The sequence below is a fragment of the Loxodonta africana genome, chromosome 19, assembly GCF_030014295.1.
Source record: "Loxodonta africana isolate mLoxAfr1 chromosome 19, mLoxAfr1.hap2, whole genome shotgun sequence".
Classification (NCBI taxonomy): Eukaryota; Metazoa; Chordata; class Mammalia; order Proboscidea; family Elephantidae; genus Loxodonta; species Loxodonta africana.
This window is the reverse complement of record NC_087360.1, coordinates 51,562,846-51,691,076: the sequence shown is the minus strand read 5'-3', so window position 1 is coordinate 51,691,076 and position 128,231 is coordinate 51,562,846. Positions and strand designations below refer to the sequence as shown.

The 128,231-nt window shown below is 41.0% G+C and overlaps 1 protein-coding gene across 2 annotated transcripts; it reads right to left on the bottom strand.

Moving 5' to 3' along the window:
• Nucleotides 1-38,230: 38,230 nt before the first annotated feature.
• On the bottom strand, nucleotides 38,231-124,946 carry LOC104846103 (tumor necrosis factor receptor superfamily member 10A-like). 2 transcript variants are annotated; one of them, XM_064272693.1, is made up of 10 exons: nucleotides 124,399-124,946; nucleotides 96,333-96,429; nucleotides 56,596-56,712; nucleotides 54,796-54,907; nucleotides 52,785-52,858; nucleotides 52,614-52,697; nucleotides 52,156-52,187; nucleotides 51,538-51,705; nucleotides 44,942-45,017; nucleotides 38,231-43,939 (listed from the first exon to the last, which is right to left on the bottom strand). In XM_064272693.1, exons 1-10 carry the CDS (start codon nucleotides 124,432-124,434, stop codon nucleotides 43,632-43,634), a joined length of 1,104 nt encoding a protein of 367 aa, XP_064128763.1. In that variant the 5' UTR covers nucleotides 124,435-124,946; the 3' UTR covers nucleotides 38,231-43,631. The 2 variants fall into 2 exon arrangements, with proteins under 2 accessions (XP_064128763.1, XP_010590678.2); XM_010592376.3 differs by having other exon boundaries at nucleotides 38,233-43,939; nucleotides 52,614-52,858; nucleotides 124,399-124,943.
• Between the last annotated feature and the right edge of the window lie 3,285 nt (nucleotides 124,947-128,231).

Sequence of the window (128,231 nt, the reverse complement as noted above, 5' to 3'; positions counted from 1 at the left end):
TATATGTCTGGATGAATATTCAATTACTTAGCAAATAAAAAAATGTAATCATAAGGGGATCCAATTCATAATGGTTACAAAAAACAGAAAATAAAAAGAAACAGGCTTGTACTAATTTATAAGAAAAACACAAATCCTAACTGGGTTATAATAAAATTCACAAATTGATAAATATTACCTTCTTTTATTGGAAGAATATTGAATTTGAAAAGATTTTATCTCGGTCATCTGGTGCTGCTGTAACAGAAATACCGCAAGTGGATGGCTTTAATAAAGAGGCATTTATTTCTTCACAGTAAAGTAAACTATAAGTCCAAGTTCAAGATGTCAGCACCAGGGGAAGGCTTTCTCTCTCTGTCTGTTCTGGAGGAAGGTCCTTGTGATGCATCAGTCTTCCCTTGGTCTGGGAGCATCTCAGCGCAGGAACCGCAGGTCCAAAGGAGGCGCTCTGCTCCCGGCACGGCTTTCTTGGTGGTATGAGGTCCCCATGTCTCTCTGCTCACTTCTCTCTTTTATATCTCAAAAGAGATTGGCTTAAGACACTCCCTAATCCTGTAGACCTCACCAATATAATTACTGCTAATCCATTTTATTACATCATAGTGATAGGACTTACAACTTACAGGAAAATCACATAAAATGGTAGGCAGTCATGCCATACTGGGACTCAAAGCCCAGCTAAGTTGACAGGTATTTTGAGGGGTCACAATTCAGTCCATGACAGATCTCAATCCATCCCAGGAAATTTTATTGATTTATTTATTTTAATAATACTTACCGTGTTTTCAGTGAAGGGTTACAGAGCACTTTTGGTTCCTATTCAACAATTTATACATAAAAAGTTCAATCACGTGGGTAGGGGCAGACGTCACAGGGGTGGGGAAGAGGATGGGGGCAGGGAGTTGCTTTCACAGCTTCCCCCCAAGTCCAAGATCTGCCCTGGACCAATTGTCCTACCTTGGGCAGCTCATGGCCCCTGTGGGCTTAACCAGGCAACTATTATGAGAACTGACCACGATGCAGGACAGGGACGGGTGCCAGGTTTGTGACCATATATGCTATGGTCATGCGAAACGGCTCCTTAGGCCTTCTACATGAGTTGGTTACTGAAAAACACAAAAGCCTTTCTCCCTCACCCTTACCCCCTCCAAAATTAAGTTCCAAGAGGAAATCAGAGGGGGGTTTTACAAAACATAAAAAAGGTTTTTCATCTCACCACAAATCGGGGCCTGAACATCTTGCTTCTGCACAAGGCATGAACTTGATAGATCCTGTTGGGCCTGTGTCCACGAGGCCTTGAGGGGACGATACCGGGCAGGGTCTGTGTGCTAGCCTGGGTTGAGGAGCTAAAGTGCAGATCTGGCAGGCAATGACAGAGGGAGACTGTTCTGGTGTTGAAGCAGAGCCCAAAGGACACGCGGGGCAGGACTTATATCAACCTAGAACGGTTAGTCCTAGAGGTCACAGATCAAGAATGTTCTGCGCTCCAGAGTGCCCCCAACCTAGCCAGGCTCCAGGTCGCTGCCCAGCAAGTATTGTAGGGATTCAGACTCTTTAGTCTTGCTCTACAAGTTCTTGCTTTTTTGTCTTTGTAAATCTACCTCACTCTTTTTAGGAGTGGAGCACAGTTTCCGCAACACTGGGCAGAGCAGAGAACTACCACGTGCTCCGTGTAAAGACTGTAATGGGAAGTTGGGTGCAGAGGATAGTAAGGGGGAGCTGAGGCTCAAATTGGCTGGGAGGCTTTGTGAAGTGAGGTGCCCCCATTTCCTGGCTCTGTGCCCGAAGGTAGATGTGGCCCATGGGACCTTTTCCTGCCCCTGGAAAGTGCACAGGACGCCTGCTTCTAGGAGGAGCTGCCAGGCAGGATCTCCACCAAGGGCAGCGTCTCCTTCAGTCTGGGCAGCTCAGCTGTGGGACTTGCAGGAGCACAGCATGAGCTGAGCTCCTTGAAATAAATGGTCCAGCCATCGTTCAGTCAGAGAAGACAGGGTGTTCTAAATTATTGCACAATCTCAGAATAATTATGATTTTTAATATGCTGTTAAGAGTCTAATGCACTTTGCCTATCCTCAAGGATTTCCTTTCTCAAGTCAATACTAGGAAAAGCTAAGATACCTTAGATAGATTCTCAAAACTGTAAAGAACACTGCACTTATGAAACTTTGAATTTTTTTTAAAGGTCAGTGAATTGACAGGTTCAATTTTACTTTAGAAAATCTAAGTAAATTTAGAGAGTTTAGACGAGTAGGTTGGAAATTTTTGGCTTAGGCATTTTTCAATAAGGACTTGTTAATTAATGACCAATTTAGCACTGAATTATTAAGAAGATTTTATTTAAAAGCAAAGAAATGATCAAGAAGTACTGTATTTTTGTGATGGGAATTTTGTATTTTAAGAGCTTTAATTATCACTATATATATTATCTCATAAATTTATCTTTTTTCCTATAATTCTATAAAACTAAAATTCTACATGGAAGTCCATTTAAGGCATAGTGTATCTTTTTTCTTTCTTCTTCTCCCAAACAGTATAATCCAAGGGGAAATTTGGCATGGCTCTGGCAATGTCATTCACACACTTTGTTTTATAGATGAATAAATTCAAGTCATTTTATCTTCATGACTCCCTGAATGTTGATGGCCACAAGTACCAAATTTGGCAATATGGGGAACACCATTCACAGTGGGGCAATGTCATAATTCTTGACACCAGGATCAAAGACACAGGTCCAAGTCACCTTTGACACTTGACTCTATCTCCCATGTTTGTTAGAGCCAAGTAGTTATCAGATTCTGTCAATTCCATTCTTCACTGATTCTTACATGGTCCTCTACTTTCCATTTCATCTGCCAATATCTCGGCTCAGCCTGGGATATCCGTGGGCTGCTGCCAGGGTTTCCATCTTGCTGCTCTCAAGCCCTTGTCCCTCCTTCCATCTCCTGCTAGGCAGTTCTATGGGCAACCTGCTCCAAGGAAAGGCACTTGATAGGGGCACTGGGAGGAAAAGGGGGGCTCTACCACTGGATGATCATACAGGGTTTGTGAGGATTTGATAATACAGTGCATGTAAAATACTTTGTAAAAGCTCTGTTGAAAATCAGTTACACAATTATCACAGCCCAATCCTTTTTTCCATCTTCCTCTGGATTTAACATATATTTACCCTGAACTCCAGGCCCCTTTCTTAGTTCTTCCAAGTCCTTATTTTGCTCTTGGCTAGAAAAGGGAGAGGAAACAAGACAGAGGAAACAAAACACTGACCCGTTGTCCAGTGTCCTTTCTCTACGTTGAGGCTGATTGGAGAACACACTGATTTTTTTCAAAGAGTCTGCACAGTAGGAACTTTTGGCTTGGAAATATCTACAGGATACAACACAGTGTTTTCCTTTTAACTCCTTTAAATAAGTGAAACTTTCATCACGAGGTATGGGCTAAAGCCAAGCTTGCTGAAATCATATGACTGCATCCTATAAATGCCTTAGCATCCAGGGTTTCTGCAGAGCACTGCCTCCCCACTGTCTCCCTACCCTCTCTCAATGCACCATACGGAGAGCTCTCAACCCCAACAGGAGATATGGACTGCTTTAGTTCTTTTTCAGAATCTGTAATATTGGGGCAAATGTAATGCTTTTAGATAAGCAAAACAAAAATATGAAAAAAAAAATTAACAAAACAAAACAAAACCAAGGAGTCATACAGCATGACCAAGTAAGACTTATTCCAGGAACACTATGACTAAAAAAAAAAAAAAAAAAAAATTTTTTTTTTTATGACTAAGTGAGACTTATTCCACCAATGCAGGGATGATTCAACATTAGAAAATCAATCAACATAATACACCACCTCAGTAGAACAAAGGAAAAGAACCACATGATTATCTCTATGGGTGCAGGGAAATCATTTGATAAAACCCAACACCAACTTGATGAAAGCCCTAAAGATGATTGGAATAGAAGGGAAATTTCTCAACATGATTCAGGGCATATATAAAAAGCCAACAGTCAACATTATACTTAATGGAGAAAGACTGTGAGCATTCCCCTTAAAATCGGGAATAAGACAAAGGTGCTTGCTCTCACCACTTCTATCCAATATTGTATACAAGTCCTAGCCAGAGCAGTAAGACAAGAAGAAGAAATAAAAGGCAATCAGACTGGAAAAGAAGAAGTAAAATTATGTCTATTCACGGATGATATAACCCTATATATAGAAAATCCCAAAAAATCCACAAAAAACTTCTAGAGCTAATAGAGGAATTTAGCAGGGTACGAGGTCAACGAACAAAAATCAGTTGGGTTTCTACACACCAGCAATGAGAAATCTGAAAGGGAAATTAGGGAAATGATTCCATTTACAATAGCATCTAAAAGAATAAAATATATAGGAATAAATCTAACCAAGGACGTGAACAATTTTTAAAATGGAAGCTATCGAACGCTGTTGAAAGTAATTAAAGAAGGCTTAAATAAATGGAAAGATGTTCCATGTTCATGGGTTGGAAGGCTTACTATTGTTAAGATATCAATACTACCCAAAGAGATCTATGTATTCAATGCAATCCCAATCAAAATTCCAACAGGCTTCTTTAGAGAAATAGAAAAACCGATCCTCAAATTTTTGTGAAATGGTTAAGAGGTCTTGAATAATTAAACAATGTTGACAGAAGAACAAAATAGGAGGACTCACACTTATTGATTTTAAAACATACTATGCAGTTCCTGTTGCTGTCGAGTAATCAAAACAGCCTGGTACTAGTATAACAACCAGAATAGAATTGAGGGTCCAGAAATAAACCCACACATCTTTGGTCAACTGATTTTTGAAAAGGGTGCTAAATCCATTTGATGGCGAAAAAAGAGTCTCTTCAATAAATGGTGTTGTGAAAACTGGATTTCCACATGCAGAAAAATGAAACAGGACCCATGCCTCACACCATACACAAAAACAAATTCAAAATGGATTACTGACCTAAATGTGCAAACTAAAACCATAAAATTCTTAGAAGAAAAAACAGGGGCAGGCAACACAATCAGGCCTAGCTTTTAACAGTGGAGTATCTACTATAATAACAAAAGCACAAACAGCAAAAGACAAAATAAATAAACGGGACCTCATAAAAATCAAAAACTTTTGTTCATCAAAAGACTTTACCAAAAAAGCAAAAAGACAGGCTACCAAATGGGAGAATATCTTTGGAAACCATATATCCAACAAGAATCTAATAACCAAAATATATGTGAAATGTCAACAACAACAAATAGACAAATAACTCAGTCATAACATGGGCAAAAGACTCAAAAAGACCTTTCAGCAAAGAGGACATTCAAATGGCACCAAACACATGAAAAGATGCTCAGCCTCATTAGCAATCAGAGAGATGCAAATCAAAACCACAATGAGATGCCATTTCACTCCCACTAGGATGGCTGAGACAAAAAAAAAAAAAAAAACAGAAAATAACAAATATTGGAGAGGACACGGGGAAATTGGAACACTCATCCATTGCTGGTGGGAATGCAAACTGTGAAAACAGTGTGGCAGTTTCTCAAAAAACTAAAAATAGAACTACCATAAACCCAACCCAAACCAAACCTATTGCCACTAAGTAGATTCCGACTCATAGCGACCCTGTACAACTGCCCTGTAGAGTTTCCTGGTGGATTCAAATCGCCAACCTTTTTGCTTCGATGTGTAGGATTGTTAGTGTCCTTTGTGGTTACCTTAATATTTACCTCTATTTTTCTAAGTTTAAACCAACATTATATTTCTTAATATTGCCTTGACTTTCATATGAAAGTTCTATGATTACATTATTTAGTGTCTTTTTGTTGTTTTAATGTTGTCATCTTTCACTTATTGACATCTCTGTTTCCCTATTTTCAGTGTTTTAGCTCTGGTTTATTTTTGTGACTTCTCTATCTGAGTTGATATCTGGTCGTTCTGTCCTGTGTTCTAGTCTTAAGTTATCTGATGTTATTGATTTTCTAACCAGAGGACTCCCTTTAGTATTGTAATTTTGGTTTGGTTCTTGCAAATTCCCTTAACTTCTGTTTAAATTTGTCATTATAGTCTTGTATAACCTTCTTACGTTTCTCTGTTGTGTTGTCTGTGTGTTTCATGGCTTGGTCTGCGTTTTGCCTGATCTCTTGAAGAGCTCTGTATATTAATTTTTTGAATTCTACCTCTGGTAATTCTTAGACCTTATCTTCCTCCGGGGGGTTTTCTTAGTTCTTTGTTTTGGTTGCTTGCTGAAGTCCTCATCGTCTGCCTTTTTATGTGATTTGATAGTGACTGTTGTCTCCAAGCCACCAATAAGTTTTTTTTTTTTTACTGTGTTTTAGCTTCTTGTTTTGATATGCCCAAATAGTCTGCTCATGTGAGCTAGTTTGATTATTGGCATCTTTGAAGCTCTCATGTCCTGTCACCAGGTGGTTAGAGCTGTTGCTAGGTATGTGAGCCCAGGAGTCTCTTTACTTTTCTCATGTGGATTCAGCTCAGGTGTCCAGGTCATTGGTCACCGAGAGTGGTGCAGGCTCTCACCCAAAGTCCTAAGTGTGATTGGAGTAGGCATAAGTATCTGACTGCAGTAGGGGGTTATGTGCTGAGCAAGGTAGGGGGCTGATGGCTGCCCCTGAGTGCCTGGGTGGAAGGCATGTCCCTGTTCCCTGGAGTGCATAGGTAGGTGGGTTTTGCAGCCAGACTATGGGCACCCAATTCTGTTGGCTGTAAGGACTGGGAGGCACCACTTATTCTTGGATCCATGCCTCAAGTGGCTAGGTGGAGTGGCTGGAGCCGCCAGTCCTCAGGCCCCTGATGTGGGTAGGTGAGAATCCTGCTTAATGGGCAGGGTGGTGTCAAATATCACGAATCTGCCACTCTCCCTTAGCTGTTGCAGTTGAAAATAGGCTTCAGGTATATACCCTGTTTTACTGTGCTAATGAGGGCCTATGCTATTGAAATGGGCCCACACAGGTCTATGTAGTGGTGAAAGGCATTCAAAGTTCATGGACACTTTCTGCCTGTGCCTAGGGAAGGGATCTGTGCCTGCCCTGAGTTCCTGGCTTAGAGGAGCTGGCAGATTATTTTTTCCTATTTGTTAATTTGTTCCCTCTTCAAAGCTGGGAGAATGGCTGGGGTGTGCAACGGTCAGCTTCTGGCGTGGCAATTGCTAAAGCCAGAAGGGGGACTGAGCAGAGTGGGGAGGGGGTGGGTAAATGGGAGAGAGGTACCTCCCAGAGAGGGGAACAGTTTTGCTCCCAGTGTAGAAAACGTCCTGAGCGCTACTTCTCGCCTCACCCTGCACTCACTGGCCAATCCATCCTGCATGGTGTTGGCCAGTTCAGGTCTGGCAAATCCTTGCTACTTCTGAACTGTCTCTCCCTTCCCCTGCCACTCAGTCCAACCCCTCAACTTTGTCTTTGATGTTCAGGGCTCCTAGACTCTCATATATAATGGATCACTTTATTTTTTTTATTTAAAAGAAATTGTTTTTATTCTGCTTTAAGTGCAAGTTTACAAACCAAGTCAGTCTCTCATACAGAAACTTATGTACACCTTGCTATATACTCCTAGTTGCTCTCCCTCTAATGAGACAGCACACTCCCTCCCTCCACTCTCTGTTTTCTTGTTCATTTGGTCAGCCCCTCACTACCTCCGCTCTCTCCCCTCCCCTCCATATAGGAGCTGCCCACATAGTCTCATGTGTCTACTTGATCCAAGAAGCCCACTCCTCACCAGTATCATTTTCTATCCCATAGTCCAGTCCAATCCCTGTCTGAAGTGTTGGCTTTGGAAGTGGTTCCTGTCCTGGGCTAACAGAAGGTCTGGGGACCATGACCTCTGGGGTCCTTCTAGTCTCAGTCAGACCATTAAGTCTGGTCTTTTTACAAGAATTTGCGGTCTGCTTCCCACTGCTCTCCTGCTCCCCAGGGATTCTCTGTTGTGTTCCCTGTCAGGGAAGTCATCTGTTGTAGCCAGGCACCATCTAGTTCTTCTGGTCTCAGGCTGATGCAGTCTCTGGTTTATGTGGCCCTTTCTGTCTCCTGGGCTCATGATTACCTTGTATCTTTGGTGTTCTTCATTCTCCTTTGCTCCAGGTGGGTTGAGACCAATTGTTGCATCTTAGATGGCCACTTGTTAGCATTTAAGACCCCAGATGCCACTCTCTAAAGTGGGATGCAGAATGTTTTCTTAGTAGATTTTATTATGCCAGTTGACTTAGATGTCCCTTGAAACCATGGTCCCCAAACCCCTGCCCCTGCTACGCTGGACTTCAAAACTTTCTGTTTATTAAGGAAACTTCTTTGTTTTTGGTATAGTCAAGTTGTGTTGACTTCTCCTGTATTGTGTGTTGCCCCTCACCTAAAATAGTTCTTATCTACTATCCAATTAGTTAAAACTCCTCTCCCTCCTTCCCTGCTCTCATAATCATCAAAGAATACCTTCTTCCCTCTTTAAACTATTTCTTGAGTTCTTGTAATAGCGGTCTCATACAATATTTGTCCCTTTGCAACTGATTAATTTCACCCAGCATAATGCCTTCCATATTCCTCCATGTTATGAAATGTTTCACAGTTCATCATTGTTCTTTATCGATCCGTAGTATCCCATTGTGTGAATACACCATAATTTATTTATCCATTCATCCATCGATGGGCACCTTGGTTGGTTTCATCTTTTTGCTATCATAAACAATGCTGCAATGAACACGGGTGTGCATATATCTGTTTGTGTAAAGGCTCTTATTTCCCTAGGATATATTTCTAGGAGTGGGATTGCTGGATCGTATGGCACTTCTATCTCCAGCTTTTTAAGGAAGTGCTAAATGGATTTCCAAAGTGGTTGTACCATTTTATATTCCCACCAGCCATGCATAAGTGTTCCAGTCTCTCCACAACTTCTCCAACATTTATTATTTTGTGTTTTTTTAGATTAATGCCAGCCTTTTGGAGTGAGATGGACTCTCATAGCAGTTTTGATTTGCACCTCTCTAATGGCCAATGATCACGAGCATTTCCTCATGCATCTGCTAGCTACCTAAATGTCTTCTTTAGTGAAGTGTCTGTTCATATCCTTTGCCCATTCTTTAATTGGGTTATCTGTCTTTTTGTAGTTGAGTTTTTGCAGTATCATGTAGATTTTGGATTTCAGACACTGATCAGAAATGTCATAGATAAAAACTTTTTCCCAGTCTGCAGGTGATCTTTTTACTCTTTTGGTGAAGTCTTTGGATGAGCATAGGTGTTTGACTTTTAGGAGCTTCCAGTTAACTAATTTCTCTTTTGGTGTTTTTGCAGTTCTAGTAATGTTTTGTATGCTGTTTATGCCATGTATTAGGGCTCCTAGCATTGTTCCTATTTTTTCTTCCATGAACTTTATCATTTTAGATTTTATATTTTGTTCTTTGATCCATTTTGAGTTGGTTTTTGTGCATGGTGTGAGGTATGGGTCTTGTTTCATTTGTTTGCACATGGATATCCAGTTATGCCAGCACCATTTGTTAAAGAGACCGTCTTTCCCCATTTAACAGACTTTGGGGATTTGTAAAATATCAGTTGCTCATATGTGGATGGATTTATGTCTGGATTCTCAATTCTGTTCTACTGTTCTATGTATCTGTTGTTGTACCAGTACCAGACTGTTTTGACTACCTTGGCAGTATAATGTGTTCTAAAATCAGGTAGTGTGAGGCCTCCCACTTGGTTCTTCTTTTTCAGTAATGCTTTACTTATCCGGCCTCTTTACCTTCCATATGAAGTTGGCGATTTGTTTCTCCATCTCATTAAAAAATAACACTGGTATTTGGATCAGGATTGCATTGTATCTACACCCAGTGCCATCAAGTCGATTCTGACTCATAGCATTGTGTCTATAAATTGTAAAAATAGACATTTTTACAATGTTGAATCTTCCGATCCATGAGCAAGGTTATGTTTTTCACTTATGTAGGTCTGTTTTGGTTTCTTGCTGTAGTGTCTTGTAGTTTTCTTTGTATAGGTCTTTTATGTCTCTGGTTAGATTTATTCCTAAGTACTTTATCTTCTTAGGGGCTATTGTAAATGGTATTGATTTGGTGATTTCCTCTTCAGTGTTCTTTTTGTTGGTGTAGAGGAATCCAACTGATTTTTGTATGTTTATCTTGTATCCTGATACTTTGCTGAACTCTTCTATTAGTTTCAGTAGTTTTCTGGAGGATTCTTTGGGGTTTTCTGTGTATAAGGTCATGTCATCTGCAAATAGAGATACTTTTACTTCTTCCTTACCAGTCTGGATGCCCTTTATTTCTTTATCTAGCTTAATTGCTCTAGCTAGGACCTCCAGCACAGTGTTGAATAAGAGTGGTGATAAAGGGCATCCTTGTCTGGTTTCTGATCTCAGGGGGAATGCTTTTAGACTCTCTCCATTTAGGATGATGTTGGCTGTTGGCTTTGTATAATTGCCCTTCATTATGTTGAGGAATTTTCCTTCTATTCCTATTTTGCTGAGAGTTTTTATTGTGAATGGGTGTTGAACTTCGTCAAATGCCTTTTCTACATCAATTGATAAGATCATGTGATTCTTATCTTTTGTTTTATTTATATGATGGATTACATCAATTATTTTTCTAATGTTGAACCATCCCTGCATACCTGGAATGAATCCCACTTGGTTGTGGGGAATTATTTTTTTGATATGTTGTTGAATTTTATTGGCTATAATATTTTGAGGATTTTTACATCCAAGTTCATGAGGGATATAGGTCTGTAATTTTCTTTTTTGTGGTGTCTTTACCTGGTTTTGGCATCAGGGATATGCTGGCTTCTTTGAATGAGTTTGGGACTATTCCATCCTTTTCTATGCTCTGAAATACCTTCAGTAGTAGTGGTGTTAACTCTTCTCTGAAATTTTGGTAGAACTCTGCAGTGAAGCTATCCAGGCCAGGGTTTTTTTGTTGCTGTTGTTGGGGGTTTTCTAATTACCTTTTCAATCACTTCTTTTGTTATGGGTTTATTTAGTTGTTCTACCTCTGTTTGTGTTAGTTTAGGTAGGTAGTGTGTTTCTAGAAATTCATCCATTTCTTCTAGGTTTTCAAATTTGTTAGAGTACAATTTTTCGTAGTAATCTGATATATTCTTTTAATTTTAGTTGCATCTGTTGTAATATCACCCATCTCATTTCTTGTTTGGGTTATTTGCTTCCTCTCCTGTTTTTCTTTTGTCATTTTGGCCAATGATTTATCAATTTTGTTAATTTTTTCCGAGAACCAGCTTTTGGTCTTGTTAACTCTTTCGATTGTTTTTCAGTTCTCTATTTCATTTCATTCTGCTCTAATTTTTATTATTTGTTTTCTTCTGGTGCCTGATGGTTTCTTTTGTTGCTCTTTTTCTATTTGTTGAAGTTGTAGGGATAATTCTTTGATTTTGGCCCTTTCTTCTTTTTTCACTGTTTTTTGGGGGGTCTTTGTTGTAAGAGGAACCACAGGAAACACCTGACTACTCTGCCATATTAGCCCTGGCTCCCTCCAACCTTTGTGATTAGCAGCCAAACTCTTAATCACTGCACCACCAGGGCAATTTCACTCCTGGGTATATATCCAAAAGACTTGAAAGCAGAGACTCAAACAGACTTGTATACCAGTGTTCACTGCAGCACTATTCACTATAGTAGCACTATTCTGGATAGCAACACTATTCCAAAAGGTGGAAGCAACCTAAATGCCCATCAACAGAAGAATGGATAAACAAAATGTGGTACGTGCATACAATGGAATAGTACTCAGCCAGTAGGAGAAATAAAGTCTGAATACATGGTACGATATGGATGGAGCTGGAAGACATTATTCTGAGTGAACTAAGTCAACCACAAAAGGACAAATATTGTGCGACCTCACTTATGTATAAAAAAATAAATAAATAAAATAAGAAAAGGCAAGTGAATAGAGAACAAAGTTTATTAGTGGTTACCAGGGGCTAGAGGAGGGGGATGAGAGGGTTAACGGTGATGGAAATATTGCACTGATTAAGGGCAGCGTTGCACAACCGATTATTGTAATTGCTTTGAATAAATTGTAGACCTGTAAAAAGTTAAAAAAAAAAAAAAAGAAAAGAAAGAAAGAAAAGTAGGCTTAGGGGCTGGTAAAAATGGGAATAGTTAAAAACTAATTTCTCCTAAAACATACGGGAATTAATTGAAGTTATGTGTTTGAGGGTGCCTCTGTCCTGGGGTGGGCTAAACACTTAACACTTTCAGCTGTTACTGAAAGTTTGAAGGTTCAAGCCTACCCAGAGTCACCTCAGAAAAAAGGCCTGGCTATCTACTTCCAAAAAATCAGTGACTGAAAAACCTATGGAGCACAGTTCTACTCTGACACCCACGAGGTTGCCGTAAGTAGAGTCGACTCAATGGCTACTGGTATAGCATATACTAAGATTGAATAAACGTATTCTGTTATTGCTGAATAACACCCAATATTGTAAATGTCAGTAGGTGACTGCTCCTTCAAGAATCTGTCAGGAATTCCCTTTCCAGGACTGGGTATGTCTCCTGAGCTAAAGAAATTTATACTCCTGTTCTAGGCTGCACTGACTTTTAAGTATTTGGTCTGTTATGAGAAATATTTACACTAAAGTAAAATTTCTCAGTACTAAAGAGGCTTTACTTACAAAAAGGACAAAAGATTTTTTACTTTTTTATATTTTACTGTTTAACATGTTTGTTGTAGGGTATTAAAATGATGCATATATACAAAACCCCACCAATTATCCCAACATCTAGATAAATCACTCAGAAAATATTGTCATGTTTCACTAAACATAGACAGGTGAATAGAATTTAGGAAAGGAGGGAGAAGTGGATTTGGGGTGACTGCCTACAAATTAACCCAGATCTTTGCACCTTAAAACTACATTTATTTTTTGACTATGTGGGTCACAGATCTGAGGGTGTCTCAGAGCCAGATAGTTTGGCTCAAGGTCTGTCATGAAGTTGCAGTCAAGATGTTGCCGGGGGCTGAGTCATCAGTGGAATCTACTGGAGCTGAGGATCTGCTGACAAGATGGCTCCATCACATGGCTACTGTTAAAGCCTCAGTTCCTTGCTGGCTGTTGGCAGGAGGCCTCAGTTCCTCAGCACAAGGACTTCTCCACAGGTGTCTTGAGGTAGCCTGAGAAGTCACACACTGCAACTTCTGCCATGTTGTTTTTGTTAGGTGCCATCAAATCGGTTCCAACTCATAGTGACCCTCTGTACAACAGAACGAAACACGGCCTAGTCCTGCACCATCCTCACAATCTTTGTTATGCTTGAGCCCATTGTTGCAGCCACTGTCTGTCAGTCCATCTCATTGAGGGTTTTCCTCTTTTTCTCTACCTTACCAAGCATGATGTACTTCTGCAGGGACTGGTCCCTCCTGATAACATGTCCAAAGTACGTGAGACAAATCTTGCCATCCCCACTTCCAAGGAGCACTCTGGCTGTACTTTTTCCAAGACAGACTTGTTTATTGTTTTGGCAAAAAAAAAACAAACCCATTGCTCTTGAGTTAATTCCGACTCATAGCAATCCTATGGGACAGAGTAGATCTGCCCATGTAGGGTTTCCAAGAAGCAGCTGGTGGCTTCAAACTGCTCACCTTTTGGTTAGCAGCCTGAGCTCTTAACCACTGCTCCACCAGGACTCTTTTGGCAGTCCATTGCATAGTCAACATTCTTTGCCAACACCATCCAAAGGCATCAATTCTTCTTTGGTCTTCCTTATTCATTGTCCAGCTTTTGCACACATATGAGGTGATTGAAAATATCATGGCTTGGATCAGGAACACCTTAGCCCTCAAAGTAATATTTTTGCTTTTCAACACTTTAAAGAGGTCTTTTGTAGCAGATTTGCCCAATGCAATATGTCGTTTGATTTCTTAACTGTTGCTTCCATGCTTCTGCCTTAGCCTACTCGTTAGATTTGACACCAGCCCATTTTCAGCTATACCTCTTAAAGGGAGAAGCATCGAAATCTGTGGACATGTTTTAAAGCCATCACATATACATACTATTTAATAATCTGACTGTTTTTGCTTACCATATGTTGAACACTTCTCCATGTCATGAATTATTTTGCTAACACTTCATTTTTAATAACTCCCTAATATTCCACTAATATCCCACACACAATTTTTAAAACCATAATCCTGTTAGGAACATTTTACTTATTTTGATGATTTTGACACCATGAAAAATGCTGCTAGGAACATTTTTCTAAATCAGTGTTTTATAAAAACCAAACCTAGTGTCGTCGAGTTGATGCCGACTCATAGCAACCCTATCGTACAGAGTAGAACTGCCCCATAGAGTTTCCAAGGAGCGCCTGGTGGATTTGAACTGCTGACCCTTTGGTTAGCAGCCGTACCACCTAACCACTACGCCACCGGGGTTTCCCAGTGTTTTACAGTCCATGATTATTTCTTTAGTTAACTCTTTAATGGTAGCACAAAATAGTCCTTAGGGTGAGAATGGTCTCAGAAACCCAGAAAAACAGAGCAAGACGAACCAGTCAGGACACTGCCCAGGGAGGGCACGTGGGGAGGGTGGAAATCCTGGGAACTGGTTGGATGGGCAGATGCAGAGCTCATGAGGATCAGCAGGATGAGTGGTGGAGAGGAGAGCCTCTCACGACGACTCAGCCGTGAGAGGACAAGGTACGCTGACGGGAATGGGAACACAAAGGAATAGGAGCAAGAACGGACTACGTGAGGAGAGATGGGAAAACCCGAACGTGAGGAGTGAAGGAAAGGTGCCAACGTTGACTCCAAATGATGGCTACCTGCTGAAAGGGGGTGGGTGAAAAATCACTTACCACTTTGGTAGTAATATATTCAGGAAATGGGCTAGAAATACCAGGACTTGTTCTATCTCAAAATACTGTGGGTTGTCAAAAAGCTACAAAAATACATAGACATTCATAGAATTCAGTATAATGGGTATTTAACATCCAGGCAGTGAAATGGAGTGGAGTTTGGCTCTATTCCTTACTAAATTCCTTACTACCTGGGACAAATTTTGACCTTTCTGACATTCAGTTTTCTTATTGTAAAATGAACATAGTAATACCTTGTGGCTTTGCTTTAATCTTAGAAGGAGTTTAGGTGTAGTTCCCAGCACAATGGAATGCTGACCTGTCAAAGTTCTGGCTGCCTTCTCTGAATGCTGTGCCCCAACATGCCCAGGGGGAGTCCTCGTTGTCATTCCATAGCCTCTCCTCTTCCTTCAGACTAGTTCATTGCAGGGTCACCAAGAGGTCCATCAGGCAGTAGTCACACATGTCCACAACCCTATTTGCATGAAGAGTGGAAACTGAGACATCTTGTTAATTCCCTAGGTAGCACAAAATAGTCCTTAAAGTGGGAGTGGTTTCAGTAACCCAGAGAAATGAAGAAAGACCTACATGACAAGACACTGTCAGGATACTGTTCAGGAAGGGCGTCGGGAGTGTGGAAATCCTGGTAACTGGTCAGATGGGCAGATGCAGAGCTCAAGAGGGCTGTCTATGGCAATAGAGTGTTTGTACCAGTTTTCTTCTTTTCTTCCTTCTTCCCTTTCTTCTTGAAACTGAAATGTAGATATACTAAAGTGAATAGAAAATAAGAGTGGACTTTAATGTCCTCATCACCTTGTCTAAGAAATAAAAATATTAAAAGTGTAGATAAGACCCTCGAAAATCTTCCCCATTATCTCCCTCTCTCTGTTGAAATTCTTGTCCAGCGGTCGCATTTCTAGCTTCACAGAAAGGAAGTGGCCCTACTCTCGGATACATGGTTCCCTTTTTCCTGGCTTTTTGTTTCAACCCATGGGGGCCCTCATCATTCACAACAGGATGTCATAATAAACTTCTCAGCTTCAGGAGCCTCAATATCTGGGCCATATTACAGTCCAATGCCAGAGTCATTTTCTTAAAGGTATTAAATATATGTAACCAATGGATTTGTGCCAAGTGTATTATAAAGAGGAAGATCTATGGGGTAGGATGGGGGCATTGGCCACCAGCTGCTAGACCCACAGGAAATGTTTCTTGACCAAAGGAGGCAACGTGTTGAAGGAGAGTTGAGAACTATAAAGTGCGTTTCTCATTTCTAATGCCTTATTATTGTTTATATTATGATAGAGCAAAACCCATGCTTCCTACTTTGACATTTAAGACCCTCTCATGGTCAGACCTCTACTTGCCTCTTCAGCCATTATCTTTTTCTCTTGTGCGAGGACCCCCTCTCCAATCTCCAGTCTAGCTGCTGTGGTTATTTGTCCCAGCTCATCATTTGCAATCTCCTTGTTTCCACATTCTTTATGTCCTGGCCTCTCTCCTGAAGGGAGTGTACTTTTTCATTTCCTCCACCTTCCTTAGAGCTCATTTTGCCCCATCTCATCAAAAAGATTTCTCCCTCCTTAATTTTTTTTTTTTTTTTGGAAATATAATACCTTTTTGTCAATTACTCGTTGACAAAAGCATTTGTTACCTTCTGTTTTGATTTATTCTTTCTCAGGCTGCAAATGTCCTGATGACAATTCAGTTAGAGTTATAACTTTCTTATTTCTATTTTCTTCTTTTTTTAACCTCAAATATCTCTAACATAAGCAGTGTGTTCAATAATTTTTTGTAGATCTTGATCTTATGGAGACGTAAACTTGGCCCAATACATATTTTTCCTTCCTGGGACTATTTAAGCTTCCCCAATGATTATCTTCTTATTTCTAAATTTTGAGGTTCTTGATAAAGATAGACAAAGTGATGGCAGTGAAGCAAGTGGGAGGCAGAGTCAGCTCCTTCTAGGAGAAACCAAAACCAATTCTCTGTTTGCCTCTTGCATTTCAATCCATTTCTTTCCTCTCATATCTCTTTTAGGCTACTTTTTATCGCTAGCTATGTTCTACAGTGGGGAATGTGGGCCCTGTTAATTACTGTGAAAATATCCCAACTTCTCTTCTCCTTCATGTTTGAAAAAAGTCTTTGACAATTTTCTCACTAACTTTGGAGCTGCCTGATTCCTGATATCCTAAACACCTTCCCCACTTGGCCACATCTGATCAAGTAGAATCGAATGGAAATCCCTTTCACCCTTACTTTAGCACATGAAAATGATAACAGTGCTGCCACACAATCAGCAATGAGGCCTTTGGAAATGTCCAGGGTTGGCTTTGGTTTTGTCACCTTCCTGACAGTTACCTTACATGAATGGCCAACAGCCTGAGGGCCTGGGTCAAGGATGTCTGGGGAGAGCAGGACTGCTCCTTCATCACAATCAAAGGGAGTCCCAGCATCTGGTGACAATCAATGGGCAATATTCAGGGTCCTCTGTAGCACTTGTGGGTATCTCTGGAATGTTCTACAATATCAATAACTAAAGGTATGAGGGCAAACACTACCTGCAGTAGAAGAAGTCCAATTTTTCAGATGCCTAACATTTAACATATGCATGCAAAAACTGGACAATGTATAAGGAAGGCCAAAGAATTGATGCCTTTGAATTGTGGTGTTAGCAAAGAATGTTGAATATACCATGGACTGCCAGAAGAACAAACAAGTGTATCTTGTAAGAAGTACAGCCAGAGTGCTCCTTGGAAGTGAGGATGGCAAGACTTTGTCTCACATACTTCGGGCATGTTATCAGGAGGGACCAGTTCCTAGAGAAGGACATCATGCTCAGTAAGGTAGCAAAGCCATTGTCATTGAGTTGATTGCAACTCATAGCCACCCTATAGGACACAGTAGAACTGCCCCATAGGGTTTCCAAGGGGTGGCTGGTGGATTCCAACTGCTGATCTTTTGGTTAGTAGCAGAGCTCTTAACCACCACACCACCAGGGCCCATCATAAGGTAGAGGCTCAGTGAAAAAGAATACGACCCTGGACGAGATGGATTGACACAGTGGCTGCAACAATGGGCTAGAACAGCAATGAGTGTGAGGATGAAGCAGAAAGAGGAAGTGTTTCATTCTATTGTACATAGTATTGTTACGAGCTGACGGCACCTAACAACAACATTTAACAGACACTCAGATGCTTTAAATTTATTATCTTATCCAATTCTGACAACAGCTTGTGAGGAGGTCTTAGCATGTTCATTACTGCAGGTGATGGAAACTAAAGCCTTACCCAGGAAAGGTCCTTAGCTTTTAAATGATGGAGCTACAGTTTGAAACCTTTCGTATCTGATTGTAAATGCGTGTTTTTCCTATTAACAATGCTGTCACCTCAAAAATTTTGCCAGAGGACGGTGGCTCAGCCAGCACAGCTTTACAAAGGAGACTGTCACCTCTATGTGGTAGTTTTTCTGTCTTGATTTCATTGCCTTATAGGCCAAGAGAACCTTATGCAATGTCTGGCTCAAAGCAGATGCTTGATAAATTTTCATTACATTAGTGAATAAATGAAAACAGGAAGGAAGAGATGAGTTCTGCTGCTCAGAAGAGACAAGAGACTAGAAGTTTCATTCTTCTGGTCGTTCACCATTTTTGGTCACTTCTACCAGAATCACTCCCCCATTTTGGCACCTACTGCCTCTGGAAGGACCACAATCCTCATCTCAAATTCAGATTGATGAAAGGCAAAGTAATTTTGATTACCTAAAAATCTTGAGTTATGTAACAGTGCCAATGAGGAGCAGTCTTATTACTTTCAAACTGATGCTCATTATGAACTAGGGTAGCAGACTCTTTAAAATTTGCTCTAATAATAAATATGTTAAGTTAGTTTGGATATTGTTTGTATGTTCTACTCGTCATAAAAAATTAAAAGCTCATATTTATCAAAACCTTACTATGGGACAGACACTCTCCAAAACACCTTTACGTGTAACATCCTATCAATCTCAGAACATCACTAGGAGCTGTTGTCGTTCTTGTTGTTAGGTGCCGTCTAGTCAGTTCTGACTCATAGCGACCCTATGTACAAAAGACCTAAACATTGCTCAGTCCTGCGCCATTCTCACAATCCTTATGCTTGAGCCCATTATTGCAACCACTGTGTCAATCTATCTCATTGAGAGTCTTCCTCTTTTTCGCTGACCCTCTACTTTACCAAGCACGATGTTTTTCTCCAGAGACTGGTCCCTCCTGATAACATGTCCAAAGTATGTGAGATAAAGTCTTGCCATCCTTGCTCCTAATGAGGGTTCTGGATGTACTTCTTCCAAAACAGATTTGTTCATTCTTCTGGCAGTTCACGGTATATTCAATATTTTTTGCCAGCATCATGATTCAAAGGCATCAATTCTTCTTTGGTCTTCGTTAGTCCTTGTCTAGCTTTCACATGCATATGAGGTGATTGAAAACACCATGGCTTGGGTCAGGAGCACCTTAGACCTTAAAGTGACATCTTTGCTTTTTAACACTTTAAAGAGGTCTTTTGCAGCAGATTTACCCAATGCAGTGCCTCGTTTGTTTTCTTCTCTTGCCCCCTGTTTCATGGGTGTTGATTGTGGATCCAAGTAAAATGAAATCCTTGACAACTTCAATCTTTTCTCTGTTTATCGTGATGCTGCTTATTGGTCCAGTTGTGAGGATTTTTGTTTTCTTTATGGTGAGGCTTAGTCCATACTGAAGGCTGTGATCTCTGATCTTCATCAATAAGTGCTTCAAGCCCTCTTCACTTTCAGCAAGCAAGGTGTGTCATCTGCATATCACATGTTGTTAATGAGTCTCCCTCCAATCCTGATGCCGTGTTCTTCTTCATATAGTTCAGCTTCTCGGATTATTTGCTCAGCATACAGATTAAATAAGCATGGTGAAAGGATACAAACCTGATGCACACATTTCTTAGCTTTAAACCAAGCAATATCTCCTTGTTCTGTTCCAGTGACTGCCTCTTGGTCTAAGCACAGGTTCCTCATGAGCACAATTAAGTATTCTGGAATTCTCATTCTTGGCAATGTTATCCTTAATTAGCTATGATTCCCACAGTAGAATGCCTTTGCGTAGTTAATAAAACACTTCTTTCTGGTATTCTGTGCTTTCAGCCAAGACCCTTCTGACATCAGCAAAGATATCCGTTTTTCCAAGTCCTCTACTGAATCCGTCTTGAATTTCTGGCAATTCCCTGTTGATGTACTGCTGCAACTGCTTTTGAATTATCTTCAGCAAAATTTTAGTTGTGCATGACATTAATAATATTATTCAATAATTTCTGCATTCTGTTAGATCACCTTTTTTTAGAATGGGCACCAATAAGGATCTCTTCCAGTTGGCTGGCCAGGTAGCTGTCTTCCAAATTTCTTGCATAAATGCGTGTGCGCTTCCAGTGCCGCATCCATTTGTTGAAACATCTCAAATGGTATTCTGTCAATTCCTGGAGCCTCGTTTTTCGACAATATCTTCAATACAGCTTGGACCTCTTCCTTCAGTACCATTGGTTCTTGATCATATGCTATCTCCTGAAATGGTTGAACGTTGACCATTTCTTTTTGGTCAGTGACTCTGTGTGTTCCTTCCATCTTCTTTTGAGGCTTCCTGCTTTGTTTAATATTTTCTCCATAGGATTCTTCAATATTGCAACTCGAGGCTTGAATTTTTTCTTCAGTTCTTCCAGCTTCAGAAACACCAAGCATGTTCTCCCCTTTCTGTTTTTTTATCTCCAGGTCCTTGCAAATTTCATCATAATACTTTACTTTGTCTTCCTGAGCTGCCCTTTGAAATCTTCTGCTTAGCTCTTTTACTTCATTTCTTCCTTTTGCTTTATCTACACTACATTCAAAAACAAATTTCAGAGTCTTTTCTAACATCCATTTTGATCTTTTCTTTCTTTCCTGACTTTTTAATGACCTCTTGCTTTCTTCGTGTATGATGTCCTTGATGTCTTTCCACAACTTGTCTGGTCTTTGGTCATTAGTGTTCAATGCGTCAAGTCTATTCTTGAGATGGTCTCTAAACTGAGGTGTGATGTACTCAAGGTCGTACTTTGGCTCTCCTGGGCTTGTTCTAATTTTCTTCATCTTCAACTTGAACTTGCATATGAGGAATTGATGGTCTATTCCACAGTCAGCCCCTGGCCTTGTTCTGACTGATGATATTGAGCTTTTCCACTATGTTTTCCCACAGATATAGTTAATTTGATTCCTGTGTATTCCATCTGGTGAGGTCTTTGTGTATAGTCACTGTTCAATTTGTTGGAAAAGGTATTTGCAATGAAGTCATTGGCCTTGCAAAATTCTATCATGTGATCTCCAGCATTGTTTCTATCACCAAGGCCATATTTTCCAACTACCGATCCTTCTTCTTTGTTTCCAACTTTTGCATTCCAATCACCAGCAATTATCAGTGCATCCTGATTGCATGTTTGATCCATTTCAGACTGCAGAAGTTGGTGAAAATCTTCAATTTCTTCCTCTTTGGCCTTAGTGGTTGGTGCATAAATTTGAATACTGGTCATATTAACTGGTCTTCCTTGTAGGTGTATGAATATTTTTCTTTTCGATGATGAACATGACACCATTCTTGTTCAATTTGTCATTCCTGACACAGTAGGCTGTATGATTGTCTGATTCAAGATGGCAGTACCAGTCCATTTCAGCTCATTAATGCCTAGGATATCAATACTAATGTGTTCCATTTCATTTTTGACAACTTCTAATTTTCCTAGTTCATACTTTGTACATTCCATGTTCTTATTATTAATGGATGTTTGCAGGTGTTTCTTCTCATTTTGAGTCATGCCACATCAACAAATGAGGGTCCCAAAAGTGTGACTTCATCCACATCATCAAGGTTGACTCTACATTGAGGAGGCAGCTCTTCCCCAGTTGTATTTTGAGTACCTTCCAAACTAAAGGGCTCATCTTCCAGCACTATATCAGACAATGTTCCACTGCTATATAAGGTTTTCACTGGTCAGTTTTTTCAGAAGTAGATCTCCAGGTGTTTCTTTATGTCTGTCTTAGGCTGGAAACTCCACCTAAACCTGTCCACCAGGGATGACCCTGATGATATTTGAAATACCAGTGGCAAAGCTTGCAATATCACAGCAACACACAAGCCACCACATTACAACAAACTGACACTAGAAGCTGGCTACTATTAAAGGGTTTATTTACAGATAAGGATACTGAGGCACAGAGATGTTAAGTAACATTCAGTGTGAATTTCCTACAAGATAATAACTAATAAAAGGAGTTAAATGACTGAGCATAAATGATACTCCTAAAGTGCTTTCAAATAGTTCGTGTCAAGTTCCTAAGCAGAATAAGTCATTCTCCTCTTTCTTATGCCCCTTTCCCATTTTTCACTCATCATTTTTCTCCACAATGCATTCCTGTTAGAATGCTTGCAAATGGGGATGAGGCTCCTGCCCTAAGCTGCACAGGGCAGAGGGGAGGTGCTCTGTGTGCTGGCTAACCAGGAAGCAGGCCAGGCCCCAAGGGTTGCAAAGTGTCTTTGTAGGAAGTGTTTGCCAAAAGAAGCCTTGCCTGGCTGAACTCTATATAGTATTCCTTTAAAATACTCAATGAAGAGAACTTTCAGGTGCCAGAGAAACCTAGAGATCAGCCAAAGGGTGATTTTGCTGCCCTTTATTTACAATTCAAAAGAATAGATCACAACATTCAAATATCACCTGCCTGTTTTAGTTCTCTCTTGTGAATGAATCCCCTTTTCACAGGTCTAATCAGATATGGGGAGTCCCTGGGTGGTGCAAACAGTTAAGCTCTGGACTGCTAGCCAAAATCGTGGTGGTTTGAACCCACCCAGAGGCACCATGGAAGACAGGCTTGGTGATCTGCTTCCAAAAGGTCACAGCCTTGAAAACCCTATGGAGCAGTTCTACTCTGCACACATGGGATCCTCATGAGTCAGAATTGACTCAATAGCAACTAACAACAAAAATAATCAAATATGGACCCTACCCCTTCTTTCAGGAAGGACACGGAGAGTTTCCCCCCCACAACGATGTATCTGTTGGGGAGAAGAGTAGAAGTTCTGATCATGTTATACATTCCCCTGGAGCAGATGTGATTGGGAGTGAAAACATACGATTGTCAGGCCATCACTTCGTTTGTAGCTGCTTCTAAGGGCAAGTGCCTCCTGACCTCCAGCAGCATAGTCAAGAGCCAGCTTTTGGAAGGAGGATCCTCAGAGGAACTTATATTACATGTTCCGTTTGTTATAATGGGACATTTATATTTCTACCTATCTTGGTGGTACTTATCTGAGAAAGACTGCTAACAACAGTTATTATTTATTTTTTATCTTTTTTTCAAAAGCAGAAGAGAAAAGAAGTGTATAGTGATTCTTAAATGGGTGTCTTGTTTTCCTAGGGCTGCTGTGACAAAGAAATGCCACAAAGTGTGTGGCTTTAAAGAACAGAAATTTATTTTTTCACAGTTCTGGAAGCTAAAAGTCCAAATCAGGTTCTCAGCCATCCAGTCTCCACGTCCCTTTGCTGCTTGTAGATGTATCTTCCTCTTCATCACATGGCATCTCCCCTCACATACCTGGGACTATCCTGTTCTTTTTAGAAGACATCACTCAGAAGAGATCAGGTTGAGGACCCACCCTATTCCTGTATGGCTCATTAACATAAAAAATAAAACTCCTCTTTCCAAACAGGGTCATATTTACAGGTAAGGAGTTAGGACTTCAGCATAATTTTTTGGGAGACACAATTTAATCTATAACAAGAGGCTTTCAGTTCATAGTGAGGAAGTGGATCAAGGCGGCTCCTCCATTTCCTTCCACTTTGATCACTTTTTTTGCTTAGAAACTCTAGAAATAATTACCCAAGCAGAGACCAAGTCACTGAAGCAGATGAATACAAGTTCATCCACCACCCCTTTCTGCTGATCCTCAAGGGTCTGCCCTGGTCAGAGTTTGATTAGCAGTGGGTGTTCTGGGGGCAGCACACCCTGGGACTGCTGCCTAGGAAGAGGACCTACTGCCCTTCTGGTAAAAACTCTTAGCATCACTAGCACCTGGCCTACAGTGCCCACATGACAAAAGACCATTGTGACCATGCATATTTTAAATCCCCCAAATTTTAGCATTTTACAAAACTATATCCCATTTCTATTTTATATTACCTTTTTTTTTTTTAATACTGTGCATTAATAATTTATTTTCCAGATTCACCGTTTCTGGCAATGGTTATTTGGATCAGTCCTCCAGCTGAAAACAACTAAAAAACTGTATAAAATATTTTTAAAATACTCTTTTAAGAGCATCAAAGAGATAACAAAATAGTAAGGAATTATCAGAGAAAAGAGAAGTTGAGAAATCTACAGAAGTAAACAGGAAGGAAGCCACTAAACAATCCCAGACAACTAGAACCTTCATTTTCATAATCTTTTCAAGTTAGCTGGACTGGACAGAATATGGGGCCCTGGTGGCACAGTGGTTAAGAGCTCAAGCTGCTAACCAAAGGCTGGCAGTTCAAATCTACCACCTGTTCCTTGGAAACCCTATGGGGCAGTTTACTCTGTCCTATAGGGTTGCTATGCGTCAGAGTTGACTTGATGGCAATGGGTTTGGGTTTTTTTTTGGCCACTCTGCATCTCTTTATGGGTGCATTTAGGCCATTTACATTCAGTGTAATTATTGATAGGTGTAGTTTATTGCTGTCATTTTGTAGTGCTTTTTTTTTGTGGTGCTAACATTTTCTTTGTTCCTCTTACTCTCCTATGCTGAGTTCCTTTTCTTTGTGGATTTCTTTTTCATTTCTTTTGTTTTTGTAGATTTTGTTTTTTATTGGGACTTTGTTTTTCTTCTTTAATTTGATGAGTAGTTTTCTTAACTTTCTTTGTGGTTACCTTGAAATTTACCCTTATCTTCCTAGGTTTGAACCAGTCTAAATAATAAAATAAAAACAAATTTTTTTTATTATTACTTGGTATCGCCTTGCCTTCCTCTCCATTAGAAAGTTCTATACCTATAGCATTTACTTCCTCTTTTATTGTTCTGACATTTTTATCATTACAGATTAACCTCTCTGGTCCCCTGTTGCAATTGTTTTGGTTTTGGATAGTCCTTGAGAGTTCATTTCCTAGGGTGGTATCTGGCTGGTACGATCCTGCATCCTAGATTCAGGCTGTGGTCTAATGTTGTTTGTTCTCAGACCAAAGGATTCCCTTTAATAATTCTTGTAAGTTTGGTTTGGTTTTTACATATTCCCTTAATTTCTGTTTATCTGGAAATGTCCTAGTTTCACCATCATATTTGAATGAAAGTTTTGCAGTATATATTATTCTTGGTTGACAATTTTTTTTCTTTCAAGATTTTAATATATGTCATCCCATTGCCTTCTTTTCTGCATGGCTTCTGCTGAATAATCAGAGCTTAGTTTTTTTAGTCTTATTGTTTCTCCTCTGTATGTGACTTTCTGTTTTTCTCGAGCTGCTCGCAGGGTTTTTTCTTTGTCTTTGGTTTTAGCAAGTGTGATTATGATATGCCTTGGTGTTTTTCTTTTGGGGTCTATCCTATATGGGGTTCGTTGAGCTTCTTGAGTGGTCAGCTTTTTGTCATTCATGATATTAGGCAAGTTTTCTGTCAGCAATTCTTCAACGATCCTCTCTGTGTTTTCCATTTTCTCCCCCTGTTTTGGAACTCCAATCATTCGTAAATTTTTGCTTTTGATAGAATCCCACATAATTATCAGGGTTTCTTCATTTTTCTTCGTTCTTTTTTCTGATTTTTCCTCAAACAGAGTTGTATCCAAGTGTTCATCTTCAATTTCACTTATTCTGTCTTCCATCATTTCAAACCTGCTCCTCTGCACTTCTATGATACTGTCCATTTCTGAAATCTTGTTGTTTATCTTTTGGATTTCTAATTGTTCTTGTATGATTTCTAGGTGTGAACTTATTTTGGCATTTTGTTCCTGTGTGACTTTCCTGAATTGTTCCATTTTTTTGGTCTGTATTTTCCAAGAATTTGTCTGCCTTTTCCATAAATGTCTATTCTTTCCTCATTTTTGTCTGCTTTTTGCTTCAACTCTTGGATTGCTCTGAATATTAGAGATTTGAATTCCCTGTCAGGTAGTTCTAGTGTCTTTTCTTCTCCTAGAAAGTCAGCTGGTGTGTTATTTTTGATACCTTCTGGAACTATCCTGTCCTGTTTTTTAATGTATTTGATATTGTCTGCTGTCTTTGGGACATTCAGTAGTTATTTTCTTTGTTTCTAGATTGTAGGTTTGTTTGTTTCATCCTGCTTTTTTGTTTTATTTGGTTATGTCTGAGAAGGCAGGCTGTGCATTCTTTGTTGTTTGCTCATCTGTAATCACAATACTTTTCACCTCTTTGTCCAATGAGCAGGGCCAGTCAATTCACTATGGTGCAGCCGGGCAAGTCCAGCTGAAGGAGAAGGGCTGGGATGGGTTGTTTGTGGCACATACTAGGGCTGACAGGATGGGCCAGGAATCAGTGCTGGGCAGGTTCCAGTATATTGTGCCTGTGCTGCTTGGGGGTGTGATGTTCAGTGCATGGTGCAGGTAGGCAGGAAAGAAGGACAGGGTTGTGATGTGAGGAGCTAATAGGGGTATGGGAAAGAGGAGAGAGGAGACAGAAACAGGAGCTAAAAAAAAAAAAACAAGGAAAGAAAGAAAGAAAAAAAGAGTGCTTAAGGGAGCTTGCTACTGGAGTGGAGAGAAAAGAAACTGAGAAGTGGAGAAAAGCAAAAAGAGAAAGAAAAAAAATAACTAGATAAAAATTTGGAAAAGAAAATCCCCCACGAGTCCTGAAGTCCCACTGGTGGGGCTGCTAAGACCAGGGAAGTGACTCCCAGGCTGCATGATATAGCCTGGCTAGAGGGGATATAGATGTCACACAGCACCAGGTATTCAGGAAACAGGAAAAGAAGACAAGTGTAGAGAGATGAGAACTGAGAAATGAGGAAAGACGGTGAAGGAATCACAGAGAGAAAAGGGAAAAAAAAAAAAAGAAAGAAGGAAGGAAGAAAAGAAATGCTCCCAGGGATCCCACCTACTAGGCTGTGCAGGTTGGCGGAGTGGCTCCTAAGCCATGCAGTACAGCCTGGCTAGAAGGGGCTCCCAAGCTGTGAAAAGAAAAAGAAAACAACAAAGCAAAACAAGGCAAAAAAAAAAAGGGCCCAGGGATCCCACCAGCATGCTGTTGTGGGCTGGGGGAGTTGTTCCCCAGTCAAGCGTAGCTTTAAAGCCTTTCAAGGAGAAGTAAAGATGGCACACAGAGCCAGGTGTTCCAGAGAAAGGAGGGGGAGTTGGTAGGGGCCACAGAAGAAATCAAAAGAGATAGGAAGATCCAACACCAGCTCAGGTTCCCCGCCAGTGTCAGCAGGGTGAATCCAAGCAGCCTGAGACCAAAGCAGTTGCCTCCCAGCCAAGAGACTGCAGCTGGCAGGAAGCAAAGGAGGCCAAAGTGGGGAGGAAGAAGGAGGATTTAGGAAAGCGTGTATCACTTGTTACCAAGTGCTCTGTCTCCTGCGGGGAACTATGTGAAGCTGCTTTCCTGTGCTCCGTCTGCTGATCCCCAACAGAAGTCCAAGATGCTGGATCGGTGCTGCGTTAGTGATGGGGCCCTCGCAGGTATCCCTCCTCACTCTCTGTCCTCTGTCAGTTTCTTATTCCATTTGTTGCTTGGCTGAGTTCATTATCTCTTCATTTGACACTTCAGGTTCCAGGAATGATGTTTGTCTCTGTTTTACTTAGTTTTTCGTCTTTACTGTAGAGGGATGGCATGGTGCTTCTGTCTATGGTGCCATGTTGGCCAGAAGTCTATTTTATACTACTTCTTTCTGAAGCTTTTATTCTTGTTGGAAGTGGGAGAAGCAGCAGAAAGGGAAGAAAGGATGGATTCAGCCTACTCCCAGCAGGATGATTACAAGATGAACTAGGGGACAGATTTGAGGCTGGGAGTGTGTGACCATGTTGTCTGAACTTCGGCAGCAGAAATGGGAATGAGCAGGAATAGATAGCTGCTGGAGGTATTGGTGGTGGGGTGACAAAAGCAACATGATTTGGTGAATATGTAAGGACAGAAGGAGTCAGGTTGGAGATCTCATGGAGGGATGATATCATCATAGAAACAAGGAGCCTGACATAACTAAAGGTAATCAAGAGAGTGATACTTCATTACCTTTGTCATATTCTAATGATTAGAAGCAAGTCTCAGATTCTGCCTACACCAGGTGTGAGGATTACACCTTAGAGGCCACTTAAGGATGTGTCCACCACATGTATTATTTTAAAATCAGAAGAACATTTAAGGGAAGACTAATTGGTAACTAAGCATGGAAATATGTACAAGATGTACAAGGTGAGGTAGGAGAATAAAAAGCGTGCCAAACCATAAATCAAAGGCTTGATGTGCTAGTTAGTTTTTCTAATATGCGTTAAACCATACCTAACTTTTTTTTTGTACTTTAGATGAAGTTTTACAGAACAAACTAGTTTCTCATTAAACAGTACACACATTGTTCTATGACACTGACTAACAACCCCACAACATGTCAACACCCTCCCTTCTAAACCCTGGGTTCCCTAGTATCAGCTTTCCTGTTTCTTCCTGACTTCCAGTCCCTGCTCCAGGGCTGGTGCGCCCTTTTAGTCTTGTTTTGTTCCATGGGCTTGTTCGATCTTTGGCTGAAGGGTAAACCTCAGGAGTAACTTCATTACTGTGCTGAAAGGGTTTCTGGGGGTCATACTCTCAGGGTTTCTCCAGTCTGTCAGGTCAGCATGTCTGGTCTTTCTTTTTGAGTTAGAATTTTGTTCTACATTTTTCTCCAGCTCTGTCAGAGACCCTCTATTGTGATCCCTGTCAGAGGAGTCAGTGGTGGTAGCTGGGCACCATCTAGTGGTACTGGACTCTGTCTGGTGGAGGCTGTGGTAGATGTGGTCCATTAGTCCTTTGAACTAATCTTTCCCTTGTATCTTTAGTTTTCTTCATCCTTGCTCCCAAAGGGGTGAGACTAGTGGAGCATCCTAGATGGCTGCTCACAGGCTTTTAAGACCCCAGGTACTAAGGTAGTACATATTCTTTATAAACTATGTTATGCCAATTGAGCTAGATGTTCCCTGAGACCATGGTCCCCACAGCCCTTAGCATAGCAATTCGGTCCCTCAGGGAATTGTATCTAACTTTTAAAATAAAGTAACGTTTATCCACAACCCACCTAAACTCACCTCTACTACGTTGTCATTAGCCCCCTCATGCTGGAAGTCCTATTGTATTCTACATTCTAAATGCGGGGTAGAGATTAGAATTTAGGGTTGTAAGGCAAAGAAAAGTAAGCAGATATTTGGAGTAGAAGATGTGAGAAGAGTAAAGTTTTCATCAACAGATGAATAAAAAAAATATGATGTATACACACAATGGAATATTACTCAGTCAAAAAAGAAAAATCCTGATACAAGCTATAACATGACTAAAACTTGAAAATATTATGCTAAGTGAAGTAAGTCAATCATAAGAGGATAAATATTGTATGGCCCTACTTACATGAAATAATCTAAAATAGGCAAATGCATAGAGGCCAGAGTTTGTTAGTAGTTGTCAGGGGGTGAGGGGAGGAGGGGAAATGTGGTATCATAGTTTAGGAAGCAGTGAGGGCCTGTTTATGGTCATACAAATTTGGCTATGCATATGGGTGATGGTTATACAACATGATTAATGTTATCAGTGTCATTTGAACTGTACACATAAAAAGTGTTGAATTGGTGAATGTTGTGTTATATATATTTTTACCACAAAAAAAAATATTTTTAAGAATAAAGTTGAGGAGGCGGGGCTAAGATGGCGGACTAGGTGGACGCTACCGCGGATCCCACTTGCAACAAAGACTCGGAAAAACAAGTGAATCGATCACATACATAACAATCTACAAACGCTGAACAACAAACACAGATTTAGAGACGGAGAACGAACAAATACAGGGAGGCAGCGATTGTTTTCAGAGCCTGGAGTCAGTGTACCAGTCAGATGACCTTCGGCGCCCAATTTGGGGCAGAGCCCAGGGGGGCAGACGGCACAAACAAGGGGCCCAGCCCTAGCCCCCGAACTCATTCCGGGAGGGGGCCCAGCCGGTTCGTGTGGGCAGCGTGGTGGCGCAGCCAGTGGGAAAAGTCCCCGGGAGGCACTGACTGGTCTTGGAGCGGGGAGAGCAGCATCCCAGCCGGGGAGCTGTCCCACCGGGATTTTGGCGGGGCGCGGGCGCGGGGAGCTGCTCCACCCCCCCTGAACTAACCTCGGGTGGGGGCCGAGCCGGTTTGCGGGAGAGGCGCGGCGACGCGGCAGGCGGGACGGGGAGTTCCCGGGAGGCAGCGACTGATTTTGGAGTCGGGAGTGCACCGTCCCAGGCTGGCAGCGGAGGATATGACCGTGACTCCAGCGGGCCAGACCCCCTGGGGGCAATCTCCACACAGCCAGCACACATAGGCGACGCGCCCCCCGGAAATCTCAGATATAATAGTCATTCCAAGCAAGACAAGGAACTCCGGCTATATTCTGAGGTGCTACTCTCCTATCTCTCTGATGCCTCCCCCACCCTCCCCAGGCGGCTTCATTAACATCCGAATAGCCTGAGCCAGAGGGAGAACTCTGATAGGGATCTGACTGCATTTTTTTTTTTTTTAGCGGATTTTCTGGAAAAACTAGTTTCCCAGTGATGGCTCAGAGACAGCAGTCCATATCAAACCACATAAAGAAGCAGACCACGACAGCTTCTCCAAACCCCCAAACAAAAGAATCAAAATCTTTCCCAAATGAAGATACAATCCTGGAATCATCAGATACAGAATATAAAAAACTAATTTACAGAATGCTTCAAGACATTACAAACAAAATAAGGCAAACTGCAGAAAAAGCCAAGGAACACACTGATAAAACTGTTGAAGAACTCAAAAAGATTATTCAAGAACATAGTGGAAAAATTAATAAGTTGCAAGAATCCATAGAGAGACAGCATGTAGAAATCCAAAAGATTAACAATAAAATTACAGAATTAGACAACACAATAGGAAGTCAGAGGAGCAGACTTGAGCAATTAGAATGCAGACTGGGACATCTGGAGGACCAGGGAATCAACACCAACATAGCTGAAAAAAAATCAGATAAAAGAATTAAAAAAAATGAAGAAACCCTGAGAATCATGTGGGACTCTATCAAGAAGGATAACCTGCGGGTGATTGGAGTCCCAGAACAGGGAGGGGGGACAGAAAACACAGAGAAAATAGTTGAAGAACTCCTGACACAAAACTTCCCTGACATCATGAAAGACGAAAGGATATCTATCCAAGATGCTCATCGAACCCCATTTAAGATTGATCCAAAAAGAAAAACACCAAGACATATTATCATCAAACTCGCCAAAACCAAAGATAAACAGAAAAATTTAAAAGCAGCCAGGGAGAAAAGAAAGGTTTCCTTCAAGGAAGAATCAATAAAAATAAGTTCAGACTACTCAGCAGAAACCATGCAGGCAAGAAGGGAATGGGACGACATATACAGAGCACTGAAGGAGAAAAACTGCAAACCAAGGATCATATATCCAGCAAAACTCTCTCTGAAATATGAAGGCGAAATTAAGATATTTACAGATAAACACAAGTTTAGAGAATTTGCAAAAACCAAACCAAAGCTACAAGAAATACTAAAGGATATTGTTTGGTCAGAAAACCAATAATATCAGATACCAGCACAATACAAGGTCACAAAACAGAATGTCCTGATATCAACTCAAATAGGGAAATCACAAAAACAAACAAATTAAGATTAATTAAAATAATAATAATACACATAGCAGGGAATCATGGAAGTCAATAGGTAAAAGATCACAATAATCAAAAAGAGGGACTAAATACAGGAGGCATTGAACTGCCAGATGGAGAGTGATACAAGGCGATATAGAATGATACGAGTTAGGTTTTTACTTAGAAAAATAGGGGTAAATAATAAGGTAACCACAAAAAGGTATAACAACTCCATAACTCAAGATAAAAGACAAGAAAAACGTAACGACTCAACTAACATAAAGTCAAACACTATGAAAATGAGGATCTCACAATTTACTAAGAAAAACGTCTCAGCACAAAAAAGTATGTGGAAAAATGAAATTGCCAACAACACACATGAAAAGGCATCAAAATGACAACACTAAAAACTTATTTATCTATAATTACGCTGAATGTAAATGGACTAAATGCACCAATAAAGAGACAGAGAGTCACGGACTGGATAAAGAAACACGATCCATCTATATGCTGCCTACAAGAGACACACCTTAGACTTAGAGACACAAACTAAAACTCAAAGGATGGAAAAAAATATATCAAGCAAACAATAAGCAAAAAAGGAGTAGCAATATTAATTTCTGACAAAATAGACTTTAGACTTAAATCCACCACAAAGGATAAAGAAGGACACTATATAATGATAAAAGGGACAATTGATCAGGAAGACATAACCATATTAAATATTTATGCACCCAATGACAGGGCTGCAAGATACATAAATCAAATTTTAACAGAATTGAAAAGTGAGATAGACACCTCCACAATTATAGTAGGAGACTTCAACACACCACTTTCGGAGAAGGACAGGACATCCAGTAAGAAGCTCAATAGAGACACGGAAGACCTACTTACAACAATCAACCAACTTGACCTCATTGACTTACACAGAACTCTCCACCCAACTGCTGCAAAGTATACTTTTTTTTCTAGCGCACATGGAACATTCTCTAGAATAGACCACATATTAGGTCATAAAACAAACCTTTGCAGAGTCCAAAACATCGAAATTTTACAAAGCATCTTCTCAGACCACAAGGCAATAAAACTAGAAATCAATAACAGAAAAACTAGGGAAAAGAAATCAAATACTTGGAAACTGAACAATACCCTCCTGAAAAAAGACTGGGTTATAGACGACATCAAGGAGGGAATAAGGAAATTCATAGAAAGCAACGAGAATGAAAATACTTCCTATCAAAACCTCTGGGACACAGCAAAAGCAGGGCTCAGAGGCCAATTTATATCGATAAATGCACACATACAAAAAGAAGAAAGAGCCAAAAGCAGAGAACTGTCCCTACAACTTGAATAGAAAGTGAGCAACAAAAGAACCCATCAGGCACCAGAAGAAAACAAATAATAAAAATTAGAGCTGAACTAAATGAATTAGAGAACAGAAAAACAATTGAAAGAATTAACAAAGCCAAAAGCTGGTTCTTTGAAAAAATTAACAAAATTGATAAACCATTGGCTAGACTGACTAAAGAAATACAGGAAAGGAAACAAATAACCCGAATAAGAAACGAGAAGGACCACATCACAACAGAACCAAATGAAATTAAAAGAATCATTTCAGATTATTATGAAAAATTGTACTCTAACAAATTTGAAAACCTAGAAGAAATGGATGAATTCTTGGAAAAACACTACCTACCTAAACTAACACATTCAGAAGGAGAACAACTAAATAGACCCATAACAAAAAAAGAGATTGAAACGGTAATCAAAAACCTCCCAACAAAAAAAAGCCCTGGCCCGGACGGCTTCACTGCAGAGTTCTACCAAACTTTCAGAGAAGAGTTAACACCACTACTACTGAAGGTATTTCAAAGCATAGAAAATGACGGAATACTACCCAACTCATTCTATGAAGCCACCATCTCCCTGATACCAAAACCAGGTAAAGACATTACAAAAAAAGAAAATTATAGACCTATATCCCTCATGAACATAGATGCAAAAATCCTCAACAAAATTCTAGCCAATAGAATCTAACAACACATCAAAAAAATAATTCACCCTGATCAAGTGGGATTTATACCAGGTATGCAAGGCTGGTTTAATACCAGAAAAACCATTAATGTAATCCATCACATAAATAAAACAAAAGATAAAAACCACATGATCTTATCAATTGATGCAGAAAAGGCATTTGACAAAGTCCAACACCCATTCATGATAAAAACTCTTACCAAAATAGGAATTGAAGGAAAATTCCTCAACATAATAAAGGGCATCTATGCAACAGCCAATATCACTCTAAATGGAGAGAACCTGAAAGCATTTCCCTTGAGAATGGGAACCAGACAAGGATGCCCTTTATCACCGCTCTTATTCAACATCGTACTTGAAGTCCTAGCCAGGGCAATTAGGCTAGACAAAGAAATAAAGGGTATCCGGATTGGCAAGGAGGAAGTAAAGTTATCACTATTTGCAGATGACATGATCTTATACACAGAAAACCCTAAGGAATCCTCCAGAAAACTACTGAAACTAATAGAAGAGTTTGGCAGAGTCTCAGGTTATAAAATAAACATACAAAAATCACTTGGATTCCTCTACATCAACAAAAAGAACACCGAAGAGGAAATAACCAAATCAATACCATTCACAGTAGCCCCCAAGAAGATAAAATACTTAGGAATAAATCTTACCAAGGATGTAAAAGACCTATACAAAGAAAACTACAAAGCTCTACTACAAGAAATTCAAAAGGACATACTTAAGTGGAAAAACATACCTTGCTCATGGATAGGAAGACTTAACATAGTAAAAATGTCTATTCTACCAAGAGCCATCTATACATATAATGCACTTCCGATCCAAATTCCAATGTCATATTTTAAGGGGACAGAGAAACAAATCACCAATTTCATATGGAAGGGAAAGAAGCCCCGGATAAGCAAAGCATTAATGAAAAAGAAGAAGAAAGTGGGAGGCCTCACTCTACCTGATTTCAGAACCTATTATACAGCCACAGTAGTCAAAACAGCCTGGTACTGGTACAACAACAGGCACATAGACCAATGGAACAGAATTGAGAACCCAGATATAAATCCATCCACGTATGAGCAGCTGATATTTGACAAAGGCCCAGTGTCAGTTAATTGGGGAAAAGATAGTCTTTTTAACAAATGGTGCTGGCAGAACTGGATATCCATTTGCAAAAGAATGAAACAGGACCCATACCTCACACCATGCACAAAAACTAACTCCAAGTGGATCAAAGACCTAAACATAAAGACTAAAACGGTAAAGATCATGGAAGAAAAAATAGGGACAACCCTAGGATCCCTAATACAAGGCATAAACAGAATACAAAACATTACCAAAAATGATGAAGAGAAACCCAATAACTGGGAGCTCCTAAAAATCAAACATCTATGCTCATCTAAAGACTTCACCAAAAGAGTAAAAAGACCACCTACAGACTGGGAAAGAATTTTCAGCTATGACATCTCAGACCAGCGCCTGATCTCTAAAATCTACATGATTCTGTCAAAACTCAACCACAAAAAGACAAACAACCCAATCAAGAAGTGGGCAAAGGATATGAACACACATTTCACTAAAGAAGATATTCAGGCAGCCAACAGATACATGAGAAAATGCTCTCGATCATTAGCCATTAGAGAAATGCAAATTAAAACTACGATGAGATTCCATCTCACACCAACAAAGCTGGCATTAATCCAAAAAACACAAAATAATAAATGTTGGAGAGGCTGCGGAGAGATTGGAACTCTTATACACTGCTGGTGGGAATGTAAAATGGTACAACCACTTTGGAAATCTATCTGGCGTTATCTTAAACAGTTAGAAATAGAACTACCATACAACCCAGAAATCCCACTCCTCGGAATATACCGTAGAGATACAAGAGCCTTCACACAAACAGATATATGCACACCCGTGTTTATTGCAGCTCTGTTTACAATAGCAAAAAGCTGGAAGCAACCAAGGTGTCCATCAATGGAGGAATGGGTAAATAAATTGTGGTATATTCACACAATGGAATACTACACATTGATAAAGAACAGTGACGAATCTGTGAAACATTTCATAACATGGAGGAACCTGGAAGGCATTATGCTGAGCGAAATTAGTCAGAGGCAAAAGGACAAATATTGTATAAGACCACTATTATAAGATCTTGAGAAATAGTAAAAACTGAGAAGAACACATACTTTTGTGGTTACGAAGGAGGGAGGGAGGGAGGGAAAGGGTTTTTTATTGATTAATCAGTAGATAAGAACTGCTTTGGGTGAAGGGAAAGACAACACTCAATACATGGAAGGTCAGCTCAGTTGGACTGGACCAAAAGCAAAGAAGTTTCCAGGATAAAATGAATGCTTTCAATGGTCAGTGGAGCAGGGGCGGGGGTCTGGGGAACATGGTTTGAGGGGACTTCTAAGTCAATTGGCAAAATAATTCTATTATGAAAACATTCTGCATCCCACTTTGAAATGTGGCGTCTGGGGTCTTAAATGCTAACAAGCGGCCATCTAAGATGCATCAATTGGTCTCAACCCACCTGGAGCAAAGGAAAATGAAGAACACCAAGGTCACACGACAACTAGGAGCCCAAGAGACAGAAAGGGCCACATGAACCAGAAACCTACATCATCCTGAGACCAGAAGAACTAGTTGGTGCCCGGCCACAATCGATGACTGCCCTGACAGGGAGCACAACAGAGAACCCCTGAGGGAGCAGGAGATCAGTGGGATGCAGACCCCAAATTCTCATAAAAAGACCATACTTAATGGTCTGACTGAGACTAGAGGAATCCCGGCGGCCATGGTCCCCAGATCTTCTGTTGGCACAGGACAGGAACCATCCCTGAAGACAACTCATCAGACATGAAAGGGACTGGTCAGAGGGTGGGAGAGAGATGCTGATGAAGAGTGAGCTAATTATATCAGGTGGACACTTGAGAGTGTGTTGGCAGCTCTTGTCTGGAGGGGGGATGGGAGGATAGAGAGAGAGGGAAGCTGGCAAAATTGTCACGAAAGGAGAGACTGAAAGGGCTGACTCAATAGGGGAAGAGCAGGTGGGAGTACGGAGTAAGATGTATGTAAACTTTATGTGACAGACTGATTGGATTTGTAAATGTTCACTTGAAGCTTAATAAAAGTTAATAAAAAAAAAATAAGGATTTTAGAATTTGCCTGCAAAAAAAAAAAAAAGAATAAAGTTAATGATCGTTTATATGAGTATAATTTGAATAATTTTCCTCTTAAACATTCTGCCTCTCATTTCAGTAGATTTTTGTTTCATAGAATAAAGGAAAGTGAAAGAAACTGCAGTTGTGACCATTATTGAACCAACCCACAAGATAGCAGTGGGTACAGGGATTTCTCCATAGAAATTCTGGAAGGAAGAAGTTTCAGGTCCCTCATTTCTGCCAGTGACCCCACCATAGGCAGACTAAGAGAGCTCTGCCTGGTGACTTCCCCTCCCAGGAGTCCTCCCTTCCCTGGAGAATGACACTTCCTCCCTGAGAATTCCTGCTCTTTGTAAAGGCTTGAATGTTCTGCCAGAGTTCTGTCCTCATCAGCCTGCAGGGCCCTGAACAGCTGAGCTATGAAGATCTGCTTCTGTCCTAGCCCCACGCAAGTCTTCAGTCTATTCTGCCTTTCATATTTGATAAATTAAACACCAATTCTATTTTTTTTCCAAACACTTCAGAATTGCAGGATGCATCCATGATGAATTTTATAGCAAAATGAGAGGTAAGGTCTTTCTCAATGGTGACATAGTAGAGACCTTCCCAACAGAGTTAAATCAACACCAAAATTCATGCCTTCTCTAAGCATCATTGATCATTGTTCTAAAAATTTGGGGTTCTGTAACAAGGCATGAAAGAAAAATAAAAAGCATGAGCCTTAGAAGGGAGAAGACAAAATAAGTTATTTTAGATAAGAATGTATACTTAAAAAACCCTAAGGTTTAAACTACAGTACTTAAAAATGACAACAGGATGCATCCACGATGAATTTTATAGCAAAATAAGAGGTAAGATCTTTCTCAATGGTGACGTGCTAGAGACCTTCCCAACAGAGTTAAATCAACAACAAAATGCATGCCTTCTCTAAGCATCATTGATCTTTGTTCTAAAAATTTGGGTTTCTGTAACAAGACATGAAAGAAAAAATAAAAAGCATGAGCCTTAGAAGTGAGCAGACAAAATAAGTTATTTTAGGTAAGATTGTATACTTAGAAAACCCTAAGGCTTAAACTACAGTACTTAAAAATGAATATATATCTGGAGGAAACCCTGGTGGCTTAGTGGTTAAGCGCTACACCTGCTAACCAAAAGGTTGGCAGTTCAAATCCACCAGGGGCTCCTTGGAAACTCTATGGGGCAGTTCTACTCTGTCCTATAGGGTCACTATGAGTCGGAATTGACTCGATGGCAACAGATTTTTTTTTTTTATATATATCTGGATGGATATTCAATTACACAGAAAAAAGATGTAATTGTAAGAGGATCTAATTAATCATGTTTACCAAAAAACAAACAAACAAAAAAACCAACCAAACCCGTTACCATCGAGTCAATTCTGACTCATAGCAACCCTGTAGGAGAGAGTAGAACTGCCCCATAGGGTAATAATGATTACAAAAACCATAAAATACAAAGAAACAGCCTTGACAAGAAATAAGAATACTTTATAAGAAAACACAAATTCTAACTGAGTTATAATAAAATCCATAAATTCGTAAACATTATCTTCTTAGGAGAAACATATTGAGTATTAAAAAGATTACAATCCATCCCAGAATAATTTGCTAATCGAAGGTTAATTCAATAAAAATTCCAGCGATATGGTGAGTGAAATAAGTTAATCACAAAAGGACAAATATTGTATGAGACCACTATTATAAAAACCCAAGAAAATGTTTACACACAGAAAAAAATAATATTTGATGGTTACAAGGGAGGGGAGGGGTGGGGATGGAAGATCAATAACTAGATAATAGACTCGATGGCACCTAATAACAACAACAACAGATAATAGACAAGTGTTAACTTCGGTGGAAGGAAAGACAACACACAATTCAGGGGAAGTCGGTACAACTTGACAAAAGCAAAGCCATAGAAGCATCCTAGACACATCCAAATACCTTGAGGAACTGAGTTACTGGGGCTGAGGGCTGGCAACCATGGTCTCAGGGGACATCTAGGTCAATTGGCATAACATAATTTATAAGGAAAATGTTCAACATCTTACTTTGGTGAGTAGTGTCTGGGGTCTTAAAAGCTTGTGAGCAGCCATCTAAAATACATCTATTGGTCCTATCACATTTGGAGCAAAGGAGAATGAAGAAAACCAAAGACACAAGGAAAATATCAGCCCAAAGCACTAATGGACCACGTGAACCACAGCCTCCACCAGCCTGAGCCCAGAAGAACTAGATGGTGCCCAGAAACCACCACCAACCCCTCTAAGTGGGCTCACATTAGAGCGTTCCAAAGAGAATGGGAGAAAAACATAGAACAAAATTCAAATTCACAAAAAAAGGCCAGACTTACTTAGGTAACTTCTGCAACGATTTCGTGGTGCCAAGACCAACAGATTTGCGGTTAAAACTTCATCAAGATGAGCAGGAGTTGGCAGGTCAAGTAGATCTAAAGTGACTGAGCACCGATATTGTCTGAACCCCAGATACTTTCAAAGCTATGTCTGCCTCCCCCTACAAGTCCTTGTCCAGGGTGACTGACCTGAGAAGCCAGCCATATGCTGGCCTCTGCTGGCTTATCTTTCTCTCTTCAGCTGAGTTTACATTGATGGCTGATTAGCAAATGGGCAGGAACTGGCGCAACAGATGAGCTAAGCACTGCACCCACCCTGCACCTTTACTCTGTGGAAAAACATAGGTGCCTGGGCCACAGGGCTTGCCATGAACTGTAGGTAAGGAGAGCTGGATTCTAAACAGCAAGGGGAAGGGGAAATGGGTCTCCCAGGCTGCTTGCAGACTGAGCAATCTGAGTCCACTGATGAGGACAGAGAAAAGGCCAGTGGGAAGAAAAGTGAAGGTTGGCCAAGGAGCTGGAGGAAGCAGACAGGACAGTGGCCACAGAACTACCCCCAGAAACCAGTGCCAGCTAACCTCTCAGGGATCCACTGCCCCTTCCTCAACTGCTCTGTCAGAGCCAACCTACACCATACTAGAGCCCAGCAGCCCCAGGTGCAACCCACAGAAACAACCCTTGGAGGTGATGGGGGGAGCTGGGCCAAGCTGGTGTCTCCTCTCCCCAGAAAGGAAGGACAGGCAGCAGAGGGAGGGGGAGGAGGTGCTGAATTCCAATCTCCCCCTCCCCTCCCATGAACCTGCACTTTGAAATTCAGGTGAGGCAGAATCACAAAACATACCTATGCAGGACAAGCTGAAAGGCATTTGGGGAGAAAAGAAGCAGGGAGTTCCAGAGCAGGAATATTTACCCCTGTACTCATGTTATTCAGAGCTGTTTCGGAGGGAGAAAGGGAGGATAGAGGAGAAAACACACACACTTCTTTTTACAAAGTTTTCATATTTAATTTGGTCATGAATTCATAAATACATAAGTAACCTGTACCTAATCGCCTTCCTTGTATTGTTTGATGTCACCATCAAATTCTTCCAAGAAGAAATCTTCCACAAGAATTTGATGTCACCATCAAATTCTTCCAAGAAGAAATCTTCCTAGCATCATGAAAGGATACTCAACCATTAAAAAAATACTTACTAACTTCCATGTGCTATTTGCACTGGGTATAAAACAACAAAAACAAAATCAATGAGAAAATACCATATTCTTAATGAAGCTTACTTTCTAGTGAAAGAAATATGACAGATATGTAAATAAATGAGTAAACATGATGAACATTGATGAGGCTAATACTTTTATTTTATTTTTTATTGTTTCCTATTACCAGCTTTACTGTCCCCTCCTGCCTTCTCGTCCTTGCCCCTGAGCTGGTGTACCCATTTAGTCTCATTTTTGTTTTATGGGCCTGTCTAATCTTTGGGTGAAGGGTGAATCTCAGGAGTGACTTCAGTACTGAGTTAAAAGGACGTCTGGGGGCCATTCTCTCAGTGTTTCTCCAGTCTCTGTCAGACTAATAAATCTGGTCTTATTTTCTGAGTTAGAACTTTGTTTTACGTTTTTCTCCAGCTTTGTCCAGGACCCTTTATTGTGATCCCTGTCAGAGCCGTCTGTGGTGGTAGCCGGGCACCATCTAGTTGTGCTGGTGGAGGCTATGGTACTTGTGGTCCGTTAGTCCTTTGGACTAATCTTTCCCTTGTATCTTTGGTTTTCTTCATTCTCCCTTGCTCCAGATGGGGTGGGACCAGTGGAGATGGCTGCTCACAAGATTTTAAGACTGCAGATGCTACTCACAAAGTGAGATGTAGAATATTTTCTTTATTAACTATGTTATGCCAATTGAGCTAGATGTCACCTGGAACCATGGTCCCCAACCTCAGCCTAGTAATTTGGTCCCTCAGGGAGTTTGGATGGTCTATGAAACTTCCATGATCTTGCCTTGGCCAAGCTGTGCTGACTTCTCCAGTACTGTTTACTGTCTTACTGATGAGGCTAATACTTTAGATGGCAGTGAAAGATGTTGTCTGAGAAATGGGTAAGTGAGCTGAAACTTTATGGACAAGTATGAATGAATTCATCTAAAGGTATGAGGGCAGAGTATTCTGCACAAAAAGAACAGCAAACAGAAGACAATGAGGCAGTAAACACTTGGTGCATTCAAAGTAATGAAAGGTGGCCAGCATAGCTGGACCTCTGTTAAAGTGAGAGAAGGATATTAGCAACAGAGCCTCTGAGACCTCCATGTGTCCCTCACCCCCTTCCTTCTTCCGCCCACCCCGTTGCAATACACTTGATGTGCCTATGTTTTCAGGAAATTCTATTTTTGGCTCAGTTACAGCAGTTCCTGGAAAGATATACACACAAAGCCTTGGAGTATAAAAGATCAAAATCCCCAAGGATTACTACCTCAGTAAGGCTATCCTTTCATGACTGAAACACTGTGGAGTAAGGTTTGGCAGAGGGACTGAAAATGTAGAAAAATTAGACAAAATAAAAAAATGACAGAAGAACCCTATTGTATCAGCCATTTCTAGGGTTCATTCTCAGAGTATTTAAGAATTGCCCGATTAGGTGTCAGTCTTTTATGTAGAAGTCAGATGCTTACAGAAGGATCAGACTCCTCAGATAGGCAATTCAGACCCCCAAAAGGCAGCTCTTGGACTCTAATTCACAGATCACCAGAAGTGAGAGAGACCATCTACTCCTCGGTTAGCAAACATTGCACACAAATCATGTGCACCAGCCACTCCTCCTCCTTGTAACCATGCCAGGCATCGGGAATAGATCATTACCTTCTCTCTCCTGAGCCCAGATGGGGCTTAAGGTTCTCGATATGATGCTGTGCCAAGTCACTAACATTCATCATAAATGGCACACAAAATAAAACCCATTTTCCATCCCAGATCTAACCCTATGTCCTACTCTCCCTGTCTCTATGCAGAGATAAGAAAATGGAGGCCCAAGTTGACTGCCCAGCTCATGGACTAACCAGAAACATGGGCTTCACATAGATATGACTTCTCAAGTCTCTGTAAATTTGCTAACATCTACCTGTAAATAAATAGTCATTTACCTATAAAAATTGTCACGTTTTAAATATTGGTCCCTTTAGAAACAGCCAGTCATCCAAACCTGGCTGGGTTCAAAGTGCATATTAAAGAGACTGAAATTCAGCCAGTGCAAACACACAGATTAGGGTTACTTCCTCATACCCTTTTTTATCTCTAGTCATCTTTTGGTTCTCTGCTCTCATCCAGGAAACCCTGGTGGTGTAGAGGCTAAGAGCAATGGCTGCTAACCAAAAGGTCGGCAGTTCAAATCCACCAGGCACTCCTTGGAAACTCTGGGTCAGTACTACTCTGTCCTATAGGGTTGGGTACTTTCAGCCAGGTAACCCCTGTAAACAACCTAGTAAGCATATTTCCACAATTTTCCTGTATGCATATAATCTTATACTGGGCCCAATAAAAAATATGATAAATGGTGAAGAAATTTAAGTTATCAAGGGTTTCATTTTACCTGGATCAACAAACAATGCCTGTGGGAGTAGCAGTCAATATCAAACTAAGTATTGCAGTGGGAAAATCTGCTACGAAAGATCTCTTTAAAATCTTCAAAAATCACTTTGATAACTAAGGTGTGCCTGGTCCAAGCCATGGTATTTTCAATTGTCTCATATGCATGCAAAATCTAGACAGTGAAAAAGGAAAACCGAAGAATCGACACATTCAAATTGTGGTGTGGGCAAGAATACTGAATATACCATGGACTGCCAGAAAAAGCATCTGATCAGTCTTAGAGGAAGTACAGCCAGAATTTTCCTTAGAAGCAAGGATCTCAATTCTGATATACATAAGGTTGCTTTGCGGTGGAGTCAGCTGAACAGCATCTAACAACAATGACAACATAATCTTATACAAAAGTATAAATAAAGATCCACATCATACAATATCAAGAAATACTTAGACATAATTAAATATAAATAGACCAGTATGGAGGGATCTTGCAATTTACAAAATACAAAGAAAGGAATTAATTTCTAACCTGATGCAAAAGTGCTATGAATGAAAAGAATGAGTTCTTAAATAAAATCTCAACACATACACACAAACTACTACATGTAGAGTTATGTTCTATACAATTCTACACTTAGCTTATCACAGACAACATTTTACAAAAATGATCCCAAGTCCACTGCCCAAGTTGTAGAACTCGGGTATGGTATTTGATGGCAGAGTGTCTTCATGTGTACAGTTCGTGCTTCCCTTTCTAGGAGAAAAAGTGTACTAGGGAAACTCTGATTTCGTGAAGCAATTCTTTCACTCTCTTGCACACATCATTGGGTGTCTGGCCTGTCTTCTTTATAAGTGTACTTTCCGGAGAGCACCAGGCTCTTCTGAATTCTCTCTCTTGCATTTCTTTGTTCTTGTGCTTCCAAGGCATCCAGCAGGGTGTTGACAGAGGCATCCTTCCCTGTCTTTTGGAGCCACTGGACCAGCATTTTGTAGCACTGTTCTTTGATATCTGTTTCACTGGCTCTGGCCATTTCCATCTCATTGTCTCTGAGGCCCATCTGCCGCATGACTGCCTTCCAGGAAGCAAAGGGCACTTCTTTTATGAAGTAATCAAAGAATGACCTTAGAGCTGTGTGAGATTTAAAGTCAGAGAGACAATGAGGTTAGATGGGATGCACTTCAGAAAAGGCAGAGAACCCTAAGTTAGGCCGAGGCCCCCACGGTAGACACTGATGACCCCCCTATTGTAGTCTGCCTGCTGCTCCACATCCCCCATCTGCTTCCCCATCTGTAGAGGATAAGACATCACTGCCTGGCCCTCGCCACGTCCATGGCACTGGGGGAGAGTCAAGGTTGACAGAGAGTCCTGCCCTAGGGGAGGGCTGACACCCTACTCGGGGAGGCAGGATGGGTCATGATGGAGAAAGAAAGTGACCTATGGTACCAGCTAGAGGAGAAGGACAGACCATGGGTGCAATAGGACCTCAGAGGAGGGATGCTGCTTGGCTGCTCTTATCATGAGAGTCAGATGCCTAGCCTTAGTGGAAAGAGCAAGGGCCTGGAGGTTGGAGATCTCTAGCTTTACCCCTGCTCAACCTCACTGACACTGGGGCAGATCTACCAGGGGCAAGTAAACTCTGAACAACAATATAATCTGTAAGACGGAGCAAAACACCATCTGTCTCATGGCACAGCAGTGGAGATCAAATGTGATGTATGTGAAGTGCTCTGACATCGCTGTCCTATAGAAACAGGGTGAGTCACAAATACAATGTCATATGTCCTAATGGCTGATATAAGGGGAAAATGTGACATCAATTTAATAATTCATTTTATGTAACTCAATATATACAATGTAATATCATTTGAACATGTAATCAATATGCAAAAGTTATTAATGAGATGTAATTCATTCATCTTTTACATGGCGCTGCCCTGTAGGAAACCCTGGTGGCATAGTGGTTAAGTGCTATGGCTGCTAACCAAGAGGTTGGCAGTTTAAATCCGCCAGGCGCTCCTTGGAAACTCTATCAGGCAGCTCTAACCTGTCCTATAGGGTTGCTATGAGTCAGAATCGACTCGACGGCAGTGGGTTTGGTTTGGTTTGGTTCGCCCTGAATGAAAGACTTACTTTCAGTGGGGTCTGTACCATTCACTGGAACCAGAGGCTTCCATCCCCTCTGAGACTCTTCAGCATTTTGGCAAACCTACAAAATACAGTGGAGAACACCCTTGGATCCAAGTCAGAAGCCCTGGATTCTAGAACTGACCCTGAAACCCAGCCAGCTGTGTGACCTGAGGCACGCCAGCGCCCTCTGTGGGACTGACTGAGAACAGAGATAAACCTCCTAGCCTACGACCCTCTCAGGCTCTGCTTGTATTCTTGTTGAGGCATACCTGACATGCAGTAAGCTGCATACATACTACGTTTTCTGTTCTAGTTCTGACAACTATCTACACCTGTGCAACCAACACCCAAATCAAGACACAGACCACTTCCACCACCCCAGAGAGTTTGTCTTCTGCCCCTCTAGTCAATTCCCACCTAGCCCCGCAGGGCACAACCAGGTCTTCACAGGCTTTTATGAGACCCAAATAGAAGAATATATGCGGGCATTTTGGAAAATCTAAAGTAGGGTTTATTTCAGAATGTAAAGGTGCTTTCCTATCAATATGCGTCTGTCAGTTTGTCGTACTGTGGTGGCTTGTATGTGGCTATGATGCTGGAAGCTATGCCACCAGTATTTAAAATAACAGTAGGGTTATCCATGGGGACGGGTTTCAGCTGAACTTCCACACTAAGGCAGACTAGGAAGAAGAACCTGGTGATCTACTTCTGAAAAAATTAGCCAATGAAAACCTTATGAATAGCATGGAATACTGTCTAATATAGCTCCAGAAGATGAGGCCCTCAGGTTGGAAGGCACTCAAACTATGACTGGGGAAGAGCTGCCTCCTCAAAGTAGAGTTGAACTTAATGATGTGGCTGGAGTCAAGTTTTCAGGACCTTCATTTGCTGATGAGGCACAACTCGAAACGAGAAGAAACATCTGCAAATATCCATTAATATTAGGAACATGGAATGTATTAATTGTGAATCTAGGAAAATTGGAAACCATCAAAAATTGAAATGGAATGCAAAAACATTGATATCCTAGGCATTAGTGAGCTGATATGCACTGGTATTGGACATTTTGAATCAGATAATCATATGGACTGCCATGCTGGGAATGACAAAGAAGAATGGCACTGCATTCATCATCAAAAAGAACATTTCAAGATCTTGAAGTACAATGCTGTCAGTGATAAGATAATATCCATATGCCTACAAGGAAGACTAGTTACAATGACTATTATTCAAATTTATGCACCAACCATGAAGGCCAAAGATGAAGAAATTGAAGATTTTTAGCAACTTCTGCAGTCTGAAATGGATCAAACATACAATCAAGATGCACTGATAATTACTGGTGACTGGAATGTGAAAGTTGGAAACAAAAAAGGAGAATTGGTAGTTGGCAAATACCACCTTGGTAACAGAAATGACGTCGGAGATCTCATGATAGAATTTGCAAGACCAACGACTTCTTCATTGCAAATACCTTTTTTCAACAACATAAATGGCAACTATACACATAGACCTCGCCAGATGGAATACATAGGAATGAAATTGACTCCATCTGTGAAAAGAGATGATGGAGAGGCTCAATATCATCAGAACATGGCCAAAGACTGACTGTGGAACAGACCATCAATTGTGAAGAATACTGAATATACCATGGACTGCCAGAAGAACAAACATATCTTGGAAAAAGTGTAGCCAGAATGCTCCTTAGAAGCAAGGATGATGAGACTTTGTCTCACATACTTTGGACATGTTATCAGGAGGGACAAATTCCTGGAGAAGGACATCATGCTTGGTAAAGTAGAGTGTCAGTGAAAAAGAGGAAGACCCTCAACTAGATGGATTAATGCAGTTGCTGTAACAATGGGCTCAAAGATAGCAATAATCGTGAGGATAGCACAGGACCTGTCAGTTTTGTTCTGTTACACATAGAGTCACTATGAGGCGGGACCAGATGTAATACACGAGAATCAAATTGGCTACATCTGTGGAAAGAGATGATGGAAAAGCTCAATATCATCAGTTGGAACAAGGCCAGGGGCCGACTTTGGAACTGGCCATCAATTGCTCATATCCAAGTTCAAGTTAAAGCTGAAGAAAATTTAAACAAGTCTATGAGAGCCGAAATATGACTTTAAGTACATTCCACCTGAGTTTAGATAACATCTCAAGAACAGATTTGATGCATTGAACACTGATGACATAAAGGACATTATGCATGAAGAAAGCAAAAGGTCCTTAAAAATACAGGAAAGACATAAAAGACCAAAATGGATGTCAAAAGAGACTCTGAAACTTGATCTTGAACTTAGAGTAGCTAAAGCAAAAGGAATAAATGAGGAAGTAAGAGAGATAAACAGAAGATTTCAAAGGGCATGCCCAGAAGACAAAGGAAAGTATTATAATGAAATGTGTAAAGATCTGGAGTTAGAATTTCAAAAGGCAAGAACACGCTCGGCATTTCCCAAGCTTAAAGAAGGGAAGAAAAAATTCAAGCCTCAAGTTGCAGTTTTGAAGGGTTTTATGGGCAAAACGAAAACCCTGGTGGCACAGAGGTTAAGTGCTACAGCTGCTAACCAAAGGGTCGGCAGTTCGAATCCACCAGGCGCTCCTTGGAAGCTCTATGGGGCAGTTCTACTCTGTCCTATAGGGTCACTATGAGTTGGAATCGACTCGACGGCACTGGGTGTGTTTTTTTTTGTTATGGGTAAAACATTGAACAATGCAGGATGCATCAAAAGACGATGGAAGGAACATACAGAATCACTGTACCAAAAAGAACTGGTTGATGTTCAGCCATTTCAGAAGGTACAATATGATCAAGAACCAATGGTACTGAAGGAAGAAGTTCAAGCTGCACTGAAAGCATCAGTGAAAAACAAGGCTCCAGGAATTGACAGAATACCAACTGAGATGTTTCAACAAACAGATGCAGCACTGGAGGTGTTCACTCATCTATGCCAAGAAATTTGGAAGACAGCTACCTGGCCAACCAACTGGAAGAGATCCATACTTATGCCTATTCCAAAGAAAGGTGACCAACAGAATGCGGAAATTGTTGAATGATATCATTAATATCACTCACAAGTAAATTTTACTAAAGATAAAATTAAAAAACACATGCAGCAGTACATCAACAGGGAACTGCCAGAAATTTAAGCAGGACTCAGAAGAGGATGTGGAATGAGGGAGGGATATTATTGCTGATGTCAGATGGATCTCGGCTGAAAGTGGAGAATATCAGAAAGATGTTTACCTGTGTTTTATTGACTATGCAAAGGCATTCGACTCTGTGGATCATAAATTCCATAACACTTAATTGTGCTCGTGAGGAACCTGTACACAGACCAAGAGGCAGTCATTCCAACAGAATGAGGGGATATTGCGAGGTTTAAAATCAGGAAAGGCGTGCATCAGTGTTGTATCCTTTCACCATACTTATTCAGTCTGTATGCTGAACAAATAATCTGAGAAGCTGGACTATACGAAGAAGAATGTGGCAACAGGATTGGTGGAAAACTCATTAACAAACTGCAATATGCAGATGACAAAATCTTGCTTTCGGAAGAGGATTTGAAGCACTTACTGATGAAGATCAAAGACTACAATGTTCAGAATGGATTACACCTCAACATAAAGAAAACAAAAATCCTCATAACTGGACAGATAGGCAATATCATGATAAACGGAGAAAATATGAAAGTTGTCAAGGATTTCATTTTACTCGAATCCACAATCTATACCCATGTAAGCAGCAGCAGTCCCTGGAGAAGGACATCATGCATGGTAGAGGAGAAGGTCAGTGAAAAAGAGTAAGACCCTTGGTAAGATGGATTGCCACAGCGGCTGCAACAATGGGCTCAAACACAGCAACAATTGTGAGGATGGCGCAGGACCAGGCAGTGTTTCATTCTGTTGTGCTATGGGTCAGAACCGACTCAATGGCATCGAATAACAACCCTACCAATAGTTTAAATAAGAAAATGAAAATATCAGATAGCTCCAGTAGTAGCTGAAATGACTTTTGGTAAAATTAACCACCAATTCTGACTTTTAAAAAACACCTTAAAATAGGAGGATGCATCCATAATGACAAGAATTTCTATATCAAACAAGAGCCAACATCATTCTTCATGGTGAAGCACTATAGGCCTTCCCAACAAAGTCAAAACCAGACCAACTGCCTCCTTCTCTCAGCGCACTGAACACTGTTCTAAGAGTTCTGGCTTATAAATAAGACATGAAACAAAAATAAGGAGCGTGAGTCTTCAAAGGGAACTGACAAAATTATCTCACTTGAGTTATTTAAAAATATTTGTGTTTCTTTGATAAGAAAAATATTGAAAAGATCTCAACTCTTCCCAGATTAATCTACCATTCATAAAAAAAAAAAATTTTTTTTGTGTATATATGTGTATGTATGTCTGTGTGTATATATATGTATATATATATAGCATATACACAAAGATTTCAGCTGGGGGACAAGTTGGGGAGGCTTTCAGTATTCACTGAATATTTTTCGATAGTATTTAAAATGTCTAAAAAAGAATATGTATTAATGTTTTTTGAAGATGTCAACACTGGTTAATCAGGGTGGAGAATTATTGGCCATTTGTTTTCCTTTTTACATCTTCTCAGTATTTTTAAAAAATGTGCTATTGATGCAAGAAAGGTAAGGGAACAGAATAGTCTAGGTGGAAAAGATCATCGTCTATGTGAACATTTAAAACTGAATAAAGAAGGGGCCAAATGCAGAGGAAATAGGAGAATCGGTTGCTAAATGGTATTGGAGGAACAAGATAGCTACTTAGAACAATCAGGGTAGCTCCTAACTTAATATCATATCACAAAATACTTCCTTTGAGATTATGCTGAAAATCAAAACATTAATGAAAAAAAAATCCTAAGAAGTTAGAGAAGTTCGCCTTGCCTTTTATTGGGGAAGGATTTTCTAATGTTATAAACAACGAAAGAATAAATACGTGAAAAGATTAAATACTGAAAATGGAAGACTTCTGTGCAATAAAATATGAGACAAAATGGAAAGGTAGACAAGATACCAGGAATCTCTTTTCTGTGTGAGAAAATGCCTGTGCAGGAGAGCATGTCTCCACAGAAAGACACTAACAGACAAGACAGAAATCATAAAAAGTCAATTAAAAAATACAGAGATTCACAAAGCTAGCAAATATGCAAAAAAGAGTGAAAACATAGAAATGTAAATTTAAGCCAATTAAATGTTTCCTATTTAGCAAAAATGAAGAAAGAAAAGCACTCAACGTAAGCTCAAGACTGATGAACTGTGATGAACCGAACTGTGGATGGATGTGTGTTGTGTGTGTGTAGGAAAACAAGTACTTCTCACACAAATACCGATACTCCTCAGACATAACCAAACACCGTCCAAGATTGGTTTTATGGGTTTGAAAGCTTGGGAGTTTCATGGGACAACTCAGTCAACTGGCATAAGGTAGTTCACAAAAATCATGATTTGCATACTAGTGACGTGAGTAGTATCTGGGGTCTTAAAAGCTTGTGAGCGGCCATTTAAGACACAACTATAGGTCTCCACTCAGGAGGAGCAAAACAGTAAGAAGGTAACTAAAAGCTCGGAGAAGAAGCAAGTCTATGCAAGCCACAGCCTCATCTACCCTGAGACCAGAAGAACTAGATGGCGCCTGATTACCACCACTGACCATTCTGACCAGGGCCACAATGGATTGTCCCAGATAGAATGGCAGAAAAATGTGGAGGAGAACCCAAATTCTTATTTTTTTTAAAAAAAAAGCCAGACAAACTGGAACAGTAGAGAACAGAGGACTCCCTAAGACTATCGCCCTGAGATACTCGCTAAACCTAGCACTGAGGCTTTTATCGAAATAGCAAAGTGGCACACAACTAAAAGGTCAACAATTACTCAAAAGCAGAGATGAGAAGATAAGGGGGCAGGGAATCTAGAATACTGGAAAAGGGACAAATTAAAAACAATTAAAGAGAATACTGACACATTCTGATAAATGTAACTAATGTCGCTGAATAATTTGTGTGGCAACTGTCAAATGGGAACCTAACTTACTGTGTAAACTGTCACCAAAAACTCAATAAAATAATTATGTTAAATAAAAAAAGGACTTCTCCACATTACCCAGAAATTCTACTTCTTTTAAGAAGTCACCTATGAACATGATCAGAATTGTGGACAAAGATTCATTTTCAAATACGTACAATGTAATAACTTTGAAACAAATTCAAAATTCCTAATGGTATAAGGATGGCTTACTACATGTGTTTCAACCACACAGTGGAATGTTGTGTAGCCCTTATCCAGTCATTCAATGCATATCAGAGTGCCCACTGCTCTAGCTCGGGGGAAATAGTGAGAACAAGACAGACAATAAAAATATACGATGTGACATCAGCATGAGCAGACCCCCCACCCCCGACCCCCCCAGGCAGCCCCTTTCACTCAGGTCCCTGGTCTCTCCAACGTCACCACTTCCCCATGCCCCAGGAGAACTGACTGGACGCCACCTTCCCTCTTTCCACCAAGACTACAGGGCTAGCAGGAAAGGCCAAGGCCAGGCACAGTGTCACTCACTCACCTGGAGAGCCTCTGCTTCCACTGGGGTCTGTCCCCTGTCACCTGTCACCTCAGTCTGCTCCTGGCCTTCCTCTCCCAGCTCAGGGTCCAGCCTGTTGCTCAGGGCCTCATTTTGAGCATTGTCATGAGTCCCAGGCCCTTCTTGGGAGCACAGCCACCAGAACAAGACCTAGGGAAGAGGAAGAGCCCCAGTCAGGGTGCACACCCAAGGCCCCTGCACGGACTCTCAGGGTGGGTTGTCCTACTTTCCCCACCCCTCTTGAGAGTGTCATCCCGGGTGGGTACACAGCTCAGCAAATCCAGGACCCTGGGTGAGTTCAGCACCCTGACTGACACACCCTCTCCCTCCATGGGTGCCCATGAGGGTCTCTCCCAAACATGAGAAGGACAGGACTCCAGCACCACAGCTGGCTGGTCAGGAATCACTTGGGCCACCTGCCATCTCACAGTCATCTCAGAGCCACCAGGCAATGCTGGAGAGCTGTCAGGCCTGGGCAGGGGAAGGGAGCACAGGACACATCAGGAAGTCAATCCTTCCCGCTCCCTGCTGGGACTGTCTGTGGGTTGGGAAGCAGCTCCTGAAAGCCGATGTCCCCAGCAAACGAACACACCAACTCACTCTGTTTACGTATTTGGAGGCCATTCCACAACCTGGAAGAGAAGGAACATCTCCTTTAGCAAGTGGGAAGGGAGGGCCCCTCTCTGCAGCTCCAGCCTCCTCCCAGGGCAGGGCCAGCTGGCAGTGCATCTACTGGGGACTCAGACTCAGAATCAAGAGCCCTGGGCTGGCTAACTCAGTGTGTGAGGACGATGGGGATGGGCTGTTTCCAATTCTGGGGGTATCTCAGGGAAGGGAGTGAAGGTGGGAAACAATAAAGTCACCCCACCAAGAACCTAGGCTCCTCTGCCCTGGTGTGAAGAAAAGGGCCTGTCCAACTGGACATGGCCAGGGAGGCAAGGGGACCATCAGGTGAGGGAGCTGGGTGTGAATGATCCCGGGCAGATGCAGGTAAGATGAGGCGATTGGCAGAAAGTGACCCAGCAGCCAGCTCCTCCTTCCCTCCCACCAAACCATACCTTGAGGAATGCACGACAAAATAACTGCCAGAACGGCCAGGAGCAAGAATACAACCACTGTGATCCCGATCCAGATCCCAAAGCCTGAGGAAGGAGAGGCAGTAGTGGGAGTCTTCAGGTCAGTGGTTACTGGCTCTCCAGAAACCATGGCTTCCCCAGTGGCTTTGGTACCTTCTTCTCTGGGGACACACTTCAGGTCACTCCAGGGGGTACAGGGACTATACTGAACTTTCCCATCTGGGCACCTAAGAGCAGACACAGGGAGAAATGAAGGGGTGTGTGAGCAAGAGCAGGTAAGATGAGAAGAAAGAGTAACGCTCCCTCACCAGTGTCCCCCGACAAGTTGTTAGAGAAGAGCCTGGTTCTCAAGCGCCCAGGGTGAGGCCTCCCTCGCTCTCTCTGTTAGGGCTGGGAGAGGCAGCCGAGCATATGCAGTTCAGCCCCTGGGGCTCTCCGCGCGCAGTTCTCAGCCTCTAGGCCACACGGTGAACTTCCTGGGGCAGCGAGGGGGCGGCGCAGCGTCATTGGGGGTTTCAGTCCAGGTGCAGCATCAGGAGGGGTCAGGAGGGCCGTTGGGCCACAAGCTGAGCCACCTCCTCCATCAACCTTTCCTCACGAATAGCACTAACCTTTCACCCACTCCCGGCTAACTCACTCCTAACTTCACTGCTATGGACGGCACAGCGCCCTGGTGGCAGCAGTGGTTAAGCGCTTGGCTGCTAACTGAAAGGTCAGCAGTTCAAACCCACCAGCAGCTCCTTGGAAGCTTTATGGGCAGTTCTGCTCTGTCCTGTAGAGTCTCTGTGAGTTGGAACCGACTTCACAGCAAAGGGTTTTTTGGTATGCAGGGAACAGGCCGGGCCAAGGGTGAGGCAGGTTGAGTCAGCTCAAGGAGTGAAATGCGCTTCACCGTGACTTTCCGGGGCCTTGGGGACATTTGTGCTCATGGTTCCCTTTTCCCTAGTGGCATCACTGGGGTTGGTGTCACCCAGTGCAGTAGCTCATGGTGTCACCCCCTCCACGCTAACACCACAATATTGTAGCTAAAACACCAGAAAATTCGACAAAATCAGCGACTATCAAAACAAGGGCAGCAAGGAAAACAACAGCACCTGCTTGTAGTGCCTGCAGACAACAGCACGTGTTTCCAAGCGTGATTGTAATGAGAAGGGTTAAAAAGTAAATTAGCCCCTCTGACTTGGAACTGCAGCCACTCCCAGAAACCATCTCCCAGTCAAACAATAGGCCTATAAAATAAACAATAACACCCGAAAAGATGTGTTCCGTAGAACAAACAATTATACTAGACCAAAAGGGCAACCAACCTTTGCCCAAACGTAAACATGAGAAGGCCGGAAGAGGTAGGAAAACCAGACGAAAGGAAAGAGGAACCCACGGGGAGTGTGTTGTCAACAGTGTGAGGATTGCTATGAATGTCATGGAGCACTTTGTGTACAATTCATTAAGCGGGAAACTAACTTGGTCTGTAAACTTTCACCTAAAACACAATAATTTTTTTTTTTTTTTAAAAAAGGAAATTAGTATAGAATTTTAGCCTTGTAGACATATTGATACATGTAAGCTGGGCTTACAAAAAGTTTTTTGTTGCTGTTATAAGTAACTACAGGGATATTTTTGTAAAACATAAACTTCTGCTGAGACACTACAGAAAAATTTTGTCGACAGTCATTTTGGTGTCACCCCCCTGAAGTATCAATCTGGTGCAGTCCGCACCTCCACATCCCCCTAGTGACACCACTGCTTTCTTCATAAAAATATTCAAAATTTACATTTGATAACTGCGTCTGTATAAGGCTGACTATAATCCAGGATTGATTCTATTCAATGACTTCCTTCTTGTTTTAAATGAAATTAAAGAATGTGTGCGAGCCCCTGAAAGTATCGTGGGCTCTGAGGACTGACCCACGTGCCCAATGGAGAGCTGGCCTGCCTCAGGGGAAAGAGTGCCGAGGGGTGTGGGAAGGGGGTGGCGGGGCCACTGGTGGGTCATGCAGATGGATGAGGCGGTTGTACAGGCTCAGGAGACCCATGGGCCCAGGGAAGCCCTGTGGGAGTTAGAGGGGGCTCAATGGAAGGAGGGGAGAGAACGGGGTACAAGGAAACCTCAGGTCTTCCGTTGGCCCCCTCGAGCTGGTGGGAGTCCCTTGGCCCCGTGTCTCACCCAGTGCTGCACTTCTGGCAGATCTCAGGGGCATCTCTTTCAAGGAAGGTGCCAGCCTTGCATTGACACTCCGTGTCTCTGGTGAGGGTGCATGGACTTATCTCGTCTTCATCTGGAGACAAAGGATAAGGATTTACAGATGTGTTTCCCTGACTTCTCCCTCAGCCACCCAAACCCCTTCTCACTCAGCTCAACTCGGTTCACCAACAGATTTCAGGGCCAGTTTCTGCAGCAACAGACACCCTTGCAGTCGAGTCGATTCCGACTCATAGCGACCCCATAGGACAGAATAGAACTGCCCCATGGAACTTCCAAGGAGCAGCTGGTGGATTCGAACTGCTGACCTTTTGGTTAGCAGCTGTAGCACTTAACCACTACGCCACTAGGGTTTCCAACAGCAACAGAAAAGGGGCACATAAAATATACCCACCATTCAATGGTTGGAAGAGCCACAAAAAAAGAGTGGAACGTTCTATAGGCACATCCAAACTCCCTGAGGAATGGAATTGCTGGGCTGAGGGCTGTGGGGACCATGGTCTCAGGAAACATCTAGCTCAATTGGCATAACATAGTGTACAAAGAAAATGTTCTATATTCCACTTTGGTGAGTAGCATCTGGGTTCTTAAAACCTGTGAGCGGCCACCTAGGACACTCCACTGGTCTCGCCCCTTCAAGAGCAAGAAATAATGAAGAAAACTAAAGATACAAGGGAAAGATTAGTCCAAAGGACTAATGGGCCACATCTACCATGGCCTCCACCAGACTGAGTCCGCTACAACTAGATGGTGTCCAGCTACCACCACTGATGGCTCTGACAGGGATCGCAAAAGAAGGTCCCAGACAGAGCTGGAGAAAAATGTAGAACAAAATTCCAACTCAAAAAGAAAAACCAGACTTGCTGACCTGACAGAGACTGGAGAAACCCTGAGAGTATGACCCCCAGACTCCCTTTCGGCTCAGTAATGAGGCCACTTCTGAGGCTCACCCTTCAGCCAAAGACTAAACAGGCCCATGGAACAAAACAAGACTAAAGAGGTGCACCACCCCTGGGCAGGGACTGGAAGGCAAGAGGGAACAGGAAAGCTGGTAATAGGGAGCCCAGGGTTGAGAAGGGAGAGTGTTGACATGTCGTGGGGTTGTTAACTGATGTCATACAACAATGTATGTGCTAACCATTTGATGAAAAACAGTTTGTTCTATAAAGCTTCATCTAAAGTTCAATTAAAAAAAAAAGGAAAAAGGAGTAGGACATGATTCATTGTTTAATGCACAAAGTTTGGGAGGAAAACTCTTCTGGATCATATGGTCAGTAGCAATGGGTGGGGTAATAATTGAATGACCCTGGCTGGAGAGAAACTCTTGGATGGGTTCCGAAAAGATAACTCTGGCCCTGCTAAGAGACACAGGAGTGACTTCAGGAAGTCACGGCTGAGAGGCTGAGTACCTGGCGAAGAGCAGACATAGAGCTAAGAGGAGGCTGGGACAGAACCAGACCCATGTCAACAGCTCCAACTGAGCATTTTCCTTATGCAATAACCATACTGGCCTGGCCATCGGGGATGGATGATTATCCCATCATTTCGTACTGATAGTTTAAAAGATTTTCTCTACCAAATGGCATAGATTAAATAATTCATTTCTGTCTTTATTTTATTGACTTAAAACCATAATCATGTTTCAAGGTAAAATGAAGACCAAGCTGGGACTAGAGCCCAAGTCTCCTGACTCTACATTAGGTACAATTCCCACCTTCTCATCCTGCACCCCACCTCTGGGCCCGCAGTCCGTATGTTCTGTACCTGGTTTGCAAACACTACAGAGTAAGCAGAAAGGGGCGTTCGAATGATTGCTGAAATTCACTCCACGTGTGCATGAGATACATTTTCTAGTACCTCTCACCTCTGAAACACGGAAACCTGGGAAGGGAGAGAAAAGCAGGTGAATAAATGCACACAGGATTCCTGAAGGCTGGGCAGGGGTCAGCGGAGTTCTTCTCTTTAGGTCATCAGTGGAATCCAAACAGGGAAATCCTGCTGTACCCGGCCTTGGTCAGCTTCATCCATTCTGTATCTCCTACATACATTTGACCAGTAGTGGTCAATAGAAATATAATACAGTCAAATGTGAAGTTTTTTTTTACACATTAAAAGATTAAAAAGGAACTGGTCAAATTAATTTTAATGCATTTTATTTAACCTAATATATCTAAAGTAATTTGGATATCACTTTAACATGTGATCATTAGAAAAGTTGAGATATTTTACATTTTTTTATGGTAAGTCTTAGAATCTGTTGTGTATTTTTAACTAACAGCTCATCTCAATTTGGATTAGCCATATTTCAAAAGCTCAATAGCCACATGTGCCCACTGAATACTGTACTGAACTGCACCAAAGAAGAAAGTCCTAATCCTTCCCATTGAGCTCAGAGTTAGTGGAAGACCTCAACAAGAGGGCAAAACCTTCAATTCAAGATCGTGCCATCTGCTATGGCAGGACGGTGAAGGGAAAATGGTTTCTACCCGTAAGGAGTCAAAGATGATCCAAAGGAAGGTGCCCAAACCTCGCCCTGAGAGAAGAGGCCTTCTCCAGGCATGAGCTGAGGTGCAGGAGCTGTCCATGCTCTGGTGGTACCCATGTCCCAAGACTCAACCCATCACCTCCAGGCTTTGCTCCTTAGGTGATCTCCTGTAGGATCAACTTCTCTCTCTGATTCATTTTTATCAATGCTGAAATGTATTCTAAAAATATCCACCTTTAAAAAATCGTTCTTTATTAATGTATTATGATGGCACTTCATATCAATGGTAAAACTGATGAAACAATAAATGCTGCTGATGCAATGAAGGAAACTGCTGGAAAGTAATAAAATTTCTCCCTTACTCTCTCCTCATTCACTTTTTCATTTTGGTAAAAAATACATATGAAAAAAATTGGCTATTTTAACCGTATTTTGGTGTATAATTCAGTGGCATTAATTACATTTGCAATGTTGTGAAACCCTTACCACTATCTATTTCCAAAATGTTTTCATCGCCACAAAAACTCTGTACACAATAATCAATAACTGCCCATTTCCCTCTACTCCCAGGCCTAATATCTGCTAATCTACCTTTGTCTCTATATATTTGCCTATTCTACATATTTTATGTAAGAGGACTCATACAATGTTTGCTCTTTTGTATCTGGGTTATTTCACTCAACATGATTTTTTGCAAAGTTAATCCATGTCATAACACGCATCAGAACTTCATTTTTCCTTATGGGTGAATAATACTCCATTGCACGTATATATTCCATTTTGTTTTTCAATTTATCTGTTGGACACTTGGGTTGTTTCCATCTTTTGGCTGTTATGAATAGTGCTGCAGTGAACTATTGCTTACAAGTATCTGTTTGATTCCATTTTCAATTCTTTGGAGTGAAATTGCTGGATCATTATAATTCTATGTTTAACTTTTTGAGGAACCACCAAACTGCACTGTGGCTGGAATATTTTAAATATCTCTATATTCTATAATATTTTATTATATTCCTATTTTAAACAGGAATATTTTACATTCCTATCCAGCAATGTATGAAGGCTCTGATTTCTAAACATTCTCGTCAACACTTGTTAGTTTCCCTTTTATTATTATTATTATTATAGGCATACTAGTGGGTATGATGTACTGCATTGGGCAAATCTGCTTCAAAAGACCTCTTTGAAGTGTTAAAAACAAAGATGTCACTTTAAGACTAAGTGTGTCTGACCCAAGCCATGTGTTATGAATTGAATTGTGTGCCCCAAAAATGTGTGTCTACTTGGCTAGGCCATGATTCCCAGTATTGGGTCATGGTCCACCATTTTGTCATCTGATGTGATTTTCCTGGGTTGTAAATCCTACCTCTGTGATGTTAATGAGGTGTTTTTTAGAGCAGTTATGTTAATGAGGCAGGACTCAATCTACAAGATTAGGTTGTGTCTTAAATCAATCTCTTTTGAGATATAAAAGAGAGAAGCCAGCAGAAAGACAAGGGGACCTCACATTACTAAGAAACAAGAGCCAGGAGAATAGTGCCTCTTTTAGATCTGGGGCTCCTGTGCTGTGAAGCTCCTCAACCGCGGAAGACTGATGACAAGAACTTTCCTCCAGAACTGACACAGAGACAAAGCCTGCCTCTAGAGCTGGCACCCTGAATTTGGACTTCTAGCCTCCCAAACTGTGAGAGAATAAATTTCTCTTTGTAAAAGCCATTTACTTGTGGTATTTCTGTTACAGTAGCACTAGATGACTAAGACAGAATTTGGTACTGAGAGTGGGGTGCTGCTCTAACAGATACCTAAAATGTAGAAGCAGTTTTAAAACTGTGAATGGGTAAAGGATGGAAGAGTTTTAAAGTGCCTAGATTGCCTTGAAGAGACTGTTGGTGGAATTATGGACATCAAGGACAATTCTGGTGAGAACGCAGAAGGAAGTGAGGAGAGCTGTTACACTGGAGATATCGCAGATGGCTAGAAGCAGCAGCAGAGAAACGGCAGCAGCAGGGAGACAGCAGCAGCAAAACCAGGAGACCAGTGCAAGATGGCGAGAAACCGACCCACTGAACAAGACAGCTGAGTGCCTTTTTGCTGGAGATTTCCTGGCGGAGTAGGGTGCCTCCTGGCACTTATCGTTGGAGCCTGGCTTGCCGACCCACAGAGCAAGAAAGTTGAGTGCCTTACAGTTGAAGTTTATAGGTGGAGTGGGGGTGCCTCCAGGTACTTATCAGTGGAGCCGAAGAGCTTTGGAACACTTGCCTCAGCAGGGCAGCAAGGCCCAAGGGGCCAAAAAGCCAAGGAATCAGGAAGCAGAGGCTGAAGAGACAAGGAACACAGGAAGCAGAGCTTCCTCAGTCTCAAAGTGTAAGGCCACGGCCTCTGGGGCCTCAAAGGGTGGAGTCACCACTCAGATGAACTAGGACAGTAGGGCTGCCTAAAGCCAAGGAAGCAGAGTTGCTGTCCCAGTGGACCTGGAAGGCAGAGCTGGAGCCCAGGGCTGAGGGGCCTCCACCCAGAATCAGGACAGTGTGGCCAATATCCAGAGTCTGGAGAGCAGGGCCACTGCCTAAATGGTCTCAAGAAACAGAAGACTTTTTTCAAGCCTTGAGAGCTTATGTAATGTGTTCTGCTTATTTCCTTGGTGCCTGTTATCCCTTATTTCCCTCCAATTTCTCCCATTTGTAATAGAAATATCTGCCTTGTGTCTGTTCCACCACTGATCTTTGGAAGTAGATAACCTGTACTCTAGATTTCACAGATGAAGAAGAATTTTGTAGATGAGATTTTGGACTTGGATAAGACTTGCTATGATATGATGGGGTGAATGTGTTTTATCTGTGGCAAGAACATGAATTTTTGGCAGGGGGCAAAGGGTGGAATGTTATGGATTGAATTGTGTCCCCCGAAAATATGTGCCAACTATGCTAGGCCATGATTTCCAGTATTGTGTGATTGTCCACCATTTTGTCATCTGATGTGATTTTCCTATGTGTTGTAAATCCTACCTCTGTGATGTTAATGAGGTGGAATTAGCAGCAGTTATGTTAATGAGGCAGGACTCAATCTATAAGATTAGGTTGTATCTTAAATCAATCTCTTTTGAGAAATAAAAGAGAGGAGCAAGCAGAGAGACGGGGGACTCATATCACCAGGAAACAAGAGCCAGGAGACTAGCACGTCCCTTGGACCTGGGGTTCCTGCACTGAGAATCTCGACTGGGGAAGATTGATGACAAGGACTTTCCTCCAGGACCAACATAGAGAAAAAGCCTTCTCCTAGAGCCAGCACGCTGAATCTGGACTTTTAGCCTCCAATAAACTTCCCTTTGTTAAAGACATCCACTTGTGATATTTCTGTTATAGCAGCACTAGATAACTAAGACACCATGGCATTTTCAATTGCTTTATATGCATGGGAAAGCTGGACAATGAATAAGGAAGACCAGAGGAAGATCGATGCATTTGAATTATGGTGTTGGCGATGAATACTGAATATGCCGTGGGCTGCCAGAAGAATGAACATATCTGTCTTGGAAGAGTACAGCCAGAATGCTCCTTAGAAGCAAGGATGGTGAGACTTCATCTCATTTACTATGGATGTGTTATCAGGAGGGACCAGTCCCTAGAGAAGGACATCATACTTGGTAAAAAAGAGGGTCAGCAAAAAAGAGGAAGCCCCTCAATGAGATGGACTGACATAGTGGCTGCAACAATGGGCTTAAACATGGCAATGATTGTGAGGACGGTGCAGGACTGGGCAATGTTACATTCTGTTATAAATAAGGTCCTATGTGTGGAACCAACTCAACAGCTCCTAACAACAGCAACAATGGCAGGTATGAGGCAATTTGCTTCTGTAAATATGACAGCCAATAAAACCCTATAGAACATTTCTACCTTGTAACATGTAGGATTGCTGTGAGTTAAACTGCCTCAACAGCAATGGATTGTTTTTGGTTTTTAACGGGTATGAAACAGTACTTCATTGTGGTTTTGATTTTCTTAATAACTAATGATATTTAGCATCTTTTCAGGTGCTTACTGACCATTTGGAAGTCATCTTTGAGATATATCTATTCAAATTCTTTGCCCATTTTTAAACTGAGTTGTTTGTATTTTTGTTGTTGAGTTTTGTGAGCTCTTCATATATTCTAGATATTAAATATTATCAGATAAATAATTTGCAAATATTTTCTCCCACTCTGTAGGTTGTCTTTGAACCCTCTTAATAGTGTTCTTTGATGCACAATGGTTTTTTTTTTTTTTTTTTAATTTTAATGACATCCAATTTGTCTATTTTTTTCTTTTGTTGTCTGGGCTTTTGATGACATATTTAAGAAACCATTACCAAATCCAAAGTCATGATGATTTGTCCCTCAGTTTTCTTCTAAAAGTTTAATAGTTTTAGTTCTTAAATTTAGGTCTTTCATCCATTTCAAGTTAATTTTCATATACGGTATAAGGTAGGGATCCAACTTTATTCTTTCGTATTTGGCAATCAAGTTTTCCCAGCACCATCTGTTGAAAAGACTATTCTTACCCCCACTGAATGGTCTTGGCACCCTTGTTGAAAATCCATTGACCACATATGTGAGAGTTTATTTCTGGGCTCACAAGTCTAATTCCATTGGTCTCTGTCTACCCTTATGGAACTACTACACTGTTTTGCTTAGGTAGCTTTATAGTAAGTTCTGAAGTCAGACAGTATGAGACCTCCAACTTTGTTCTTTTTCAACATTGTTCCGGCAATGCTGGATCCCTTGAAATTCAGTTTTAGAATGGGTTCTTCCATTCCTGCAAAAAATGCCAGTGGGATTTTAAAAGGGATTGCATTGAATCTATACATCATTTTGGGTAGTTTCATTGTCTTAATGATATTAAGACTTCCATTCCATGAACACAGGATGTTTTTCCATTTATTTAGGTCTTCCCAATTTCTTCCAGCAATATTTGTAGTTCTTAGTGGGCAAGTCTTAATCCTCGTTGGTTAAATTTATTCTTAGGTATTTTATTCTTTTCAATGCTATTGTAATGTAATTGTTTTTACAATTTATATTGTGGGCTTTTCACTGCTAATTTCTAGAAATACAATCAATCTTTGAGAATTGATTTTGTATCATTCAATTTTGCTGAATTTATTATCACTAACAGTTTTTGGGTTTGTTTTTCTGTGTGTGCGTGTGTGTGTGTGTGTATTCTATAGGGTTTTCTATATGTAAGATGATGCCATCTTCAAATAGAGCTTGTTTTACTTCTGGCTTTCCAATTTAGATGCCCTTTGTTTCTTTTTCTTGCCTAATTTCTCTGGCTAAAACTTTCAGCACTGTGTTGAATTGGAGTAGTGAAACTGGAAATTCATGGCTTGTTCCTGATCTTAGAAGGAAAATATTCATTTTTTCACCCATGAGTATGATGTTAGCTGTGGATTTTTTTAATATATGTCCTTTATCATGCTGAGGAAGTTTCTTTCTATTTTTAGTTTATTGAGTGTTTTTATCATGAAAGGGTATTGAATTTTGCCAAGTGATTTTTCTGTATTGAGATGATAACATATATATATGTTTTTAACTTCACTGTATTAATGTGGTGTATTACATTGATTGATTTTCTTATGTAAAACCACTCTTGCATTTCTGTGATAAATACCATTTGTCAAGGTGTACAAACCTATGAATATGCTGCTGGCTTCAGTTGGCTAGTATTTTGTTGAGAATTTTTGCATCTACATTTATAAGGGATATTAGTCTGTAGTGTTCATTTCTTGTAGTGTGTTCGTTTGGCTTCAGTATCAGGGTAATAGTGGCCACAGAGAATGAGTTCAGAAGCGTTTCTTCCTCCTCAGCTGTTTGAAAGAGTCTGAGAAGGACTGGTAATTAATTCTTTTTTAAATGGGTGGTGAATTCACCGGTGAGCCATCTGGTCCTGGATATTTACCTGTTAGAAGTTTTTTTTTTTAATTGTGCTTTAAGTGAAAGTTTACAATTCAAGTCAGTTTCTCATACAAAAACTTATACACACATTGTTATATGACCCTAGTTGCTCTCCCTACAATGTGACAGCACACTCCTCTCCACCCTGTATTTCCCATGTCCATTCAACTTACTCCTGTCCACCTCTGCCTTCTCATCTCACCTGCGGGCAGGAGCTGCCCACATAGTCTCATGTGTCTACTTGAGCTACGAAGCACACGCCTCGCCAGAATCATTTTGTGTAGTATAGTCCAGTCTAATCTTTGTCTGAAGAGTTGGCTTCGGGAATGGTTTTAGTTTTAGGCTAACAGACCTTGGTTAAGAACCATGACTTCTGAGGTCCCTCCAGTCTCAGTCAGACTATTAAGTGTGCTCTTCTAACGAGAATTTGAGGTCTGCATCCCACTTTTCTCCTGCACCATCAGGGATTCTCTGCTGTGTTTCCTGTCAGGACAGTCATTGGTGATAGCTGGGCACCATCTAGTTCTGCTAGTCTCAGGCTGATGGAGTCTCTGGTTTATGTGGCCCTTTCTGTCTCTTGAGCTATTTTTCTTGTGTAAAATTTGGTGTTCTTCATTCTCCTTTGCTCTAGGTGGGTTGAAGCCAATTGCTGCATCTTAGATGGCTGCTTGCTAGCTTTTAAGACCTCAGAGGGCACTCACCAAAGTGGGATGAAGAATGTTTTCTTAATACACTTTGTTATACCAATTGACCTACATGTGCCCTGAAACCATGGTCCCTAAACCCTTGCTCCTGCTACTCTGTCCCTCAAAGTGTTTGGTTGTACTCAGGAAACTTCTTAGCTTTTGGATTTGTCCAGTTGTGCTGACGTCCCCTGTATTGTGTGTTGTTCTTCCCTTCACCTAAAATAATCCTTGTCTACTGTCAATATCCCTCTCCCTCCCTCCCCACACTTGTAATGATCAAAGAATGTTTTCTTCTGTGTTTAAACCTTTTCTTGAATTCTGATAATAGTGGTCTCAGACAATATTTGTCCTTGCGATTGACTAATTTCACTCACCATAATGGTTTCCAGATTCCTCCATGCTATGTTTCACAGATTCATCATTGTTCTTTATCATTGGGTAGTATTTCACCGTGTGAATATACCATAATTTGTTTATCCATTCATCTGTTGAGGGGCACCTTGGTTGCTTCCATCTTTTTGCTATTGTAAACAGTGCTGCAAGGAACATGGGTGTGCATATATCTGTCTGTGTGAAGGAGTGGGATTGCTGGATCATATGGTAGTTCCATTTCCAGCTTTTTAAGGAAATGTCAAATCGATTTCCAAAGTGGCTGTACCATTTTACATTCTCACCAGCAGTGTATAAATGTTCCAGTTTCTCCACAACCTCTCCAACATTTATTATTTTGTGTTTTTTGGATTAATGCCTGTCTTGTTGGGGTGAGATGGAATCTCATTGGAGTTTTGATTTACATTTCTCTAACGGCTAATGATTGTGAGCATTTCCTCATGTATCTGTTAGCTGCCTGAATGTCTTCTTTGGTGAAGTGCCTGTTCATACCTTTTGCCCATTTTTTAATTGGGTTATTTGCCTTTTTGTTGTTGAGGTTTTGCAGTATCTTGTAGATTTTAGAGATCAGATGCCGATCGGATTTCTCCTAGCTAAAATTTTTTTCCCAGTCTGTAGGCTGTCTTTTTACTCTTTCGGTGACATCTTTGGATGACCATAAGTATTTGATTTTTAGGACCTCCCAGTTATCTAGTTTCTCTTCTGGTGTTTGTGCATTGTTAGTAATGTTTTGTATACTGTTTATGCCATGTGTAAGGGCTCCTAACACTGTCCCTATTTTTTCTTCCATGATCTTTATGGTTTTAGATTTTATATTTAGGTCTTTGATCCATTTTGAGTTAGTTTTTGTGCATGGTGTGAGGTATGGGTCTTGTTTAATTTTTTTGGAGATGGATATCCAGTTATGCTAGCACCATTTGTTAAAGAGGCTGTCTTTTCCCCATTAACTGACTTTGGGGCTTTGTCAAATATCAGCTGCTCATAGGTGTATGATTTTATGTCTGGATTCTCAATTCCATTCCATTGGTCTATGTATCTGTTGTTGTACCAATACCAGACTGTTTTGACTACTATGGTGGTATAAAGGGTCTAAAATCAGGTAGTGTGAGGCTTCCCACTTTGTTCTTCTTTTTCAGTAACGCTTTACTTATCTGGGGCCTTTTCCCCATATAAAGTTGGTGATTTGTTTCTCCATCTCATTAAAAAATGCCATTGGAATTTGTATCAGGATCGCATTGTATCTGTAGATCCCTTTGGTTATAATAGACATTTTCACAATGTTGAGTTTTCCTGTCCACGAGCAAAGTATGTTTTTCCACTTATGTAGGTCTCTTGTGGTTTCTTGTACTTTTCTTTGTATAGGTCTTTTATGTCTCTGGTTAGTTTTATTCCTAAGTATTTTATCTTCTTGGGGGCTACTGCAAATGGTATTGATTTGGTGATTTCCTCTTCGAAGCTCCCTTTGTTGGTGAAGGGGGATCCAACTAATTTTTACATGTTTATCTTGTATCCTGATACTTTGCTGAACTCTTCTATTAGTTCCAGTAGTCTCCTTCTGTATTTTGGGGGGTTTTCTGTGCATAAGATCATATCATCTGCAAATAAGGATACTTTTACTTCTTCCTTACCAATTTGTATTCCCTTTATTTCTTTTCTAGCCTAATTGCTCTGGCTAGGAACTCCAGCATAATGTTGAATAAGAATGGTGATAAAGGGCATCTTTGTCTGGTTCCAAATCTCAGAGGGAATGCTTTCAGACTCTCTCCATTTAGGATGATGCTGGCTGTTGGCTTTGTACAAATGCTCTTTGTTATGTTGTGGAATTCCCTTTCTATTCTTATTTTGCTGAGAGTTTTATCATGAGTGGGTATTGGACTTTGTCAAATGCCTTTTCTGCATCAATTGATAAGATCATGTGGTTCTTTTGTTTTATTTATGTGGTGGATTACATTGATTGTTTTTCTAATGTTGAATCATTCCTGCATAACTGTTATGAATGCCACTTGGCCATGGTACATTATTTTTTTTGATATATTGTTGAATTCTATTGGCTGGAATTTTATTGGGCATTTTTGCATCTAAGTTCATGAGGGATATTGGTCATAGTTTTCTTTTTGTGTGTGTGTGTCTTTACCTGGTTTTGGTAGCAGGGTTATGCTAGCTTCATAGAATGAGCTTGGGAGTATTCCATCCTTTTCTAGCTCTGAAATACCTTTCTAGTAGTGGTGTTAACTTTTCTCTGAAAGTTTGGTAGAATTCTCCAGTGAAACCATCAGGGCCAGGGCTTTTTTTTGGGGGGGCGGGGAGTTTTTAAATTACCTTTTCAATCTCCTGTTATAGGTTTATTTAGTTGTTCTACCTCCGTTTGTGTTAGTTTAGGTAGTTAGTGTGTTTCTAGAAATTTGTCCATTTCTTCTAGGTTTTCAAATTTGTTAGAGTACAATTTTTCATAGTAGTCTGTTTTGATTCTTTTAATTTCATTTGGGTCTGTTGTAACATCTCCCATCTTATTTCTTATTTGGGTTATTTGCTTTCTCTCCTGTTTTTCATTAGTTTGGCCCATGGTTTATCGATTTTATTTATTTCTTTTCCAAGAACCAGATTTTGGTCTTGTTAACTCTTTCAATTGTTTTTCTATTCTCTATTTCATTTAATTTTATTCTAATTTTTACTATTTCCTTTCTTCTGGTGCCTGAGGGCTTCTTTTGCTGCTCTCTATTTGTTCGAGTTGTACGGTTAATTCTTTGATTTTGGCCCTTTCTTCTTTTTGGGTGTGTGCATTTATTGCAATAAATTGATCTCTGAGCACTGGTTTTGCTGTGTCCCACAGGTTCTGGTAGGATGTGTTTTCATTCTCATTTGATTCTATGAATTTCTTTTTCTGTCCTTAATTTCTTCTATAACCCAATGGTTTTTTTAGCAAGGTGTTATTCAGTCTCCATGTGTTTGATTTTTTTTCCTTGCTTTTTCTGTTACTGATTTCTAGTTTTATGGCCTTATGGTCAGAAAAGATGCTTTGTAATATTTATATGTTTTGGATTCTGTTAAGGCTTGCTTTATGACCTAATATGTGGTCTATTCTAGAGAATGTTCCATGTGCACTGGAAAAGAAAGTACACTTGGCTGCTGTTGGGTGGAGTGTTCTGTATCTGTCTATGAGGTCGAGTTGTTTGATTGTGGCATTTAGATTTTCCATGTCTTTATTGAGCTTCTTTCTGGTTGTTCTGTCCTTCACCAAAAGTGGTGTGTTGATGTCTCCTACTATTGTTGTGGAGCTGTCTATCTCTCTTTTCAATGCTGTTCCAAGTTTGTTATATGTACTTTGGAGCCATGTCGATGGGTACATAAATATTTATTGTGGTTATATCCTCATGGTGTATTGACCCTTTAATCATTATATATTGTCCTTCCTTATCCTTTGTGGCAGATTTTACTTTAAAGTCTATTTTGTCAGAAATTAATATTGCCACTCCTGCTCTTTTTTGATTGTTGTTTGCTTGATATATTTTTTCCACCCATTGAGCTTTAGTGTCTTTAAGTCTAAGGTGTGTCTCTTGCAGGAACCATATAGACGGACCGTGTTTTTTGAATCCATTCTGCCACTCTCCGTCTCTTTATTGGTGCATTTAGTCTCTTTACATTCAGTGTAATTATTGATTGGTATGAGTTTAGTGCTGTCATTTTGATGTCTTTTCTGTGTGTTGTTGACAGTTTCTTTGTTCCACTTAATTTTCTGTGCTGAGTTGTTTTTCTTTATATATTTTCTTTTCCTCTTTTTCATTGTTGATTTTGTATTTGCTGAATCTTCACGTTTTTCTTTTTTCAAATTTTGATGTGTAGGATTGTTTGTTTCCTTTGTGGTTACCTTAATGTTTATCCCTATTTTTTCTAAGTTTAAACCAATCTTTTATTTCTTTATATTGCCTTAACTTCCTCTTCTTATAACCATCTATGACTACATTTTTTAGTCCCTCTTTTTTGTTTTAATGTGTCATCTTTTACGTAATGACATCTGTTTCCCTGTTTTAAGCGTTTTAGCTTTGATTTATTATTGTGATTCCCCTATGTGGGTTGATATCTGGTTGCTCTGTCCTGTGTTCTAGTTTTGGGTTATCTGTTATTGACTTTCTAACTGGAGGACTCCCTTTAGTATTTCTTGTAATTTTAATTTGCTTTTTGCAAACTCCCTAAGCTTCTGCTTGTCTGGAAATGTCCTAATTTCACTATCATATTTGAGAGACAGTTTTGCTGAATATAAAATTCTTGGTTGGCAATTTTTTTCCTTCAAGGCTTCATATATGTCATCCCATTGCCCTCTTGCCTGCATGGTTTCTGCTGAGTAGTCTGAACTTTGTCTTATTGACTCTCCTTTGTAGGTGACTTTTCATTTATCCCTAGCTGCTCTTAAAATTCTCTCTTTATCTTTGGTTTTGAAAGTTTGATTATAATATGTCGTAGTGACTTTCTTTTGGGATCTACCTTGTGTGGGGTTTGATGACCACCTTGGATAGATATCTTCTCATCTTTCACGGTATCAGGGAAGTTTTCTGTTAGCAAATCTTCAATAATTCTCTCTGTATTTTCTGTTATTCCCCCCCCCTCCGCCGCCCCGTTCTGGTACTCCAATCACTCCTAGATTATTCTTCTTGATACAGTCCCACATAATTCTTAGGGTTTCTTCATTTTTCAAAATTCTTTTATCTGATTTTTCCTCAAATATGTTGATGCCAAGTGCTTTATCTTTAATCTCACTAATTCTGACTTCCATTGCCTCATTTCTGCTCTTAAGACTTTCTATTGAATTCTAACCCTGAAATTTTACTGTTAATCTTCTGAATTTTTGTTTGCTGTCTCTTTATGGATTCTTGAAGCCTATTAAATTTGTCATTGTTTTCTTGTCTAATCTGCTTAAGTTCCTCTAATGCTTTATCTGTATGCTGCTTGGCTTGTTCTCTGTTTTGCCTGACCTCCTTCCTGATCTCTTTAAGAGTTCTGTATATTAATATTTTGTAGTCTACCTCCGGTAATTCCAGGAAGCTCTCTTCATCCAGAAGATTTCTTGATTCTTTGTTTTAGGAGCTTTTTGAAGCCATGGAGGTCTTCCTCTTTATGTGATTTGATATTGACTATTGTCTCTAAGCCATCAATAAGTTATATTTACTTATTTTATGTTTGCTTACTGTGTCCTAGCTTCTTGTTTTGTTTTGATATGCCCAAATAGGCTGCTCAAGTGGGCTAGTTTGATTATTGGCACCTTTGAAACTCTAACGTCCTTTAACCACATGGTTAGAGCTGTTACTAGGTATGTGAGCCCATGAGTCCATTCACTTTTCTTGCTTGGCTTCAGCTCAGGTGTCCAGGTAGTCAGTCACCAAATAGGTGGTACAGGCTCTCACCCACAGTCCTAAATGAGCAGGGGTGATTGGAGTAGACACAGGTATCTGGCTGCAGTAGAGGGTCACGCACTGAACAAGGCAGGGAGCTGACAACCGCCCCTGAGTGTCTGTGAGGAAACATGTCCTTTTTCCCTAGAGCGTGTAGGGGGTAGGTTTTGCAGCCAGACTATGGGCACCCAATGCTGTTGGCTGTAAGGACTGGGAAGCATGCTATTCTTGAACCCCTGTTGTGGGTGGCTAGGTGTCATGGGTGTAGCCACCAGCCCTCAGGCTCTTGCTGTGCATAGGTGAAGACCCTGTCTAATAGGCAGATCGGTGTCAAATGTCACAAACCTGCCTCTCCACCGTGTAGCTGAAACAGTGGAAGTTAGACTTCATGTATATACCCTGTTGTACTGTGCTAATGAGGTCATGTTGTTGTTGTTGTTAGGTGCTGTCAAGTCAGTTCTGGCTCGTAGTGACCCTATGCACAACAGAACGAAACACTGCCCGGTCTTGTGCCATCCTTAGAATCATTGTTATGCCTGAGCTCATTGTTGCAGCCACTGTGTCAATCCACTTCGTTGAGAGTGTTCCTCTTTTCCCCCGGCCCTGTACTCTGCCAAGTATGATGTCCTTCTCCAGGGACTGATCCCTCCTGACAACATGTTCAAAGTATGTAAGACGCAGTCTCACCAACCTTGCCTCTAAGGAGCATTCTGGCTGCACTTCTTCCAAGACAGGTTTGTTCGTTCTTTTGGCAGTCCATGGTATATTCAATATTCTTCACCAATATCACAATTCAAAGGCGTCAACTCTCTGGTCTTCCTTATTCATTGTCCAGCTTTCACATGATGTGATTGAAAATACCATGGCTTGGGTCAGGTACACCTTAGTCTTCAAGGTTACATCTTTGCTCTTCAACACTTTAAAGAAGTCCTTTGCAGCAGATTTACCCAGTGCAACGCATCTTTTGATTTCTTGACTGCTGCTTCCATGGCTGTGGATTGTGGATCCAAGTAAAATGAAATCCTTGACAACTTCGATCTTTTCTCTGTTTATCACGATGTTGCTTATTGGTTCAGTTGTGAGGATTTTTGTTTTCTTTATGTTGAGGTGTAGTCCATACTGAAGGCTGTGGTCTTTGATCTTCATTAGTAAGTGCTTTAAGTCCTCTTCACTTTCAGCAAGCAAGGTTGTGTCATGTGCATAATGCGGGTTGTTAATGAGTCTTCCTCCAATCCTGATGCCCTGTTCTTCATATAGTCCAGCTTCTTGGATTATTTGCTCGGTATACAGATTGAATAAAAAAAAGTGGTGAAAGAATACAACCCTGACACACACCTTTCCTGACTTTAAATCAATCAGTATCCCTTTGTTCTGTCTGAACAACTGCCTCTTGATCTATGTAAAGGTTCCTCATGAGCACAATTAAGTGTTCTGGAATTCCCATTCTTCGCAATGTTATCCAAAATTTGTTATGATCCACACAGTCGAATACCTTTGCATAGAGGCAATAAAACACAGGTAAACATCCTTCTGGTATTCTCTGCTTTCAGCCAGGATCCATCTGACATCAGCAATGATATCCCTGGTTCCACATCCTCTTCTGAAACCAGCCTGAATTTCTGGCAGTTCCCTGTTGATACACTGCTGCCGCTGTTTTCGAATGATCTTCAGCAAAATTTTGCTTGTGTGTGAAATTAGTAATATTGTTCTATAGTTTCCACATTCTGTTGGATTACCTTTCTTGGGAATAGGCATAAATATGGATCTCTTCCAGTCAGTTGGCCAGGAAGCTGTCTTCCATATTTCTTGGCATAGGGCCTATGTTGTTGAAACGGGCCCACACAGGCCTATGCAGGGGTAAAAGCATTCAAAATTTGTGGATCCCTTATGCCTGTGCCTAGGCAAAGGAGTTGTTTCTGCCCTGAGTTCCCAGCTTAGGGAATTCAGATTATTTTTTCCTCTGTTAGTTTGTTTCCTCTCGAAGGCCGGGAGAATGGCTCAGGGTGACTGCAGGGTCCTTCCAGCCCAGGGGATGCAGCCAGGTGGGACCCAGTGTAGAGCGGGAAGGGGCAGGTTAGTGGGAGAGAGGTTTTTCCTGAAGAGCTATTTTTGGATCAGCGAGGTAGGTTAAATGCATGTACTTATCTATTTGCTGATTGAAGGCTGCTTCTTGCTTGTCCTGGAGGGTTGAGCAGACTCTGCCACTGATTCTCTCCCAAGGTGGAAAACACGTCTCAAACGGCACTTGCGCCAGAGGGATCGGCCTGTGGGGTGCCAGTTCCTACTGAGTCAGGTCTGGCAGTTCCTCACTGCTTCTGAACCATTTTTCCTTCTCCCTGCTGCTGTCTGATTCCTCAACTTTGCCTTTGATGTTCAGGTGTCCTAGCTTGTCATCTATAATCAATTCACTTTGTTTTTTGTGCCTTTGTTATAAAAGGGACCACGGGAAGAGTCTGAATGCTCCACCATCTAGGCCCCACCTGTTGTTGGAAGGTTTATGATTGTTGATGCAATCTCCACACTTGATTCTGGTCTACTAAGATTTTCTATTTCTTCTTGAATCAGTTTTGGTAGTGCTTGTTTCTAGCATTTTGTATCTTTCACCTAAATTATCCAATTTATTGGCACAGAGTGGTTCAAGGCATTCTCTTTTAATCTTTTTTGTTTCTGTTATGTCAGTAGTAATATCCTGTCGTTAACTTTTAATTTTAGTAATTTGATTTTTTCATCAGTCTATCTAAAGGTTTCTCAATTTTGTTGATATTTTCAAAGAACCAGCTTTTGGTTTCATTTATTTCCTGTATTGTTCTTCTCTTCTCAATTTCATTTTTTTCTAATTTTTATTATTTCCTACCTTCTGGTAGCTTTGGGTTTTGGTTGTTCTTTTTCTAATTCCTTAAGATCTATAGTTAGGTTATTGATTTAAAATCTTTCTTCTGCTTTAATGTAGCTATTCTCAGATATACATTTCCTTCTGTGCACTGCTTTCATCGCATCCCGTAAGTTTTAGAATGTTGTGTTTTCATTTACATTTGTCTCAGGGTATTTTAAATTTCCCTTGTGATTTCTTCTTTGACCCATTGCATATTTAACAGTATGTCTTTAAATCCCACATATTTGTTAGTTTTCCAGTTTTCCTTCTGTTATTCATTTCTAGTTTTATTCCATTGTGGTTGAAAAAGATATTTTGTATTATTTTATTTAATACCTTTAAATTTATTAACACTTCTTTTGTGGCCTAACCTATGGTCTACCCTTGGGAATGTTTCACGATCACTTGAAAAAAATGTATATCCTGCTGTTACTGGGTAGTGTGTCCTGTATATGTCTGTTAGGTCGAATTCTGACCTAACAGAATACTGTTGTTCAAGTTCTCTATTTCTTCACTGATCTTCTGTCTGGTTGTTCTATCCATTATTAACAGTGGTGCACTGAACTCTCCAGCTATCAATGGAAGAGTATCTATTTCTTCCTTCGGTTCTGTCAACGTTTATTTCATAAATGTTGTGGTTCTCTTTTTAGGTGTATGTATGTTTATAATTGTTATATCTTCTTGATGAATTGAACCATTAATCAATATATCCTGTTCTTCTTTGTTTTTGTAACCCTTTTGACTTTAAATCTATTTTGTCTGATAATAGAGTAGCCGTTCCAGCTCATTTTGGTTATATTTGCATGCAGCATAATTTTTCCATACTTTTACTTTTAGTCTTTTTATGTCTTTGTATCATAGGAGGGGTAAAGAGCAGATCTGAGCAGGTAGAAAGAATCAGTGAACCTGAAGACAAGGTAATTGAGATTATCCAGTCTGAGGAGCAAACACATGCACACACACAATGAATAATGAAATATAAACAGGCCCAAGGGACCTGGGGGAATACCAATAAACATACGAACATACATAATGGGAGTTCCAGAAGGAAGAGAAAAATAAGGTTGCAGAAGAAAATACTTGAGGAAATAGTGGTTTAAAAACCCCCAAATTTGATAGGAGACTTGAATCTATGCATCCAAAATCCCAATAAAGTCCAGGCAGAATAAACTTAAACAGATCCCAAATGAGGCACACTATAGTCACATTTTTTAATTACGAAGATGAAGAGAGAATCTTGAGAGGCATGAAAAAAATGACTCATCAAATACAAGGAATTCTCAATAAGATTAATAGCTGATTTTTCAACAGAAATTGTGGAGGTCAGGCAGCAATAGGATGACATAGTCAAAGTGCTGCAAGAAAAAAATTGCCAACCAAGAATTCTATATTCAGCAAACTATCCTTCAAGAATTTAGGTGTGATTAGTTTCTGTCTTGGCCTATGATGAGATGGGACATCATCCCTCCTGATCTCACAAGAAGAAAAAAGGTGAAAATTTGAAAATTAACAACTCTTCTTAGATTCATCAGAGAATTGAAATCACAGAGGAAACCAATGCCCTGAAAGCTAAAGAGACATACAGAATAACACAGAGAATCATCACTTACTGGGAGCAGTGACTGCCACCACCAACACTGCCTCCCCCAAACCCAGTATCAGGTAGGGATACTTAAACAATAATTAACTAATTGCTGGACACTAAGCATGGGCTACCTTGAGAGATAAAAAATGCTGGAGGACAAGCTTTAGAAGGGCCCCACAATTTTGTGAGTTCCACCTCCAAGAGCACCATCGGGTTTTCACTGTGAAGCTGGGAGAAAATGTTCTCTTACTTCTGGAGGGGAGAGGGAAAAAGTAACCATTTTGAAATAGTGCTCTGTTCTCCTTGACCACAGCCTGCCCTTAAGGCTTTACTACAGGTTAACCAACGTGAGTTTTATTAGAGCCTAAATGACTTGGAAGAGGGGAAGTGCTCGTTTCCAGCCAATCTAGCCTTCAACATTGGGAAGAACCGCCAAACCATAGACTTCTTCTAAATTTTGTCTTGAGAGAAAGGGAAATACCCAACACCAGGCACCTCTAACCTTCCTGTTTCACCTAAAAGGAGAAGGGAAAAGATGAGAAGCACTTTCAGGTCACCACCTAGGGGCACAGACTCACTAAAAGACCTAACCATAGTACTATAAAACACTTCCCCTCCTCTCACACCTTACCACCACATCAAGACCAACAGAACTTTACAACCGAAAGAACCTCAGTTCCTATTACGAGATAATCATGTCCAGCTTTCAGCAAAACGACAAGGCATGCAAAAATAAATAAATGAATGAATAATGAAGAGACAGGGTAAACATCACAACCAGATTCACATATGGTACAGATATTAGAATTATTAGTCAACCTTTCCACACTAATAAGGCTAAACCTTTCCCCCTCCCCTCCCCCTCACCCCCATCTGCCTTGTTTGTGCCTCCACTGTAGCAAACACTAATCAGTTGCTGTTGAGTCAATTCCAACTCATGGTGACCCCAAGTGTGGCACAGTAAAACTTTGATTCATAGGGTTTTTATGGCTGTGACCTTTTGGAAGCAGTTCACCAGGCCTTTCTTCTGAAGCTCCTGAGTGGGTTCAAACCGCCAACCTTTTAGTTAGTAGTTGAGTGCTGAACTGTTTGTGCCATCCAGGGTCTCCACGGACGGCACAATAATGATGACTAGTATGCTAATGGTTTTAATGGGAAAAAAATAGATAGAATAGATGGGTTATTTAAGCAAATAGATTGAAACTCTAAGAAATACTCAAGAGGAAATAAGATCAAGCAAAAACACTGTAACAGAAATGAAGAATGCCCTGGCTGGCTCACAAGTAGACAGAACATAGCCAAGGAAATTATCAGTGAGCTTGAAGATATGTCAATAGATACTTCCCAAATGGAAAAAGAAAGAGAAAAAAGACTGAAGAAGAGTAGAATAACCAAAACTTGTGGGACAATTACAAAATGTGTAGCATACACATAATGAGAATGTCAGAAGAGAAAGGGGAAAAAGAATTGAAGTAATAATAGCTGAAAATCTTCAAAATTGTTGACAGAAAATTGTTATATCTTCACAGATGCAGGAAGTCCAGAAAACATCAAGCAGGATAAACACCAAAAAATCTACACCTTGGCAAATCATCTTCAAACTGTGTAAAATTAAAGACAAAGAGAAAAATGTTGAAAGAAGCCAGGGCACTGGGATACCTTCCCTATAAAGGATAAAGTAGAAGAATTACATCAGATTTCTCTTTAGAAACCATGCAACCAAGATGAGGGTGGAGTGCAATATTTAAAGTATTGAAAGAAAAAAACCATCAACCTAGAATTCTACCCAACAAAATTATCCTTCATGGTAAAGGAGACTTTTCAACTAGACAAAAACTGATGGAATTTGTTGCAACTAGGCGAGTCTTGCAGGAAACGTTAAAAGAAGTCCTTCAGATGAGCAGCATCTGGGGTCTTAAAAGCTTGGAAGTGGCTATCTAAAACACAGCTACGGGTCTTGACTCACTAAAAGCAAAACAGTAAGAAGGTAGCCAAAAGTGCAGAGAAGAAACAAGTCTACAATAGCTACAACTCCATCTACCCTGAGACCTGAAGAAGTAGATGGTGCCTGGCTACCACCACTGGCTGTTCTGACCAGAGCCACAATAGTTGGTCCCGGATAGGATGGGAGGAAAATACGGAGTAGAGCTCAAATTTTTAATGAAAAAAAAAAAAAAAAAGCCAGAGAAACTGGAACAGCAGAAAACAGAGAACTCCCTGAGACTATCACCCTGAAACACTCTTTAAACTTAGAATTGAGCCTATTCTCTGAGATAACCTTTTAGCAAAATAGCAGAGTGACACATAAAATAAAGAATATTACCCATAAGATCAGTGCCCTACTTAAAAACCATCAGTATGAGACCAAAAGATCAACAATTTCTCAAAAGCAAAGGTGACAAGAGGCAAGGAAACTGCAGTAATGGAAAGGAAACAAACAGGACAAAATTAAAGACAATGTTGACACATTGTAATAAATGTAACTAATATCAATGAACAATTGTCAATTGTCAAATGGAACCTAATTTGCTCTGTAAACTTTCACCAAAAACTCAACAGAATATTATTTAAAAAAAATTTCTTCAGAGACAACAAAAATTATGTAAGTCAGAAATGTGGATCAACATAAAGAAAGATAGTGCATTAAAGAAGAAATAAGTGAAGGTAAAATAGTATTTTTTAATTTTTCTAATTATTAACTTATCTAACAGGTAAAAGTTTGTTTAAAACAAAAATAGCAGACTTCTGAGAAAATGGCAGCATGAGTAGGCATAAGATCCTGACACTCTAACACAAGTATCAAGAGAAGCAACTTGAAATCCATACTCAACTCTGTAAGAACTCTGAAATAGTGAAGGGGAGGACTATAACAACTAGCCACGAAATGAAGCAAGAAAAATGTGACTTTTTAAATGGTAGGAACACCTGTTTTTCTATTCTGCAATTTCTCCCCCTTCAGCATGGCAACAAGGAACACCTGAACCATGGCTTGTGTGCACAAAGAAGGGGCTCTGATCTCAGTTTCTGAAGAGAATAGGACACATCTCCCTGATGGACTGCTCTGCATATCTGTCTGATCTCTTTAGGGGCTGCCTGAAGGCCAGAAACCTCAATCAGGCCTGAATCAGAACTCTCACAGGGTGGGGAGGGAGTGGTGAACAAAGACAAAGTCTTTGCCCGCCTGAGAGTTTCTTGCAGAAATTAGCATTTTGAAAGCATTGTGTATACAGGGCAATTGAGAAAGCTAACATATTTTAATAGTCTAATTAAAATATTCAATTAAAAATCACAAAGCATAAAAAGAAACCGAAAATGATGGTCCATTCAAAATAATAAGACAAAGGGAGAGAAATGGTTTTTATGGAAGCCCAGATAATGGACAGATTAGAAAGATTTTAAAATAAAAGTATTAAACATGTTAAAAGAACTAAAGGGAATGTGAAAAACAATACATGAGCAAAACAAGACATGATAAAATGGAACTAAACAGAAATACTGAGCTAATAACTAAAATGAAAAGCTCAGTGAGAATATTGAACAGATTTTGTCTGCTGAAAAAAGAAGAAAAAGAATAAGTGAATTAGAAGATACGGCAATTAAAACTACCAAGTGTGAAGAGCATCAAGAGAGAAGGATAAAGACAACTGAGCAAAGCCTATTGGAATTGTGGAACTCCATCAAGCAAAAAAGATACACGTCATAGGAACTCCAGATGGAAAAGAGAGAGAAAGGAACATAAGGAATATTCAAAGGAATAATGACAGAAAACTTTAAAAATCTGAGGAAGTACACGAATCTACAAATCCAAGAAGCTCGATGAACTTCAAGTAAGATATACACAAAGAGATCCACACCAAGAAAAAGTAGATTCAAACTCAAAAACTAGAGATAAAGAGAGAATCCTGAAAGCAGCAACAAAGAAGCAAACTGTCACATACAAGGGATCTTCAATAAGACTAAGTGCCAATTTCTCCTCAGAAGGCCAGCAGGTACTGGAAAAAAAAAGAATAGTCAACCAAGAATTATATGTCTGGCAAAACTGTCCTCCAAAAATGTGGGTGAAATTAAGACATTTCCAAATTAAAAAAAAAAAATTGAAGGAGTTTGTGACAACTAGACCTGCACTACAAGAAATTCTAAAGAAAGTTCTTCAGATGGAACTGAAAGGATACTAGACAATAACTTGAAGAAAGATCTCCCCAATAAAGATAATCTCATGGACCAATGTAAGGGCTAGTTTTATGGTATTTTTAGTTTACAGCTTTAGTGATTATGTCCTACATGATACCAAAAGAAAAATACATAAAATATAGCTATAAATGTATGCTATTAGGTATATAACATATAAAGATATAATTTACAATTACAACTATATAAGGTGATAGAAGGAGCAGTGTAAGAGTAGAGTTTGTGTGTGTTACTGAAGTTAAATTGCTATCAATTTAAATTAGGTAGTTAAAATTTTAAGTGTCAAACGTAATCCTTACGGTAACCACACACACACACACACACACACACACACACAAAATCTAAAAAATATATACAAATGGAAAGGAGACAGGAATCAAATTGGTCACTACAAAAAAAAGAAAAACAAAAAACTAAACAAAAATATTGGCAATATTTCAGGAAATGAAGGAAAAAGTAGACATAAGGCACAGAAAAAACAAATAGCAAAATGATAGAAGTCTTCCCCTATCAGTAATTACCTTAAATGTGAATGGACTAAACTGTCCAATCAAAAGACATTTTATGTGGAAATGTCTTAATTTCACCCTCATTTTTGAAGGAGAGGATGGATAAAAAAGCATGTTCCAGCTATAGGCTGTGTACAAAAGACACAAATAGACTGAAAGTGAAACAATGGAAAGAAATATTCCATGCAAATAGCAATCAAAAGAGAAGTGGGGAGACTATAATATTATAGACAAAACAGACTTTAAGTCAAAATCTGTTCTAAAAAAACAAAGGACATTACATTATGATAAAAGACTCAATTCATCAAGAAGATCTAACAATTATAAATATATATGTACCTAACTTGTTTGTTTTGCATGTTGTTATTATTAGTTGCCATCAATTCTGACTCATGGTGACCCCCACATGTGCACAGTAAAATTGCTCCATAGGGTTTTCAAGGCTGTGACCTTTTGGAAGCAATTACCAGGCCTGCCTTCTGAGACAACTCTGAGTGGGCTCAAACTACCAACCTTTCAGTTAGTAGTTGAGAGCTTAATTGTTTGTGCCACCCAGGGACTTCACACACAAAAATATGTGAAGCAGGCACTGACAGAATTGAAAGGAGTAATAGACAGTTCCACAATAACAATTGGAGACTTTAATACACCACTTTCAATAACGGACAGAACGTCTAGAAAGACAATCAATCAAGAAATAGAGGATTTGAACAATGGGTGGCACAAATGGTTAAGAGCTCAACCACCACCCAGAAAGTTGGCGGTCTGAACACACTCAAAGATGCCTTGGAAGACAGGCCTGGTAATTTGCTTTGGAAAAGTCACAGCCTTGAAAACCCTATGGAACACTTCTACTTGGCACACATGGGGTCGTCATGAGTCAGAATCGACTTGACAACAACTAAGAACAACAGTACAAACCAACTAGACCTAACAGACATACAAAACGCTCCACTCAACAAGAGCACGATATACATTCTTCTGCAGTGCACACTGATTACTCTCCTGGATAGACCATATGTTAGGTCACAAATCAAGTCTCAATGAATTTTAAAACACTGAAGTCATACAGAGCATCTTTTCTCACCACAACAGAATGAAACTAAAAATGGATAACAGTAAAAAAACTGGAAAATAACACCAATATGTGGAAATTAAACAAAACATTATTAAACAGCCAATGGGTCAAGGAAGAAATCAAGAGAGAAATCACAATACAGTTAGAGTCAAATAAAAATGAAAGCACAACATACCAAAACTGATTAGATGCAGCAAAGACCATGCTCAGAAGGGAATGTGTAGTGGAAATGCCTATACTAAAAAAGAAGAAAGATCTCAAAACGATAACATAACTTTACAACTTGAGGCAATAGGAAAAAATTAAAAAACTAAGTTCAAAGCTACAGAAGAAAGAAACAAAATCAGAGCAGAAATAAATGAAATGGAGAATAGAAAAACAATAGTCAGAATCAACAAAATCAGAAGTTGGATCTTTGGAAACGTCAATAAAGTTGACAAACCTTTAGCTAGACTGACAAAGAAAAAGAGAGAGAAGATGCAAATATCTAAAATCAGAAATGAAAGTGGGACATTATAACCAACCCAACAGAAATAAGAAGAATCATAAGAAAATATTATGAACAATTGTATGCCAACAAATTAGATAACTTTGATGAAATAGGCAAATTCCTGGAAACATATATACTACTTATAGTGACTCAAGAACAAATAGAACATTTCAACAGGCACATAACTAGGGAAGAGATTGAATCAGTAATCAAACACCTCCCAACAATGAAGTCAGACTAGCTTGGCAAATTCTACCAAACATTTATAGAAGTGACTCCAATTCTTCTGAAACTCTTCCAAAAAATAGAAGAGGAGGGAACACTTTCTAGCTCATTCTGTGAGGCTAGTATTAGCCTGATACCAAAGTGAGATAAATACCCCACAAGAAAAGAAAACTACAGACCAATATCCTTTAGAAATATAAATGCAAAAACACTTAACAAAATATTAGCAAACTGGATCCAGAAGCATATTAAAAGGATAATACATCACGATCAAGTGGAACTTATCCCAGGAATGCAAAGATTGTTCAACATTAGAAAACCAATGTAATACACTATATTAACAGTACAAAGCAAAAGAACCACATGATAATTTCAATCAATGCAGAAAAAGAATTTGACAAAATCCAACACACTTTTATGATAAAACACTCAGCAAACTAGGAATAGAAGGGAAAGTGCTCAGTGACAGTGTTTGTGGAAATCTCACAGGTAACATACTTAATGGAGAAAGACTGAGAGTACTTGTCATAAGATCAGGATCAACATAAGGATGCCCACTTTCACAACTGCTATTCAACACTGTGCTGGATGTCCTAGCAGAGAAATTAGGCAAGAAAAAGAAATATAGGGCATCCAAAACAGAAAGGAAGAAGTAAAACTATTTCTATTTCCAGACGACATGATCCTACATATAGAAAATTCCAAAGAATCCACAAGAAAGCAACTAGAGCTAATAAATAAAGTCAGCAAAGTGGCAGGATACAAGGTCAACACACAAAAATAAGTTGTGTTTCTATACACCAGCAATTGAAAATCTGAAAGAGAAATATAATAATTCCATTTGCAATTGCATCTAAAAGAACAAGATACCTAAGAATAAATTTAACCAAGAAGGGAGAGACATGTATACTGAAAACTATTAAATTATTACTGAAAGAAATTGAAGAAGATCTAAATAAATGGAAGGGCACATTCCTCATTCATGGATTGGAAGACACAGTATTGTAAAGATGTCAATACTAACCAAAGCAATTTACGGAGTCAATGAAATACTCATCAAAACTCCAACAGCCTTCTTTGCAGGAAAGAAAAAGCATATTCTCAAATTTATATGGAGCTGCAAAAGACCCCGAATAGCCAAAGAAATCTTGCAAAAGAAGAATAAAATAGGACTCACATTTTCTGATCTCAAAACATATTAAAAAGCCAAAGTTATCAAATCAGTATTGTACTGGTATACTGATACACATATAGACCAATGGAATAAAATTAACAGTCCAGAAACAAACACATACATCTGTGGCCAATCGATTTTTGACGAAGGTGCTAAGTTCATTCAATGGTGAAAAAATAGTCTCTTTAATAAATGGTGCTGGGACAACTGGGTTTCAAAAGAATGAAGCTGGGCCCATACCTCACACTATATATGAAAATTAACTCAAAAGGATCAAGAACCTAAATGTAAGGACTAAAAACATAAAACCCTTAGAAGAAAACATTGAAAGCAGGAACACAAACAGATACTTGTAAACCAATGTTCACTGCAGTACTATTCGCAATAGACAAAATATGGAAACAGCCTAAATATCCGTCAACCAAAGAATGCATAAACAAAATGCAGCACATACATAAAATTGGATATTACTCAGCCATAAAGAGAAATAAAGCCTTGACACATGCTACAACATGGATGACCCCTGAAAACATTATGCTGAGTGAACTAAGTCAGTCACAAAATATTGTACCATCCTTCTCATATGAAATATCTAGAATAGGTAAGTATATACAGACAAAAGTTTATTAGTGGCTCCCAGAGGTGGGTGAGGATGAAGCGGAAAGGAAGACACAATACTTAGGGGACAATGTGCTTCCGTTAAGGACAATAGAAAAATCTGGAAACAGATAAGAGTGATGGTGAAACAACATGATGAACTTAATTATTGTCACTAAACTGTACATGTGAAGATGGCTGAAATGGAAAATTATGTTACATATATATTTACCACATACACACAAAAAAATACTGTAGGAACTTCCAGTTTGTCACCTAGCCTAAAGACTTTGGACTTCCCAGACCCTGATACTGTGAGAAATAATTCCTTAAAATAAATCATATATATATATACACACACACACACACAAAACGTATTGCTATTGAGTCAATTCAGACTCATGGTGACCCCCCACGTTACAAAGTAGAAGTGCTCCATAGAGTTCTTTTGGCTATAATCTTTTACTGAAGCAAATCATCAGGCCTTTCCTCTGTGGTACCCCGAGTGGGCTCAAACCACAAGCCTTTAGGTCAGTAATCAAAAGAAAACAATTTGCACCACAAATGGTGGCTCTGTTAATTTGCATATATCTTATTGGTTCTGTTTCTCTGGAGAACCACAACTAACACAGAATTTTTTTTTTTTTTGTACCGAGAGTGGTTCTAAATGAGCAAAATTTTAAGTACAGGTTTTCTGAATTGGTTTTGGGGTTACTAGAATTGGTTCTTAAATCAGATTAGATTTAAAGACACTAATGATTTTATTGCCAGGAGTAAAGAAGCACTGGTAGTCTATGGCATGATATGACAATAACCAAACCAAAAAACCCATTGCTATTGACTGGATTTCAACTCACAGCGACCCTACAGGACAGAGTAGAACTACCCCACAAGGTTTCCAAGGAGCGGCCGATAGATTCAAACTGCTGACCTTTTGTCTACCAGCCAAACTCTTAACCACTGTGCAACCAGGGCTCCTGTGGCAATAAAGATATGCAAAATATCACCACTGGACACTCCTACTCAAATACTTGGGCTGGGCAGAGTTCTGTTCTGTTGTACACAGAGTTACTATGAGTTGGAACCAACTCCACAGCACCTAACAAAACAACAATCAAACACTTATGAGAGACAAAGATCTGTATGATCACGTATTTGCTACCCTAGGACATTTTTGGCAAACTGACCAGTATTATGACACTGGCTAGTTGTTCCTAATTTCACTGATCCAAGAGGGGAAAGAAAAGGATGAGCTCAGGGCTTCCAATTCCCAGCTCAGGCATCACATAAATGATCTAAAAGTTGCTATGTGTGTCCTGGAAGAACACCTTATGTCCTACAGTCACAGAGCTGAGATTGCTGAAAAACTAACCCGGAGTTTCATCTGATCAGTGGCTGAACTACAATGCAGATTTAATTCCCAACCCAGCAAGGTGTCAATGTTAAAGTGAGAGTACTGATTAGGAAGAAATGGGATCCCGAAAATTGGAGTGGGGACATATGGGCAGATGCTGATGAAGCTGGGGATACTGAACCAATAAATTCTTCTGAGTGTTCTTTGACAGTAGAAAAAGCCCTTCCACCCTGATCTGAGTAAACTACCCCTGATTTGCCTGAGGAACCTGTAATGGGCTCCCCCAAGGTGTCTTGCAGTACACTGATGACCCACTCTCACCACCCTTCCTTGCTCTAGAATTGTAACTACACTTAAATCCCAACAGTTTCTTGAAAGGTAAATACACTCAGAAGGAGGTGTACTACACTTCAAAAGAACTACATAATTTTTCTAATTTATACAGACAGAAATCCAGGGAACATGTTTGGGAATGGATATTAAGAATGTGAGATAATGGTATGTCATGGATTGAATTGTGTCCCCCAAAAAATATGTGTCAACTTGGTTAGGCCATGATTCCCAGTATTCTGCGGTTGTCCTCCATTTTGTGATTGTAATTTTATGTTAAAAGGATTAGGGTGGGATTGTAACAATACCCTTACTCAGGTCACCTCCCTGATGCAAGGTAAATAGTAAATTTCTCTTTGTTAAAGCCATCCACTTGTGGTATCTCTGTTATGGCAGCACTAGATGACTAAGACATGGTGGAAGGAACATAAAGTTGTATCAGGCCTAATTTACTGATATGGGCCCACTAAGCAGAGATTCTGCACGCAATGTTTTAGTTTAAGGGACTAGTAAAGGATATAACTGTTTGGTAGGTTGGTTGAAACACGAGCCAAAAGGTGGCTTACACTAACTGAAGCTGAAATTCCAGAACTGCCTTTGGTTACTGTATCCAAAGGCTTAGGGAAATTGGAATGTTAGAGTAATTAATCATGTCAGACCCACCCATCTAGCCTGGGATTGAGGAATACATTTGTGAGGGGAGTCCCAGCATCCTTGAAGAGCACTGTGGTTGCTCTTCTCCGTAGGTCAGTTATTACAGTGGGAACTGCCACCACTGAATTCGGAACCATAAATTCAATTGGGGAAATTGGATCCTGGGGTGACAGGTGCTAAATGACATCACCAAACACAAGATGAGTGGTTACCATAATGGATAGCAAAATCAAGTAAGGAGAATAGTCTGACTCACACAGACCTACGGAATTGGCTAATCAGATAGACCTATGGAGTTGGCTAATTCGATATGGTGTCCCTAGCGGTGAGAGGGATATAAATTCTACTACATATTTACTTGATGTGTGTAAGCGGATGGGTTCTAGGTTAAGTAAACAGAAGTTTAACTTGAATCAGCAAATCACAGAGTCATGGTCCCTCGATCAAATTATATACTTGAAACAATTTACAGACCCACAACCCATTGTATGAAGGGGAAGCCAGGTCCCCTTGAAGAAGGACACCACTATGCTGCCAAAATTTTATACTGTTAATCTTTCTCCTAGCCTTCCCCAAAACATTCTACAGCCTTTTACCATGGTGTCTTAGTCATCCAGTGCTGCCATAACAGAAATACCAGGAGTGGATGGTTTTAACAAAGAGAAATTTATTTTCTTACGGTCTAATAGGTTTTAAGTCCAAATTCAGGGCGTTGGCTCCAGGGGAAGGCTTTCTCTCTCTGCTGGCTCTGGAGGAAGGTCTTTATTCTCAATCTTCCCCTGGTCGAGGAGCTTCTCAGGCGCAGGGACCCCATATCCAAAAGACACACTCTGCTCCTGGTGCTGCTTTCTTGGTGGTATAAGGTCCTCAACTCTCTGCTTGCTTCCCTTTCCTTTTATCTCTTGAGAGATAAAAGGTGGTGCAGGCCACACCCCAGGGAAAATCCTTTCACATTGGATCAGGGATGTGGCCTGAGCAAGGGTGTTACATCCCACCCTAATCCTCTTTAACCACAGGCAGAGATTATAATTTATAATGTTGTTGTTGTTAGGTGCCGTCAAGTCGGTTCCGACTCATAGCGACCCTACGCACAACAGAACGAAACACTGCCCGGTCCTGCACCATCCTTACAATCCTTGTTATACTTGAGCTCATTGTTGCAGCCACTGTGTCAATCCACCTCATTGAGGGTCTTCCTCTTTTCTGCTGACCCTGTACTCTGCCAAGCATGATGTCCTTCTCCAGGGACTGATCCCTCCTGACAACATGTCCAAAGTATGTAAGATGCAGTCTCGCCATCCTTGCCTCTAAGGAGCATTCTGGCCGCACTTCTTCAAAGACAGATTTGTTCGTTCTTTTGGCAGTCTGTGGTATACTCAATATTCGTCGCCAACATCACAATTCAAAGGCATCAACTCTCCTTTGGTCTTCCTTATTCATTGTCCAGCTTTCGCATGCATATGATGTGATTGAAAATACCATGGCTTGGGTCAGGCGCACCTTAGTCTTCAGGGTGATATCTTTGCTCTTCAACACTTTGAAGAGGTCCTTTGCAGCAGATTTGCCCAATGCAATGTGTCTTTTGATTTCTTGACTGCTGCTTCCATGGCTGTGGATTGTGGATCCAAGTAAAATGAAATCCTTGACAACTTCAATCTTTTCTCCATTTATCATGATATTGCTCATTGGTCCGGTTGTGAGGATTTTTGTTTTCTTTATGTTGAGGTAATTTGATCTTCATTAGTAAGTGCTTTAAGTCCTCTTCACTTTCAGCAAGCAAGGTTGTGTCATCTGCATAACGCAGGTTGTTAATGAGTCTTCCTCCAATCCTGATGCCCTGTTCTTCTTCATATAGTCCAGCTTCTTGGATTATTTGCTCAGCATACAGATTGAATAGGTACGGTGAAAGAATACAACCCTGACACACACCCTTCCTGACTTTAAGCCAATCAGTATCCTAGGAAAATCACAAAATGGGGGACAACCACACATGGCCTAACCAAGTTGACACATATTTTGGAGGGACACAGTTCAATCCATTACACATGGTAACTGTACATTGGAGAAAAGGAAATAGACTTTTGGGGGATTACTGGACACTGGCTCTGAACTGACACTAACCCCAGGAGACCTAAAATGTCACTGTAGCCCATGAGTCAGAGTATAAGCATATGGAGGGAGATCAAGCAATCAATGGATTTTTAGCTCATGCCCATCTCACAATAAGTACAGTGAGTTCCTGAAACCATACTGTAATGACTTTCCCAGTTCCAGAATGCATACTTGGAAAAGACATATTCAGCGACTGGCTGTGGGAAAGAATCCCCACATTATTTCCCTGACATGTTGAGTGAGGGCTATTATGGTAAGAAAGGCCAAGCAGAAACCATCAGAAGTGCCTCTACCTAGTAAAATATTAAATCAAAAGTAATACGTTACTGGAGGGATTGTGAAGATTACTGCCACCATTAAGGACTTAAAGGATGCAAGTATGGTCATTTCCACCATACCCAAAAAAACCATATCCCCATTCAAATTGCCTATTTGAACTGCACAGAAAACGGATGTTAGAGAAGAACAGTGGATTATCATAAAACTTAATCAGGTGGTGACTCCAATTACAGCTGCTTTTTCATATTTGGTTTCAGATCTTACAGTACCGGGTATGCAGCTATTAATCTGGAAATGCTTTTTTGTCGATTGCTCTTGTAAAGACCACTAGAAGCAGTTTCTTTCAGTTGGCAAAGCATCTTCACTGTTCTCCTTCAGAAGTATATCAACTCATTAGCCCTATGTCTTAATTTAGTCCGTAGGGACCTTGATAACCTTTCCCTTTCACAAGCCATCAAACTGGTCCATTACATTGATGACATCGTGCTGATTGGACCTAGTGAGCAAGAAGTAGCAACTACTCCAGACTTGTTAGGAAGACATTTATGTACCAGTCTATGGGAAATAAACGTGACAAAAACTCAGGGGCCTTCCACCTCAGTGAAATTTCTAGGAGTTTAGTGATGTGGGCATGTCAAAATATCCTTTTAAGGTAAAGGATAAGTTGTTGCATCTGGCCTCTCCAACCATCAAAGAGGCACAGTGCCTAGTGGGCCTCTTTGTGTACTGGAGGCAGTATATCAACTGAGTAACCTGAAAAGCTGCTAGTTTTGAGTAGAGCCCAGAACAAGAGAAGGCTCCAGAACAGATCCAGGCCACCATGCAAGCTGCTCTGCCATTTGGACCATATGATCTAGCAAATCCAATGATTCTTTAGGTGGCAATGGCAGATACAGATGCTGTTTAGAGCCTTTGGCAGGCCACTACTGGTGAATCACAACGCAGGCCTTTAGGATTTAGAAGCAAAGCCCTGCCATCCTTGCAGGTAACTATTTTCCTTTTGAGAAACAGCTCTGGTTTGCTACGAGACCTTAGTAAAGGCTGAATGCTTAACCATGAGCCACCAAGTTACCATGTGACCTGAGCTGCCCATCATAAACTGGGTATCGTCTGACCAACAAAGCCATAAAGTTGGGTGAACAATAGCACTCTACCATCAAATGGAAATGGTATATACAAGATTAGACTCAAGCAGGCACTGAACACACAAGTAAGTTATATGAGGAAGTGGCTCAAATACCCATGATCCCTGCTCCTGCTACATTATCTTCTCTTTCCCAGCCTGTACCTATGACCTCTTGGTATACAAATGAAGGCCACATGGACTTCCACAAACCAAGGCTAACCTGGCTACAGCCATTGATGAGTGCCCAATCTGCCACTAGCACAGACCAACACTCCAAAAAACTAAATCCATTGCCATCAAGTCGATTCTGACTCATAGTGGTGCTATAGGTCAGGGTAGAACAGCCCCATGGGGTTTTCAAGGAGTGGCTGGTGAATTCGAACTGCCAACCTTTTGGCTAGTAGCTGTGCTCTTAACCACTATGCCACCAGGGCTCCAGACCAACACTAAGTCCCCGATATGACACCATTCCCCAGGATGATCAGACAACAAGCTGGTGTCAGGTTGATTACACTGGACTGCTTCCATCATGGAAGGGGCTGCATTTTGTTCTTACTGGGATAGGCACTCTGTATACAGATTTGCTTTCCCTGCATACAATTCTTCTGTCAATTCCACCACCTATGGTCTTATAGAATGCCTTCCCCACAGCATTACTTTATACTGAGGAACTCACTTCTCAGCAAATGAAGTGTAGCAATGGACCCATGCCCATGAAATTCACTGTTCTTGCCATGTTCCCTATTATCCCAAAGTAGCTGGCTTGATAGAATGGTGGAATGACCTTTTGAAGACTCAATTACTGTGCCAGCTAGTTGGCAATATCCTGAAGGGCTGGGGCAATATTCTCCAGCCTTGCAATGTATATGCTCAAAATCAGCATCCAATTTATGATGCTATTTCTTCAACAGTCAATATTCACAGGTCCAGAAAACAAGGGGGAAGAAATGTGAGTGGTATCACTCACTATTACCCCTAGTGAACCACTAGCAAAAGTTTCACTTCCTGTTCCCATGATCCTATGATTTGATGATCTAGAGGTCTAAGTTCCAAAGGGTGGAATGGTTCCACTAGGAGACACGACAGTGATTCTATTCAACTAAGACAGACACCCAGCCACTTTGGGCTGCTTATGCTCTGTATCAATAGGCAAAGGAGGGAGTTACTCTACTGACTGGAGTGACTGATCATGACTACCAAGGTGAAAATGAACTGTTATCACAATAGAGGTAAAGAAGAGTAGTCTGGGATACAGGAGATTCCTTAGGGCACCTCTTAGTACTACCATGCCCTGTGATTAAAGTCAACAAAAACTACAACAACCCAATTCAGGAGGGACTACCAGTAGCACATACTCTTCAGGAATAAGGTTTGGGTCACACCAGCAGGCAAAGAATCACAAACAGCTGAGGTACTTGCTGGGAGCAAAGGGACTATGGAATGGGTAGAGGTAGAAGGTAGTTTTAAATACCACTTATGACCATGTGACCAGTTGCAGAAATAAGAACTGTAATTGTTCTATTTCTCCCTAAACTGTTGACGTTGAGCCTATTTCAACTCATGGCAACTTCATCTGTGACAAGGTAGAACTGCTCCATAAAGTTTTCTTGGTGGTAATCTTAACAAAAGAAGATTTCCTGGCCTCTCCCTATTTGCGGATATGATAATATACATAGAAAACCCAAAAGACTCCACAAGAAAACTACTGGAACTAATAGAAAGATTCAGCAGAGTTGCACGATACAAGATAAACATACAAAAATCATCTGGATTCCTATACACCAATAAAGACAACAATGAAAAAGAAATCAGGAAAACAATACCATTTATTACAGGTCCTAAAAAAATAAAATACTTGGAAATAAATCTAACCAGGGATGTAAAAGACCTATACAAAGAAAACTACAAAACACTACTGTAAGAAACCAAAAGAGATCTACATAAATGGAAAAACATACCATGCTCATGGATATGTAGACTCAACATTGTGAAGATGACATTTCTACCCAAAGTGATTTACAAATACAATGCAATACCAATTTAAATACCAACAACATTCTTTAAAGAGATGGAAAAACTTATCAATTAACTTTGTATGGAAAGGGAGGAAGGCCCAGATAAGTAAAGCACTATTGAAGAAGAAGAATAAAGTAGGAGGACTCGCACTACCTGACCTCAGAACCTACTACACAGCTACAGTAGTCAAAACAGCGTGGTACTGGTAAAATAAGAGATACATTGACCAATGGAACAGAATTGAGAACCCAGATGTAAATACATTCATCTATGGTCACCTGATATTTGACAAGGGCCCAAAGTCCATCAAATGGGGAAAAGACGGCCTTTTTAACAAATGGTGCTGGTAAAACTGGATGTCCATCTGCAAAAAAATGAAATAGGACCCATATCTCACACCATATACAAAAACTAACTCACAATGGATCAAAGATCTAAATATAAAGCAGAAAACCATGAAGTTCATAGAAGAAAAAATAGGATCAATGCTAGTGGCCCTAACACACAGCATTAACAGGATACAAACCACAACCAACAACACACAGGCTCCAGAGGATAAGCTAGATAACTGGGGTCTTTTGAAAATTAAACTCTTATGCTCATCAAAAGACTTCACCAAAAGAGTAAAAAGAGAACCTACATACTGGGGGAAAAAAATTGGCTATTACAAATCAGACAAACTTCTAATCTCTAAAATCTACAAGAAAATCCAACACCTCTACAACAAGAAGACAAATAATCCAATTAAAAAATGGGCAAAGGATATGAACAGACACTTCACCAAAGAAGACATTCAAGCGGCCAAGAGACACATGAGGAAATGCTCTCGATCTCTAGCCATTAGAGAAATGCAAATCAAAACCACAATGAGATACCATCTCACCCCAGCATTACTGGCACAAATCAATAAAACAGGAAATAACAAATGTTGGAGAGGCTGCAGGGAGATCGGAACTCTTATGCACTGCTGGTGGGAATGCAAAATGATACAATCATTTTGGAAAACGATATGGCGCTTCCTTAGAAAGCTAGAAATAGAAATACCATATGATCCAGCAATCCGACTCCTAGGAATATATCCCAGAGAAATAAGAGTTCTCACATGGACAGACATACGCGCACCCATGTTCATTGCAGAATTGTTCACAATAGCAAAAAGATGGAAACAACCTAGATGACCATCAACAGCTGAATTGACAAACAAACTGTGATACATACACAGAATGGAGTATTACCCAATGATAAGGAACAACAATGAATCTGTGAAGCATCTCATAACATGGATGAATCTGGAGGGCATTATGCTGAGTGAAATAGGTCAATCACAAAAGGACGAATATTGTATGAGACCACTACTATAAATACTCTTGAAAAGGTTTACATACAAAAAGGAACAATCTTTGATGGTTACGAGGGTGGGGATGGAAAAAACACTTAGACAATAGATGAGTGGTAACTTTAGTGAAGGGTAAGACAGTACACAATACTGAGGAAGCCAGCACAACCTGTACAAGGCAAGGTCATGGTAGCTCCATAGACACATATAAACTCCCTGAGGGACCTAATTGCTGGGCTGAGGGCTGTGGGGACCATGATCTTGGGGAATATCTAGCTCAACTGGCATAACATATTTTATAAAGAATATGTTCTACATTCTACTTTGGTGAATAGTGTCTGGGGTCTTAAAAGGCTTTGAGCGGCCATCTAGGATACTGCACTGGTTTCACCCCTTCGGAAGCAAGGAAGAATGAAGAAAACTAAAGATACAAGGGAAAGATTAGCCCAAAGGACTAATGGACTACATCTACCATGGCCTCCAGACTGAGTCCCGTACAACTAGATGGTGCCTGGCTACCACCACTGACTGTTCTGACAGGGATCACTATAGAGGGTCCCTGACAGAGCTGGAGAAAAATGTAGAACAAAATTCTAACTCAAAAAGAAAGACCTTGCTGGCCTCACAGAGACTGGAGAAACCCTCACAGTATGGCCCCTGGACTCTCTTTCAGCTCAGTAATGAGGTCACTCCTGAGGTTCACCCTTCAGCCAAAGATTGAACAGGCCCATGGACCAAAACAAGACTAAAGGGGTGCACCAACCATAGGGCAGGGACTGGAAGGCAGGAGGGAACAGGAAAGCCGGTAATAGGGAGCCCAAGGTTAAGAAGGGAGAGTATCGATATGTCATGGGGTTGTTAACCAACGTCATAGAACAATGTCGTAGAACAAAGAGCTACATCTGCTAACCAAAAGGTCGGCAGTTCAAACCCACCAGGCGCTCCTTGGAAACCCTATGGGGCAGGTCTACTCTCTCCTTTAGAGTCGCTATGAGTCAGAATTGACTTGACGGCAATGGGTTTGGATTTTTTAATATACATTAAGGATTATTATGTCTCCTTGGAGAAGCGATCCTTTTATCATTATGAAATTTCCTTCTTTATTTCTGATCATTTTCATTGCTCTGACATTAATATAGCTACTCCAGATTTCTTTTGATTAGTGTTAGCATGGTGTTTGTTTCCTTGGTTTGGTAGTTGAGGGTCATGGTTTCATGGGACATCCAGTTAATTGGCCTAATAACATGTTTAGTGCTTCTGTTCTACCTCCTAGTTCACTGCATAGTTTCTGGGGATTTAAAAGATTGTAAGTGGCCATCCGAAGCACAAGTTGTCTTTATTCACCAGGAGCAACAGAGGAAGAAAGAAAGTCAGGAATAGGAGGAGGTAACGGAATGTGTGCCTAATTGCCTCCATGAACAACTGCCTCCTTTGCCATGAGACCAGAAGAACTGGATGGTGCCTGGCTTCCATTACTGAACATTTTGATTAAAGATTCTATAGAAGAATTCTGAACAAGAGGAGAAAAATACAGAACAGAATTTCAAATTATCATGAACTCCAGACTTTCTGGAGCCATGGAGGCTGGATGAACCCCTGAACTATTGCCCTGAGATGATCTTTAAACCTTAAACCAAAAATATCCCTTGAAGTCTTCTTAAAAAATGGTTTAGCTTAACTACTAAAAAAAAAAATCTGCCTTGAGCATTATGCTATTTATATGATATCAAATCTATATCCCACCAAAAAATTAGACAGGAACCTTAGGGGGCAAAGAGTTTGTGTTCATGGGTGAGGAACAACTCAGAAAAGGAGGATGAGAATGGTTGCACAACTCAAAGAACGTAATCAATGTCATTGAACTGTACATGTAGAAACTACTGAATTGGTATATGTTTTGCTGTGTATATTCTCAACAACAACAACAAAATAATTTTTTTTTTAAAAGAGCATCAAAATACATGAGACAAAAACTTATAGAACTGCAAGGAGAAATAGACAAGTTTGCTTTTATAGTCAGACTCTTCAGCACCCCTCTTTCAGTTATGACAGATCCAGCAGACAGAAAATCAGTAGCATATAGTTAAACTGAACAGTACTATTTATCAACTGGATCAATTAAACGACATTTATAGAATACCGAACAAAAGCAGAACATACATTCTTCTTATGCTCACGTGGAACATTCACCCGATAGACGACATCCTGGGTGTTAAAACACATAGTAACAAATTAAAAAAAAAAAAAAAAGATATCATACAAAGTATACTCTCAGACCACAAAGAAATTAAACTGGAAATCAGTAACAAGAAATAAGTGGAAAACCTAAAAATATCTGGAAATTAAATAACACACTTCAAAAAAAAACATGTGGGTCAAAGAAGTCTCAATAAAAATTAAAAAATATTTGGCCTAATGAAAATACAGCTTATCAAAATATGCGGGATGCAGTGCAAGCTGAGCTTAGAGAGAAATTTATAGCATTGAATGCATACATTAGAAAAGAAGAGAGAAATAAAATCAGTCAGCTAGGCTTCTACCTTAGGAAATTTGAAGGGAAAAAAAAGAACAAATTAAATACCAAATAAGTAGAAGAAAAGAAATTAGAACAGATACCAATGAAATGGAAAACAGAAATCAGTGACACCAAAAGTTAATTCTTTGAAAAGACTGATAAACATCTAGCCAGGCAGACCAAGAAAAAAGAGAGAAGACACAAATTACTAACACTAGAAATGAAAGAGGGCCTACCAGAAGCAATCCTATGAACATTAAGGGGATACTAAAGGAATACAGTGAACAACTCTATGACCACGAATTTGATAACTTAGATGTAATAGAACAATTCCTTAAAAGACAAAACCTATCAAAACTCCACCAGGAGAAACAGATAATCTGAATAGGTCTACATCTACTGAAAAAATTTTTGAATCAATAATTAATAGCCTTCCCAAATAGAAAACAGCAGGACCAAATGGTTTCTACCAAACATTTAAATAAGAACATCAACTCTTCTCAAACTCTTCCGAAAGAATAGAAGAGGAGGGAACGCTTGCCAACTCATTCTACAAGGTCAACATTACCTTAATATCAAAACCTGTTGTAGACATTTCTACAAAGGAAAATTACAGACAAATATTTCTCACGAACATAGAAGAAAAAATCCTCAACAAAGTCGTGGAAAGTTGAAGGCAACAATGTGTCAAAAGAATTCTACACCATGACCAAGTGGGATTTATAACCGGTATGCAAGACTGGCTCAACATCTGCAAATCAATTAATGTAATTCATCATATCAACAGGCTAAAGAAAAAAATGCATATGATTATACCAATAGATGCAAAAAAAGTATTTGACAAAATTCAACACCCATTCATGATAAAAACTCTCGGCAAACTAGGAATGGGAGGAAACTTCCTTAACTTGATAAAGAACATCTACAAAAAAAACCTACAGCTGACATTAATTTAATGGTCAAAGACCAGATGCTTCCCCTCTAAGATCAGGAACATGAAAAGGATGTTCCCTGTCACCACTCCTATTCAACATCATACTGGAAATTATAGCTAATGCAATTAGATAAGAAAAGGTACACAGATTGGGAAAGAAGATATATAACTGTGTTAGCAGATGACATGATTGTCTACGTAAAATATCCCCAGCGTTGATTTTAAAAAGCTCCTGGAACCAGTAAGTGATTATAACATGGTAGCAATATACAAGGTTAATATACAAAAGTCACTTGCTTTCCTACACTCCAGCAATGAACAATTGGAATTTGAAATTTAAAACACACCAGCATTTATATTCGTACAAAAAAAGGAACACTAGGCATAAATCTAATAAAATATGTACAAGATCTAATAAGGAAAACCACAAAACACTGATGAAAAAAATCAAAGATGATCTAAATAAATGGAAAGATAGTCCATGCTTATAAAAATAGGAAAAATAAACATTAAGATGTTAATTCTTCCCAACTTGATCTATAGATTTAATGCAATTCCAAACAAAATTCCAGCATGTTATTTTGTGAATATCAGCAAACTGATTCTAAAGTCATAGAGAAATGCAAAAAGACTCCAAAAGAGCCAACACAATATAGTGCTGAAGAAAAACTGATGACTGATGCCACACAACTTTAAGCCTTATCATAAAGCTACAGCGATCAAGACGAAAGAACACACAAATAGATAAGGATAGAATAGAGAGCCCAGAAATAGAGCCACACAAATAGAGTCAACAAATTTTTGGCAAAGGAGCAAAGGCAGCTGCCTCCTATCTTTGCTTGAACACCCCAAGCTCCTGCCACCCTGAGGCGCTTGCTACTACTGTGCCCTTTCCCACAGCACTCTGGCCTGGCTCACTACAACGCTGAGCCTCGCCCACCTTTGAATTTCAGCCCAAAGTCACCATCCCACAGAGGAGTCACTAACCCTGCCACTGTCTCACACATCCTCTATCATGTTTCATAGTGCTTATTATGCCCCTCTAACTTTCACATTGATCCGGGTGTCTCAATTCCATGCCAGAAGGAAAATTCCCAGAAGGGAAATGGTCACTGCCCTCCACTAGCACAGCACTGGACATAGAGGTCCAGGACCAGCAGGAATAGAGAATGGAGAACCCGGACCTGCATGAAACAGAAGACAGAAGATAGATGCCAGTAGTGGAAGGGTGAGCTATCAGTATTAGAACAAACCTGCTCCACAAACTTCCTCCGAAGGGCTTTGCTGTCGGGCAGCTGTTAGACTGTAAACACTGTACTGATGGTTGGCTGGGGCTGAGTCAGCTGGGACCTGTGGGGACAAATCAGGGACAGCTTGAGTGGCTTCCAGACTCTCACCCATCACATGATCCACCGCACACCCCGTTTACCCAGCCGCCAAAAATAAAAAGAGCTTGAGCCTTTATTCTAGCTCAAACTCTCAAGCATTCTTTTGCATTCATGTTTGACCCTTTGCCTTTGGGGCTAGCCAAATCACATACACTTGAAACACTTCTTTATTCTTTTCTCTTATTATAAAATTAATCACTTTTATTCTAGAAAATGTGAGCAAGTATAGGAAAGTTTTTATAAGAATTCAAAAATCACGAAGAATCCATCAAAAAAGGAGCACAAGATGGTGGCTTAGTTAGATGGACCATAACATCCCCCTATAATAAAGACTCGAGAAACTAAATGAAACCGATACAGATGACAACCTTGGAACCCTGAGCATCAAATGGAAAGCTGAAGAATTAGACAAGATCTTTGGATCCTCAGTGCCCTGCCAGCCAGCCTGCGTAGTGTGGCCATCCTAAGACAAAGCAAGCAGTGTTCCTGAGTAAGGAGCATAGGAAGGAAACCAGACAGAATTCTCAACAGGAGACAGAGATACTGTGTAAACAAACCGGGAATGAAATAAGGTGAGTAGGATGCAAGTCAGGTCTAAAAAGGGAAAGCACAGGAAGGTGGGTGAGAACTCCAGTGATCCTGATTACACAGAAAAGGGAGGGAGCCAAGAACCAGGGAAAGGACTACTCACCAGTGGTGGTGCCTGACCATTTGGACAGAAAACATCCACTGAATAGTAAAACCATAGAGTAACAACTAGAGATTCCCCACTCAGCTAGCCTCTCTGCAGCCTCCTCCCTCCCCTCACATTTAAACAGGCCAAGCCCCTGATGAGGCCTGACAGGAGCACCCTGCACTCATGCCCAGTGACAGTCAAGCATGCTCACTGCACCCCCCACCCAGTGACCAGCAGGCTCACTCCCCACATACCTGCTGCTTGCCCATTGACAGGCAGGTGTGCTCCCTGCACCACGCCCCCACCCAGGGATCAGCAGGTGTGCCCCTGCCACCCCCACCCAGTGACCAGCAGGTGCACCCTCAACCAGTGTGTTAGTAATCTAGTGCTGCTATAACAGAAATACCACAAGTGAATGGCTTTAACAAAGAGAAGTTTATTTCCTCACAGTAAAGTAGGCCAAAAGTCCAAATTCAAGGCATCAGTTCCAGGGGAAGTCTTTCTCTCTTTGCTGGGCCTGAAGGAAGGTCCTTGTCCTCAATCTTCCCCTGGTCAAGGGGCTTCTCGGGCACAGGGACCCCAGGTCCAAAGGATGTGCTCTGCTCCTGGGTGCTGCTTTCTTGGTGGCATGAGGTCCCCTGTCTCTTGCTCCCTTCTCTCTTTTCTATCTCAAGAGACTGCCTCAAGACACAATCCAATCTTGTAGGTTGAGTTCTGCCTCATTAACATCATAGAGGCAGGCTTTACAACAGATAGGAAAATGACACAATACCGGGAACCATGGCCCAGCCAAACTAATAAACACATTTTTGGGGGGATATAATTCAATCCATGGCAATCAGTGACTGGAAGTCACATATGCTGCACCCCTCGCTCAGTGATCTACCTGCATCTCCCACCCAGCAACCTGCAAGCACACTCCCTGCACTCTTGCCCAAAGACCAGCAGGTGCAATCCCTCCACACTCACACAGTGACCGGAAATACACCCTGCACCACTGCCCAGCAACTGGCAGGTGTGTCCCCATACCCCAGCCCAGCAACTAGCAGGCACGACCCTGTGCATCCTACCAACGATCACCCAGCACAGACCAGCAGTCACACCACCTGACCAGCGACTGCCCAGCACATCCCAGTAGGTGTGCACCTGTGTACTGTCCCCACTCAGGGATGAACAGGTGCTTCCCATGTCCTTACCCCATGAGCATTTGGTGGCAGCAACACCTATCTTGCACCCAACCAGTTCCCACAGGCCAACTGCATGTGTACTGAGACCCCTTGGTCTCCCCCCACCTACTGAGACATCAATTCCTGCCTGCACAGAGGGTCTACCCCATCCATTTGGGTAGCACTGCCGCCCTATCGCTATGAAGATGACCTGTCCTGCTCTCCAGCAGACACACTAACTGCTAGTATCAATGCAGAAGGACCATGCTATCCCACGAGAGCTGCGGAGGGACCCTGCGTACACAACACTTGATGCCTCACATCAGTGAAGGGACTTGCTCTCACACATTCCTCAATCCTGTAAGGGAAGACATATGTGCTGAACAACAGAAGACTCACATGTATGTGCGACCTATCTACCTACCTCCATTAGTAAGAGGAAATCATACTCAGCCAACTGACACCACCAGAGTCATACATAGATCAGTTTCACACAACAACAATTAAAATAATATAAAGGAAGAAAGCTATTCTAAAGAGAATTAGAAGAAACAAAGGTCCTGACATATCAAAACAAAAATTAGTGCAAAATAAACATATGATCAAAAAGAAATATGTAAACAAATAAAAACTAATGTCCTGGAGACAGAAGTTAATAACAAATCATATGAAGAAACAGGGTAAGATGGCTCAAGCAAGAGAGCAAATTAAAAGGACTGAAAATCTTTCTGAGGAAGAATCGATAATAAAACTAGTTCACAAGGAATTTAAAAAACTAATATGCAGACCCCTCAAGGAAATCACAGAAAAAAAACCTAGAAGAATTTGGGAAAACAATACAAGAACAAAATGACAAACTAAGTAGACAAATAAAAACCATACAAAAACAACTAAAACTTCAGAAGTTTAACAATAAAATATCAGAAATAAACAACTCAATGGAAGAACACAGAAGCAGAATGGAATCAATGGAAGAACCAGTGAAATAGAGGACAAAATTCTTGATACTAATTTGTTTGAGAAACAATCAGAAAAATGAAGAAAGCCTAAGGGTTACGTGGGAAACCATCAAGAGGAATATTATATGCATATTAGGAATTCAAGAAGGGGAAGAAAGAAAAAAAGACTACAGAGAGAATTTTTGGAGCTATAATGGCAGAAAACTTCCAAAATATCATGAAAGACAAGACTGTTTTCATTAAAGAAGTTCAACAAACCTCATACAAGGTAGACCTCAAAAGAAATTCAGCAAGACATATCATAATCAAACTTTCCAAAACTAAAGACAAAGAAAGACTTTTGAGAGTAACTTTTGAAAAGTAAAATACCGCTTAAAAGGGGGTTATCAATAATACTAAACATTGATTTTTTGTCAGAAACCAAGCAGGCAAGAAGGCAATGGGATGACACATACAAAGCCCTGAAAGAAATGTATTGCCAACCAAGAATCATATGTCCAGCAAAATTGTTTTTCAAAAATGAGGGCAAAATTAGGACATTTCCAAATAAACAGAAATTAAGGGAATTTGTAACTACCACACCTGCCTTACAAGAATATTAAAGGGAGTCTTTGGGAAAGGGAACCAACAACATCAGACAACAACCTGAGATAAAGACACACAACAGCATCACCCAGATACCAAGCCAGGTAAAGGCTTCACAAAAGCAAAATAAAGCTACAAAATGATTACAGGAAATCAGAGAAACTAAGCTGTAAACAATGACAACTTCAAAACAAAAGGGGAAATGAATGGTGTAGTTATAGAACATCCACATGGAGAGAAGTCAAGGCAATTTCAAGATAAAACATACTTTTAAATATAGGAGGATAAAGGTAAATTTCAGGGTAACCACAAAGAAAATTAATATATCTACTCACTAAAATAGAGAAGAAGAAATTCAAAAAGACTCAGTAAACACAAAAACAATAATAACAAATGATAGGAAAAGAAAATCCATATAAAAAAAGATCTCAGCACAGAAAGTTAAGAAGAACAAAGAAACCATTAACACTACACACACACACACACACACACACACACAAAGTATAGCAAAATGGCAGCAGTGGATTCTTACCTATGGATAATCACACTGAATGTAAATGGATTAAATGCAGCAGTCAAGAGGCAGGGAATGGCAGAATGGATTTTAAAAAATGGCCCATGTTGTCTACAAAAGACACACCTTAGACACAAAGACATGAATAGGTTAAAAATCAAAAGATGGAAAAATATATACCAAGCAAATGGTAACCAAAAGAGAGCAGGAGTGGCAATATGAATATCCAGCAAAACAGACTTTAAGTCAAAATCCATTACAAGGGACAAAAAAAGGACATTATATAATGATCTAAGTATCAATTCACCAAGAAGACATAACAATAATACATATTTATGCACCCAATGCCAGAGCTCCAAAATTTATAAAACAAACTAATAGAATTGAAGAAATAGTTCTACAATAAGAGTAGGAGATTTTAACACACCACTTTCAACAACAGACAGAACAACTAGAAAAGGAAATCAACAAAGATATCAAACCAAAAAAACCAAACCCACTGCCGTCGAGTCGATTCCGACTCATAGTGACCCTATAGGACGGAGTAGAACTGCCTGATAGAGTTTCCAAGGAGCGCCTGGCGGATACGAACCGTGGACCCTTTGGGTAGCAGCCGTAGCTCTTAACTACCACGCCACCAGAGTTTCCAACAAAGATACAGAAGGTCTAAATAACAGTATTAACCAACTGGACCTCACAGACATATATAGAACACACCACCTAACAGGAGCACAATACACATTCTTCTCCAATGCACATGGAACAGTGTCCAGAATAGGCATAGTTTAGGCCACAGATGGGAAAGACTGGAGGAAAAGAAGAGAAAACGGACACCACAGAAGTCCAAAACCTTGCAGAACACATTACATTAGCTCTCAAGGCTTGAAAATAATCCTGTGCTCTCTAAGACCATCTGGGCAACAGCCTTGCCCTCCAGACTCTGGGTTTTGGACACTCCCTGGATTCTGGGTAGAGGCCCCTCAGCCCTGGGCTTCAGCTCCACCTTCCAGGCCCACTGGGACAGCAACTCTGCTCCTTGGCTTTGGGCGGCCCCATTCTCCTAGTCTATCTGAGTGGCAACCTCACCCCTCGGCCCTGGCAGGACCAATCCTTCCACCCCTTGGGCATGGAAGCCTTGCCTCCTCAGTTTGGGTCCCAAACCCAGTGCTGGGGAGTCGATTCCGACTCCCATATCCTTGGCCCGCCTTAACGACAGTCCCACACTCTGGAATGGAACTGGCAAAGATCTGACTCTTTGAAAACTAAGAGGCTGTGGCCCCACCCTTTGAGATCTAGGAGACAGTGGCCTCACCCTTTTAAATGGAAAAGGCCCTGCTTCCAGTGCTCCTTCCAACAGTTCTGCTAATGTCTGAGCTGCTCCAGGGATGATCCTTTTCTTATCTTGGAGGACAACAGATGTAGGTGCTTTGGCCTGTTTCCTGCCTGTAGAATTCCAAGAGGGAGACAGCCTTCTTTCCTTTCATTCTTTTTCTGTTCCCTTCAATCTAAGCTGATGGGTTTTCTGCTGTGGTAGTTGGTTAGATCCATCAGTCAAAGGCTTAACCTCTTCAACAAAAGATTGTGTAGCCACGTCCTTGGTGAAAATTCTAAGACTCATGTCCTTAGCTCATACAACAGAATTTTCAAATCTTTAAGTTTTGTTTTCATTTTGCACAGTTCATTTTTAAGTCCATCTCTTTCCTCTCACATTTTACTATAAGAAGCAAAGAAAAATCATGTGGCCCCTTGAAGATTTTTTTTTTTTGTATTCTTTTTTTAATTGTACTTTAGATGAAGGTTTACAGAACAAACTAGTTTCTTATCAAACAGTACACACATTATTCTATGACACTGGTTAACAACTCCATGACATGTCAACATTCTCCCTTCTCAACCCTGGGTTCCCTATTACCAGCTTTCCTGTTCCCTCCTGCCTTCCAGTCCCTGACCCAGGGCTGGTGCATACCTTTAGTCATGTTTTGTTCCATAAGGCTGTTCAATCTTTGGCTGAAGGGTGAGCCTCAGGAGTGACCTCATTACTGAGCTGAAATGGTGTCCAGGGGCCATACTGTGAGGGTTTCTCCAGTCTCTGTGAGGCCAGCAAGCCTGGTCTTTCTTTTTGAGTTAGAATTTTGTTCTATATTTTTCTCCAGCTCTGTCAGGGACCCACTATAGTGATCCCTGTCAGAGCAGTCAGTGGTGATAGCCGGGCACCATTTAGTTGTACTGGACTCAGTCTGGTGGAGGCTGTTGTAGATGTGGTCCATTACCCTTTAAAATCTTGCTTAGAAATCTCCTCAGTCAGATATCAAAATTCATCCCTTATAAGTTCTACCTTCCACCAAACATTTGAGCATAATTCAGACAAGTTCTTTGCAACTGCATAAAAAGCATCACCCTTCCTTCATCGTCCAATAATATGTTCACCATTTTCTTTTAAAGCCTCCCCAGGAACACATTTAACATGCATATTTTTACAACATTCTGTTTCTGGTGCCATATGTTTTCTCTAAAATGATAGAGACTTTCTCTATAGCTCTCCTCACTTCCTTCTGAGCCCTCAACAGAATTGCCTTTAACATCCATAATTCTACCAACAGTTTCTTGGAAGCAACCTAGGCTTTTATTATTAAAAAAAAAGGTACCTTAAAAGTCTCCCAGCCTGTAAAATAAAATAAAACAAAACAAAACCTGTTGCTATCAAGTATATTTTGTTTCATAGTGACCCTATAGGAGAGAGTAGAAATGCCCCACAGGGTTTCCAAGAAGTGGTTGGTGTGTTTGAACTACCGACCTTTTGGTTAGCAGCCGAGCTCTTAACCTCTGCATCACCAGAGCTCCTCCAGCCTCTATCCATTACCAACTACAAAACCACTTCTACATAGTATGTGTTTGTTGGAGCAGCACCCCCACTTCTGGGTACCAAATTCTGTCTTAGTTGCCTAGTGCTGCTATAATAAAAATACCACAAGTAGGGGACTTTGACTAACAGAAATTTGTTTTCTCACATTTTAGGAGACTACAAGTCCAAATTCAGAGTGCCAGCTCCAGGGGATGGCTTTCTCTCTCTCTGCTGTCTCTAGAGGAACGTCCTTGTCTCTTTTGAGCTTCTGCTCCTGGGCGATCCTCATTCGGTTTGGCATCTCTCTTCCTCCATTTCTGCTTCTTTTGCTTGCTTGTTCAATCTCTTTTATGTCTCAAAAGAGACTGACTTAAGACATATCCTGTCTCATTAACATAACAAAGAAAACTCATTCCACAATGAGATTATAAACACAGGCATAACCCAGTGCCGTCGAGTCGATTCCGACTCATAGCGACCCTATAGGACAGAGTAGAACTGCCCCACAGAGTTTCCAAGGAGTGCCTGGCAGATTCGAACTGCCGACCCTTTTGGTTAAGCAGCTGTAGCACTTAACAACTACACCACCAGCGTTTCCAAACACAGGCATAGAGGTTAGGATTTACAGCACAGTTTATCTCCGGGGGACACAAATCAATCTATAACAGGCCCATAACAAAATAAGAGTTTGAAGATGTCATCGAAAACCTCCCAACAACAAAAAAAAGCCCCAGAATGCTTCGAAGGCCAGCGTAGCAGGGGCAGGGGTCTGGGGACCATGTTTTCAGGGGACATCTAAGTCAATTGGCATAATAAAATCTATTAAGAAAACATTCTGCATCCCACTTTCAAGAGTGGCGCCTGGGGTCTTAAACGCTAGCAAGCAGCCATCTAAGAGGCATCAATTGGTCTCAACCCACCTGGATCAAAGGAGAATGAAGAACACCAAGGACACAAGGCGATTATGAGCCCAAGAGACAGAGAGGGACACATGAACCAGAGACTACATTATCTTGAGACCAGAAGAACTAGATGGTGCCCGGCTACAACCGATGACTGCCCTGACAGGGAACACAACAGAGAACCCCTGAGGGAGCAGGAGAGCAGTGGGATGCAGACCCCAAATTCTCATAAGACCAGACTTAATGGTCTGACTGAGACTGGAAGGACCCCAGTGGTCATGGCCCTCAGACCTTCTGTTGGCCCGGGACAGGAACCATTCCCGAAGCCAACTCTTCAGACATGGATTGGACTGGACAATGAGTTGGAGAGGGATGCTGGTGAGGAGAGAGCTTCTTGGATCAGGTGGACACTTGAGACTATGTTGGCATCTCCTGCCTGGAGGGGAGATGAGAGGGTGGAGGGGGTTAGAAGCTGGCGAAATGGACACGAAAAGAGAGAGTGGAGGGAGAGAGCGGGTTGTCTCATTAGGGGGAGAGTAATTGGGAGTGTGTAGCAAGGTGTATATGGGTTTTGTGTGAGAGGCTGACTTGATTTGTAAACTTTCACTTAAAGCACAATAAAAATTATGTAAAAAAAAAAACCCTAGCACAAATCTACAAAATACTGCAAAACCTCAACAACAAAAAGACAAATAACCCAATTTAAAAATGGGCAAAGGATATGAACAAGCCCTTCACCAAAGAAGGCATTCAGGTGGCTAGCAGATACATGAGGAAATACTGATGATCATTAGCCATTAGAGAAATGCAAATCAAAACTACAGTGAGATACCATCTCATCTCAACAAGGCTGGCATTAATTGAAAAACACAAAATAATAAATGTTGGAGAGGTTGTGGAGAAACTGGAACACTTATATACTGCTGGTGGGAATGTAAAATGGTACAGCCACTTTGGAAATCGATTTGGTGCTTTCTTAAAAAGCTAGAAATAGAACTACCATATGATCTAGCAATCCCACTGTATGGAATATATCCTAGAGAAATAAGAGCCCTCACATGAATAGATAGATGCACAACCATGTTCATTGCAGCACTGTTTACAAAAACACAGAAACAACCAAGGTGCCCATCAACAGTTGACTGGATAGACAAATTATGGGATATTCATACAATGGAATATTACACAACGATAAAGAACAACAATGAATCTGTGAAACATCTCATAACATGGAGAAATCTAGAAGGCATTATACTGAGTGAAATTAGTCAGTCACAAAAGGATAAATATATGAAACCACTATTATAAGAACTCAAGAAAAGGTTTAAACACAGGAGAAAACATTCTTAACAGTTATGGGGGTGGGTAGGGAAGGAGAGAAGTATTCACTAATTAGAATTAGATAGTAGACAAGAATTATTTTAGGTGAAGGGAAGGACAACACACAACACAGGCGAAGTCAGCACAACTGGACTAATCCAAAAGTTAAGAAGTTTCCTGAATACAACCAAACACTTTGAGAGACAGAGTATCAGGGGCAGGGGTCTGGGGACCATGGTTTCAGGGGACATCTAGGTCAATTGGCATAACAAAGTGTAATAAGAATACATTCTCCACCCCACTTTGGAGAGTGGTGTCTGGGGTCTTAAATGCTAGCAAGCGGCCATCTAAGATGTATCAATTGGTCTCAACCTACCTGGACCAAAGGAGAATGAAGAACACCAAAGACACAAGGAAAATATGAGTCCAGGAGACAGAAAGGGCCACATAAACCAGAGACTCCATCAGTCTGAGATCAGGAAAACTAGATGGTGCCTGGCTACCACCAATGACTGCCCTGACAGGGGACACGACAGAGAACCCTTGATGGAGCAGGAGAAACGTGGGATGCAGACCTCAAGTTCTTGTAGAAAGACCAGACTTAATGGTCTGACTGAAACTGAAGGGATCCCAGAGGTCATAGCCCCTGGAGTCTTTGTTAGCCCAGAACTGAAACCATTCCTGAAGCCAACTCTTCAGACAAAGATTAGTCTGGACAACAAGACATAAAATGATTCTGGTGAGGTGTGTGCTTCTTAGCTCAAGTAGACACATGAGACTATGTGAGCAGCTCCTGTCTGGAGGCAAGATGAGAAGGCAGAAGGGGACAGGAGCTAGTTGAATGGACATGGGAAACACAGGGTGGAGAGAAGGAATGCGCTGTTACATTGCAGGGAGAGCAACTAGGGTCACATAACAATGTGTGTATAACTTTTTGTATGAGAAACTGACTTGAATTGTAAACTTTCACTTAAAGCACACACAAAAAGAATTTCTGGTTTAACAAGGCTCCTTACAAGCTGGCCCCATAAATAGCCTGTTGATGTCCCATTAAATACCAAAGAAACACAGAAAAAGAGGAAACAACAATACAGTGATTCAGATAAGATCTCTGAGCTATAAAGGAGATCATGAGGGAAAACAAAAACAAAACCCTTTGCCATGGAGTTGATTCTGTCTCGTGGAGACCCCACGCGTTTCAAAGCAGAACTGCGCTCCATAGGGTTTTCACTGGCTGTAATTTTACGGAAGTAGGTAGCCAGGCTTTTCCTCCACAGTCCCACTGAATCGATTTAAACTGACAACTTTTCAGTTAGTAGCCAAGCACAAACTGAACCTCCAAGGGACCCTTCATATCATGAGGACAATCGGAGAAATCTGAATGGGGTCTGAGAGTTTGATGGTGTAAGGGAAAGGAACTAGTACTTGGTTCTGGAGAAATAACCCTTGGAGCAACTGGAGTGCCTTGGTCTGGGACTTCCTGGTCATACCTGATCATCTGTGCTAGTGAGTACGGTCTGGCCAGATCAGAAGACACTCACCCAGGAGGCCAATATCAATTATGGGTTGCTCTCTGTTGGAACTGATGTGATGGCAACAGGTTTGGTTTATATTTTGGAATCACGCAGATCTGGCTGATAAAAGCCCTGAACATGAAGGATCAGAGAGCTTCCTGGCTGACCAGAACATCTGCTCTCAGGAGGGTAGTGCCTCCCTTGGACATGGAAGCCCCATGTTAGGAACTCTTCCAGACCTTGCCCTAGGCATCCCTTCATTTGTATCATTTTGGGCTAAAAATAAACCCATAGCCCTAAGTATGGTATACTCTCCATGAATTCTGTGAGTTGTTCCAGCAAATTACTAAACCCAAAGGAGCAGTGGGAGCCAGCAAGTCAGAAAGTAAGGGTGTCAGGTAGACTCCTGAGCTTGCAGCTGGCATCCTAATGGAGTAGGGAAAACCAGCCCCGAATTGGTGGCCAGCAGGTCAAAAGGTTGAGGTGTTGTGGTTGTGGTTGGCATCTGTCTATTTGGCAATCTGAAGGGCCGTGTCCTTTTAACTTGTGTGCTCTGATGTAGCTCCAGTTGGCTAGGGTCAGAGAATGAGAGAGCACCATGGGCATGGCTGGTGATAAGGCTGGAGAAGTGGGAATGTGAGTACTGGATTAATCTAATCCACATTTTGGGGACTGGATTCATGCTGCTCATTAGGGTGCATGTGGTATTAATATATCAATGCTAATTTTCAGAGTTTGGTGGTTGTACTGTGGTTAAGGGCAAGCAAGGCCTTGCCTCTGGGAAACAAGTATATGTGCTCAAGTATTCAGGAATGATGTGCATCAAGTCAGCAGCTTGCTCCCAAATGGTTCAGGGAAAAGTGTTTTGTATAAATTTGGCAATTTGAAAGTGTAACTTGAGAGTGTTTTAGAACAGAAAGTGTCTTAGCCATCTACTGCTGCTATAACAGAAATACCGCAAGTGGATGGCTTTAACAAAGAGAAATTTATTCTCTCACAGTCTGGGAGGCTAGAAGTCCAAACTCAGGGTGCAAGCAACACAGGAAGGCTTTCTCTCTCTGTCTTCTCTGGGGGAAGGCCCTTGTCATCAATCTCCCCAAGTCAAAGAGATTCTCAGCGCAGAGACCCTTGGTCCAAAGGACACACTCCTCTCTTGGCTCTTGTTGCTTGGTGGTATGAAGTCTCCCTGTCTTTCTGCTTGCTTCTCTCTTTTATATCTCAGAATTGATTGACTTAAGACAAAACCTAATTTCGTAGATTGAGTCCTGCCTCACTTACATAACTGCCTCTAATCCTGCCTCATTAACATCATAGAGGTAGGATTTATAACGCATAGGAAAATCACAACAGATGACAAAATGGTGGACCATGACACAATACTGGGAATCATGGCCTAGCCAAGTAGACACACATTTTGGTGGGACACAATTCAATCCATAAAAGTTAAATTAAAAAAAAAAAAAAGAAGAATGTTAAAAACAGCTTATGTTAAGCACAATTCAACTGGCTCTAAGCAAAACAAAACGCTGCCCTCTCCCACGGTGGGGGGGAAAAAAGCCTTTCAAGTATCTGCTGACAGCTAAGCTTGTGTGAGGAGTCCTGGTGGCACAGTGGTTAAAGCACTCAGCTGCTAACTGAAACGTTGGTGGTTCAAACCCACTAGCCGCTCTGTGGGAGAAAGATGTGGCAGTCTGCTTCCCTAAAGATTTACAGCCTTGGAAACACTATGGGGCATTTCTCCTTTGTTTCACTATGAGTTGGAATCACCTCGACAACAGTGGGTTTTAAGCTTGTGTGGGAGTGCCTAGGTTGTACACATGGTTGATGCACTTGGCTGCTAACCAAAAGGCTTGAGATTCTAGCCTGCCAGAGGCACCTCAGAAGAAAGGCCTGGTGATCTGAAAAAACAGCCATTAAAAACCCTGTGGAGCACAGTGTGCTCTGACACACATGGGGTTGCCACGAATCAGAGTCAACTCAGTGGCATCTGGTTACTGGTTCAAACTCGTGTGTGTGTGCCTTAAGTCCAGGCCGGGCATCCTCTGACCAGGTAATGATTGTGTCTCTTCTCTGCTCTTACAATCCTATTCCCTCCTGTTTTTTCTGGCTTGTGCCTGTGACCTGCTAGATTCACTTATTAGTTCTATAGTTCTCCGTAAATGAAGATAGTTGTATTTCTTCAAGTCTGATCTTTGTGCCTTTCTTCCCTGCCTATTGCACTGGTTAGGACCTCCAGTACCATGCTGAACAGATATCATGAGCAGGAACACTCTTGGTCTTGTTCCCAAACTTTGAGGGAAAGCATACAATATTTTACTATCACAAGTGATGGTTTGTTTGCTAATTTAATGAGAGTTTTTGTGGGAAAAGGGACTCGATTTGGCCTTCTGTCTCTGGTTTCTGAAAATAGCCCCAACGATGAAAGTGCTCTTTGTTTTTCTAAAACAGTCAGGTAACACTTAAACCAAAACCCAAAAAACCAAACCCATTGCCATCAAGTTGATTCTGACTCATGGCGACCCTATAGGACAGAGTAGAACTGCCCCATAGGGTTTCCAAGAGTGGCTGGTGATGTTTTGATTAGCAGCCAAGCACTGTGCCACCAGGGCTCCAGGCAACACTTAAGCTCCACACAACCAGAAAAAAAAAAACCAAACCTGTTGCGATCGAGTTGATTTTAACTAAAAGCAACCCTATAGGACAGAGCAGAACTTCCCCACAGGGCTTCCAAGGCTGTAGTCTTTATGGAAGCAGACTGTCACATCTTTTTCGCATGGAGCAACTGGTGAGTTCGAAGTTCGAACTGTTGACCTTTTAGCTGAGTGCTTAACCACTGCATTACCTGGGCTCCTTTAGGTGAAACTTAAACATGCGCAAATGATCATCACCAACTCATCATCACGACTGCCCTCCACCCCCTGAGGCCTAATGTTTGTCCCTGTAGCATGCCACTTGGACTCTGGGGTATAAAAATGGCTGGGCAAGGGACCTCATGGTCCCCTCAGCTATGATGCTAGGTGAAGCATGCATATCAGAAGTTCAGCCCACCTAACTAAGCCTACCTGGCCTGGAGGGTAGGTGATCAGCAGAAGTAGGTCCCCCTTTTTAAGTTCCTCACTTATGGCACAAAGTGGAGTCGCAAAGAAGAGTCATTGTCTCTACCCAGCCAGCCTTCTCAAGTCAGAGGGATGCTCAAAAACGGACCCACATTTGTTCTGGTGTGCCGTCTGCTTCTTGTTGTAAGTAATAAAAGCTACTGCCCACGTGCCAACTCTCCAGGAATGCCTAATGTGTTCAGGCTCTGATCAGAAGGAGTGATATTCATGAAGGAAATCGTTATTAGCGATTGGTGACCTTTTTCTAATGGCCTTCTGTGAATGTCTCTCAGCTTTTAACTTTTTTTTTTTTTTATCATGAATGGGCATTAAACTTTTGTCAAATGCTTTTCTGCTTATCTCAAGACATTCATATTGTTTTTCTCCTTTATACTTAATATAGTGAAGAAGACTGACGAATACTCACACATTAAAGCAACTTGCATTCCTGGGATAAACCCTGCTTGGTCATAAAGAATTTTTGCATCTTTGCTTATAAGCGATATTGATCAGTAATTTTCTTTTTTTCTAATGTCTTTGTCTGGTTTTGTTAGGAAGGTTATGCTTACTTCATAAAGCAAGTGAAGAAATGGTCCTTTCACCTATGCTTTCTGGAAAAAAAAAAAAAAAACTGTGTAAGATCAGTGTTCTTTCTTCCACAAATGGTTGATAGAATTCACCAATGAAACCATCTGGGCTCACAGTTTTCTTTGTGGTAAGGTTTGAATAATGAATTCCAGTTCTTAAATAGATATGGGATCATTCATATCTTTTCATCTTGTGTCCATTTCACTAAGTGGTGGTTTTTAAGGAATTTGTCCTTTTCATCCCAGTTGTCAAATTTATTGGCTTAAAGCTATTCATAATATCCCCTTATCTTCCTTTTCATGTATGCAGGGTTTTTAGTAATATCCCATCATTAACTCCTGATATTGGTATGTTGTGTTCTCTCTTTTTTCTTCTTTGTTAGTCTAGTTAGGGGGTTATGAATTTTGTTGACCCTTTCAAAGAACTAACTTTGGTTTTGTCCATTCATTTCATTGTTTCTTTTCTATTGCATTGGTTTCTACTCTTATTTTTATTGTTTTCTTCCTTCTACTTCCTTTGGGTTTAATTTACACTATTTTTCCGGCTCAGCTAAGGTGGATATTTAGGTCATTCATTTTATACCCTTTTTTTTTTTTTTTTCCCTTGACAGCTTTATTAAGATATAATCCATATACCACACAATTCACCTATTTAAAGTGTATAATTCAATTGTTTTTAGTATAATCACAGAGTTGTGCAACCATCACTACAATCAGTTTTAGAACAATTTCATCATTCTAAAAAGAAACTCCATACCAATTAACAGTGTAAGAATGGCATGGCGAGGGCATCTGACTTCCTCTAACTTCACAAGGGGGAAGGAAAATCAAGATCAACAGCTCCAGGTTGATTCCTATGAGGCAGAGGTCAGGCATGCCTCTACCCTCCAAGCTTTTTACCAATTCTGACACCATCTGTCCCTCCCACGGTACTCTCTATTTCTCTACTGGATTGGATAATTCATTGTGATGGCCATGCAGAACTCAGAGACAATATTCACAATTATAGGGTTTATTAGGGAAGTAACAAGTTACAATCCAGCATCAGAAACGACTCAGGATACGGTTCTTCAGTCAGGACAGCTTCTCGGCCACACCCACAGGCAAACCTTTCCTTGGCCTTTGGCCTCTCAGCTCCTCAGGCCTTTTGGGCCCACCTGGCCTCTGCTCTGCTGGGGCAAGAGCTACAGAGCTCCTCCACATCTGCCAATAAGTGTCCAGAGGCACCCCACTCCACCAGTAAACCTTGGCCTGAAGGCGCTGTAACTGCCTTGCTCTGTGTGCTGGCACACCCATCGCACAGTCCCCTGCCAGTCTTCTGGTTCTGCTGCCTCTGCTGCTGCTGATTTTCTGCCACCATTTCTCACCACCTTGCACTGACTCTAGTGTTACAACTCTCTGTCTCGGTCTCCTGGGTCTAGGAGGCTCCCAGCACAGGAACCCTGGGTCCAAAGGATGCATTCCACTCCCAGCTCTTCTTTCTTGATGGTCGTGAGGTCCCCTCTGTCTGCCTCTGGGATGGCTCATTTTAAGCCTAGTGGAATGGCAAAACTGACCAATCCCCTTGTTAGGATTCCATGTACCTTATTTGTACAGTCCCACCCCCACAAGGGTACCATTCACCTTATTTGCATTATTAGCAAACTATCCAAGCCCCTTGTTGGGCCACAAGCACCTCATTTGGATAGTCTCACCCAGTCATTTCGTGGGAGTTGCAAGAGCAAGATTAAACACAGAAACACACACAAATAGGGAAAGACAGATGCCATGTGAGGATCGCCTACAAGTCAAGTAACCAAGAAATGCCCAGGGCTACCGACAAGGAAGGAATCAATAGGGCCAAGATCCTGATTTGGACTTTCAGCCTCCAGAACTCTTGAGAAAATAAATTTCTGTTCTTTAAAGCTAGCTACTTATGGTATTTGTGTTAAGATAGCACTAGATAACTAAGACTAGGTTGTTATAAACCCATTGCCGTAGAGTCAATTCCAACTCATAGCGACCCTATAGGACAGAGTAGAACTACCCCATATGGTTTCCAAGGAGCAGCTGGTGGATTTGAACTTCCTACCTTTCTGGTTAGCAGCCATAGCTCTTAACCACTATGCCACAAGGGTTTCCTTTTAATTCTACAGTTATGGCTTCATGTGTTTTTAAGCTCTATTATTAGACACACACACATTTACAATTATGATGTCTTTTTGATGAACTGACCTTTTTAACACTACAAAAAACCTTTCTTTTTATCTCTAATAATACTCTTTGTGTTGAAATTAACTCATCAAGATAGCCACGAGTTTTCTTAAGCTTATTATTTGCATGATATAACTTTTTCCATCCATTTACTTTAACTTATCTTGCTTGCTATTTAAGTTGCATCTCTTATAGATATATACAGGTAGTCGCTGACTTACAACATATTGGAGTTATGACAAACTGCACTTAAGACCATCCTTTTTTTTTTTTTTGGTAATATTGTTAGTAATATGCACTACATATGATGTTGCAGCACGTAATTTGCTGATGCTGTCATTCTAATGGAAACCCTACTGGCGTAGTGGTTAAGTGCTAACCAAAGGTCGCACAAATTATGAAAGCATAATAATGAAAACTAAAAAAAAAAAAAAGAAGTATTCTACTTACGTCAAAACAAACTTACAACTGAGTCATTGCAAAGGAACCTCACGGTAAGTTGGAGACTACCTATACTCAGGTCTTGAGTTTTCATTCATTGTGACAATCCCTGCCTTTGGATTGCAGTGTTTAGCGGATTCACACTTAATGTAATTATTTGCATGGTTGAAATAGTTCTATAATTTCACCATTTGCTTCATTTGTCCTGTCTATACTTTTTTTCTTGTTGTTCTTCCTTTTCTTCTTACTTTCATGTTAACTGAGTATTTTTTGGAATTTTAATTATTTATTGGCCTTTTATCTATACATATTTGCATAATTTGTTTAGCAGTTGATATGGGGATTACATGGAGCCCTGGTGGCATAGTAATTAAGAGCTTGGCTGCTAACCAAAAGGTCAGGAGTTCGTATCCACCAGCCACTCCTTGGAAACTCTATGGGGCAGTTCTACTCTGTCCTATAGGGTTGCTATGAGCTGGAATCGACTCAATGACAACGGGTTTTTTTTTTTTTAACTTAATCATTTACATTGTATTTAAAGTTTTTAAGTAATCTTTAGTGAGGCATAATTGACATAGAATACATTACAGAAAATTAAACTATACAATTTGATATATAGTCATGTATGGTATAACATCTGTTCTAGCAACATCCATCTGCATACACTTTCTCGTTCCATAAGGTTATAATAGAGCTTAGAAATCCCAATCGGAAAACAGGACTTAGCGGATGCAACCTGACCTAGTGAATGCAACAGCTTCCCGCACCAACACGTGCATCTCGTCTCTCTTGTATACAAAGCAGTTGCACTGTCAGGCATATAATGGTACGGTACATAGGGGCAGTCCCCAGATTATGAACGAATTCCGTTCCTACTACCTTTAAGTCAAATTTGTATGTAAGTAGAAACAATGAGGTATGGTTTGTATCTAACATCAGTTACCCAAGTATTTGTCATAGTATATAATATACAGTGTACCTTTCTATGCATAAAAAACATTAAAGAAACACTTCCAGATACACTAAAACATCTTTAACATAATAATAATATTCTGATGATGCACATCACAAAGTAGCATCTGTTTGTTGTTACGAACCATTGTACGTACCTTGAATTTTTAATATGATAGGCTTTACGGGGATTAGTTCATAACTATGGGTTGTACGAAAGTCAGACTTTCATAACCTGAGGACTTTCTGTAATATGATGTTCACACAAAGTCCAAATCACAGAATGTCCTATTTCACAGAACATATGGTGGATTTTAAGCGACTCGTGACTGTATTTTGACATCATTACATCTGTGAAACCATCACCACCATCAAGATAATGACCATACCCATCACCCCAAAAGATTCCTTCCTTCTGCCTCTTTGTAATCCTCCTCCCGTACTTCTCCTGTCCTGAGGCAACCATGGCTCTGTTTTCTGTCACTATTGATTAGTTTGTGTTTTCTAGGATTTCTTATAAATGGGATTATATAGTATGTATTCTTTTTCGTCTGGCTTCTTTCACTCAGCATGATTATTTTGAAGTTCACCTGTGTTGATCTGTGCATCAATACTTCATTCTTTTCCATGCCTGAGTGGCATTGCTCCTTTAATATTGTGGTACTAATATAAAATAGAAGAAACTTGCAGCTGGATAGGTCCGTTTATCACCACCACCTCCCCCCTGCACACATTCTTTTGCTACAGTTGTACATTACATGTACTTGTTATAAGCCCCACTAACAGTGTTATAATTTTTTTTTTTTTTGTACTTTAGAGGAAGGTTTACGGAACAAACTAGTTTCTCATCAAACAGTTAGTACACACATTGTTCTATGATATTGGTTAGCAACTCCACGACATATCAGCACTCTCCCTTCTCAATCCTGGGTTCCCTATTACCAAGCTTTCCTGTTCCCTCCTGCCTTCCAGTCCCTGCCCCAGGGCTGGTGCACCCCTTTAGTCTTGTTTTGTTCCATGGGCCTGTTCAATATTTGGCTGAAGGGTGAACCTCAGGAGTGACCTCATTACTGAGCTGAAATGGTGTCCGTGGGCCATACTGTCAGGGTTCCTCCAGTCTCCGTCAGGCCAGAAAGTCTGGTCTTTGTTTTTCACTTAGAATTTTGTTCTGCATTTTTCTCCAGCTCTGTCAGGGACCCTCTATCGTGATCCCTGTCAGAGCAGTCAGTGGTGGTAGCCAGGCACCATCTAGTTGTACCAGACTCAGTCTGGAGGCCATGGTAGATGTGGTCCATTAGTCCTTTGGACTAATCTTTCCCTTGTATCTTTAGTTTTCTTCATTCTTCCTTGCTCTCAAAGGGGTCAGGCGAGTGGAGCGTCCCAGATGGCCGCTCACAGGCTTTTAAGATTCCAGATGCTACTTACCAAAATAGAATGTAGTACATATTCTTTATAAACTACGTTGGGCCAATTGAGCTAGATGTTCCCTGAGACCATGGTCCCCACAGCCCTCAGCCCAGCAATTCAGTCCCTCAGGGAGTATGGAGCTGCCATGACCTTGCTCTATGCAGGTTGTGCTGGCTTCCCCAGTATTGTGTACTGCCTAACCCTTCACCAAAGTTTCCACTTAACTATTACGTGTGTTTCCATCCCGACCCCACCCCTCCCTTGTAAACATCAAAGGTTGTTTCTTTTTATATGTAAACTTTTCATGAGTTTTTACAGTAGTGGTTTCAGACAATATTTGTGCTTTTGTGATTGACTTATTTCACTCAGCATAACGCTCTCCAGCAGTGTTATAATTTTTGCTTTAAATATTGTATAGGTCACTTGACCATTATGGGCATCTGTGTCCCCATTTGTAAAACTAAAAGTCTGAACAAAATGATCCACAGGTCTCTTCTGACTTTATCATCCAATGACAAATAAGGGTCTATTCGTGCTTTTTCTATTGACTGATCATTCACATACTGTTATACTTTTTGGTTTAAATATTGTGTATATTTTCAAGAAATTAATTCTGTCTTCATTGACATGGGAACCAGGTGAAATCTCTGCCGCGTTCCTTAGCCTTGCCTGGGCTGCTTGAAGTCTATCCCACACATGTTTATTTCAGGGTCAATGAGATCTTCGGGTGGCTATATGTGCAGAATTAGGGGGCACTGTTCTCTTTCTCTATAAGATATACCCAGCTTTCAGGCATAGCAATGCAGAGTCCTGGTGGTTGCATGCCGTGCCCAGCAATGTGTGAAATGAGCTTCAGTACCAGTGGTGGTAAGGCTAGGTGCCCACTGTCGTGGTCCAGCACACCATGTGAACACTGTACATGGCTGCGCAGTTGGCAGGCCTGATCCTTGGGCTCTCCTGGAGATTCCATGACTCTCAATTACTTTCAAAAATCTCTTTATGCTTATTTAGATTGAGTTCTGGTATTCGTACCTGTTAAAATTAAACAACTCTCCAGAAGCCTGGACAATGCTCCAAGACTTCTGGGTGTCTTATCAAAAAATGTACCTGGACCCCTGCAAACCAACCTCATTAATATCTCAAGAATGCCCCTTCTTACTTTCCCGAGGACCTTGCCCACCGTGAAGTAAAGATGGTAGATAAAATAGAAATTTCTTTTTTCTAAGAATCCAATCATTTACATAGTTATTAGACTTCAAGGGCAGCTAATTGCTTTGCCCACATTAGAGATTGTGTCTACCCACAGACTCTACCTAATGGTATGTGTGTGAGAGAGAGGAAGATAGAGTGACAGAGACAGAGATGGAGAGACAGAGACAGATAAAGACAGTCTCAGAAGACAGAGAGAGAGAGTAAAAGAAGGCAGCAAGCTTCATGATCAAAGGAGAGAAGGCAAATAAAGAGGTAGGAAGGGGGTGGCTTTTTCCAGGTCTTGTCCCACATAGACCCTATTGGCCCTGCCTCTTTTCCCAGAAATGAATCATTAACTGGGGAATTTTCTTGTCTTCCACTTCCCCCACAAATGTTGCAAGAGTTAGACAATTTTACAGGGAAGTTTGGTCCTCACACTACTGTTTCCTGCTCAAGAAATCAACCCAGCAACACTTGTGTTTCCTCTCCAGGTTACACAGCCCTTACCCCTGCCACAACCAGAACTTGACTTTTTTATCTTAAACTGAGAAGTAGTGAGAGCCTGAATAAACAAATGCACAATGGCCAGAGCACATATAAAAATACAGAACTCTGGTGGATATAACTCTCTCAGCTTCTGCTTACCTGGGAATGTCTTAACAGAATTTCAGACTCTCGTGGAATACAGACTATCGGGAGCCACTGAGGGTGGACGAAGCCCCAAAACTATTGTTGTGAGATAATCTTTAAACCTTAAACCAAAAATGTTCCCTGAAGTATTCTTTGAACTGAGTAATAGTTTAGCATAGTTAGTAAAGAATGTCCTCCTTGAGCATTGTACTCTTTTAAAGAATTATCTATATGGTATCAAACTGACAACAGTAACTCAAAAGGTTAGATGAGAAGCTTAGAGGGCAGGGAGTTTATGTTAATGGTGGAAAAATAATTTGGAAAAGGAGAGTGAGAATGGTTGCACAACTTGAAGAACATAATGCCACTGAATTGTGCAGGTAGAAATTGTTGAATTGGTGTATATTTTGCCATGTAAATCTTTCACAACAAAAATAAAACAAGCTCTGTTCTAAGCAATTTATACAAATTAACTCATTTAATTCTTACCATCACCCAATTTTATAAGAATTATTTGGCTTCCATTAGGAGGTCTGCTCTCAGCTAGCACAGGGTCAATGCTGGAGGAAACCTGAGAGATCATTTAATGCAACCCCTTATTTCAAGAAATAAACATCAAGTTTAGAGAGGAAGAGAGTGACTTGTCCAGGGTCTTTTCACTACTCTTAAAACAAACAAAACAACCTCAGACGATTTCAGGACACAGGAAGACCTTGAGAACAATTCTAGGCTAATGTCTAACCTTTTTAACAACTGTGGAAACAGACCAAGAATAAAGGCTATTTATTCAGAACTGGTCATAGCAAGAGAGTCAGCCACCATCACTTGTTTTGGCAGAGACTCAAAGGAAAGCAGAGCAGTGAGATCAATTTATTCTCGCTTCCCCCACTTCTCCAAATACTGGAAACTGAAATGGCAGGAGATACCATTCCCTAGCCAAAAGACAGCTAGTGTTTTAAGGAGGACAAGGCAAAACACCAGAGACTTATTTTTCTCTGAGCTTCAATTTCTGCAACTGTAAAATAGAACAAATCATTCCCATCTCTCCAGGTTGTTAGAAAAATCAAATAACGGATGTGCAGCACCTGGCCAGTGCATGATACAACCCAACAGTCCCGGTTCAATGCACGTTACTGCCCCCATCCTCCCCCATCCCTGACCTGGAAGGTAGAGCCAGGCTTCTCTTCCATTTCTAGCTAAAAGAAAAGTGATCTAAGAACAGAGACTGAGGCCTTCTTGGCAGAGGCTGGGTTGAGGCACATGGATTTGGTACGTCTCACACCTGCTCTTCTGCAGCTTGTGCGAGGTGCTCACCATAAGGACACTGAAATAATTTTTAGACACATTTTTAGATGCCATCACTGTCATCACTTGATGTTTTGGGTTCCTCTGTATACCTCCACGACCACTCCACCATAGCTTTCTATCTAATTCTTCAGAAGCTACTGCTCTCAGCTTTAGGGAGCCATTGCCAAGGTACTAATACAAGCAGGTGGCAGCCCCTGCTGGGGTGGAGAACACTGTGCCCTGTGGCCATCTCAGCACCAGACTACAGACACCAACCCTGTCACAGTAAGACCATAACAAGAGCATAGGGAAACAGGCACACTGGAGTATGCTTAGTGTTTATATAACTGCTCTAATTTTCTTTTGGAGGACAATTTGGTTATACAGTCAGTCCCTGGGTTATGAACATCTGACTTATGCACAACCCATAGTTACAAACCAATCCCTTGTCAAAGCCATTGTATTAAAATTTGAGGTATATATAATGGTTCATAAAAAAAAAAAAAGGGCACTACTGTGTGACGTGCATCAAAACATTATTATTATGACCAAGTGGGATTTATACCAGGTATGCAGGGATGGTTCAACATTAGAAAAACAATTGATGCAATCCACTACATAAATAAAACAAAAGACAAGAATCACATGATTTTATCAATTGAGGCAGGAAAGGCATTTGATAAAGTTCAACACTCATTCATGATAAAAACTCTCAGCAAAATAGGAGTAGAAGGAAAATTTCTCAACATAATAAAGGGCATTTATACAAAGCCAACAGCCAACATCACCCTAAATGGAGAGAGCCTGAAAACATTCCCACTGAGATCGGGAACCAGACAAGGATGCCCTTTATCACCACTCTTATTCAACATTGTGCTGGAAGTCCTAGCCAGAGCAATTAGGCTAGATAAAGAAATAAAGAGCATCCAGATCGGCAAGGAAGAAGTACAAGTATCTCTATTTGCAGATGACATGATCTTATACACAGAAAACCCTAAGGAATCCTCCAGAAAACTACTGAAACTAATAAAAGAGTTCAGCAGAGTATTGGAATACAAGATAAACATACAAAAATAAGTTGGATTCCTCTACATCAGCAAAAAGAACACCGAAAAGGAAATTACCAAATCAATGCCATTTACAGTAGCCCCCAAGAAGATAAAATACTTAGGAATAAATCTTACCAGAGATGTAAAAGACTTATACAAAGAAAATTAAGTACACTTTTGCAAGAAACCAAAACAGACTTACAAAAGTGGAAGAACATACCTTGCTCAAGGATAGGAAGACTTAACATTATAAAAATGTCTATTCTACCAAAAGCGATCTATACACTTAATGCAATTCCAATCCAAATCCCAAGGACATTCTTTAATGAGATGGAGAAACAAATCACCAACTTCATATGGAAGGGAAAGAGGCCCCGGATAAATAAGGCATTACTGAAAAAAAGAACAAAGTGGGAGGCCTTACTTTACCTGATATTAGAACCTATTATACCCACCACAGAAGTCAAAACAGCCTGGTACTGGTACAACAGATACATGGACCAATGGAACAGAATTGAAAATCCAGACATAAACCCATCCACATATGAGCAGTGGATATTTGACAAAGGCCCCAAAACAGTTAAATGGGGAAAAGACAGTCTTTTTAACAAATGGTGCTGGCATAACTGGATATCCATCTGCAAAAAAATGAAACAAGACCCATACCTCACTCCATACACAAAAACTAACTCAAAATGGATCAAAGACCTAAATATAAAATCTAAAACAATAAACATCATGGAAGAAAAAATAGGGACAATATTAGGAGCCCTAATACACGGCATAAACAGTATACAAAACATTATTAAGATTGCAGGACAAAAACTAGATAACTGGGAGCTCCTAAAAATCAAACACCTATGCTCATCCAAAGACTTCGCCAAAAGAATAAAAAGACTACCTACAGACTGGGAGAAAGTTTTTAGCTATGACATTTCTAATCAGCACCTGATCTCTAAAATCTACTTGATACTGCAAAACTCAACTGCAAAAAGACAAATAAACCAATTAAAAAATGGGCAAAAGATATGAATAGACACTTCACTAAAGAAGACCTTCTGGTAGCTAACAGATATATGAGGAAATGTTCACAATCATTAACCATTAGAGATTTCATCTCACTCCAACAAGGCTGGCATTAATCCAAAAAACACAAAAGAATAAATGTTGGAGAGGCTGCGGAGAGATCGGAACACTTCTACACTGCTGGTGGGAATGTCAAATGGTACAACCACTTTGGAAATCGATTTGGCACTTCCTTAAAAAGTTAGAAATAGAACTACTATACGATCCAGCAATCCCACTCCTTGGAATATATCCTAGAGAAATAAGGGCCTTTACACGAACAGATATATGCACACCCATGTTTATTGCAGCACTGTTTACAATAGCAAAAACATGGAAGCAACCAAGGTGTCCATCAACGGATGAATGGATAAATAAATTATGGTATATTCACACAGCGGAATACTACGCATCGATAAAGAACAGTGAGGAATCTGTGAAACATTTCATAATGTGGAGGAACCTGGAAGGCATTATGCTGAGCGAAATCAGTCAGTTGCAAAAGGACAAATATTGTCTAAGACCACTATTATAAGAACTTGAGAAATAGTTTAAACTGAGAAGAAAACATTCTTTTGTGGTTATGAGAAGGGGGAGGGAGGGAGGGTGGGAGAGGGATATTCACTAATTAGATAGTAGATAAGAACTACTTTAGGTGAAGGGAAAGGCAGCACACAATACAGGGGAGGTCAGCACAACTGGACTAAACCAAAAGCAAAGAAGTTTCCTGAATAAACTGAATGCTTCAAAGGCCAGCGTAGCAGGGCAAGGGTCTGGGGACCATGGTTTCAGGGGACATCTAAGTCAATTGGCAAAATAAAAGCTATTAACAAAACATTCTGCATCCCACTTTGAAGAGTGGCGTCTGGGGTTTTAAACACTAGCAAGCAGCCATCTAAGAGGCATCAATTGGTCTCAACCCACCTGGATCAAAGGAGAATGAAGAACACCAAGGACACAAGGTGATTACGAGCCCAAGAGGCAGAAAGGGACACATGAACCAGAGACTACATCATCCTGAGACCAGAAGAACTAGATGGTGCCTGGCTACAACTGATGACTGCCCTGACAGGGAACACAAAAGAGAACCCCTGAGGGAGCAGGAGAGCAGTGGGATGCAGACCTCAAATTCTCATAAGACCAGACTTAATGGTCTGACTGAGACTGGAAGGGCCCCGGTGGTCATGGCCCCCAGACCTTCTGTTGGCCCAGGACAGGAACCATTCCTGAAACCAACTCTTCAGACGTGGATTGGCCTGGACAATGGGTTGGAGAGGGATGCTGGTGAGGAGTGAGCTTCTTGGATCAGGTGGGCACTTGAGACTATGTTGGCATCTCCTGCCTGGAGGGGAGATGAGAGGGTGGAGGGGGTTAGAAGCTGGCAAAATGGACACGAAAAGAGTGGAGGGAGAGAGCGGGCTGTCTCATTAGGGGGAGAGTAATTGGGAGTGTGTAGCAAGGTATATATGAGTTTTTGTGTGAGGGACTGACTTGATTTGTAAACTTTCACTTAAAGCACAATAAAAATTATTTAAAAAACATTATTATTATTATTATTACTGTGTTATTATGTAAAAGATGTTTTAGTGTATCTAGAAGTGTTTCTTTAATTTTTTTATGCACAGAAAGGTACACATTCACTATATACAAAGAAAAACATTTGACTAACTGACGTTACATAGGGACCATACCTACTTGTTCTGATTTACACACAAATTCGACTTAAAGACTTAGGAACAGGACTTGTTCATAATCTGGGGACTACCTGTATCTAAACAAAATTATAAGATTATTTAAGCCACTGACCTAGCAACTCCACTTCTAAAGATTTAGCCAATAGATTGGAGCACACAGATATGTGGACAGATGATAGAGACAAGGATATTTACCGCAATGCTGTAGAACTAGCAAAAAAAAAAACAATATAAATTAGCCGTCTGTAAGAAGGGATGGTAAACTTGGTTCATTGGTGTCTACTTCGCCTATGCTATAAAATACTATTCCAATGTTAAATAAGATAAATCTGAGAGTACTGACATAAAACATCTAAAGCAATTTTTTTTTTTTAGCTTCAGAATTTTTTTAAAAAGTGGTTTGTCTGTAAATGCATAGAAAAAGGGACTGCCAGGGGCCTAGGCTTCACATTCCCCAAACCATCTAATTCAGCTTTATGACCTTGTCTGCCCAGGTCATCCTCCCATTCACTATGGAGACACACTGGTCACTAAAATAAGCTCTTCATCAAGCAGCCTTAAACTTGGGCCCCACCCAATATAAACGTGTTTTAGAAATAAATTCTGTAATAATTCTGTGATTACAAAAGTGTTACTGCTTTTCTGAATTTAGTATTAATGTGCTAAATGGAAACCCTGGTGGCGTAGTGGTTAAGTAGTAGGGCTGCTAACCAAAAGGTCAGCAGTTCGAATCCGCCAGGCGCTCCTTGGAAACTCTATTAGGCAGTTCTACTCTGTCCTATAGGGTTGCTATGAGTCAGAATTGACTCGATGGCAGTGGGTTTGGTTTTTTTTTTGTGTGTGTGTGCTAAATGAAAACATTTAAGATTTCATCGTTCCCGTAACCTTGTTTTGGCATTTAATTTTTTTCAAATATACAAGGAACCTCAAAAAGTGCAATTAGCCAGCGACTTAACACACCTGGAAAGGAACTCGAGGTATGTGCACCCCAAACCCCCTCCCAAGAGTTTCTTCAGGATGAGCACCACTGCTGGTTTGTGGTCTCACAAGCTCTGTTAAAAGCGGAGCGTTGCGCCCCTCTCCTGGATCTACAGGTTGAGCCCAGGGGCCTTGGCTGTGTGATCGGGAACGACGGTATATACACAAGCCCGGTACACGCCGGTATGCAACAAAATGGCTGAAGGAATCTGGCGTAATTGAAGGAGCTGAAGGAGGCAGAGCGAATGTTTCTTCTCACTGCCTGTATTTTTAACCATTTTAGGAAGAGTGCAAAAAGCCAAACCTGTTGCTTTCCAGTAGATTCCGACTCATAGCGACCCTATAGGACAGAGTAGAACTGCCCCCATAGGGTTTCCAAGGCTGAAATCTTTACAGAAGCAGAAGGCCACATCCTTCTGCCGCCGACCTTTTCAGCTAGCAGCCGAGCGCTTAACCACTGCACCACCAGAGACAGAATTTAAAACATTTGCGCAAAAATTAAGAAAGGAAAGAGACTCTGTGTCGCTCTCTTGCGGGGAACCTGGTTCCTCCGCGGCTCGCTGAGAACTTTGCAGCTCCTTTCCTCTGCCTTCAGAGGTTTTTGTAATCTACCGCTGGGGGCGTAGAGCGCCTAGAGCCGGGCAGCGGCGTAGGAAAAGGGAGGCCGGCTCTTCTCGCTCTCGGGCCGGGTCGGTCCCACTGGGCCTGGGGACACGCATTTCTGCCCTCGACTCCACCGACCCGGTTGTCCTGCCCGGGCATGTCCCGGCCTCAGGAGAGCAGGAAGAAGCCCCAGCCAGCCCACCGGGGAACCCACTTTCCTTGCCCGATCCCAGAACACCTGACGCACCCTTCCCGGGCCAAGAATCGAGGCGGGCGACTCACCGGCATCAGGACACAGAAGGCGATGAAGAGAAGCATTTTGGGGCCCCAGAGCTTAGGCCTGGTTCCGCAGGTACGACCGGGGCCGCGGGCGTGCCCCGTCCGGGTCGCAGCCCCGCAGGCGGCCTGCGCGCAGGCTCCCCGCTGTGGCTTGACTCAAATTAGCGCTCGGCTTCCAGACCTGCCGCGGTCTTTAAACTTCGGCAAAATCAGTCAGGAACCAATCGATGTATTTCCTACAGTGCGGAATCTTCACCACTAGACCGCCAGTGCGCTGAGATCGCTCCCGCCCTACTGTCTCCACGCGCTGCTCTCAGTGAACCAAGGCGCACTCCTGGCCGGTTGGATCCAAACCAGTGTTGAAGTTCGGCCAACCGGCCCGCAATGGACGCCCCTGACAGTTGAACCTACTTCCAAAGTCTCGTCTGACTCACGCTCTGATTACGACTTGCGCACCCCTCTATGTGCTTTTCGGTGGGAAGAAAAAATGTGAACCAAATCTTTATGCTGACGACTGCAGCGCGCCTGTGGTTTGGTTGGGTGTCTCTGATCTCCGCCCCTGGTGAGATGGGAGGGGCAGCACTGGGCACCACCCAGACGCTGAGCCCTCTGCGGAGAACCCGGTAGTAGTAGGATTCACAGTTCCATTCAAGAGCTTTCTTTCCAAGCTCACCTACCCTCGTAAAACCTGAACTACCTTCCGTCCTCTGTCTTTGGTCCGCTCTCAGCTTCTGATCCTTCTCCCATCCCACCTCCAGTTCATGGGTGTCACTGTATTTGGAGTCCCTTGTTGCTCTAAAGGAGCCCTGGTGATGCAGTGGTTAAAGCGCTCAGCTGCTTACCGAAAGATCGGCGGTTTGAACCCAGCAGCCGCTCTGCCGTGTAAAGATGTAGCAGCCAGCTTCCTTAAACATTACAGCCTTGGAAACCGTATGGGGCATCTCTACTCCTGCGAATAAGGCCACGGTGAGCAGCAATCGACTCGATCGCAAAGGGTTGTTGCTCAAAAACTCGGGAAGCGCAAAACTTCCCGAGCATCTCCGTAGCCAGGTGCCTGCCACCAAGCAGACGCTCAATGAACGGATGGATGGACGGAATGAAGGACACAGACTCCATGACGGGCGGGGTCCAAATCCAGGGTCACTGGAGGCTTCCACATCTCCCCCCCTTTACCACCTCCCTGTTCCGGTAACTCCAGGTCAATCGTCTCTTCTGGTCTCGGCTTGGGATCACAGTTAAGATGTCTTCTTCGCTCTGCTTCCACTGATGTCAGGGAAGCCCGGGGAACACAATTCTGCCTATCTTCTGGTTTTTCTTTACCTGGGAGATTGTTTAAAACTCGGGAAGCAGCACCGCGGGGAAACTACCTACACAGCACAAGAAACTGGATGGACCTGGAGGGGGCACCCAGGTCGTTCCGGCTCTTTCAGCGGTCTCTACACACGCACAGTGCTGAGCGAACCCAAGGCGCTGGAGAATTCCGAATGTTGTCAAGTTACGTTCCTTCGCAAGGCGATTTAGGGGCTGGGAAATGGGTACCAGGCGGCAGGAACCCGAGGGCGCCTCCAGTCCCAGGCCCTGTCTCAGTGTTGCCTGGTCCTAAGCACACGGAACCTCGTGGGTACTAGAATCCAGTCCCAGGGGAGCGAGGACAGCCGGGGGAGTTGGCAGCCGCGGTTTGACCCCATGTCCAGGGTCTGCCCTGGACCAATTGTCCTACGTTGGGCAGCTCTTCGTCCCCGCGCAGTTAACCAGTGGGCGCCAAGTTTGTGACCGTACACTGTATGGTCATGGAAAATGGCTCCTTAAAACTTCGACTTGAATTGGTTACTGACTGACCCAACAGGCTTCTGGCCGCTCGAAATTAACTTGAAAGCGGAAATCTTCAAGAACTTTATAGAACAGAGGAAAGGTTTTTCATCTCGCCACGAACCTGGACCTCGAAAGCCCTGCTTCTGTGCAAGGCGTGAACTTGATCCTGCCAAGGGCTGCGCTTACCTGGCCCTGGGGAGGCCGAGCCCGGGGAACTGGGCGGGGTCGGGAGTTCGAATGTGCAGATCGGGCCAAAGAACTTGACTTCGAGAAAAACTCTTCTAGTGTGTAAACGGAGCCATCAGTACAAGCGGAACAGAATTTATATATATTTTTTTTAGTACGCGTGGCCTAGGCGAAGGGACCGCGGAAGCTCTGCGGCGCGCCACCAACCGCACCAGGCTTCGAGTTGGTGCCCAGCAAGTGTTTTACATAATGGATCGTCGGGTCACCCTGCCTTGGGCAGGAGGGCATGTCTTTGGGTCCGAAGAACGGGTGCCCGGGATTGCGAGGAGGACGCACCTTCACTCTAAAACCTTTCCCACTTCAGGGTTCTGGGCTGAAGGCCTTTCTTCTTTTAGGGTATCCTGTTGGCAAAAAGTCCCAGGGTGGCCTGAAAGCTTTGCACTCCGCTAGCAACCTAAGCGTTGGCGTTCAAACTCACCCAGCGGCGACGTGAAAGAAAAGGCCTGCGATCTGCCTCTTCGTAAAGATTACAGAAAAGAAAACCCAATGGGCCAGTTCTACTCTGTAAAACATGGGATCACCATGAGTCCGAATCGACTTAATGCAACAGGATTTTTGGCTTTTTTTTTTTTCCATTGACAAATATGTGCAAGTTTATTCTAAGGTCCCCATAACCTAACCCCCCAAATAACTAGTTAAACTCTCCCAGAATGTTTTCCCGGCACACACTAGATACGCGTAGAATACACAGAAAAGATTCACACACTTAAATCTTGTTTTGCTAGTTCTTGCTTTTTTTTCGTTTTAACACTATTGAATGTCTTGCGTATTTGCCTTCCTAAATCTACCTCACTCTTTGTAGGAGTCGCACAGAATTCCCTCAACGGTGGGCAGAGCTGAGAACTACCATGTGCTCCACGAAAAGCTGTACTGGGAGGGACCTTGGGTGCTGAGGGCAGTGAGGGGGAGCTGAGGCTCAAACTGGCTGAGAGGCTTGTGAACTGAGGTGCCCCCATTCCCTGGCTGTGTGCCCGTGGGACCTTTTCCTGCCCATGGAAAGTGCCCAGGACGCCTGCTTCTGGGAGGAGCTGCCAGGCAGGATCTCCACCGAGCACAGCGTCTCCGTCTCCTTCAGCCTGGGAAGCTCAGCTGTGGGACTTGCAGGAGCTGCGCTCCTAGAAATGTAGGGTCCAACACATCAGTCAGTCAGAGAAGACGGGGTGTTCTAAATTATTGCGCCATCTCAGAATGGCTATCCTTTTAAAAGCGCTGTTTTAAATTCTAAGTGCCTTGCCTGCCCTAAGGATCCCCTTTTCAAAGTCAATACTGGGGACAAGTCAATCTACCTTAGGTACATTCTCAGAATTGAAAATAACCTATGAAAACTTACATTTTTTCTGAAGATCAGTGGATTGACTATGAGTCGGAATGGACTCAAGAGCAACGGATTTGGACTAACAGTTTCAATTTTACTTTAAAAAATCTAAGTACTTAGTGAGACAGGTAGGTTGGAAAGTACTGCCGTAGATATTTTGCAATAAGTATTTGTTAATTAATTACCAATTTACAATTGAATTACTTAGAAGATTTTGTTTAAAAACATAGAAATGATCCCTTACTGTATATTCCCGTTGGGAAGTTTACATCTTAAAAGCTTTAATTATTAGTACTTACATGATTCGATGGAAACCTGATGGTTCAATATTTAAGCGTTTGGCTGCTGACCAAAAGGTCGGCAGCTCAAATCCACCAGCTGCTCCTTGGAAAGCCTGTGGGGCAGTTCTACTCTGTCCTATGGAGTGCCATGAGTCGGAATCGACTTAGGGCAATGGGTTTGG

Bases quoted from the DNA above. Each gene is read 5' to 3' on its own strand.
- LOC104846103 (XM_010592376.3), bottom strand. From the start codon at position 124,434: ATGCTTCTCTTCATCGCCTTCTGTGTCCTGATGCCG. The intron at 56,713-96,332 runs GTTTGTTCTAAT...CTCCCTTCCCAG, and splicing joins GGAGGAAGTTTGTGGAGCAG to GTTTCCGTGTTTCAGAGGTG. The intron at 52,188-52,613 runs GTATGGTTTGGT...CTTCTCTTCCAG, and splicing joins TTTGTCGTGCATTCCTCAAG to GTTGTGGAATGGCCTCCAAA.